A 123,130-nucleotide genomic window follows, 5' to 3' on the forward strand; every position below is an offset into this window, starting at 1 on the left:
TTAAACCAAGGACCCCTTAACTGAAAGAGAGACGGAGCAGGGACCCCCTACTACTAATATTGTAAAACATGAAGTTGCATATTAAACTGGGCCTACAATAAAGTGTAGGGCAGCCTAAAGCCTTTACATACCTTTAAAGTGCTTAGTATGCTAAGCTTTTAAAGTAATAATTGTCAGCATGATTTTATAAATCATGTTTTAATGTTAACCATACATGTGGCACAGTAAATCCTTGTTAACTGTGTCTGTGGATGGCTATCTTAGTGACTACCTTACCAATAGGCCAGTAAGCCTACCATCAATGGGGATATACAGTATATTTGCTAATAATATGTTGGATTCATGTTAAGACATTTTGATTTTTGAATTTTTGAATTTTTTAAATATTAACAATAATTTGGAGCCCTCCCCCCCTGCAGTAGCCTAACTCTGAGAACCCCCTAGGGGTCCCGTACCCCCTGTTGAAGATCTCTGCTAGCTATAGGATATTGACTATGAGTTTGTCTGACAAGTGACGTTAGTTTATCTTTTTTCTCCAAATGTGTCAGTATGCTGACATACATTAGCATTATAGCCATTAGTTTCTTACAGTAACGTTAATACTACTCGGAAAATACTTCGTTATAGGGGTAGGCCTACCATTTGTGATTAATAGCACAAAAAAAAGAAAAAAAGACCTCTTTAAACATTATTGGCTTTAAGGGCTCTTAAACGTGTCTTGCTGGCTGCATATGAATGGCTAACTGGTTCAGTTCCCAAACGACTTGTTGCGTTATAAATCTTAATTTGAAAATGTGGCCGGAAGATAGTGTATCCAGTCTCGTTAACGCTGCCTTTACGCAGCTCCGTAACGATGCCTGCCATCACTGTACCTGGATGAGACGGTTCTGCATCCAGCTGGGTTCTCGCGCACCGTACCGAAGCGTGTCAGGCGCGATTCAGGACAATATTCACCGGCGGCTGGAGAGATACTGCCTCCTCGTTAACCGTGAAGGCTGTAAAAAAAAGAAAGAAATAAAAGACACAGGTGTCCCCCGAGACCCGGTTGCTGCCTGGCGATGAGAAGAGCGGGGCTCTCCGCATCTGTTGCCTGGGTGAATTCATTAACACGTTAGCATCCAGCTAGCTATAGCCGTATTCCAAGGTACCTGACACAGCGAGGTGTACGTTAAGTTTCACCGAAAAAGCACGAATGTCATGTCTCGTTTCTAGTGGACGGCGCTCGACATGAGTCTTCAGTAAATACCGGGTACGGTTACGGGCCGATATATTACGTCCGGAGAAGAAGACGGACCTAAACGTGTGGGAATGGGTTTCAGGTAATGCTAGGTAGCTAACGGGAGCTAGCAGGCTAGCTTCATGGAAAACACAGTTGTAGGCTATGCGGCTGATGCTGCTGCAAAGCGTAGCTTGTAGCTACACACCCTGCTAGCTACAATGGACTGTTTGTTTCCCATTAAGCCTGACGGTGTCTCAGATAGATAAATACAATGATAATACTACATTCGATAGGCAGCTAGAAGGGCGACGCGACAATGGAGTCTTTCCTGCAGATAGCTCCTCATTCCCTGGCTATAGTGCTGTCCAGGGTCGGGGCTGGGGAGGCGGTGGGGGCGGCCGGGGTGTCAGAGAGCGACGCGCTGCCAAGACACCACACCGGCTACGAGATTTTTGCCGATTTCAAAGCAGAGAATACCCAGCAACACGTGTGGAACCAGAGGATTACCGAGGCAGTATCCGAGACCTTCTTCCTGGGATGGATAGACGAACATGTGTTGCTGATCCAGGGGAAGGAGGACCATCTGGAGGTGCTGAGGGAGGGATGGATGCGGAGGTCCCTCAATCCGCCACGGGGATTCACCATCAAATACCTGGGTAAGGCCTCTACACCCACACATGTCTGCTTAGGTTTAGGCCAACACATTTCGGTGAGATTGTGTTTTCATTGACACTATGCGACACGACTACCTCCATTTAGCAGGAGACATTGATGCTGCCCATCGTCCTCATCATCATAGGGACTATTTCTCTGTTGCATTCAGGATAAATTCTAAAACTAGCTAATTAGTTAGAAATTCCAGTGGCAAGAGCCACATTGAACATTTTAAGAAGCAATCACATCATAGGAGAACTTCATTATAATTGCTTTAAATCATTGAGGTGGATTGAAAAATGCAATTAGTTTATACCAAATCATTTTGTTTAGGCTAGTTACTGCTTTTTACATTTTATACGTGCACCTTTTTGTACCTGCACATGTTCAGAACAAGGGAGCATTCCATCATGAATCAATCACTTACTCACCTCCCCCCAGGGCTCCAGACTGACTACAATTTTAACCTCCCAAAGTGAATGCAAACTGTCCCAAAAATCAAAATGTTGTTTCTTTACTTTGTTATTGTCATACAGTTTACTAGTGGCATAATACAAACACCATTCAAATGTTGAAGGAAAAAGTTCTCTGTGAACTGATTTGATTTGGTCAAAAGACTCCCAGGTGGAAAGATTTCACAAGAATCATCATGACATTTTATTTTTATTGCCATTCCTATTGAAAAAGTCACACAATCAAGCTATCCCACATGGTAACAGCTTGGTAGCAACAACTAGCGGGAGTTGTTAACAAGTTATAAACTGTGTACTTTGCTTTAGGCAAACTATCTGTTGGTTAACTGAAATATATAAAATATATATTTAATGCAGATAATCAAAACTTATATGAAAGCATGTGCAGTGTTTTCCCTAGCTTTGTGGAAGACTTCGGTGCATGTATTTTGTGGGAAGTTTAGGTGTCCTTCCTCAAGAAAATGTTGTTGTTAACAACAAAGATGCAATTTCTCCATACATTTTGTTTCTCTTTGTTTGGATTTTGTCTTTTTGTGGGTTTTTGTTTCTCTTTGTAGTCGTGTTGTGTCTCATTTTTGGTCATTTGTGTTCTCTTTGGGGTTGTTTTGGGTCTCTGTGGTAGCTTTGTGTCTTTTTTCCACATCATTTTGGACTGTTATTAGCACCATATGTGTCTAAAACGCTGGAAAAGCTAGAACAGATAATACAGTAAATTATTAACACTCATCAAGCTTTGAGACAAAACTTGCTAAGGAAGTCCAACTACAATTGTTAGATCTGAGAAAAGTCTTTTGTTGCATTCATTCGGCTCGGGTGCTGCATCTAAACTTTATAATGGCAGGGGAAAACCCTGATGTAGTCCTTTGGCCTAGACAGTGCGGTAGTGTTGGCAGTGTTGTGGGCTGCACATGTGATGGGAGAATTCACTGGGTGCAGAAGGTTGTAATTTTACTGAATTCCTATTTAATGGGATGCTGGCAAATGATCTGTAGATGTGAAGGAAGAGAGCACTGCTGAATGCAGTGCATGGTTACAATTCAATTAAATGGACATACATATTCCCCCAAACATAGCCGTAAGACTTGCTTTTTTGTGTATCCAGACAAAATGCTTACGGAAATTCCAGAGTTTAACTTCTCCTCAATGCTAGATATGTTTGTCTGTATCTTCTATCTAGCCTATATATTTCACACTTTTTTTCACACAAAAGAAATTGTCTGACCTTTTGCAATCCTACTGTTAATACACATTCCTTTGGTCGTAATTCTGCAAATTTAGAGGAACTGATTTCGATTTCAGGATATTGTGTTTTAAATAACGGATACGCTTCTGACAAATTGCAAAGTACCAGACTCTTTTGATTGTGTTCTCTCCTTCCAAGCTTTAAAAAAAAAAATAAAAATCATATACCAATACAAAATGTATTTTTTTCCCTGCCATGATCTTGCTCACATCTTTTAGATCTATAGCTATATTTCACCTTCTCTGCAGTCTCCTCTGGAAGGGTTCTCTGGCTCTTTTTTTTTTTTTTTGCATCTGGAGTGGCACGTATGCCATGCTCCTCTTACAGTTCTTTGGCTTTTCTTTTTGTGGTTAACAACTTTTATGCTTTGGCTTCTCTTGAATGTGACATGTGACATGATGTTGTAAACACCATGGCAGTTCTGCGAACAGATGAGGGGCCTCGTTTATAGAAAACAGTGCGTCGGATCCATACTAAAAGTGCATGTGCTCACAAAAGCGAAATGGCACGTGGCAAAAAAATGATTAGATTTATAAAACCCAGCGCACACACCTGAAGGCAATGTTCTCTTTATAAATCCCAGTCCATCTGGTAATTTCCGCAACTGGATCCGCCTCATATCCCGCCCTCGAGTAGCCAAGTCACGGCTACTTGCGGTCAGAAACACAGGTTGAATGCACACTGGTTCGCGGTGGGGGTGGGGGGGGAATGAACAGCCAAGTCGTGGCTAGACTTGGTCAGAAATACCAGTGAAATACATCAGCGGAGGTATTCATTTGCAAACCGGTGTATTCGTCTTTGCTTCGACATAACCCCTCTCAGTCATAAAGTTACGTTAAAGCATGGATTTAATTAGCGTAAGTATTTTTTTCGGTAGTAACGTTATATGCGCTATAAATTAGTATGGCAAACGTGCACAATTTGTGTTGCAATGGCAGAGTGACCATGTTCCTGTAGGCTATCCGCACCTTGCCTTGCACGGCAGCTGGATTTTCGCAAGATCGCGGCGAGAATCGCAGGATCACATATCACTCGAAAGTGCTTCTTGTCAGGCCTAGTAGTAGTGTTGATCACACTCACTCGCCGCAGCCGAAGTCCTGGCATCCGGTTACCCTCGAGCTCGTTCAGGCCTCCTGTTTCCGCTTTGTTGCGCGGCGCTGAAAAGAAATATAGTGGTGCGCATTCAAAATCCTGGCGCACCAGCGAGATCTACGTCATTTTAACGTCACAATGGCATGTGCAAGCTCGGATGCTGCGACTGTAAAACGGCCTTTAGGTGCACGTATTTGGCGAGGGGTTTAGCGGCGCATGTGTGACTCCCAACAAAGATGGAACAGAAGTGCGATGTCTCACTCTGTAGCTAAAACGGAGAGCTCAACACACAGGGTGAAAAGAGGAGCTGCAGCTTTAAACCATTTAAACCTATTCTGGTACAACCTCTAAATACAATTATGAACCTGAAAATGACCTTAATATGAGCACTTTAAAGACAATGGTACATTTTTCAATTAAAAGAAATTTCACACAATTTTACATCAATTTGGACCTTTATTATTGCCATATCTGTGTCCAGTAGCTAAGGCAGATTTATAAATACATAACACTCCAAAAGCTTAAAGACAAAACTTAAAGCTAAAGAAGTCCTACTACAAGTCCTTTAGTTAGTTTCGATGCTCACATTGATTTTACATTCATTTGTCTTAGGGTATTCCCAAAACGGCTCGGGTGCTGCACCTTACCCTAATCATGGTAGGGAACACCCAGACTACTACGGAATATTAACCGTTTGTTAGCCCAACAGCATGTCTTTTTACAGCAGCATCGCTAACACTGACAACGGAAGCTAAAGTTACCCACAATCCATCAGGTGTATCTCAACTAAGGAGCTCATAGTGGCCCAAAATACACAACAGTTGGGTACAATTGGGTTCTTGGGTTACCTCTCTAACCAAGGCCCTTCTCCCCTAATTGCTCAGTTTGTCCGGTTGGCCAGCTCTAGAAAGAGTCCCCGGCCGTTCCAGACGTCCTCTATGTAATAATTAAGGAGGCCACTGTGCACTTGAGAACCTTTGACGCATCAGATTTGTCTTGTAGCCTTCCCCAGATCTGTGCCTCGACACAATCCTGTCCCGGAGCTTCGCAGGCAGTCCCCTCCACATCATGGTTTGGTTTTTGCCCTAATATGCATTGTCAGCTGTGAGACCCCATCTAGACCGGTGCGTGTCTTTCCAAATCATGTCCAATAACTGAATTCACAAGTGGACTCCCAACAAGGTGCAGAGACATCTAAAAGATGATCAAGAGAAATTGGAGGCACCTGACTTAACTCAGTGATCATAGCAAAGGGTCTTAATACATATGTCAATGTGACATGTCTTGTTTTTATTTTTTCAATTTTTTATTCATTTTGAAAAAATGTCTAAAATCCTGTTTTTGCTTTGTCGTTATGGGTAGAGAGAAGACTGATGAAGATAAAAATAATTTTTTTTATTTTTATACTTTATTTTTTCCAGGTTTTTATACAAAGCACGGGTAGCAGCAAAACAGTAAATGCCAGTAAGTATGGTTACAATATGATGAGACAATATAAATCAAATGCTAGCCACGTAGTGCCTTTACTGAAGTAAAAGAAACAACAAAAAAGGGAAAAGCGGGAAACAAAAACAGAAAAACAGAAAAGGCACACACATGCATGCGCACATGAACACAAGCGAGCACGTGTTCACTTACACCAATATGTCCAAAAAATCGAGTAGATCGCCATTGATTACAGCTATATGGTCAGTGTTTTTCTTAGCCAAAAAATACAAGGCATCAAGGCAGGCTATCCCCCCATCTTGTAATATAGGCGTTCCATTTTTCCCAGAGGGCATCACCTTTGTCCCTTTGTAGTCTGAGGCTAAAAGTCAGTAGTTCCATAGTTTGGATATCTTTAATTATGACTCTCCACTGGTTAACTGTGGGAGGGTCTGTGTTGAGCCATTTTCTTGTTATGGCTTTTTTGCTCGCAGCCATGAAGATTTTTAGGAGGTATCGGTCTTTCTTTGGTAATTTAGTGTCCATGTTACCCAGGTAGAATGATAAGCAAGTCAAGTTAAAATTATACTGAAAGACTTCTCTAATTATGCTTTCCACTCCTCCCCAGAAGGGTTTAAGAATAGGGCAGCCCCAAAATATGTGTGTATGATCCGCCATACCATGTCCACATCCTCTCCAACATGTAGGTAGTAGTCCTGTCTGCCTAGACTTTTGCTTTGGTGTTATAAAGAATCTGATACAATTTTTCCAGGAGAAATCTCTCCACAGTTGTGAGGCCGTAGTGGTGATTTGTGTGTTAATTATATTTGTCCAGTCGTCAGAAGTAATTACAGTTCCCAATTCTTTTTCCCATTTCGCCTTGATATAGTATGTTGAGTGGCCTCTTAATTCAGCTATATGTCTGTATAGTTCCCCAATGATCTTTCTGGGCAGTTTTGTATTATAGGCTTTGATGAACATTTTGGTAATGCCTTTGGTAATGATGTATTTTCCTGTGTAAGTCCTTTAATGTTCTTATCAAAGTAGTGCCGGAGTTGGAGATACCTATAAAAATCCTGCCGAGCAAGGCCGTATCTGTCTGAGATGGTTTTAAAGTCTAAGAAATTCTGATTGTCGACTAGTAGACATAGCGAGGAGAGCCCTTTCCTCGCCCATTGAGTGAAGCCTCCATCACTCATACCTGGTTTGAAATCTGAGTTGTGGGTTGGCCACTTTAATACTTGAATTTCTTTCTGAATGTTAAGTTGTTTCACCAGGTCAAACCAGGTTTCTATAGAGAATCGAACCCACTGGCTCGGGATATCCTATTGTTTAGCCAACTTTGGGCATCCTAATAACCCCTGTATAGGTCTGTCTGACAGTGATAACTCCATCTCCTTCCATTTTGCAAAGTAGTCTTTATTGCACCAAAGCAACAGTGTTCTTATTTGTGCCGCTAAATAATAATCTTTGAGTCTTGGTAAGCCCATCCCCCCACTGCACTTTGGCAGTTGTAAAGTCTTATATCTCACCCTGGGGGCTTTGCCATTCCAAATAAAATGGGATATCATCTTATCCCATTCTCTAAACTGACCATCGGGGACACAAATTGGTAGGGACTGAAACGGATAAAGTAATCTGGGAAAGATATTTGTCTTTATTGTCAGGATTCTGTTACCAAGTTCCAGGGGAAGGGAGTCCCATCCATCTAGGTCTTCCCTTATCCGTGAATTAATACTATTATAATTTTCCAAGAATAACTGTGATATGTCCTTTTGTTAAGTTAACGCCCAAGTATTTAATAGAGGTAGAGTCCCAGCTGAACTTGTACTTATCCTTAAGATCTAATGATGGTATAAAATTGAGCGTGAAGGCTTGCGTTTTATCAACATTAAGGTTGTAGCCTGACAGGGTTCCATACATCCGCAGGAAATCCATTAATCTCGGTATTCCCGACTCTGGATTCTTTAGGCTGACCAAGACGTCGTCCGCATAGAGGCATATTTTGTATTCTCTACCTTTTATTGTGATGCCCTCCAGGTCGGGGTTCTGCCTTACGGCTTGAGCAAGAGGTTCGATAAAAAGATTAAAAAGCCTTGGGCTGGCTGGGCAGCCCTGGCGGCAGCCACGTTGCAGGTGAATAAATCCTGACAGGCCTCCGTTTACCCTGATTCTGGCTATGGGGGACGTGTGCAGTGTTTCGATGCCTTTAATGAATTTATCATGGAAGCCAAATTTTCCCATAACTGTATAAAGAAACTCCCACCCCACCGAATCAAATGCCTTTTCCGCGTCCATACTAAGTAGGATAGCTCCAATTTTCTCCTTTTTTATATATTCAATAGTGAGGAGGGTCCTCCTTATATTGTCCTGAGTCTGTCTACCTTTAATAAACCCGGTTTGGTCTTCATCAATTAGAAAAGGCATCACTTCCTCCATTCTTTTAGTTAAAATAGCTGCATATAATTTGTAATCTTGATTTAAAACACTGATGGGTCTATATGATCCGCATTCCTTCGGGTCCTTACCCTCTTTTGGAATCGCTGAGATAGTAGCCTCCCTCCAAGATGGGGGGAGGACCCCCTCCCTCAAGGTATAATTGAAGCTTCTATGTAGCATTGGTATCAACTGCTCCCTCAGTGATTTGTACCATTCTCCTGGAAATCCGTCTGTCCCAGGAGACTTAGAGGACTTCAGGGAGGAGATCGCCTTATCAATTTCTTCCACTGATATTTCTTTTATTAAGTTTTCATTTTGCAATTTCCCCAGGGAGGGCAGGTCCAATTGGCTCAGGATAAAAACTATTTCAACAATTTTATCATAAGGCTGCAATGTAACAAAACGTGAAAAAGGTGAAGCAGTCTGAATACTTTCTGTATCCACTTCATAGTTACACTCATGAAGCATGCATGGTTTCCTACATGTTAGAAGTAGAGGAGTAGTTAGAAAAGTGTAAATGCTTACGTGACTGTATTGATAACAGAGGGAGCTGGTTGTCTCCTATCTATAGTAAAACCCTTCTTCCTTAGCCTGCAGTAATAAAGAGAGAGAGAGAGAGAAGAGAGAGAGAGAGAGAGAGAGAGAGAGAGAGAGAGAGAGAGAGAGAGAGAGAGAGAATGCTTGCATTTGTTGGGGTTTTCTGCTCTGATTAAAGAGAAGAAAGGCACTGCTGCCATAAATAAAGGTCTTATTCTCCCCACCACCACAGGCATACACACACACACACACACACACACACACACACACACACACACGCTCACAAATAGGGTTGCAAAGGGGCGGAAATTTTCCAGAAACTTTCCATGAGTAGTTAAGCTAGGGAATTTTGGAAACATTCCAATTTGGAAACTTTCATGGGAATGAATGGAAATTATGGGAATGAATGGGAATTTACAGGAATTGTTGGGTAATTCATACAAACTCCATCTTATACAAACAATACAATATACAAAAACTATAAACATTTTGTTTTGTAATAAGCAGACAGGCATATACAGTGAATACAAATGTGGAGTTATTCGACAGTAGAACTTTAATAGATTCTTTCATTGAACAACAATAAGCAGTGTTATGGTTATGGTTATATGCGTGCTAAGCTAACCATCAGCGCTGTCTATTGTTTCTAGCCTATCAAGAACAAGTGGGCTATACAATTAACACACATGGGTTAATAGCAATGGGTTATGTATCTAACCCGGGCCATCAGGCAACCCTTATTGTTGAACCCTGACGTGTGTGCACCTGTGACTCCTAACACACAGGCGTGCGTGTGTATGTACGCCTGTGTGCTCATCCTGCGACTGCGTGCACGTGTGACTCTTAACCCAATTTGAGCCTGAAGAATTTCGGGACTTACGCAGTATTTGTAATAAGCCTTAAAAATGATATGGCAATATATTCTTCCATGTATATACACATGCAGTATTTTAAATTATGCGCAAAGTAAAATAACGTGATTTTCCTATAGCTTACCGCAAATCAGGCCAGGTACCTACTTCCGGCACCCTTGCTTGGACCATAACCCCAGGAAATTTTGAGCCTTAAAGACATAATTTCCTGCATTCTCATACATTTTAGGCACCAATTTATGGTAAAGATGTCTTTATTTATGTCAAGGAAAAAGCTAAATTCTGTTGGCAGGTACCAATTCAAAATCAAAAAATATAATGGAATATAATGCAGTAAGGGGGCTGTAGCATCTGGGATCTGGGCCCGGATTTGACAACACTTGACCCCAAAGTCCAGTTTGTTTAATAGGGCTTTATGGTAACTTTTTTTTTTCCCAAGGGGCACATTTTGCTCCTAAATTGAAAAATGTATTAGTGGTCACCTAGATAATACAATTGTGTGATAATTACAAAATGTTATGAAGTGAAATGTTTTCTATTTTGAAATACATGCAATTGATCAATGAATTGTCAGTAATGTTGATTAGACAGTAGTGTAACGGACCGCACCATGCGGTCCTTGAACCATCATAGTGTGAAAGACAGCGTTACTGTCGCTGTCGCGTGAACGGGGCTCAGCAGAGTGTCTCTGCTCGGGATGACGCCGCCTCTCAATGCCGAGTGGTCGAGACTGTGGTTTTGACGCGTATAGGCTACTCTACCTGCGCGTTAAAACCAACTGGACCAAAACACGGAATTAGACTACTAGCGGAAACACGGAATTTTAGGGCTGCAGCTATCGATTATTTAGTAATCGAGTATTCTACCGATTATTCCCAAATACTTTTGTTTCATTGAAGAGCAATAATATACAGCAGTTTGGTTACATTTTTGAAAAGCAACATTTTTATTGCCTACATTGCTTACAATATCATCTCTCAAAAAAACTAAGCATATTAAGTGCATTTAAGTGCCATATTACATTGTTTTTAAAGAAAACATTTTCTGAAATGCAATAACGACCTCAAACTAAGGCATACATTAAACATTCATAAACATCACTTTAAGTTTCAACCTGAGACTGATCTGTATATAGGTGTGTGTGTGTGTACATATATATATATATATATATATATATATATATATATATATATATATATATATATATTATATATATATATGTATATATATGTATATATATATATATATGTATATATATATATATATATATATATATATATGTATGTGTGTGTGTGTGTATATGTGTGTATATATGTGTGTGTATATATATATATATATATGTGTGTATATGTGTGTATATATATATGTGTATATGTGTGTATATGTGTATATATGTGTATATATGTAAATATTAGTTATACTCAACCTATTTTCATTCATATATTTGATTACAGTGTTACACTTATGCTAGTAGATCGTTGATCAGCTGTTTCTTAATTTTTTTTGTGTGTGGCATTTTTAGGCCTTTATTTGACAGGACAGCTTAGACTGAAAGGGTAGAGAGAGGGGGAATGACATGCAGCAAAGGGTTGCAGGCCGGAATTGAACCTGCGACCGCTGCGGCGAGGACCGAGCCTCTGTACATGCGGTGCACGCTCTACCAGGTGAGCTAACCAGGCGCCCCCTTGAACAGCTGTTTCTCCGTGAAGAGAGAGAGTGAGAGAAAATGGTGCGCAACAATCGGCAGTTTTTCCGAAGGGATAGTCAACAAGTCGGCTCTTTAGATCAAACTGTGGTCACCGCTGCATATTTTCTTGTCTTTGCTTTTGGTAGGTGTTGTGTTTGGTGTAGTTTCATCGTCCATACGACTGATTAAGTTAGACTCGATGTTTTCTGTAGAGATGCTGGAGCATTGACGTCGTGCTATTATCGTGGTAAGCTAGTTTGATTTTGCAGTAGACGCACTGTACAGAATTTTCGTTTGAATCACGTTTGAACTGATTCCAAACTTTGGACACTTTCTGTCGTTTTGTCCAGCCTGTCTCTTCTCTTTGCCCCTCACTATTTACGCCGACTTTCTTCATTTTGTAATCAGTCTTCATGGCATGTGTCGCCAACGGCGTCAGCCCGGTGTGCGACGCTAATAATCCTCCGTGCGGAAACACCGCGAGCGATACAACGTTGGTAACATGAATTAAACGAAGCATCGAGGCCAAGCATTTTGCATCGAGGATTTTTAGTAATCAAATTATTCGAGTTACTCGAGGAATCGTTTCAGCCCTACTGAATATAGAATATTGCCCGACTGTTCCTGACTTCCTCTGCTTGTCTCCTGCCCTGCCCTGTCCTGCCCTGTAAAGCTCTCCTCAGCAGTATTAATAAGAGCTCTTTGGGTGTCTGAGTTTGGCTCTGGGGCACTTAAACAGCTACGTGTGCTGCAGTGAACAGTGGAGCTGCCATTAGTCAGAAGATCAAGTTACAACAACTATGTGGTTGCTACACATCTTTCTGTGTGTCTGTGTCTCTATACACGGACACACACACACACACACACACACACACACACACACACACACACACACACACACTTGATCGTGTACAGACAGATGAAGTGAATTTTGAAAGTAATTGAGCTGTGCCTTTCATCAGGAGGAAATTACTTGTTACTACTTTGTGTGTGTGTGTGTGTGTGTGTGTTAATGTGTGTGTGTGTGGTGTGTGTGTGTGTGTGTGTGTGTGTGTGTGTGTGTGTGTGTGTGTGTGTGTGTGTGTGTGTGTGTTGGGGTGCCAGCTGTGTGTACCTGCAGGCATGGAGTTTCCTGCCCCTTTACCTCACTTTATCTTCGTCTTCTTCTGTTTTTGTTTGCCCGACTCTCAATTTTGTAACCTTTTAATTAATTTAATTTGAAATTCAAAGCTGTGTGCTGACAGGACAGGGTTTCACAGTGTCACCAAAGCAAAAAACATAACAGCTGCATCAACAACCACAACAATTCAATTGTTTTTCTTCCGCTCTGGCTGTAATTAACCCTTAATCCCTTTTTGAAATGGTTTACAGTACAGCCTCGAAGGGAGCTTATTTGATGTGGTCTCTGATTTGTAGGTAACTACAGGAAGTGTTGACTTGTAGTCCCTGGATAGCTTGCGCTTTCATGGCAACATCACAATGACATCACAGTTGTCTCCACACCATGTGACAGTCCGAGTAGTTTCAAACGGCGAGCCTGCTGATGCCTCCGCTTGTTTCCCACCAACGTAGCAGCAGTCCTTGGCGGTGGTAAGGAAAATAAGAGGGGGGGGGGGGCTGCCACATTAGTGTACACGCATGGCTTTTTATTGCTGATGTGGATTTTTTTTTTACAGCCGTTCACTCGGTCTGAACATTGTGACCACAAAAACTGCAGGACAGAAACAAACTATGGGTGGAGCACATTTCACTGTGAAATTCAGTGTACATTTAACTCTTCTCTTGTTAGTCGATGGCATACCATCTGCATAGCTGTTTCCATGCAAGCCCTTGTAAAGTATGTTCACATTAAGGCCGCGTTCAGACGGTCCAGCATATACGCAGGTCTTTCCATTAATTTTGAATGGGGGTAGTGCGTTTGGGCTGCGGCGGTGGATGGCGCAGTGGGGACACTCAGCCGACTCAACTTAGAAAATACACAACCCCTACGTCACGCTGCGGTGGCCAGTCATGTAAGCGGAGGTCAGACTTGCCAGTGTGTTTTGAGGCGGTGTGCAGAGTCCCGTACAGGAAGCAGGAAACCTCACTACCTCTATCGCTGCCACAAGAAGGTTTTAAAACACCAAGCACTGAACTGCCCGGGAGGTTGTGGAACAGCTGAATGTTTCCTGCAACAGCAACGCAGTCTCGCTCGTCTCTGCTCTCTCTCCTGTGAAATGAAGCTGCCTTCAAGTGCGGTCGGAAACGTTGCTATCTATAAACGATCTGACGGAATTGTGCAGACTGATCTCATAAAGTGGCGTATGTATGACACGCCAATTCGTATGGTATTTTGGCGTGTTATCAAGACGCGTAATCACTTTTTAGCATGTTTCGTTTTTTTGGGTTACTAAAGCCTTTCCCAATGTTCTTTTCCTAAACACAACCTTTTTATTTTTTTAACACGCGTGTGACGTTCTCGCGATAACACGCCACGTGGTGTGTATGTTTACATCCACTGTATACAGCGTAGACATACACGTGGATAGCTCAAATGCGTACAGATAACACGCCATTTGGCTTTAGGAAAGTGGCGTGTATGTTTACGCAAAGTCATGATGCCATGTTGAATTGTGAAATATAAAGTCTACTTATGCTTTGTTGGGGGTGGGTGGGGGGGTTTAAGAACACAGCATGATGTCACACAAATGGGCCAGTTCACTCACCCCGGCCGCACAACCCTGTGGAAAATCAATCGTTTTTTTGTTGTTGGTGTGAATGCCCTTTAAGACTCATCTTTAATATGCTAGTCTAAAACCTTGGCCTTCTATCGGAGTCAATGATCCCAGTGCAGTTGGTCTCTGTCATAAAGTATAAAATAAAAAAACGGCCCAGTGTAATAGCCATATCTACAGTATGTGTCTGTAGCCCTAGCCAGTATGTTTTGCTGTATCTAGTAGCTTTATCCGACTCTCTTCATGTCAGTAGGGGGCTTTACACAGGGCCAGATCTCCATTCTTGTTTAAGTTGGATGAGGCAAAAAAATTTGGGCCTGTGAAATTTTACCAAAACGTTGTGTTTTTAGTTATCTCATAATGACATTTTATGTTTTTGAACCTGAAGATGGCACCTTTTAAATCCTGTTTATGGCTGTAGCCCTGTTAGTCCACTAGATGACAGCAGTTGACAGTAAATTGTCAACCACTGTACTTCCTCACGGCTGGTGTCTGGTTCAGCAATTCTCTGTCAACACTGGTCAAATTATCAAATAGCATTACATGAAAGTTATTTATACTGTAAATACCCACAAAAGAAGAAATGTTGGAAAGAAATCCAAATCCAGCGGTTGAGTGTTGCACATCTGTTAGTGTCTGCCCGTTTATTTGCTCACAATGTCGTGGAGTCCGTGACATGTTCTCCTCGAGTCCAGTGGCAGTTCTCCTCGTGGCCTCCACTTGCGTCCCTTCCTCATGTCTTAGTGCCTCCCAACGAGGAGGCATCGGAGAGACGTGAGGACGCCACGGGAGGAGAGAGGAAACGAGCAAATATGTTTTAGAGCGATGAGACGTCCTTTCCTCTGAAGCGTCAAATGAATTCATCCGCTGTATGGGCGGAGTTAGCAACTCCTTCAGTTGCACGGATTCCGGGAAGGCTGCTCTCGTGTTTCCTTGCCTATAGTTCCTCGATGATTCCTCTTCGCTCCTCGGTCCTCGGGGCAGAAATTAGAGCTTTGAGACGGCCTTCACCGAGGAGGGACGGAACAACTTCCGGTTCAGCCGAGGAGTCGAGGAGCTGTCAAATAAGCAACATGAGATGCATCCTTGGTTTTCAAATTCTTCAAGAATTCGTCCCTGCCTTTTGCAGGCACATTGAAAAGGTAGGGTTGCTGCCACCAGCTGTCGATCGGTGTAATAGCATGGCTTGCATTCACTAACATTTGCTTCACAGCCCTCTACGGCCGCAACTACTAATTGATTACATTGGTTAAAATTGATTATACAAATATGTCACACGGTTGTGTGAGGTCCTGTTTTATCAGCAACAAAAAAGCGTTTCCACTGTTAAAAGAAACTCAAGTTCCACATGATGATTCATCAATAATTGATTTAATTCATCACCTTGATTCCCAGCAAATAATAATTGTTAAAACATGCAACACCTCTACTAATAAAACCAAATGCAAAATACACACATACTGCTAAAACTCAAACCGGGAAATCCACCAAAACATACAAAGTTGGAATCCAAATGAAAAGCTGCCTAAAGTCACATTCTGACAAATACTTGCCAACGTATTCCATCATTGACTACGTTTACGATCACATAATATTCCGGCCCTTATTCCGAAAAAGACGATATTCCCACTAAGTGGAATAATGAGAGTGAATATTCCACTAATATTCCCGTTTACGTGTAGCCGTGCAAAATAGGATCTTTTTTGAAAGTTTACCAGCGGTGGCGGACTCGTTGGACAGTGCAAACACAGCGTAACCTCTTTCATTCCTTCAACCAGCTTCTTAAAAAGGTCGCCGTAGCAATGTGCGCGCATATCCAAAAACCTGTTGATATCCAAGTCTTTGATAATGTTTAAAAGTAGCTGTGTTTCTCCTTATCGGGTCTGCAGACTTGCAAACTGTTGGCTGGCTGCTTTTTGTACAGCAACCATAGCAATGCTCAGAGTTGACCATAAGCCGTAAACCGACAAGAGGCCGTATACTGGACGTTAAAACCCTGATTGAGACGCAGATTCCGAATGCGCTGTATACATGTCCAAAGAATGTCTCTAAAACCCGAATAATACCGGAATATCCCACACGTCTTAATCGGAAAATGCTATATTCAGAAAAAGGCCTTATTCGGGATATCCAACCGGAATGTGCGGTTTACATGACCTGTATCAAATTCGGAATATTATCATATTTGGAATAATAGTGGAATATTGGTGTGCATGTAAACATACTCAGTGATTAGTTGGGTCTATGTTATTATGCACAGCATCATACAAGTTATACTCCAGTGTCTCTAATTTCAGATATTTACCGTTAGCTTAATCTGTCGTCTATGGCAGATTTGTGTCACGTTTGACGGACAGACACAGGATCACAGGTTACTTTGACAACAACCTGCAGAAATACCTTGCATCGGGGGGTTTTCTGCAGTGTTTCCTTTAGGATTTTTATTAGCAGTGAGGGCAGGTCTGTCCGGAGTGTATTATGTCGGCAGTGAAACGGAGGGGTTTGACCTAAGTGAACTAAAAGCAGCAGCTATAAACTTACAGTGCACAGTGATGTTAGCTGGAGCTGTTAGCAGTGTTACAAGTAGGCTACAGACATGGAGCGTGGTTAAATGCACATATCCTACAGAGCACAGCAACTGAGATTCACTTCACAATAACCTCCTACACTATATTATAATAAGTTTAACATATAAACACTCAGAGCACACACAGAGTGTGATATAAACCGGCGTTGTCACATATTAACGGCGATGATTAGCTAAGTAGACTCTTAACGAGTGTGCCGTGTGTGGGTGGGGGGGGGGGGTCGTGGACAGGCTTTCCAATAGGCAGGATTTGGTGGCAGATATTTTTGTCCCGTGGCGGGCCGCCATTTCCAAATCAACATTGAGGAAACACTGTTCTGCCGTTTTGTCATAGATCAATGTTGAACGCTATTTTGGCGCTTGATGAATAAAGAATGCCCGGCTACTTTGATCCATCACAAATGGAGAGAAAACGATGGTGGGTCAAAGTTCTCTGTGTTCGATGTCAACTCTGGCTTGAATTTCCAGTCACGGAACCGCACTGTGCTCTTGCTGCTAAACTTCAGCCGGACCTTGCCAGGATTTCCTTTTTCATGATTGTGTAATTCAAGTGGCGTTTTTCCATTACATGGTACCTGCTCGACTCGCCTCGACTTTACTCGTCTTTTACTCGTAGTTTTTTCCATTATGAAAAAAAGTACCTGGTACTAACAGGTACTTTTTTTTTTTTTAACTATCACCTCTGTCGAGGTTCCAAGCGAGCTGAGGCGATACCAAAAGGTGGCGTGAAAACACTGCGGACTACTGATTGGTCGGAGAGAATCATTGCTAGCGACAGACGGGGGTGTCCTGAACAAACCCGCCATTTTCAAATAGTTTAAATATAGTGGTCTGTTAATGTAGGCTATACAGTGCCTTGCGAAAGTATTCGGCCCCCTTGAACGTTTCGACCTTTTGCCACATTTCAGGCCTCAAACATAAAGATATAAAACTGTAATTTTTTGTGAAGAATCAACAACAAGTGGGACACAATCATGAAGTGGAACGAAATTTATTGGATATTTCAAACCTTTTAAACAAATAAAAAACTGAAATATTGGGCGTGCAAAATTATTCAGCCCCCTTAAGTTAATACTTTGTAGCGCCACCTTTGCTGCGATTACAGCTGTAAAAGTGCGCGGGGTATGTCTCTATCAGTTTTGCACATCGAGAGACTGACATTTTTGCCCATTCCTCCTTGCAAAACAGCTCGAGCTCAGTGAGGTTGGATGGAGAGCGTTTGTGAACAGCAGTTTTCAGTTCTTTCCACAGATTCTCGATTGGATTCAGGTCTGGACTTTGACTTGGCCATTCTAACACCTGGATATGTTTATTTGTGAACCATTCCATTGTAGATTTTGCTTTATGTTTTGGATCATTGTCTTGTTGGAAGACAAATCTCCGTCCCAGTCTCAGGTCTTTTGCAGACTCCATCAGGTTTTCTTCCAGAATGGTCCTGTATTTGGCTCCATCCATCTTCCCATCAATTTTAACCATCTTCCCTGTCCCTGCTGAAGAAAAGCAGGCCCAAACCATGATGCTGCCACCACCATGTTTGACAGTGGGGATGGTGTGTTCAGGGTGATGAGCTGTGTTGCTTTTACGCCAAACATAACGTTTTGCATTGTTGCCAAAAAGTTTGATTTTGGTTTCATCTGACCACAGCACCTTCTTCCACATGTTTGGTGTGTCTCCCAGGTGGCTTTTGGCAAACTTTAAACAACACTTTTTATGGATATCTTTAAGAAATGGCTTTCTTCTTGCCACTCTTCCATAAAGGCCAGATTTGTGCAGTATACGACTGATTGTTGTCCCTATGGACAGAGTCTCCCACCTCAGCTGTAGATCTCTGCAGTTCATCCAGAGTGATCATGGGCCTCTTGGCTGCATCTCTGATCAGTCTTCTCATTGTATGAGCTGAAAGTTTAGAGGGACGGCCGGGTCTTCGTAGATTTGTAGTGGTCTGATACTCCTTCCATTTCAATATTATCGCTTGCACAGTGCTCCTTGGGATGTTTAAAGCTTGGGAAATCTTTTTGTATCCAAATCCGGCTTTAAACTTCTCCACAACAGTATCTCGGACCTGCCTGGTGTGTTCCTTGTTCTTCATGATGCTCTCTGCGCTTTACACGGACCTCTGAGACTATCACAGAGCAGGTGCATTTATATGGAGACTTGATTACACACAGCTGGATTCTATTTATCATCATTAGTCATTTAGGTCAACATTGGATCATTCAGAGATCCTCACTGAACTTCTGGAGGAGTTTGCTGCACTGAAAGTAAAGGGGCTGAATAATTTTGCACGCCCACTTTTTCAGTTTTTTATTTGTTAAAAAAGTTTGAAATAGCCAATGAATTTCGTTCCACTTCATAATTGGGACCCACTTGTTGTTGATTCTTCACAAAAAATTACAGTTTTATATCTTTATGTTTGAGGCCTGAAATGTGGCAAAAGGTCGAAACGTTCAAGGGGGCCGAATACTTTCGCAAGGCACTGTATATATTAGGCTACTTACGTATTCAGTCGGTTTGAGATCGTCTTGCCACTCTTTCTCTCGCCGTGTTTCTTTTTTTTAACAAATAATGTGTTTCACGTTATCATACTTCCACAAGAAGCGGCTGCGCACTCTCTATAAAGGATGTACATTGCGTTTTCTGCAATTTAGCATCAGTAAATCGGTTACCGACCTCGCGGTCTCTTAAAGAAAGCCGTGAGCGCGCATCTATCCGAGTGACTTCAGCCTGGCTCGGCCGTCGTGAAACGCACCAAGCCAGGCTGCACAGATTAGACTAGGTCAAGCCTCGCTTTATCAGTTATCCTGGATTTATACATTCAGCTTTTGTGAAACAGCCACAAGCTAACGGATGTCAATGTGTAGAAGTGTGCTTTGTATGAATGGGTAGCACCGTTCGGCTTTAACAACAGGGGGAACGTGTGTGTGTGACACAATCCTTGCCCTCTACTCCCTCTGCCTCCTCCCTCTTCTCTCTCCCCTTTCTCTCCAACAACAACACGGTAAGCGACAGAGTGAGTGCAGACAGGCAAGCAGCAGGCAGAAAGCGAGGCGAACAGACGAACGAGAAGACAAAGGAGAAGCGGAGGCAACGCTCGCTCTGCTCTGGATTAACCCTTTCTCCTCATAAATGTTGCTTTTTGTGGATTCCTCTTTTTTTAAACATCTTCCATCATCCCTTTGCTCAGCCATGGTACACTGTCTCTCTCGCTCTCGCTCTCTCTCTCACACACACACACGCCCACAGTTTTTTTTTTCTCCAGAGGATCAACCGCTGGTGTGTGTGAACGGGGTCCTGGAGGAATAATCATGGATGGATGGAGGTAGAAGGGAGGAGTGTGTCTGCTTTTCCCATGGAGATTGTGTCGTTCTCTCTCCTCCTTCTGCTGGCTGAGCAGCCTCTTTCCTCTCGCTGTCTTTTGTATTAGCGCCCCCTCCCTCACTCCCTCCCTTCTTCTTCCCTCCCTTTGCTGCATGGGCTTTTGTCTAGCTGACAGGGATCCAGGCTTGTCTTTTTACCGCTCTCCCTAGCCTACCCCCTTTGACCGACTCAAAAAGTACCGTCAACTCATTCCTCAGGCTTCTGCTTAAGCTTAGCCTAAACGAGTCTGACACCGAGCAAAGGCACCAGGCTAGGCTAACTGCTAGCCACTGGAGTAGTGTAGACACCCCAGCTTGTCACTGCTAAGTGTGTTGTGTGTGTTGTGTGTGTTGTGTGTGTGTGTGTGTGTTGTGTGTGTGTGTGTGTGTGTGTGTGTGTGTGTGTGTGTGTGTGTGTGTGAGTGTGAATTCATACATTACAGCAGAAGCATTAGCTTACAGATGACCAGTCATTCCATTGTGGATTTGGTGTAGCCCGAGAAGGAAAGAGAGGTGTGTATGCAGTTGGAGGTGACAGTGACATGACCATGAGAAAGTCTGGCCAACCCAGGACAGGAATTCTTTATTTCACAACATGGTGATTTCTTTTGATTTTCATTTGGCGATTTCAGAATGGAATTTACGTGAGGAACTGGGACCTTGCAGCCCTGGGTCAACCATTTGGCTCAAAGATTCAGTGGGTTTGCTTGTGGATGAAAAAAAACAATTTTTGACTTAGTCTTACGTGGATAGATTTACTATCTGTCTGCCACCCAGCGTGGTGAGGATGAAGAAGACCAGCAGCCGCACGGTCGGGCGGCCATGGCCCAGCTCTGAACTGTTAGAGCGCCTTTTGCCACCAGCAGCCTCTGTTGAGCCTCACAGGAGCCGACGCTCTCGCAGCGAGAAGGACTACAGAATCCACAAACACAGCAAGAGGAACCACTACCCACCACTCTATCTGTGTCAGAGCCCGCCTGCCTACATACACACAGGTACTGTACAGCTGCACAGATGGAAGCACTAGCCAGGGTTTTACCCCAGTTTGAGAATGGGTTTAGAGTGGTTTGACTGTGAGACGTGCGGTGGGAAGCTGTTCATGTGCTGCTTGGGTGCTCTGACACTGGCTGCAAAACAGGATTGTTTTCAAGTTTGTCTGACTAGAGAGGTCCCTTTTCCATTACATATTCAATATTTACATATGAATACACTATACTGTAAATGCCTCTTTGTTAAAGTGTTTAGCACTGAAAGTGTCAGTGTAGTATGTGAAAAATACTAGTATGAGTGAACTTCCCAGAACCCTGAATCCAACACTTCTCATAATATGACCCATGCATGTCTGACTCCAACTCAACATCTCCAGTTTGTAATGGAGGCTTTCGGTTACAAATGTGTAGTCTCCAAATCACTGCAGAGAGCGACCATACCCCGGTAAAGGGAATAGCCGGGTTATGCCAGTTCTTCCCGTATACATGAGCGGGGAAGAATGGGGAGAATGAGTAACTCCGCCTCCGGTACAGTAGATCGGTAACAATCGTGTAAAAGGAGAACGGTGAAAGTTTGCTTTTCTATCAAGCAGCAAAAAAAGTTTTAGCGTCAACATCGCTACGTTCTGCGATGTGTCGCAATGCAGGCGATGAACCAAAATATCGTGCTGCCCTGGTCTGTGGCATTTCTTCATGTTTGCTGTTTAGTGGAAATTAGGAGCAAGTGAGTACCTTTTGCATTAGCTAACGGTGGCTAGTTCTGCATTCCTCCGTGTTGTACATTTTGTGGCTCCTGGATCATAGGGACCTGCATGCAAAATTACGAATCCCACTATGGCCACCCCAAGACCCGCCCTACGAAGCAGCGTGATTGGTTGGGGTTAGGCATTTCACCTCGAGTGGTTAAGGTTAGGATAGCCGATTGATCCGGGGATAGGACCTGTACAAATCAGGTTACGTTGCCTTGCGTAAGCATGGACGCCTGGCCAATAGTAGCTATTGAAGGGCGGGTCTTGGCGTAGCCATAGTGGGAAAAACAATATTGCTGCACGATGCGCACAGAAATTAGAAACATACATAACTGTCTCAATGAAGTTTTTATTGGGCCCCAATCAAAGTCATTTATCATGGGTATCTGCCGAGTCAGATCTGATCAGTTTTTGCCTAAAAGTTGATTAAACATGTATGTGACACATACGTAACAGCTGCAGACTTATAAATCTGAAACTTGTTCTTCCCGAGCAACTTGATCCAAACACTGAAGGTCTTGGTTCAAACATGTTAAGTTTATATGCTTCAATTATTGATCATGTGAATAAAAGTTAAACTGGAGAATGCGACTCCTGTAATTGACATGAGGTGATCAGCTAGAGGGAGGACGCAGCACTCTGTTGGTGATGGCGCTACTACAAAAGCTACAAAACTACAGAAGTGCTGCATTCACGTGGTGTCGGAATAATCGGAAAAATGACGACTGGGAAAGCATTAGCATTGTGATATGTGCTCTCCAAGTGCCTTTCTAGTTTTCTAGACCGGATTCACTTTTTCAACACACATGATTACATTCATTACGTTTCATCATCCAATTGGTTTAGCCGAATGGTCACGTCAAAATTGTTACAGGTGATCTTAATGTCGAGGATTGGTTTTTAAATGTCGGATTACTGCCTCCGTTGGCACAAGTTGGTGATGTCGGCTACTTTTTAATATACCAGAACGTGTCATAATGACAAATGCCGGTTCAGCCAGTTTGCATAAAATCACACCGGTTAAAGCTTGTACATCGGACTGGACTGGCAAAATCAGAAATCGACCCAACTCTTTTTTTGGGTTTTCTGCTTTGAGATCAGAATCAGAATCAGCTTTATTGGCCGGTGACAGGTTTGCGCAAACAAACATGGAATTCAACGATGATGAGTGACTGGAGGTCATTGTTTTGCTATATGCAAAACGGCTCAAGGAAGTGGATTTTAACTGACTCACAAACTCCCTCAGTCATGTTAAACAGGATGCAGATTCTCCAGAGGGCATGGGGCTGTCGACTCATGGTCAGAGCAGTTCTACACATGGCCAACCCTGCCCCTCCTGTAGAGAAGTACATTCAAACATGTCAGTGACACCTAGGGTTGGGTACCGAAACCCGGTTCCACTATGGTACCGGTTCCTACGCAAACGGTAGCATTCGGACCGGATTAGAACGCGAATTTCGGTTCCTCATTTTGGTTCCGACTGAAATATTTTCCCTCTGTCGCTCTGGACAGCGGCAGACTCTTTTTTTTTTCTTTCTCCCTTTTCTGCCGAGTGGCGCACGTGCCCGCTTGCGGTGTGAAGCGCGTGTCCGCGCTATTCCCCCGACATGCACTCTACAATCCCTGCTGATAGACGCCTTTTTGTACACGCTCTGAAACGGACGTAAAAATATCCCACTTTCTCTGTAGTCTACCGTTAGCTAGCTATCATAAATGTAGGCTACTTTTAAAATGGCATATTTTCCCTCTGGGCTCACCAAAACGGACGTGAAAGCACCATTTAACCACCATATTAACCATTCACTGACTGCACGTGATCGCTAGTAAACATATTACACTTACTCTGCTAGTCTATCGTTCAGGACAAGAGCCTGTAGCCTGGTGGTGGGGGAAGCGGGACAGCCTCCCCAAATTGTCTGCCCTTTCAAACTCATACCTGGGTGTGTACAGGCCTCTTGGACACCACCTGAGAGAGTTTTCTCCTGTGCAGGACATGCCATAAGTCAGGAGAGGTGTAGTATATTGCCAGAGAAAAATATGCAAATATTATAATAAGGCAAATATGGTCACTTTTCTGCAAAAGAACGGCTAAAGTTTGAAGCTGGTTGGCATACCAACTCAACATTTATTATAACAACTGCTGCAGCACTTGGATATTTCCTACAGATATGTGGAGGAAGCCAGAACTACAGTTGTCAAACCGCTGCTGCGTTGGCTCTAAACTTTGGTGATATTGATGTTCATCATCATTGACCCTGTGTCCTTGTTTATCACTGCAGCACTGCAGAGCAAAGAACACCTACTAGTTTGCCCCCCCCCCCGCCCCCCCCAGAGATTATCGGAGGATAACTCACTGATATTCATTTGATATTGATTAGCCTAACCAATGACGTTTCAAGACCTAGCATAGGGTGTAACTATTATTGTTTTTATTGTGAAATTGTGATTTGACAGAATTATATTTTCACATCGCAAGAGCCATGTTTGTACCCTCTAAGCCTTTAACTCACCTTAGTGTCTAAAGCTAAACTCAATTTCTAAAATGATAACTTTAACCAGCATATTCAGCCAATAGTTACTTATTAATGTAGATAATTTCACATCATAGGTTGTAATCGGATGGTTTCCAATTGTCAAGGAGTCGGGACTTAACGTATATGATGGAGACTCTCAGATTATGATTTGAACGTCGTTTGTGACTATGGTGACCATAGGTGGAAAGCACGGGGGGGGGGCGGGGGGGTCAGGACCTACCCTATCTGGGTTGCACAGTTGACATTGCTCCACTGGTTGCTGCTGCCTCACTTGGGTTGCAACTAGCAGCTGAGGCCTCAGATTTTTGTTGTGGTTGAAGAGTAATGGCAAGTTAGGCTATAAATAGTAAAAACGTGTGGAAACAGGCTATTTTGTGAACAGCTGTGCCAACAGCAACACCCCCTAACCCTTCTTTTCTTTTTCTTATTTGTAGAGGTGTGACGAGATTTCTCGTCGAGGTAAAAAGTGTCTCGTGATATCAGTACGCAAGAAAAGCAGCCTTGAAATTAGCATAAAAGATCCCCCGCCTGTTCTCCAAAGTTGACTCTGAGTTTACTTTTGCAGAGTGATAGCGTAAGAAAAAAGCTGCCTGTTAAACCCGTTGTTAGTACCGCCTCTCTCTCTCTCTCTCTCTCTCTCTCTCTCTCTCTCTCTCTCTCTCTCTCGGCCGAGACACGCAAAACGCACCGCAGCCTGCAGTTCACTGTGGCGCTGTCTCGCGCAGACCACTCTCTTTCTCTTTTAAAATGAGTCGGAAGCAGAAAGCAAAACCTAACTAATATTAAACAAAGAGAAATGTTCTCCGTTTATCCTATAATGGTCATAAAGAGAGCCTACTTCCTTGTTTAGTGCTGCAATTAATAAAATGAAGAGGAGAAAAGAGCATCTGTCTTCACAAACATCATCTGTTGAGTGTTTGATGGTAATTTATTTGTGCTTTAGAACGTAATCGATGTGAAACAATAGTAAAATAAGCTGTATGTCTCTCTGTCTACTGTACAATGACAAATTCAAGTACAAAACTGGTCTCAACTACGACAAAGACATGCAGTTGGTTAAAGCTGGTTAAAGCTTCAAACTAAAGTTTAAATTTCAAATAAAAACTGACAGCCCACGGAGTGTATATACGTATGTCAAACGAGCCATAATAAGTTTGGTTGCGTTTTTTTTTCTTTTCTTTTCATGGCAGTAAGTCTGGCTTAACTGTTGAAACTTCAAATCCAGATATGTAGTTTGTTTTTGGTTGAGAGGGAGACAGTGGGCTGAAAAGATTGGGTCGGGGGTTGCCTTTTTTTGAAAGGGATATTTCCGTTGTGTCAGATTGCTTCCACAAATGGAGCAGAGCTGAGTAACATACTCCCAGAGCTTCCTCTGGTCTCATAGTAACCACACGAAGGCTAGTTGGAATAGAACCACCAACTCTCAGCAGGAGAGAACTCTGTGCATCCTGCAGTTGCTGGTCTTATATTCATGCACACTCAACATAACGTTAACCTCTGTTTGGACAGGGAGAGTTAAACATTCCTGCAAACTAGTTGCCGTTTTGAATGGGAAAATGTCATCCACGTGAATCGTGTAGATCCGAAGAGTTTTTATTTGGGGGGGTCCGAGAGCCGGTGCTAATACGGCACCGGTGCCTTAACGACCGTTATCTACCGGACCGAACAGCAACGCGGATTTCGGTGCCTTATTTAGGTGCCTGCGCTTCTCTCTGATGCTCTGAAAACGGACGTTAGAGGGAACTGAAACGTCGCCGCACGGGACACTAGTTAACACTACAGTTGGCAGCAGGTAACGTTAGCCTAGCGTTAGCTAGCAGCTGGAGTAAACACGGTTAAAATGCTGACAGCTAAACGGTGTAAAAGTGTGTCTGTATTTCACTGGAGAGGATTCTAACACCAGACTGTAGCTGCCGTTGTCTGAAAAACAACACAGACTCAGCCTCGCCTCGCCAGCCTCGTGGTGCATTCCCATCCAGTGTTTTTTTGTTTGTTTGTTTTTTTGTCGTTAACAGGAATTTACTTCTTTTACTACTGAGTTTGCAGGTATGGTTAAATAACCTGCTTGGTCTTCTGGTTTTATCTCTGTTGTTAGTAGATCTGCAAGCAGGTGTTAAAGGTACGTTGTGTAATGTTTTGAGTTGATTCTTAGCAAAAAAACCTTTTGTTCTTTCACAAATATGTGCTGATTCATGTGTAATTACTTCCACCAACTAATCAAAGTATTCTGGTACGCGTAGAATCTGCCGTTCAGAATACATACAGGGGGGGGTTTATTCGCGACTGCCGGCAGATTTGAAAGCCTGTTGACGATGGAGGATCACACCTATTCTCGAGGATATGTAACGGGAGTCGCCAGGGAAGCGACAACGTGACAGGCAAAGCAACAAGACCAAAGTTAATATTGGAGTGGCTTTTCCAAGGTGGATAGAGCTCATGAGGAGCAAGGATTTTAGAAGGGACGCCAAAGTTGCCTGCTTTCTTCTCGACAGGTAATTCAGCCTATTTGTGTAAATTCAAAGTTTTATAGTTGCTTGGCTAACTATAGCATGGTTGTGCATAACGTTGGGATTTCCCTGGCAGACAACTCACGTCATGCAGTTGTAACACAGACTAGGCTACAGCTAGAACAGCTGCGTGTAAACGATGGAGATACTAAGAGCTAATTTCGGTTTCATTGACATTGTTCATACTGCTCCGAGAAATATATTTAAAACACAAACCTCTGTTGCTTCTCTCCTTTGTCTTTGAAGGGCTTCCACTCTCTTCTCGTCATTTTTGGAGAGTGTCACTTTAGTTTTTCTTTGCCTACAACGTGATATCATGACTTCGCGTAAACATACACAATTATTTTGATCATCGATTAGTCGGTTTGAGTAATTTTTTTAAGACAAAAGTAAATATTCTTTGATTCCAGCTTCTTAAATGTGAATATTTTCTAGTTTCTTCTCTCCTCTGTGACAGTAAACGGAGTATCTTTGAGTTGTGGACAAAACAAGACATTTGAGGACGTCATCTTGGGCTTTTGAGAAACACCGATCCACATTTTTCACCATTTTCTGACATTTTATAGACCAAACAACTAATCGAATAACCGAGAAAATAATCAACAGATTAATCGACTATGAAAATAATAGTTAGTTGCAGCCCTAGTGTTATCTGTACGCATTTTGAGCTATCCGCGTGTATGTTTACGTCGAAGAATGGGACGTTGCATTTGGAGCTATCCGCGTGTACAGCGGACGAGTTGGGTTTAGGAAAAGAACAACGGGACGGTTGGATTTAGGAAACGTGACACGCGGGACACGAAGGAAACGTGACACACGGGACAGGATCCCCGGTCTCCTGGGGGAAAGTCCTTTGTTTGAACCATCCACCGCCCCAACCAACCTCCCTACGCAGATTTTCGGCCTTTCATACTACTATTTACGGCGTAAATTGACACACATTCGCAAGGTAATGTAAGTAACGGCGTTGATAAACACGCAACAAAGTGATTGTGCGTCTTGATAACACGCCAAAATGGCATACGAATTGGCGTGTCATACATACGCCACTTAATGAGATCAGTCTGTTGCCTAGGAGGTCTGACCGATCCACTGCCACCGGTTCTGTCTTTTGGTTTTTCTTTACATATCCCTCTTCCTTTAGCTTTCCCCTCGCTAACCGTTCAATTATATCTGACTCTGCTCACGGAGAAAAATATGTACCCTACGCTGTAAACATTGCCTTACACTATTAATCTCATACAATATACGGAATAACGATAGCACTGATACTCGTACTGGAAGCCATGCTAATCTTGGAGTTAAAAGGCGCTCTGAATGGGAGTGGCTAGAAAGTAATATTATTATTATTATTATTAGTAGTAGTATTATATACCATTCTGCGCTTGTCATTCCATTGTTCAACTGTACAACTTTTCTCAGTTTCATTCAACCTTTATTTATATCTCGGATAGATCATTAAGGGCAGGCCCTAATTTATAATGATGGCAAGTTTACATTGATAAAAATCTGAAAAACGAAAACAATTGTGAACAGGGATACGAGCAACTCCTCTGCCCTTTTTGTTATAGGGATGCTTTGCTGATTTTAATCCAGCTCTGTGTCATATTTGTGTGGCCAGTGTGTTTAGATGAACGGTGATTGGCTTCCCTTTGCGCCGGTGCACAGAGGAGTGGGGCAGCAACGTGTTTCGCATCATCCGGTGGATTCAAGAGATTCCAGATAAAGGATCTCGGCAGACTCCCGCTGCTCTGCTCCGTGGGGAGCTCTGTGAACTGGCGCCACGGAGAGAAGCCAAACACCGTTCATCTAGACACACTGCCCACACTGCCTTGACACAGAGCTGGATTTAAATCAGCAAAATGTCTCTTAAATCCTGTTAATAAAAACATATCATATCCCTCTATTTCAACCCCAGTAGCTTGTTTATCATGAAGCCATGGTCTCAGAGACTGCTATTACACTAGATTTCTTACAGTACCATATTGTGTCAAATAATGTTGGCGCTCTGAGAAATTTATATTGAGGCCTCCTACTTTCTAATAATTTATTGATATCATTCCCTCTATATTCACATTTCTGTTAAACTGTTCTTCAGTGTAGTATTCACAATTATTATGGATGTTGAGATATAATTATTCTTAGGATCATTGTCATTCTCCATGTTGTACAGTTTAAGCTTTGTGTAAACTACATGTATGTAAAAAAACTAGGGCAATCTGTATGTTATCAATAATTCTAATTAATCATGCTCACACATTTGGCTGTGTTTTACTAATGTTTAACTTTCAAAGACAGTTCCTGTCCTCTGTTTTCCTCTCCTCTCTCTCTTCTTCACATTACATTACATGTTATTTAGCTGAGGCTTTTATCCAAAACGACTTCCAATTAAGTGCTTTTAACCTTGAAAGTACAAACTCCGGACAGCAAGAAGTACTGTAAGTGCAAGTACATTAGCTTTAAATAAGCTAAACTACAAAGAGCCAAACTACAAAGAGCCATATGAAAAGGCAACTGTTTTTTTTACCTCCCTCCAATGCTCTGGAAGCATGTAAACCTGCACTTATGCATGCTGAAATTGTGAACTCATTAACCCTCGCTGAGCTGCAGCCCCTGGCAGCTGCTGGCAGCCGGACGTATCTCACACACACACACACACACACACACACACACACACACACACACACACAACACACACACACACACACACACACACAAGCTGATGTAATGGGTGCTCCTCTCCTGTAATGCGATCGTAGCTCCTCCTTTTCTATGTCTGCTGAGTTATGCTTAGGGCGGCTACACACACACACAGACACACACACCAAATGTCTTTTTCCCTCACCATCTTGCTATTTTTTTCTCTCTCACACACTCCATTTTCACAATTGACATCCTCTCTCTTTTCACACACACTCCTCTTATGGCATTTTGACCAATCAGATCGTCCAAAGCCATGGCCTGGTTTAGAAGGGCCGGGCCCCTCCAGTCCTGGGCCTGCAGCGGCTGGGGCTATTTCTGTCCACTCTCTCTGTCTCTGTCTGTTATATATATACACACACACACACACACACACACACACACACACACACACACACACACACACACACACACACACACACACACACACACACACACAGAGTAGTAACAGAATACATATAACATAAGAAGAAATATAGGTCTGACTGTGATTGCAGAAACATTTTAATGACAAATTTTGATTTAAAAGGTCCACATGTCAACATAGTAATAGGTTGACTTTCAGCAGGGTGCTGCTAATCTCTTGCATTCTCTGTTGACCTATTAGGGTTTCCTGCAGCATTTTAAAGTGCTTAAAATAAAGACTACCCCGTTAACGTCAAAATAAATAATGACGTTTTAATGAAATTTAATATTTACAGCTTAGGAAGCTTCACGGAAAACAAGTAGTAGTGCTTAATCACACAGCACAGGCCATGCCTTTTAATAAGTAGGGTGACTGTTTAAACCGTCATCTAGTAACTGACGTATGTGTCTGTTTCAGCTCAGCAGCTGATCAATAAACCATCTGGATGAATTGACCAGAGCAGCATGTCGGATACCAGCCATATTTGAAAGAGAGAGTTGCGACACTTCTTGATCTCGCCACCATGCCGTCACGTAGCGTGGTTAATGTAGCTCTCTATAGTTCCATACAAATCTGCGCTTTGAATGGTTTCAAGTGAAACAGACAGCAGCGACTGTACTTGTTGCAATTCTTGGTCAATATTAACGCATAATGTGCATTGATTACTTTATAACTGAAAACATGTCTTATATTTTAGATTCCTCAAAGTAGCCACCCTTTGCTTTTTTGATAGCGCTGCAAACCCTTGGTGTTCTCTCAATGAGCTTCATGAGGTAGTCACCTGAAATGGTTTTCACTTCACAGGTGTGCCTTGTCAGGGTTAATTAGTGGAATGTTTTCCCTTATTAATGGGGTTGGGACCATCAGTTGTGTTGTGCAGAAGTCAGGTTGATACACAGCCGACAGCCCTATTGGACAACTGTTAGAATTCATATTATGGCAAGAACCAATCAGCTAAGTAAAGAGAAACGAGTGGCCATCATTACTTTAACAAATGAAGGTCAGTCAGTCCGGAAAATTTGGAAAATTTTGAATGTGTCCTCAAGTGCAGTCGCAAAAAGCATCAAGCGCTACAACGAAACTGGCTCACATGAGGACCGCCCCAGGAAAGGAAGACCAAGAGTCACCTCTGCTGCTGAGGATAAGTTCATCCGAGTCACCAGCCTTAGAAATCGCAAATTAACAGCAGCTCAGATTAGAGACCAGATGAATGCCACACAGAGTTCTAGCAGCAGACACATCTCTATAACAACTGTTAAGAGGAGACTGCGCGAATCAAGCCTTCATGGTCAAGTAGCTGCTAGGAAACCACTGCTAAGAAAAAAAAAAAAAAAAAAAAAGAGAGGCAAAAAAAAAAAAAAAATTTTTTGGGCCCAAAAAAAAAAAAAAAAGAAAAAAACCCCCGAAAAAATGTTCTCTTTGTGGGTCTGATGAGTCCAAATTTGAGATCTTTGGTTCCAACCGCCGTGTCTTTGTGCGACGCAGAAAAGGTGAACGGATGGATTCTACATGCCTGGTTCCCACCGTGAAGCATGGAGGAGAAGGTGTGATGGTGTGGGGGTGCTTTGCTGGTGACACTGTTGGAGATTTATTCCAAATTGAAGGCATACTGAACCAGCATGGCTACCACAGCATCCTGCAGCGACATGCCATCCCATCCGGTTTGCGTTTAGTTGGACCATCATTTATTTTTCAACAGGACAATGACCCCAAATACACTTCCAGGCTGTGTAGGGGCTATTTGACCAAGAAGGAGAGTGATGGAGTGCTGCGCCAGATGACCTGGCCTCCACAGTCACCGGACCTGAACCCAATTGAGATGGTTTGGGGTGAGCTGGACCGCAGAGTGAAGGCAAAGGCCCCAACAAGTGCTAAGCATCTCTGGGAACTCCTTCAAGACTGTTGGAAAACCATTTCGGTGTGGGGGGGGGGGGGGTTTTTTGTGTGTGTGTGTGTATATATATATATATATATATATATATATATACACACACACACACACACACACACACACACACACACTAGGGATGCACCGATACCACTTCTTTTAAGACCAAGTATAAGTACTTACATTTGGGTACTCACCGATACCCAGTGCCTGACTGGGTATCGGTGAGTACCCAAATATCTTTTTTGTATGTGGTTGTGATGTAGTGTCGCCGCAGTAGATCTGGGAAGGTATTTACGACACCGGTAAGCTAATGTTACCCTGTTAGCTGCGTGCTACCAGCTAGGCTGTCCGCAGGGATTTCACCTTCTCGAATAAGTTGTTCTGTCGGTCTGTGCTCTCTTGGCTCTCCAGGTCATCTCTCGGCTATTTCTAACCTTTAGGTCATCGTTGTACACTTGAAATGTCACAGCAACATTATTCTTTTGAAGCTGGGTAGGCTACTGTTGTATGAGTCGGACCAATTAACAAAACATCAAGGCAGCGCAAAATAGCAAAACATCGGCTAACGGTACTGCCATCGGCGCATGTCACCTTATTTCCGGCCGATTCCGCTGTCGAGCCCATGCATCTGTGCATTCCTAGTTAAACCTTTATTGATCCTAAGAGGGGAAATTCAGTTGTAACAGCAGCAAAAAGACAGAAAAAGTACAAATAGAGATGTAAAATAATAAATAATAAGAGGTATATAAAAATAAGAATCGAATAAAAAAACTAATAGAAAAACTATAAAACATTTAACAGGGCGACGTATGTGCTGACAGTAAAGTTACCAAGAGGAGCAGGGGCACTTACTACCTCTGCTGACCAATGGGGCCTGGGGGAAACCCTGATTAGACTAAATCGGTAAAAAAGAAGTTTGTTGGGTGCCCAGATAGCTCAGTTGGTAGAGAGCGTTCCCATATATAGAGGTTTACTCCTCAACGCAGCGGGACCGGGTTCAACTCCGACCTGCGGCCCTGTGCTGCATATCATTCCCCTTCTCTCTCTGCTTTCATGTCTTCAGCTGTCCTATCAAAATAAAGCCCAAAATGGCCAAAAAATAATCTAAAAAAAAAAAAGTTATAGTATAGTAAAATATTTACTGTTTTTCAAGTAGTATTTATTTTTTAAACGCCTTCTGCTCTTATATGTGCTGGAAAGTCCCACTTCCTTCTTTTCGGTAGAATGGTGCCTTGTTGTGTATGATGGAGAGATGGCTCAATTACAGAGTGAGGGATAGAGAGTTCATGTACACACCCAGCTGTTGAGCTGACCTCCAGATTAGAGCCTGTCCCCAATGCTCTCTTTCTTTCTCTACACACACACACACACACACACACACACACACACACACACACACACACACACACACACAAACTGTTGCACTACAGCACCTTGTGCCCTTAATACGTACATGTACATGTCCAGCGCTGTTCCAGCGGTAGCATTGGGTCTCTTGTCTGTGGATTAGATTGAGACTTATTCGTGTTGACCAATCAGATCTCAGTCTGACACAACAGATGTGGACTGCTGAGAGAAAAGCCTCTTTCTGATATGAATCTGTAACTTGGCTGCCTTCATCTGGTAGTAATGTTTTTTTTTTGACATCCAAACAAACGGTATGCATCAGTTTCAGAAATGTTCCATGTTGACTGTGTTGAAACATGAAGGACTGTTTGCGTTATATTTGATCTCTGGTGCATAAGAGGAAGCTCGAAAAGGCCTCGGTACGCTTCAAAGGAACTGGGTCATGTGATGTGTCGCTGCTAGCAGCATGGCTTTAGGGATGGTCAACCCGTTGGTTCACCACTTTGGTCAAGACCGTGATACCTCTGCAAATACTGGATGGGTTGCTATGAAATTATTTTCAGATTCCATGGCCCCCAGATGATGAATCGTAAGGCCAGTTGCATGCTTTTCACACGGGACTCTGCAATCACACGTACCTTTTTAAAGCTTTACATTACATTTAGCTTACGCTTTTATCCAAAGCGACTTACAGTTGCTATATACTGTATGTCAGAGGTCGCACCCCTCTGGAGCAACTAGAGGTGAAGTGTCTTGCTCAGGGTCACATTGGTTGATGTATCGCAGTGGGAATCAAACCCAGATTTCCCACACCAAAGGCATGTGTCATATCCACTGTACCACCACCACATTAGTGCGTAACTTTTTGATATCAATGAACGTCCGTTACATTCAAGCCATTGCCAAATGAGTTGCTACAAAGCTAATGAAGACTATCAGCTCCAAACAACTCTCTCTGTATTTCTCAGTATGGCTATGGTCAGAAGATTGTGTCGTCAGGCGACTTTCGCACGCAGAAACTCAAGTGAAGATAATTACCTCTTCTGAAGAGTCCATGTTTTTTTTTTTATCCTCTGTGTCCTCCTTGGCTACTAGTAACTGGGGGGGGGGGGGCTGGGGACGATCACGGAAGGCTTGTATCATGTGGACACGCCGACAGTTTTGTTGTCAATACTTAGAATTCCTCATGGGGGAGACAGAAACTACACACGATAGCTTTAAACCTCTACAATTTGTGTTATTGCAGCTGGCACGCGGACCAGGCATGTACAGTGCCTTGCGAAAGTATTCGGCCCCCTTGAACTTTTCGTCCTTTTGCCACATTTCAGGCTTCAAACATAAAGATATAAAACTGTAATTTTTTGTGAAGAATCAACAACAAGTGGGACACAATCATGAAGTGGAACGAAATTTATTGGATATTTCAAACTTTTTTAACAAATAAAAAACTGAAAAATTGGGCGTGCAAAATTATTCAGCCCCTTTACTTTCAATGCAGCAAACTCTCTCCAGAAGTTCAGTGAGGATCTCTGAATGATCCAATGTTGACCTAAATGACTAATGATGATAAATAGAATCCACCTGTGTGTAATCAAGTCTCCGTATAATTGCACCTGCTCTGTGATAGTCTCAGAGGTCCGTTTAAAGCGCAGAGAGCATCATAAAGAATAAGGAACACACCAGGCAGGTCCGAGATACTATTGTGGAGAAGTTTAAAGCCGGATTTGGATACAAAAAGATTTCCCAAGCTTTAAACATCCCAAGGAGCACTGTGCAAGCGATAATATCGAAATGGAAGGAGTATCAGACCACTGCAAATCTACGAAGACCCGGCCGTCCCTCTAAACTTTCAGCTCATACAAGGAGAAGACTGATAAGAGATGCAGCCAAGAGGCCCATGATCACTCTGGATGAACTGCAGAGATCTACAGCTGAGGTGGGAGACTCTGTCCATAGGACAACAATCAGTCGTATACTGCACAAATCTGGCCTTTATGGAAGAGTGGCAAGAAGAAATCCATTTCTTAAAGATATCCATAAAAAATGGTTTGGGCCTGCTTTTCTTCAGCAGGGACAGGGAAGATGGTTAAAATTGATGGGAAGATGGATGGAGCCAAATACAGGACCATTCTGGAAGAAAACCTGATGGAGTCTGCAAAAGACCTGAGACTGGGACGGAGATTTGTCTTCCAACAAGACAATGATCCAAAACAAAGCAAAATCTACAACGGAATGGTTCACAAATAAACCTATCCAGGTGTTAGAATGGCCAAGTCAAAGTCCAGACCTGAATCCAATCGAGAATCTGTGGAAAGAACTGAAAACTGCTGTTCACAAACGCTCTCCATCCAACCTCACTGAGCTCGAGCTGTTTTGCAAGGAGGAATGGGCAAATATTTCAGTCTCTCGATGTGCAAAACTGATAGAGACATACCCCAAGTGACTTACAGCTGTAATCGCAGCAAAAGGTGGCGCTGCAAAGTATTAACTTAAGGGGGCTGAATAATTTTGCACGCCCCAATTTTTCAGTTTTTTATTTGTTAAAGTTTGAAATATCCAATAAATTTCGTTCCACTTCATGATTGTGTCCCACTTGTTGTTGATTCTTCACAAAAAATTACAGTTTTATATCTTTATGTTTGAAGCCTGAAATGTGGCAAAAGGTCGAAAAGTTCAAGGGGGCTGAATACTTTCGCAAGGCACTGTACCTTTTTTGAAACAAAAAATTGTTCAAGAGGCATGCTGCACAATGTCGAGTTGAATTAGTTTTACAATTGTAAACCTTTATATATTGCAGTGGGTACTGATTTATTTAGATATATATTTGATTGCTTATTCATTTAATTCATGGCCTACTTTTAAATATAATTTAGGCAGAGGCATTTACTCTTTTATTTTATGTACTGTCTTCATATATTTAATCACTTATGTATTTATTTAATTGTCAGTTTTTATTTTTATTTTATTAGTTTATTAGTCAGGGACAATGCAGCGCACATTATTACATACATAATTATCACAGTCAAAGCCATAACAATACATGTAGATGTGTTGCATAAAAGGTTTCTAGCCAATAGGCTAATTTCCAACCCCAGTCCCTGGTCAGGCCTTTCTAAAAAGATTAACTTGATTAAATTGGTTGATTGTCTATTGTATTAATATAATTATGACCTTTCTAGTCTTCCATAGTTTTCAGTCTGAATGCCTGTTCCACCTTCCGATCAGCCGTTTGTTTGACAAATACCGACGCACATATACCCTTTTCCCAACGGCCAAAAAACTCCCTTACACCCACTTGCATCTAGCTTTTGTCTGCAGTGGGAAAGGTCACAATTGGCATTCACTCCCGGTACAAATGACTCTGCAGTACGTACAGGGAATTTATTGGCTCCAGCTTCGATTGGCAGTGATTGAAATAAGACACCCGGGGTGGACACGCTAAGTTTCGTCCCTTTTCTGGCATAGTGCTATGATGCGCGTCGCCTCCGTCAGTAACTTCTGTCATCTAGGCCACAAATGCTGTCTGTCTGTGCCCAAGCAGCGCTTGAACATCAAATTTGTCGGCACTGAGTTTAAAAAAAAATACTATGTAACAGATATAAAAGTAACCAAAGTAACATTTTCACTGCCCCCAACATTGCTTTCTGTTTACTAACCTTGTGTTGTAAAGCCCCGAGACACACTAACCCGATAATCGGGCATCGGACTGTCTGGCGAGGTCAGTGACTCAAGTTGTTCGGTGTGTTCCGTGCCGGCGTCCGTCGGAGGGGTCATTGGCCTTCATTTTGGCCGATTCGACATGTTGAATCGGAAGGCGGGCACTGCCGGCAGTCGGACTCAAATGACCAATCTGATTGGTAGAGTGCTAACCCAGAAACGGGGAGCGGGATGAGCGTGACTAGAGTCTCTCAAAATCGGACGAAAATCTTTTCAACTGACCTTTGTTGATCTGAAATGAAGACCGATTCAGCAGCTGCACGGCCTATTTCTCGCTTAAAATGTTTTCAGAAACACATTTCGGTGAACTATTTTAGTAAAATACAAGATGGTATTCTGAACATGCCGCCATGACAGTCTGTCTTTGAATTTCCGGAGAAACCAGACCCACGTGACGCGTTTGTCCAATCAGCTGCCGGTTTTCATTTTTGGGCAACAATACAGATTAGCGCCGCCTGCTGTTATGGAGACATATTATGTCTCGTCGCTTCGGTGTGTTCCGAGGCACTTTTTTTGACCAACTCGGGGAGACTGATCAGTCCAACTGCCTTTTCTGCCGACGGTCGGCCGTCTGGTTGGTGTGTCAGGGGCTTAAGAGTAGCGTATCTCTTTTGGAGAATAGCAGAGCCAGTACGTAGTTTGCGTGCGTGCGTAGCGGTGTCTGGGGAGTGTATGATGGAGTGAGAGAGTGACAGGGAATGCAGAGCCGTCGGTCTGAGCGGAGGAGAGTTTAAGTTTATTAGCAAAGATATCAAGTTGACGTACAGCAGAGTTTGCAGTTTTGTGCACTCTATTGGAAAGCTGTAGCAGGAAAAGTTGCCACCTGTTTTCCGGCGCGTTCCTGAAGTTGAACGTGACACACAGGGTTCAAAATTAGCACAATCTACCAAAAAGTTAACTCTGGACCCTGATGACACACCAGAAGAAGAAAAACAGAGCCATACTCGTCTACTGGCAGTGGGAAAGGAGTCTATCGCCTATTTCCATGGGTTTACTTGAGTTTAAAAAAACCATGCATATACACACTAATTTGGGTGGGAAAAGGGTACCGAAAATACGAGAAAAGCAGTAGGCCTGCAGCCCAGCAGAGCCCCTAGCTTGGCTGTAGAATATTTTTTTTAACTCTCTTCCAAATATAATCTGTCCTTGTAAACTACTGTGATTCCCAGCCCAACCTTCCCATCTCCATTTTTAACAACAGCTAGTTAGCTAGGAAGCTACATGCTAATGATGGAAGTTTAGTGTTGTATAAGGCAGGAAACGGTGGTTTGTTGTGCTCAAGAGGTAAATACAACTCTCAGGACCTCATTAACACCTTACTGTCTTATTGAAAACCTCTCTAAATGAAATAAATATTTGAGTTTGTAGAATTGCCTCGCCGTCTTTTGAATACAATGTTTAAGTGGCCTTCAAGTCTTGTCAGAGCTCTTGTAAATACCAATTTCTATGCTGAATCACCAGTGTGCTGTCCTTATGAAAGGGTTTTTCCTGGCTCAGAATGGGCCTTGGGCGGGGGGGGACGACAACGACGCATGATAGAGTCTGTGTTACATTATTTGATAGAAATCGATGCATTTTTTTTTTGCATGCATTTTATTTCTGACAATTTGATACACAAAATGTTTATTATGTTTGAGTAAATAAAACCCCAATTAACAAAACTGGTTCAAAAAAAAAATATTTATATTTAAATAAATCACCAGGACACAGTCTGACTCTGGAGATAAAACTGAGATTAGCTCTCATGTTTGGTATATTGCTCTTAAACACATTTAGAGAGGTTTTTTAATCGGTATTTTTATTCTCAATTCTTATCATTCTGGTGCTGGTGATTTTCCTTTGGGGCTGGCTAAAACCTCTTTGGGGGGCACCAAAAATTCCTCTATGCAGGAAAAACCCTGTCATGGGAGAGGCGGCATCTCTTAATCCGACCAAAATAAATTCACAAGTTGCATTTTCAACATTCCCATGGCAAGGCAGCATCAATTACCCATGGACAGTGCTGACATGCTCCCTTGCTGTACTGTTTTGTACATGTTAGTGGATTAGAACGCTTGTGCTGGCTGCTTGTTGTAGCATGATATGGGAGTTGTGGGAGGTGCCAATCAGGGGCCCCTGAAAAAGAAAGGGGGAGTCCCTCCTACCCTCATTTGACCTTTCTTTCTTTCTTTCTTTCTTTTCAACTCTTTAACCCCTGCAGTCCACCCGGTTCAACAAGCCCCAACCAGCCTGATTTGCAGAGCTGTCTTTTCACATGCTAATCACTCTCACATTACCACAGACATGTCTGTCTGTCTGTCTGCCTTCTAATAACACTCTATACACCACTAATGTTGAGTGAGATGTTCAGCTCCTCATGTTTGTGTGTTAGATACAGAGCTGGAGTCAAGATGTTAGCCTAGCTTAGCAGAAAGACCATGCAGGGGGAAATTGCTAGCCTGGCTCTGGCCAAAGTTTTATATATATATGTGTGTGTGTGTGTGTGTGTGTGTGTGTGTGTGTGTGTGTGTGTGTGTGTGTGTGTGTGTGTGTGTGTGTGTGTGTGTGTGTGTGTGTGTGTGTGTGTGTCTCACCACAGTCTAGGTAATTCCCAGGTGATCAGTCAGCCCCATGCTTTGTGGGTGTGAATTCTTTGCTGTGTCATCAACACATGCAGGGTCTAGCAAAAGGTATTGCCCGGTGTAAAACGTTCTGTCGGGACGGTAAATACAATCAGCCAGTCGCTCTATTGTGCCAGTGCTCGAAAAAGTCAAAACAATCATTTCATTTAAATAATTTTCCAGACATTGCTTCGCGAGCGACGTTACATTACATTGTCTCCCACTTTAGTGCCGGCTGGTTTGACCCAGGCCCTCAGGAAGTGCGCCGGGCTTTGAAGCAAATTGAACATAGTGGCCAAACAGTGGAATTACAACTCCAAGACCATCACGTGATGCCCTCTGGCCAAAAAGACTTTTTGGAGCACTAAACCGTAGCCGACTTGGCCGGCAGAGGTCTCTAGTGCGAGACTGCTCTATGGGCAGTGTGAAAGCAGAGCCGATTATCGGGGTTATTTTATATGCAGTTTCCTCATAGATCTTAATTTTGCTCTCAGTAACCCTGTTTCCACCTGTAGAATCAAGTGGACAGCTCTAGGTCCTTGTGTTCCCACCTGGCAGTATAATGTGTCTCCAAATATGTCCTGAGTGACCACATGTGATCGGATCTCATTTCCCCACTCTATATGCAGATAGGGACCTATAGGGAGAGAGAGACATTTTTAAAAGTCTGTGTGTTCAGCTCTCAGTATGTTTTGTAGCTTCTATCTGATCTTCCAGGAAGTATAGTTACAATGTCTGCTTTATTTTGCCATTTCATGTTCGCTTCTGTGAGTCTTGCTAAGTTACTGCTGATGAAGACCCAACATTTCCTTATTTTGCCGCTTCATAATTTTACAAACATGACAAAATAATGGGGGACTTTTATTGTGAAGAATTTATAGGAAATTAAACCGCTCCACTGTTTTACAGCTGCTTCTTTAACCCCCCCCCCCAGGCTCGCAGGGTTTTAAATAGCAGCAGACGTTGATGTAAGAGCAGAGGAATGTTTGTAAGTAATATCCTACTTATTGGTAAATTCTGGGACGTTTTATGAAACCAAAAATAAAGTTATTGTATGGCGGGGATATAAGAGTAGGCACACTGACACAGCACCGTCAGTATGGTAATAACGTCCAAAACACAGGATTCACTCTCAGTGGGTTCTGTGACTTGAGAAATACTTTGAATGAGTACGCAGTTCCGCTCACAGTTGAGTAGGCGGTCCTTAATGGCTCAGAATACATGCCCGTACACAGTGCTATAAGAATGTGGTCACATGTGGCCTAAACCGCCTCCCAATGTGGTCTTGAGTGATCGGATTTCAATGCATCCCCAATGCCTCAGGGCGTGCATTCACACCTGTATTTAGAACTGTCCACTTGGGATCAGATCAGCAGAAGAAAAAAAGAAATTCTACTTACCCAAAGTAAATTTTTACTGGCACCTATACAATTTTTTTTTTTTTTCTTTGAGGAAAAAAAGTTTGAAAAGAACGAGAAAAAAAAGCCTTGTAAAACAACGTCTAAAACTATCGGAAAAAAATGTTAAACTTCAAAGAACAAAAAAGTGTTCATCAAGCGCCAACTCAATTTTTGATTGGCCACCGGCACATTCAAATCAAATGATTATGATATGATAACGCCCGAACGGGCAAGTGGGTTGTTATATTTACTTGCCCGACGTGGCGATTTACTTGCCCCGATAAACTCAGAATCAGAATCCGCTTTATTGGCCAGGTTTGCGTAAACAAACAAGGAATTTGACTCCGGTAATCTTTGTTCTCAAAGTATAACACTCACTTAACATATTAAGAAATGATGGTAAGAATATAAAAAATACTGTTAGTGTACAGTATAACAATACATTAGAATTTACAATTTTCCAAAAAATATACAAAAGAGAAGGGAAGGAATAGTGCAATATCAGTCAATAGTCTGAGATTTTAAATGGGGCAAGTTTACAGGGTTTTCCCTGGGTTTTTAGCGTTTTGCACACCCTGGGTTTTTAGAGCGCTTATAGTGCGTTCCATTTGTACTCATAACTCAGATTTTTCGAGGTCAAAGTCGGAAACGCGCCCCCCTGACCTCGGATTTCCGAGCTCGGAACTCGGGCAACCACCGAGTACCCCGAGCTAAAAATCCAACATGGCTGCTCAATCATCATCAACAGTTGTGAAAGCTGTAGTAAAGTACAGTTATTAGCACTTCTGTGTTAATCGTGTCTTACTAAATCAGTCGTACACGCAGCGCTGTCAATATTCTATCTGTGGACAGTGTTGTTACGCTGTTTGTATGCAGAAAAACAGCGTAATGCGTTGTTATCGACTGGCATTGCTAACAATTGCTAACCTGGCTAGAGGTGATGAAAACAATGACAATCTGACTTGTAAACTCTTTCACCTCGGGTGTGACATCATTCCCAGCTTCGGCTTCCGAGTTCCGAGGTCAATTGAACGCACTATTAGGTGCAAATGACGTCCTGAGCATATACAGTAGGTGGTGTCCTCACGCAATTATTTGCATAAAGCTTAGTGGTTGCCGTCCCGTGCGTCGGCTTGTTGTCCAGGTACTCTCCACATTGTTTTTACGTTCATGCGCTTAGGCGGTGTGCAAAACGCTAAGGCACCTAAGCCGTATAATGTCAGGGAAAACCCTGACTTAAAGCTGTCCACTTGTGATCGGATCACTTAGGACAGATTTTAATATCAGGTGAAAACGGGGTTAAAGTGAACCAGATTGATGCATTTAACTTTAAAATGTAGTACATTTTCTTCCGGGTTAGCATGACCTGGACCCCACAGTCTCACAAAATCCTGTGGGAAACAGCATATATATATATATAAGAAACCTCTTTACAATGATAATAAACTGTTATACTGTAACTCCAATGCTATATTTATATAAGCTATCATTCGCTAGTTCTGGAATGTTCTGTTGGCTGTTTGTGCGCGTTTATGTTTCTCTGTGTGTGTGTGTCCTACATCCAGCTTTAGTGTTCTAACTGGGTCACACCAGAACCCAGCTGCAGTACTGCAACACCAGCTAAGAGAGCATGTGTGCACACACATTGTAGCAGAGATGTATGTAGCAGAGCAGAGACCTGCTACAGAGATCTTAAAAGGGAAAGGACTGTGTGTGTGTGTGTGTGTGTGTGTGTGTGTGTGTGTGTGTGTGTGTGTGTGTGTGTGTGTGTGTGTGTGTGTGTGTGTGTGTGTGCGTGTGTGTGTGTGTGTGTGCGTGTGTGTGTGTGTGTGCGTGTGTGTGTGTGTGTGTGTGTGTGTGTGTGTGTGTGAGAAAGTACGAATGATAGCAACAAAGAGCAACTTGGGATGCGTTGTCATGGAAACCCTCTTGGCAGCCCGCCCACAAGCTTGTATGTCGGTGGGCATCAGGCATCACACAGTGAGGGAGGGAGGGAGGGAGGGGGAGCACGGGTGCAGAGTGAGGCAGTGTGTGATTGGTCACACCCCCTTGTCTTTGTGTGGCGCAAGGGATTGTGGGAAGCCCTTGACTGAATGCTCATTTGTGTGTGTGAGTGGGAAAAGAGTGAAGGGGGGGCTGAGAGAGTGTGTGTGTGTGTGTGTGTGTGTGTGTGTGTGTGTGTGTGTGTGTGTGTGTGTGTGTGTGTGTGTGTGTGTGTGTGTGTGTGTGTGCGCGTGAGAACAGAGGACGACGCCTGTGTGTGTGTGTGTGTGTGTGTGTGTGTGTGTGTGTGTGTGTGTGTGTGTGTGTGTGTGTGTGTGTGTGTGTGTGAGAGAGAGAGGGGAGGGGGAGGAGCAGAATATGTGTGTGTGAGAGAGGAGGATGAGCTAGTGTGTGTGAGGGAGAGAGGAAAAGAGAGCAAGAGAGAGAGAGAGAGAGAGAGAGCTGCGCTACCATCAGAAGCTATTCTAGGCTTTTTAACTGGATTCTTTTTTTTTTTACTAAAGGAGTGGATTACTATCAGCCAAGGTTTGAATCTGCCTGTCACACTATCTGTGTGTGTGTCTGTCTGTCTGTCTGTCTGTCTCACTGTTTCATTAGCTAGCCTGTTAGCAGCTGCTGCTAGTTAGCATTAGCAGCATAGCGTCACAGCTCTACAGAGAGAGAGAGAGAGACAGAGAGACAGAGAAGGAGATGAGTGATAGAGACATAGATGCGACATACTGTAGTAGAGGGAGATAATGGAGGTTTATAGAAGGCAAAAGAAATGGAGGGAGAGCAGACTGGAGGGTGAGAGAGTGAGGGAGGGAGTGCATGACAAAAGGAGGGGGTGTGGTTTAGTGCTGTGGACAAAGGAGGCTGGCTGATTGTTTACTACCACTGCAGTGAGAGAGACATGGACGATCAATGTTCCTTCATGCTCCCTCTATTATCTATCACACATACTCGCTCTCTCTTTTTATTCTCTCACCACTCTGCTTCACACAGCTGCTCCCCTCTTTCATCCTTCCCTCTGCATCACAGTTTTTTCTCTCCTAATCTCTCTCTCCTCTACGTATCATTTTCTCTTCCTCCTCTCCTGACTCTCTCTCTCTCTCTCTCTCTGGTTTGTGGACAGTGTAGTAGTAATGGAGTGAGCAGGGCTGTAAGCTATAGCGGCTGCTGCTACAAAATGGCTCTTCTTTACCTCAAACTCTGTGATTTCATTGCCAGGACTTGATCAGAAATACTACTTGCCGGTGCAGATTCGGAAAACCGACAGTAAAACTCAAAACAGTTGATGCTTTCACTCCATACTGATGCCATGTGTTTGCAATGACGTACTATGTTCTGTCTCTATGTGTGTGAGTTAGCTGCCTGCTATGTGACTTTGGTCGGTCTGGGCATTCTTCACCAGCAGTAAGAGCAGAATTGAATTAGTAGTGATGGTAAAAAGCAATAGAATGTCTTAAGCCCCAACTACAGCAAGCAATTATGGCAGTACTGTTATCTGTGGTGGTAGTTGTGGTGGTTGTTCAATAGGTTTTAGGGTATCTTTTATTCTTTTTTACATTACTTGGGTCTTATTTCGTTAAGTTGAGGGGACACTCCACAGATTTTACTCAACAAGATACATTCAGTTTTCTTAGTAAGGAGTACTCACCCAGTGAAAACAGTATTATAATGTCCTGATTCCTCCCTTGGGAGGAACTACCATGTGAGCTGCTCTATTAACTGAAGAGTGCTGCAAAGCTTAAGTAATCCCACATGTGTGATGCATAATACTTAATATTAACAAAACATGCTGAATAAAAGATTGGGATGAATTTGCAGACTTAAATAAAAGGTATGGCAACATCCTGACTAGTTCTGGAGGAACTGTCATATCTGAGACCCTTAACCCTGATGATATGATCAGTGCTATCTCAGCTCAGCCATGGATCATTAATAGGCACATCCATAAAAAAAAAAAAAAAAAAAAGTACCCGTACACGTCTGTCTCATTTTCAGTACTTCTTTTTACTCCACGCAGGTCTGTTCCAGTCTGGCTCAGATGGCGTTGACAGTCGGCAGATAAAATAATAAAGCGAGTGACATGTAGATCCTAATCTTAAGTCTTTATATCCAGTCACTGCAGATCGACTTTTTAAAACATATTTGATTTTTGCAACTGACGTCCGCTACCGATGACGTCACTTGTGTGACACCCGACGTAGACATACCTGTAACAGCCTTAGCTGAAGTTAGCTTTGTTTGACAAAGGTTCACTCACCTCCAGTTTACTCTGTACATGGTGCGTTCCATTTGTAGTCTGAAGTCGGAATTTCCGAATTCGGAAGTCGGATTGCTGACTTGGAAAGTCGGGACAACCTCACAGTACCCAGAGCAAAGCCGCCCTTGATATCCAACATGGCTGCTCCGTGCATCAACAGTTGTGAAAGCTGTAATATACAGGTTCTGTTCTCTTATTTGTGTCTTAAATAAACCAGTCGTACACGCAGTACTGTCCAACTTCTACCTGTCGACATGTTGCTACTGGAACATGAGAATCACATTAAAGGACAATTCGGCGCAAAACGAACCTAGTTAATAACAGATGTAAAATTCACCGTCGTTTTCTTGTAACATTTGTTTTAGCGTGGACCGCTGAGCTATTAACGCTAGTATTTGGGGCACAGGAAAAGAAAACAAAAATAGCTATTTATACCACTAAAAGCTGAATTCAACGGTGCATAATGAGGGTTCTAATAGTACCGAAGCATTGATAACTTTGTAGCGTACGACAGTTTATAAAAGATAGTTTAGAAAGACAGTAGCTCCCAAGACGGCGGCCGCCTGTATACGAGAACGTGACTGTCTTTATAATCTATCTTTTTAATTAACTGTCTGTACACTTAAAAAGTTCTCAATGCTTTGGTTAACATTTAGGGACCCTCATTATGCTACCGTTGAAGTGTGGGGATATTTTGAGCCTTTTTAGTGGTATACATAGCGATTGCGTTTCTTTTCCTGTGCCCCAAATACTAGCGTTGTAAGCTAATCAGCGGTCCACGCTAGCTTGTTTCAAGCTACAAACACATTCGATTAGCATGAAAACATGTCCCTGAGAGCGATCGAGTGGGTACACATCTGTTATTATCCCTTAGGTTTGTTTTACGCCAGAATTGTCCTTTAATGGCCAGACATGTATAGTTTATTAACATGCTTTTATTTCATAGAAAAAGTCGAATATCTTTGACTGTATTATTATTTATTTTTTTTACATTTCTGCATTTCGACATTTTTGGTTGCCTCTTTCAACTTTTTTGTGTCTTTCTCCAACGTTTTTTGTCGCTTTTAAAAAAAATCAGTTGCTTTTTCTGACATTGTTGCTTTTTTCAACGTTTTTGTCGCTTTTTTGCGACTTTCGGAGCATTTTTGTCGACCGAGTCCTACAAAAGTCAGCAAAAAAAGTTTCTTATAGATTTTAGCAAATCAACCCAAACCAAGCTTACATTTTTAAAAGCAGCCACCACACAGCCGACTCTCAGCAACCTGTTTCACAGCCTAAACATGAAAACTCTCTGCTTCTGGGGAAAGTTCTGAGTCTCAAAGTCGACAAAATCTGCCAAATTCTGCTTTGAGTGTCGCGTAAGAACAGTTGGAAAAACAGTTTACAGTCTTTTTTGGTTTGGTGCACACCTAGGCTAAATTGATATTCGGGCAAAATTAACACCGAAACCTGAAGTAAAGCTGAGGCTGATGGGAATGTCGTTAGTTTTGCAGGTATTTGTTCATAAAGTTTTGGACAAATTAAAAGTTAGACATGATGTTCGGGTTCCTGGTCCACTATACCAGCAATGGAGAGAGAGTTGTGTATAAGACAGGAGAGTGTTTGTTCATAGTTTACATTTTACAGCCTGCTACAGTGCAATAGATACATGTTTGGAGGCTTTAAATATTTAAATATAGACGGGGTGAAACTAATTGAAACCGTCCTCCTAAGGTACAAGTTTATTTTGTGTTTTATTTAGTATTTTCAGTTTCATAGCATAAGAGATGCCGTTTGGATGTATAGGCTATTGTGACATATTGCCGTTTGGGAAAGTGTTCAGTGTTCGTACAGTGTAATACAGAAATGTTCCTTATTTTTATATAATCTCAGTCCCCAGCAAAAGGATTTTGTCTGTCTTTGATACTTGCTACTGTCTTTTCTGAATAAATGAAAAGAAACCTATCCTAATGTTGTTTTTTTTCGCTGTGCCAAACTCACACCGAAGCATAACTCCTAAACAAGGGTATGAACCGAACCGTGACTTCTGTGTATCGTTACACCCCTAGTATAATGGGATCACTCACTACTAATAAGTGATTGATGACTGGGCATAATTGTCCTCCAGCATTTGAGCATATGAGGGACTGAATGTCAGGCTATCTCTGCTGCCTCAACATGGTGCATTCTTTTTTAAAGTGGTCTCTCGGAGGTCAACATATTTTACAGAGGCACAGTCCTTAATCGCTGAAGTACCCCTTTAATAGCTAAGTTTAGATCTACTTGTCTGACTGATTATTTTGTTTTTAAGATTATCTTTTGGGCATTTTAGGCATTTATTTATATAGGACAACTGAAGACATGAAAGGGGAGAGAGAGGGGGAATGACATGCAGCAAAGGGTCGAACCTGTGGCCCCGTGCGTCGAGGAGTACATCTATATGGGCGCCTACTCTACCAGGTGAGCTACCCAGGCACCCTGACCTGATAATTTCTTGACCTGCCTGAAATCTTTTTAGTCACCGTGTTCCCAGATCTCAGTAATCAACTTGGTGAGGACTGTTGTTGTTTTTGCTGATACAAGTAAAAGACATCACTACAAATAAAACCTTAGTTGTAAATACCCAAGTTGGAATAAAGCAGAATTATCCTTAAACAGCAGCAGTAGTATTTAGGATAGCAGTAGCAGATGTAGCAATACTATTTGTAGTATTATTAGTAGTACCAGCTATGTTTGATCGGCTAGTATGCTAGTGGAAGAAGTAGTAGGCGGGAGTAGTCTTGTTTGTAGCAGGGTAGTAGCAGTGATAGCAGTTGTACAAATGTCAGTAGAGGATGCAGCAGTAATACTAATATTAGAAGCTAATGTAGTAATAACGCGTTATTATGGAACCCACGCAACTTCTAGGCAAGACCCGCTCTTCAATAGCATTCACACGCTACTATTAGCCAGGTGTCCATGCTTAATCAAGGTAGCGTAACCCGAATTGTTCAGGTTCTATCCCCTGACCAATCGGATATCCTAACCTTAACCAGTCAAGCTGCTTTGTAGGGCGGGACTTGCCCAGAAGTTACGTGGGATCCATAATAACGCAATAATAACAGCAGTGGTACCGGCACTGCAGGTGTAGTTGTAATAACTCTAGCAGTAATAGTAATAGTAGCATAATTAGTAATAATAGCAGTAGGGGTAATATCAATAATTGCAACAGCAATTGTAATACAATCAATTGTAGTAGCAGTAACCGCAGCAATGTCAGTAGTAGTAGTAGTAGTAGTAGTAGTAGTAGTAGTAGTAGTAGTAGTAGTAGTAGTAGTAGTAGTGATAATGATAATGATTGTAGTAGACAGAGACAGAGAAGACATGATGCAAACGGAACATTGTCGTTTGTGACAGACCTTTAACTCTTGTCACGGGTGCTTTTACACATAATGTGAATATTGCGCGGCGACAAAGCGACGTAATTTGTTTTTCGTAACGAGGCCGATTTTTCGGAGCTTTCGGACTGGAAGAAAGACATCAACCAATTACGTGTGTTGTTTACTTATGAGGACCATAATACAACAACAGGAGACTGTATAGATGGCAAACTTTATTACTTTCAACCTTAAAAAGACCGCGTTTACCAGAGACACTCCTTCCGTTGTTACCTTTTACAATAAAAAAAAGCCCTAGACATACAGTATGGTACACCGTGTAACGGTTTACCAGAGGGAATTAAATTCACTCTGAGTTTTTCGCTAAAAGGAAACTCAATAAAATAGCTTAGTGTAAGCTTTTCCTGCTTCGGCTTCCCGAGCGTGGTCGGACAGCACAGGGGGACACCGGAGCTAACGCCCGTCACTTCACTCAGCAGCCGGGGAATCAAGACAGGACACCACCGAAGGGCTGGGTATCGTTCAAAAATGTTCGATATCGGTACCGATACGAATACCGTAACTTCGATACCGGTTCCTAAACGATACTTTTTTCGATACCAATTTTATAAAACAAAAATAAATTACAACATAACACAATAAGGCACAAATCTTTTTATCTATTTTTCTGCTCCTGTGACGTGAGCCCCATAACGAGTCCGTAATGTAGAGTTTTCCTGCGTGTCTCAACATTAGACAAGCATATCACCAGCATTATTAGATCTTGGTAGAAGCATGCTGCCTGCTTATTGGCTCACTGACTCTTAAGATTTACTCCTTTGGTATTGAAATTGGGTATTGAATGACGAGGCATTTTTCGATACTCATTACTTTAGAGGCAATTTGGTCGTTGCCTGAAAAGTATTGAATTCGGTACCCAGCCCTACACCTCCGTTGATCTTGAGGAGCTGTAGCTCTAGCTACTATTCACTTCATATCTCTTTGCCGCTAATCGTTAACTCTCCTTTGCTGCTCCAATCGCTCTTTCTTGTCTGCTCACACCGCATCTCCCGTCGCTTCAGCAGCGTCCCCAGAAGGACCTCAAACTGTCCCACCGGCATAGTAGATGAGCTGGCGCGAATATTCAAACCTTCATTCAAACAAATGTCGCAAATTTGCGTTACTGCCAGTATGAATAGTTTTGATGCAAAATATTCCCAGTTAATGCCCTTATATAACCACACACTTTTGTGGGAAAATTGTGTGCCTCATGTCATGAAAGGCATTTAATATTGATTATGCTTGTTAAAGCAGGTGCAGATCATAAGGAGCGAGCCATCAGTACATTTGACCAAAAGATTTGTCAACAAGCTGTTCTTCATTTCAGTTAAACCTCATTTGACTACCTTCAAACATTTTCAGATGGAGGGAGCTCATGGGACAGAAAACCTATCACAGAGGGCAGCATTAGGGCCTGGGGCATACTCGATTAGAACTCGTTGGTACAATGTGTTGTCCGATCACGTTAGAAATCAAGTGTTTTTAGCTGTCCTGAACGGCCACACTGGAAGGTGGGGTGAAAAGCCGGCCGTCATAGAGAAGGGGGAGACGTTATGTGGTTTTTTAATGCGGGGATAACAGCATACATTTTCAGACAATCTCTCATGGAAGACAGCTCTCTCCTGGAAGACAATCCTAGTGTTGCAATCAGTGGTCATTTGAAAAGTGACAGAAATTGTTGTGTCAAGAATGAAAAAGAGATCTAAAGAGAGGAGTTCAAACCCAAAGTTTCTTTCTCACCTCCACCCAGCTGACCAACCAAGGCGTGACGTAGTCGTGAATGTCGGATCGTTGGTTGCGAGGGAGGGAGGTACCGAAGCTACGGTATTTAACCATCCGACAATCCGTTCTGATGGAGCATACTGGCCCCTTTGTAAGGCAGTTTTATGCTTCTGCGTCAACTCCACACCGTAGCTACGCCGTCGCTCCTACGCCGTCGTGACCCGTTAGGAGATCTGCGTCGGGGTTGCTTTGCATCGCGGTGCATTTCACCGCCATAACGCCTAGGGGGTGATAAGTCTTCGGTTACACAACTGCCCACGAAGTACTGCTTGCTGGCGAAGTGCTAATTTCAAAAAGTTACTGACATATAGACACTTTACAAACGGATAACCCCATCATTGTAACCAAAACATGTCTGAGATCATTTGCAAAGCTTATGTCAGTGAACTAGCATGTTGCTAGTCCCCACAGTAGGCTGCTTGAAACACCGACTGTCAACACACAGGACGAGTTGACCAATCACAGTCCTTGCGTTCTGCGTCGCCTCGACGCAAAGTTAGACATTTTTGGAGGTGCGCGGCGGAGGACTCGGAGCGGGCGACGCAGAGGGCTCTGCGGGGTACGGCGTCGATTCGACGCAGAAGCATAAATCAGCCTTTAGTGTAGAAACACCATGAGAGCCAACAGGAAATGGCCTCTCACTCAGCTGTTCTTTAGAACACACATGCTTCTCACCCCCATCCCCCTCCCTGTGTGTTTTGGGTTTGTCCTATGATTACTTTCCATGTTGAGGCCTGCAGCTGTGTGCAGTCAGTGTATGGAGGTGGCAGGGTGGTAGTCAGTGTTCCTAGCAGAGCCTCTGCAGCTGTGCTTTGACCTCATCTTTCTTCAGTCTGGTTTGTCGTCTGTCTCTTATATCTGTCTCTGTATATTCATCATTTTTGCTGTAAAAAAAAATGTTTTGCTACCAAATCTTTTGGTAGTTTTGTAGACCTTGGCATGTGAACCAAAACCTCGTATCAGGTTCTGTGAACAAGAATGTAGAAGTCACCATGGCATAACCACCAATCTCTGGGTCTTTCAAATGCACCCAGTTTTAATCTTTGGTTTGTTTATTCCACAAAAATAGGCAATATTAACCAAGATCTGATGTGTATTGCTATTCTTTAATTTGGGGATTCCCTTTTACATTTTTTGGTGATTTAAGAAAGCAATGTTTAAATCAAGCCTGTTGTTGCTTTAAACATAAAAGAATAATCCCAGTCACTTCCAAACAGTGAGGCATACAGCTTTTTAATTAAACACTGGTATCGGATTGGTACTCTGTATCCAAAGCTCAGGTATTGGTATCGGTATCAGGGCTTGGAAAAGGCAGATCGCTGCATCCCTAGTTATCTTTGTAGATCTAAACCAATCTTCAGATATTTTACCAGCTTGAAGCAACAGTTTTTTTCCTCTTGGATAAACTTCAGATGTTGTAGAGCTGGATCGGCCTGTGTGGCAGTTGTTTAGTGCACTTTAAAACTTTACAATTAAGCTGCATGGAGGACATTGTCAGAATCATCACAAACATCGTCCTTTTCACTAGGGCTGGGCGATATGGCTGAAAACTGTATCACGATATAAGTGTTTCATATCGGTCGATATCGATAATTATTGATATTTTTTATGACCTATTTAAAATAAGGACCAGGAGAAAAATATGTTAAATTTAAACATTTTTATTTTAAACTTAACCTTCCTCTGATTATAATCCCCTCAGTTATAAAAGCAGAAATGTCAACACAACCATGGAAATCACTCAAATAATTAAAATGTAAACATAAGTCTAAAATCACAGTGAAGAAAGAATAAGTAAGAATTGCTTAATAAGGTGTAATAAAATGGTGCAAAGTGTTAAATATAAACATAGAGAAACCTGAAACCTGAGAAGAACTATTTTCTGCAGGTTTAGTGCTGGGTTGGTAACCTGGCTTCTGGACAGTGCTCAGCACGTCTGCCTCCGTTATTTCTTTGTAGCGTTTAGTAAGGCTGATGCAGAGTACCTCTCCATGGCGGTCTGCTGCTTGTGCGGTGTAGCAGCTGCAGATGTTGTTGGACGTTGCTGGCGAATATGGCTTTGCTCCAAAGTGTGAGCGCGGCTAAGGTGGTAAAACAAGTTTGCGGTAGTGTTGGTGGGGACGACGGTCAGACTTATAAAATCCCCAAAACTGCCATACTGACTTTTCCTGTTTTATCAACAATTTCCTCGCTCGCTGCGGCACTCACTTTCCACTTATCCAATCCAATCCAACACGCGAGAGCGATGTGGCGCAACCAAACTTGATACTGTTACATGATTGGCTGTTAGAGTGTCACTCCCTACGTTGCTAGGTTACCAGAGAGTGAGTGCCTTTGTTCATGCAACCAAACTTGCTTCGCAACTTCTGGTTTCTTCCGAAGAAGAAAAACAAGTTATTGAACGTTTTATCGAACGCATTTTCTATTGATATTGATTACGTGTGCGATACATATCGTTATCGTTTTATCGCCCAGCCCTACTTTTCACTGACTGATTATTTTGTCATTAACTTTTATACAATCTGACTTTATTTTGCAATAAGGCATGGATACCCGAACTGAGCCCGACAGGTCCCGACGGGCCGGGCCGGGCCGGGTTCGGACGGATATTAAAAAATTGTGGTCGGGATCGGGTCGGGCTCGATCCCATCAGCGTGATAAGGCATTTGTTGTAAAATGGTGCTGCGGCTCCTTTAAGAGAGCTCAGTGCGCGTGTGTGCGCGTGTGTGTGTATGTGTGTGTGTGTGTGTGTGTGTGTGTGGAAAGTGGGCCGAAGAGAGATAGAGAAAGAGGAATCAGACGTGTTGTAGGCTATGCAACCAGAGCAGAGTTGGTGCAATAAGTTTAAGTTTTGTAGCTACACAGTGTGTGCGGTGTCCAAAATAAATCCCAGACTGAAAGCCAAGTTCATTCATTTGCTCACCAAAAACAGGATTTTAACCCTGACGTTATTCATGTTATAACGTCGGCCCTGGAGGTAACGAGTCTCCCCTGGTTTTCTGACCACGGTCAGAAGCAAAGTAAGCAGGAAAGGTTAACACATTGAACATTTTAACAGCTTATTAACGTGCGCTTGTTGCCCCGTGTGAGCTGATGCGCTCATCTGTTGACATTTCCGAATGCCTTCCTACAGTTGCTTAATAAAAGCGGGCTTTCCACACAAAAACGTAGCCTATATGTGTCATTAGTATGAGAACAAATAAGATTTAGATTAGGGCTCTGGTTGGGCTCGGACACAAATTTCTTAATGCCTGTTGGGCTCGGGCCGGGTTCGGTCACGGCTCTGTCGGATGCGGGCTGGCCTCGGGCAGAAAAATTTGGCCCGATCCGGACTCTAGTTTGCAACCACTGCCCTGCTGGCCATTACAAAGAATGCAGGTTTAATGCATTGCTGGGGTGGCTGCCATGCGGCGGTGGCGTATTTTGGCCTTAGTGCCTTTTTGGTCTTTTCATGAAAGCTATAGAAAAACAGCAGACATTTAAGGTCAAATCCTATTTTGGCTTCATACATGTCTTTCTCATTACATAACTTCAGGCAGGGTTTAAAAATTTTCATATTTATGTTCAAATGTCTTGGCAGTAAAAAAGATAGCATGCATTTTGGTTTTAGTCATTGAATGCATTTATTGGATAGCCAACAGTAGAGAGATGGCAGGGAATGAAGGAAGAGAGAGATGAAGAATGACATGCAATAAGGTCCCCAGCCCGACAGCCAGGGATTTTATTGTCATGGTTTCATACGTATGTCTTACAGGTTACAGCAGATCTTTAACCAGTATCACTCAAAGAGACCGATTTCTGTCTTTTCACAGGTGATGTGTCGCCAATCAGTATGTCCCCCATCAGCCAATCCCAGTTCATCCCTTTGGGAGAGGTATTGCTATTGGCTATCTCTGCTATGAACTCCGCCCACAAGCCTGTCACTCAGGAGGCCCTAACTGAACACCTGCAGACATGTTTTCCAGGTAATACCAGCTCCACACCAACATCAGTCAACAGCTCACACCATCCATCAGGCTCGGTCTACTGCTGCACAGTTATAGGTTCATTTTTGATAAATATTGTAATCAAATTATATATATTGCCTATTAATATTTTAATATAGGATACAAGGGCTCACAGTGCTGTACATTTCGATTACCTACTGTATCTTTTCTGTTTGGTTGTATTTTTATTTTGTGAGACTACTTGACTACATTTCAGAAAGAAATATTGCACCTTATACTACACCACACAGCTGTGTGACCGCTGTAGTTACTAGTTACATTTAGGATTGGGTTTTTTTGTTTTGTTTTTCGATACCGATGCTAAAACAATACTTTTACTACCAGAGAGTACCAGAGAGCAGCACAGGCATTTAACCCTTGTGTTGACTTCGGGTCAGATTGACCTGTTTAAAATTTTTGTTTTATATCAGAAAATATGGGACGTACAAATAAGCGCTGAAAATGTGTCGAAGAAAAATGTAACAATTGAAAACGTTGGAAAAAGCAAAAACAAACTGAAAAAATTGACCAAAATCCGTATTGCTATTCGTTCTGTTAGATACCGGTCATTTAGGCGTTTTGGTATCCAACGCTGCTGCTGCCTGAGAAGCTTGTGTCATGGAATTAACCATTTATAACAAATGGTTCTACGGTTATATTTGGCTCTTTTAAGGGAGCTCTCAAAGAAATCAAGGAGAAAAGGAGAGAAGAGGTCAATTCCACCCCTGAAGCAAAGGAGGTGGGGTTACTTTATAACCTGAAGAAATTTGTCTTCCCCTGGTGGAAATAAAGGGGAAGCAGATTTTGGTCTGACTGCGCCATGAGCCAGTGATGAAGCATGAATGAAGCAACTGATGCCAACCAATTCAGTGCTCCATTTTACTCTTGATGATTTTGTTGGCGATGCATATTAATGAATTTAATACATTTTGAGCATTTATTTTGTCATTTATTTAGTGTGACATAGTGCTGGGCGATATGACCAAAAATGTGTACCACGGTATTTTTATAAGATACTGGAGGTTTCACAGTATATCATCATATTGTTTTTCTTTTGCATGGGCCTTTATTTAGGTTTACAGAGGCAAATTCTACTGCCTGGGGTACATCGAATATAAAACCATTTAAAACTATGTATAGACTAATACAAAAGTAATCCCTCTCAATCATCACTGATGACCAACTAGAAGTCAGAGTTTTCCCTACTATTATAAGGCTTGCACCACCTAAGCCGTATGAATGTAACTAAATGACTTTTCTCAGATTTAATGATTATAGTTGTTTATTATCTGCGCTAGCTTTGCCAACATTTTAGACACAGATGTTGTAATAATAATGGTCCAAAATGATGGTAAATTGAAAAACTTGAGATTTTCTTTCTTTCTTCATGCACCTAAGTCTTCCACAAAGCTAGGATGTACCCTGCCTCTCACCCAGTGTTAATGGATGGCTGCAGGATGTAACCCTAATGTAAAATTTTCCTAACATTGGAAATTTATACGGTTTTAGTTTCATTTTATTTATTTTTTTGGCAGCAGTTAGAAAGTTATAGCCGGTACACACCAACCAGACGGCCGACCCTCGGCAGAAAAGCCAGTCGAAATGATCAGTCGGGTCCCCGAGGTCCAAAAAACTGCCTCGGAACACACTGAGGCGACACCGACTTCAGAAACGTAATACGTCTACATAGCAGCAGGCGGCGCTACTCTGTATTGTTGCCCAAGAAATGAAAACCGGCAGCTAATTGGACGAACGTGTCACATGGGTTTGTTTTCTAGTCTCTAGACTCTAGTCACGCTCATTCCGCTCGCCATTTCCGGGTGAGTCCCGACCGCCCTGCTGCTGACTGAACATGTCAGGTCGGCCAAAATGAACGCCGACAGCCCCCCAGACTGACGACGGCACGGGACACACCGAACAGATTCGAGTCACTGACTCGCCAGACTGTCCCAACGGCCAATTTGCGGCCCTGTGTGTCCCGGGCTTTAGACGTTTTCAGTCTTAACACAGTCAGACCCTGCTGGTAGCTTTGCTTCTGAGCCAGCACCAACACAGAGGAGGGGCTATACAGTTGTCTTCTGTGTAAATTATGACACATTTACCCTTTTTCTGCAGCTGAAGATTGACCCTGTCAGAATTGTTGTAGCCAGTTGGACAGAAGGGGCAGAAACCTGTGGAGTGTACCAATGGAAATGTTCATAGGAGAGCTAGTGAATGTGTAGACTTAAATCTTTTTTTTTTTTTTTTTTTGGCACTCGATGCGTCGAGGAGGTAACCTCTATATATGGGAGCCCTAGACTTAAATCTTTGATTATTTACCCAGATATTTAAGTGGACTGACCCAACTAAAGTTGAAGAAGTAGTTCCAGCCCCCAAAGAGGGCAACCCCCTGTTTGGAAACCACTGGAGTAAACAAAAGAGATACATTTTGTTAATTGGTGAGCTTATGAGGTCTTGGTATTTTTTAACTTAAGACAGAGCCAGGCTAGCTGTTTCTCCTGCTTCCAGTCTTTATGCGAAGCTAGGATAATCATGTCCTGACATCTCTGTAGTGAACACAGAGCCATGAGACTGATGTCCATCTGAACAGAATTTCCCAAAATGTTGAACTATCCCTCCTACCAATAAAATTAGGCTGATCTGTTAGAGTATTGACTGGCTGATATAATTTCCAAATCTGCTATGGGAACACTGTGGCGTAGAGTGAAATTTGGAGGATGGGCCAAGAAAAGTTTATTTTTATATTTTCTTTTTGCAAAACAAATGCCCACTACAGTTTCTCAGTGCTCAAGTGATGTTTTTAAATCTTGTTTGGTCTGACAAACTGTCCAAAACCCAAAAATATTCAGTTTACAATGATATAAAACAGAAGAATGCCTGCTCTTGGGGAATTACTGGAATTGTTGGGTCTTTGTAAATTATAGACTGTGGTCTAGACCTACTCTATCTGTAAAGTGTCATGAGATAACTCTTGTTATGAATTGATACTATAAATTAAATTAAATTGAAATTGAAGAAAGCAGCATATCCTCACATTGGTGAAGCCATAATCAGAGAAGGCTAAGAATAAGTTAAACAATAAATGAATCATCAAAATCGTTAATCGACCACATCGCTAATTCATTGTTAATCTACTGATTGATTCATTCATTAAATGTATTATTCCAATTATAATTTTTCAGCTGTAATTGTTCTCATTTTTGATCAGGCAGTAAATGGTTGATGTCATGTTCCATGGTGGACCTAATCTGTCTTTTTACATTGCATGGGTTTCCCTCTTTAGAGAGCTTGCGTCATGTCACCAAAGCAACCGCACTTGTATGATGTAATGACAGGCAACACACACGTACACACACACACACACAGCTGTCTGCCCAGCTGCTATTCAGTCTATCAATGAGTATTTAATGTGTCAATCTGTTGTTCAGTCATCTTTTCAGACTGATTTTGAAGGGTTATTTCACCCAAATGGGACAATTTCATCAAAATCAATCAGTACGTTTGCATGCAGTTTAAAAAAACAATTATATTCAGGTTAATGCAATAACCCGATTTCTCAAATGCCATGTAAACACCTCACCACGGTTAACAGAGGTAGAGAACTCCTTCACTAACCGGGGTATCCTTGCATGTATACACATTAACCGGGCTATTATCGTTTTAAGCGTCTGCGCACCATTTTTACACACCGTTACCCGAATTAGAGGAACATCGACAGCAAAGAGCCTGCGGTCCGTCTGTTTTACTCCCCGCCGAGGCCGCAACGGACATCGTGAGATGGCTTAAACCTACTGTCCATCTCCGGGGCTGTCACCGCTGTGTCTCGGCAAAAAACAGTGGAGGGACCGAGCTGCAACCGCTGGCTAACGTTAATGTTAGTTAGCTAGCTAACGAAAGCTTGCTAATTCCACCCGACACTGGTTACAGATTATGTTCTAATGAGCCGAACAAGTTGTCAGTCGTCTGGCGGGAACACTGAGCTGTCCTACGGGGCCCGTGACAATTTCTTAACAGCGGTGCAGTGACTGTGAGCAGCCTGAAGTTTTTGTTGTCATGGTGAGGTTGCTAGGTTTGGTACTAGTGCCTGTACAGAGACTGGGTTCCGTATTTACAAAGGAGCTTATCTTACCGCTAGGAGTCCTCCAAATGAACACTTAAAGTTCCAGCTAAGGGTTTCCACGCACTTGCTGAGAGACACTTTTATTAAAGAACTCCTAAGCTTAGAGAAGAGGCGGGGTTGCTATGAACTCACTATGTCTACAGTGACATACAGTCACATCAGAAACAAAAGAACACCGATATCTCTTCAAATTACAAAGATGAAATGCAAAAAGTGCGGCTGTATATCCGGTTTACCTTTTTGAATGACAAATTCAGATTATCGCCATCTGCTGGTATAAAGGGGTCGGGTTCGGGTCTTGTGGCTAGTTCTTCCTTTTTCCTCTTATGCCTTGTGTTGTCCTTCGGGTCCCCGGGACCCGTTCAGTTTATTTGATGTTTTTGCATTGACCTGGCGTTGAGCTTCCCGTCCCCCGGTGACCCTTGCGTATTATGTGATGTCATTTCACGTGAACGGTCACGGGGAGGGGGGGGTCCCAGAGACCCGTGCTGCAATCGAACGCGTTTGGACAGGCTAATACAAAATATAAATAAACTAACCAAGTCCCCATGACACAAAGGACAATACAAGGGTTAACCTGCGCTCTTTTGCAAGTCACAAACGACTTTGTCATGCCAATGTCAACAGTTGGAATAGCCCGTAGATGTGTATTAGTTCTTAAAACAATTTTGTTTTCTTAGCTACCCCGTGAGAAACAAATCTGGCACTTGTCTGGAGACAGACTGATGTAATAACTGGGCACGGGGTCCTTTGACCTTCTACGTAGTGGCGCTGACGTCGGCAAAATCTGAACACAAGTGCGCAGCCTCCAACTGAGCTTGAAGACGTAGATATGACGTGAGCAACGTGTCTGAAAGTTGTAAGTCTGCTGGTAGCTGTGCCAAGAGAAATCTCAATCATTCCCAATCTTACAGAGACGGAGAGCGTAGGTATATGTAAGGAGATAACATAGGCACAGGCTAATTATTGCTAACTAAAATGCTAGTTAACATTAGTAATTAAACTTAAACAGCTAATGGATGTTGAAACTGCCTGCGAGCTTCTCCTGTACTGTACGGTAATTCTACTGTGCGACAGAAAGTCGCTTGGTTATGACACAATCGTTAGCCTATTTTTACAAAAACGTCTGCTATGGAGCCATAACGTGAGGTACAAGGTAATGGAGCTTTTTATATATTGTTGTGTTTCTTTAGAAATAAACAACGGACAAGTAGAGTCTTTAAACGCTTCAGATGTAAAGTTATTCACTGTCAAAGTGGCGCACAAATGAATGGCAGTCAATGGGATGCTAACGGCGGGTGATGGCTTGTTAGCATCAAAATGGCTCCATGCTCCAGCGGAAGCTGGCTTACCCCCTTGCAGTTTACACACGCACTTCCTGTTTCCCACTTTGACCCATTGTAGTTGAGATGAGAGAGCATCATTAGCAACCAGTCTGGACCCTGGAACTCTCACAAACTGTCTTTCACACTAATCTCATCATTAATAGAAGACGACTGGTACAAGTTCCCCCCTGATGCCAGTAGATTGAGTGCAGAGACTGATCAATGTAATATGATACATTTGAATATGTATTATATTGTGGCAGTGTGAGTGTGTTGATGTCAAGATTAGCCCGTCCTGAATCCGGAACAGAAGCTTTCAGTCACAGTGCACTTCTCTCCCCACCTCCTTCCCTGTGCTCGGCCTTCTTATCAACAAGATAGAGAGGAAAGGGGATGGACAAACAAGTGTGTGTGTGTGTGTGTGTGTGTGTGTGTGTGTGTGTGTGTGTGTGTGTGTGTGTGTGTGTGTGTGTGTGTGTGTGTGTGTGTGTGTGTGTGTGTGTGTGTGTGTGTGTGTGTGCGTGCGTGTGCGCGTCTGTCTGTCTGCATGGAGTTGCATCATTCTGGCTGGGCTATAAGGCTGCTATGATGTAACTGGCAGTAATACCTCGAGACTGACAGAGAGAGAGCAGGAGCTACTGAGAAGAGAGAGAGAGAGGGGGATAGGTTAATGGAGGGAAGAGAAAGGAGGAGCAGAAAAGAAGAATAGAGAAGAAGCAAAGAGTATGAACAAGGAAGAGAGGAAAAAAATTGGGAGGAGGGTTGAGGCAGAGCGGCTGTCTGGCCACTTCTAAACTGAAATGAATGCACACACTGTAAAGGAAAGAGGATGGCTGACCGTGGCTTCTCCCAAAAATCACCACCCACCACTGAAGGGGCTGGTGATCACAAATAATCCAGAAGACAGAGTGTGTGTGTGTGTGTGTGTGTGTGTGTGTGTGTGTGTGTGTGTGTGTGTGTGTGTGTGTGTGTGTGTGTGTTTTGGGCTTAGTTGGCCTTTCTACTGGAACTCCGTAACGTCTCTCCTGTGGTGTTCGTGAACTGCACTGGGGATACGATAACACTCTAAGGGCCCAAACAGACCAAAAAAGTCCATTTGTGTGACGTCCTGTTGTGTTCTTTAACTACTTACTACATGGCTAAATGTTTTATATCGTATGCATACCAGGGAACTGGTTAAAAAAAACTGCTTCCAAACAGAAAAAAACACAAATCTTACTTAATTGTGACGAAGTGCCTGCAACATCTCTGTAAGAATATTAGGTGTTTTTTTTCTATTCTTCTCCTCTCTTTTAAAGCCATCATCGCTAAGATGGCTTCTTTCCCTCTCTGCCATATTTAGGAAAAAAATAATAATACATTTTTGACACACACACACACACAGAGTGGTGGAGCAGTTTGGGGGTTCGGTGCACCTGGATAGTGCCCAGGAGATGAACTAGTCATAGATAAGGTGTATTGGAAAGAGGAAGCATAACTAACAAAGTTGTGTATTTATAAAAGAAAAAACTGTTATTGTTCAGTTGTATTTGTCTTTTCTGTATGTTCAAAAAAAATATAAAAATAATAAAAAGTTGATTTAAAAAGAAAAAAAAAGAAAAAACTTTATACATATAAGAAAAAGCAGAAGCCACAAGCACAGAGGTAAGGGGAACACTGTGTCAAGACATGATGCATCGTAATGGTGCACTAGAGCTAGGCAATATATCGATATTATATCGATATCGTGACTAGATATCGTCTTAGATTTTGGATATCGTAATATGGCACAAGTGTTTTAAAGGCTGCATTACAGTAAAGTGTTGTCATTTTCTGACCTTACCAGACTGTTGTAACTGTTCTATTATTTGCCTTTACCCACTTAGTCATTATATCCACATTACTGGTGATTATTTATCAAAAATCTCATTGTGTAAATATTTTGTGAAAGCACCAATAGTCAACACTACAATGTCGTTGCGGTATCGATATCGAGGAATTTGGTCAAAATTATCGTGATATTTGATTTTCTCCATATCGCCCAGTCCTATGGTTCACACGGTCAGACTCGGTCTCTCCTCGAAGGCGTTCGTCTTGCTACACTCGGTTGTACACGTCTAAAGTGACACAAGTAGTTTTGCGGAGAATGAAAACAAGAGCTGAGAAAGACTGAAGTTCAAATCCTGCCTGCTCTCACACGTCCCCACAGCTGGTCAATCGCTGCATGAAGTGGACCGGATTATTTCTTTCGGATAACTCGGACAAGCTTGACACACACTTTGTTGCGGCCTTTACATAATCAATTTCTGTGGATTTTGATTCAATCATATTTCATTTGACATTTTGAAACAAATATATAAAAGGTCATATATACATTACAAGTACATCTTTTATTCAAATGCTGAGGATAAACATCATAAAGTTCAACTTTTTTATGTAATTGAATGTTTCGATGAACGGACCTCAGTTTTCTGCCACTACAGTGTTTACATGTACTCACTTTTACATTTGCAATGAGCACAATATTAAACCTGCACTTCTTTAGATAATGTTCGAGTTCTCTGTCTACAGTAGATGAAACGCCAAAACCATGGCGTGAAATACTCGCGTAGTTGTATCTTGCTTCGTTTGTAAGAATGATGTGGACCTGTGTGAAATGGCTCTGCTCTAACTGCTTTTTGTCTCTGGTTTTGCCCAGGTGTTCCCACACCAACGGAGGAGGTTCTGCACCACACGCTCGGCATGCTGGTCCGTGAGCGGAAGATCTACCCGACACCCGACGGATATTTCATTGTGACCCCTCAGACTTACTTCATCACTCCGAGCCTAATCCGAACCAGCTCCAAGTGGTACCACTTAGACGAGCGAGCCGCTGACCGACACCAACAGCAGCAGCATCAGAACCAACAGCAGCAGCATCAGCAGACGCAGTGCACCTCCCCTCTCTCTGGCACCATCACCCCGTCCACGTCTGGAGCCGCGCGAGATCGAGCGCACCCAAAGTCCAGCCAGAACCACAGTGCGGGAGGCGGAGGAGGAGGAGGAGGAGGGGAGGAGGAGGAGGAGGAGGGAGGAGGAGGAGGAGGAGGAGGAGGAGGAGGAGGAGGAGGAGGTGGGGGTGGGGATTCTTTTTACAACAACAGTTACCGCGGGGACGACCCTCCCAGCCACCACACCACCCTGCAGCGTCGATCTCCCAAGGACCACCGGGAGGCGTACTCGTCCCCGCACTCCCCTCAAACACCTCCTCAGCAAGCAGGAGGCAACACGGAAAAGAGTCGCAGCACCCTTGGGTTCCCCTTCAAGACGGATACGCTCACCAAGCACCGAAGTGGGGGAGTAGGAGGAGGAGGAGGGGGAGGGGGAGGAGGAGGAGGAGGAACAGGAGAGACAGAGAAACAAGCAGGTGGGGGAAGTGGTACAGGAAGTCGGAAATTTGGTTTAAAGCTGTTTCGTCTGAGCTTTAAGAAGGACAAGGCCAAGCAGCTGGCCACCTTCTCCGCACAGTTCCCCCCTGAGGAGTGGCCGCTCCGCGACGAGGAGGCGCCCAGCCAGCTGCCCCGCCACGTAGAGATGGAGATCATCCGCAGAATCAACCCTGATCTCACCGTGGAGAACCTGGCCCGGCACACAGCGGTCATGAAGCGCCTCGAAGAGGAGCGGGCCCAGAGGAGCAAAGCGTCGTCTGCCAATCAGAGCTCCAGGAGCAGGCGAAGTGGGGGGAGACACCGGAAACAGTCTCAGACCAAACTCAGCCGCTCGCACAGTAAGACGAGGGCGTCCCGCGGCGAGCCAAGCGACGGTTCCCACCTGGAGCTTGCCGACAGGGACTACAGAGCCTACTCGTCCTCCCTGGCTCGGTCACCGAGGGAACACGCCCTGGCCATGGAGCGGCAACGGGCCCGCCTTCACCTGGCACACAGCAACCCCAACATCCTCGACTCCTCCCACCTGCCCGTCACGCCAGAGTGGGACGTGTCCGGAGAGCTCGCCAAGCGGCGCACCGAAATGCCTTTCCCCGAGCCGAGCCACGGCCCGTCAGCCCACCACTCCAAAGTCCACCGCTCGCACTCCCACACCCAGGAGAGGAAGTCCAGGAACGAACGCAGCGACAAGGCCAAGGAACGCTCCAGATCCATGGACAATTCCAAAGGACCACTTGGAGCCGGGTTGATTGGACCACCCGACTATTACGACGACCGGAGCCGTTACTACACGGACGATGGCACCCTGCGAGCCAATCAGAGCTCTTCTCACTACTCTCGGGCCACCCCACCCTCAGCTAAACTGCCCGTGGATTCTCTGGGGTTGGATGGTGGCAGGAGTTTAGAGAAGAGTAAGAGCAGGGACAGCCTGCCGGCATACTCGCCCAAACCACTGCTCAGCGCCGTCCCTCCTGATGATTACTTCCAATGCGCAGGTTCCTCCGAGGCTGCTCTCACAGCAGCCAACCCAATGGGAACCCTAGGCAAAAGTAGCCATGACGGATTAAAACTAGGCAGCGCTGACAGGCAAACGGACAGACAGACACCCCATCCTCTAGAAAATAAGGAGGACTTGTCAAAGGTGGGACCTAAGGGTGGCAGCCTGCCTCCGATACCCCTCTCTATCCCTGACCCGCCACTTCCTAATGGACGCCCTCCCCACAGTGCCTCCTCTGGTCAGGAGAAACGTAAGGAGATCTTTAGTAAAGACACACTCTTCAAACCTCCTCCTAGCCTCCCTTTGCCCGGCTACAGCTCCCTGAGAAAACCCCCAGCCCTCGCCTCCTCTACTCTGTCCTCGTCCTGCGATGCACTTGATTCCCAGGAGGCCTTTGACGCTCCCAAACCTCTGGTGGCTACGCCGTCCGCTCCCCCGCAGGGGATTGAACCCTCGACCGGTGCTGCAGAGGCTTCCTTTGACTACTACAATGTCTCAGACGACGACGAACTCGAGGAGGGGGGGACTAAAAGTCGAGGGGAGGACGAGAAGGCCGGAGGAGGCGTTGTCGGGATGGGAGGAGGCGGAGCAGGGACCATGCAGTGGCTGTTGGAGCGAGAGAAGGAAAGGGACCTACAGAGGAGGTTTGAAAGAACCCTCACCTTCCCTGGTGCTAAAGAGAACCTTCCAGAGCCCGGTCAGAACCAGCAGTCAGCCCACTCCGCTCGACTCGACAGTATGGACTCCAGCTCCGTCACTGTCGACAGTGGATTCAACTCCCCACGGTGAGAACGTGTATATACTGCATACATACGTACATACATACCCAAACCGTTTCTGTAGGTGGATTGGCGGCAGGTGTGACAAAACACACACACACACACACACACACACACAGAAGCTGTGTTCGAAACCGTTCCCTCATTCACTCACTCACTATTTTCCTATAGGGGTGGAACGGTACACAGAAGTCACGGTTCGGTTCATACCTCGGTTCAGACATCGCGGTTCGGTACGAGTTTGGTACAAAAAGCAAAACAAAAATGCAGAAGGCAAATTTTTTTTTATTGTGCCTGTCTCAGGCTGTACCACCTAGTGTCATCCAGTCTCTCCCCTGAGCTAGCTGCCACAGCCTGAAGTGTGTAAAGTAAGATGTAAACAGTAAGTACCCCACATCATCTCCAGACTCCATCTGGAACTTGTAAACAAAATAAGACAGTCAGCTATAAAACTGAAAATACAGCATCTCTGTTCTCTGCAAAGACGAACTAAATCACCTGATTAACGCAACGTTATCACGACGTCTCCCGGCCATTTTTCTCCGCAGAAAGCTGCGCCCCGCCTGGCTAAAGCTAATGTAGTGAATTACTGGAATTGTTGGGTCTTTGCAAATTATAGAGTGTGGTCTAGACCTACTCTATCTGTAAAGTGTCTTGAGGTAAATCTTGTTATGATTTGATACTAAAATTGAATTGTTCCCGATACAATATAGGCACATTTACCACTCTCATTTTCCATTTATCAAATGCAGTGGATTGCATTGTGGGATTGTTAGCAAAATGTTTTCATTCCTTTCTTTTTGGTTTTAAGGTAAGCTGATTATTTATTTTGGCACACAAGAATAGAGAAGACTGCAGGTGACATTTGCAAGAATAAATCATGTCCTACTTTGTGCAGTTGTAAAGTATTATCAGTAGTTTTTACAGCAGACAGAATCTGGGTCAGTCCATCTGAAACAACCCTGTCACAGCATTAAACACAGTTAGCATTCCACGTCATTGTATTGAATCTGAATCCTTTCAAAAATTCCCTATTAAATCTAATTTGGTTTCGCTTTCAACATTTGTAAATAACTTATTTTTTAATGAAACTGTTATGCTCTGTTACTTTTCTTGAACCCAAAAAGCAGCACTCGGGCAAAGACAAGCAACAGTTCAAGTAGATGTATTCAGAAGGTCAGAGAGGTTGGAGTTTGTTGAGCTTGGAGTGTCACGGTGGAGCCGGGCAGGCAGAGAGAGCGGGCCTGGCGGCTGGGAAACCGACTGAGGAGACGCTGGACGAGGCAGGCAGACAGGGATAACAGGCAGGTAAATGGACCTGAGGCACAGGTAAACACAAGGTGAGGCAGGATCCAGAAACACGGAGCTAGAGCTAGAGAGGCGTTAGTGGCGAACTGAACGAACTGACCGAAGTCTAGACTGTAGTGCTGGGGCAGTTGTACTGCTGGAGGTTGATGAGTGGATGAAGTGGCAGGTGCACAGGTGGATTGGCAGCAGGTGTGAGTCGGAGCGCCACGCCCAGACAAAACACACACACACACACAGAAGCTGTGTTCGAAACCATTCACTCACTAACTATTTCCTATACAGTAGTGTTTATTAAATGGTGAAATAGTGAATTTGTCAAACATCATTGCGTCAGTAGATGCACCGGTACGTGCGCTGGTTATTTGTGTGACGGAAGCAGGCGCGCCAAGCAACATGTAAACAAATGGGAGGATAGTAAAAGGTTGTATATACGTTGCATGTTACATTTCCACTGTTTAGAAACGAAAGCCCGCTCCATTTTTGTCCTTTTCGGTTCTCGCGGGTCCTTCTGCTTCTTCTTCTCCTCCTCCGGGCCGCGTTGCATTGTGGTATACAGACATGAACCGCGGAGAATTCGAACATCACTGCAAAATGGCGAACACACTATAAAGTGCACTATTTTTGTGATAGGTAACGGTTTGGAACACAGCTACATAGAGAGAGTGACAAACAGACCAACAAGAAACACTAGGGCAGGGTAAACAGCAGAAAACGCAGGGAAAGAAGGAGGGACACCGACCGATCATTCACTCATTCGCTCACTATTCTCATACGAGACACACTCAATAGTCAACAGTGTCAGACGACTGTCATTGTGCATCTATCAGATACAATGTATGACTTGCAATTTATGGAGTCGTTAGCAAAAAGTAGCATGCTAATGTTGCTAATAAAGATATGATGGGTCTGGTAGGTGTTTTAGGGTCCAAAATGGAATCCACTATCTCAACACAGGCCTATTTTCTTTAACAAACCATATCAGTAATATGATATTTGGTCTCTGAATTCCAAGTAGTTTACAAATTAAAGTTATCTCAATATCATTGCCAGGGATTTGGCTGCAGCTGCTGACACTGTGGTAAAAAGCAGATTATCGGTTATTGCTGTCAGCCCTGAAATTCCATTTAGTTTGTTGTGGCTGGTACCAGATAACCTGACTCCGCCAGATGGATTGCTTCACATTTGCTCGCCATATCCATCTGGGAACTTTCCCTTGGAGAGCTTTTGGGAAGGGACGAAAATACTGGTTAGCCGATTGGATAAACCATCTGTCTGTCACCACCTATGTTGGTGATAGATGGGCCAACTCAACCAATCAGATCAAACTCTTGCCGAAACCAGTCGGGAGAGGAGCAAAAGTATCTTTTCCTCCGAGAAAAGCCTCCAGTGCCGTTTTTTTGCTCTTCTTTCAATGAAGGAATACTTTCTAATTCGGATAAAACTTGCGCGATAGCTACGCTCATCTCATCCGTGGAAGCTGCCATGTTGTTTAGACTAACAGTCGCTTCTCGTTGCGTCACACCTAAACCCGCCTCAAAACCAACGCTGATTGGTCGGTCGTTTGGCGAACGGCTCCAAACTTTCTCTATCTCTAGATGCCAGACTGATCTGCGAGTAGTAAACTGGAGCTCGCGAGATCAGGACGGTGTCACGAGGCTAGATACCAGATACAAAAACCACAAATATTAATCTTACAAATGCAAAAACGTGAAAAGGACATCAGATATATATATTTTTGGATTGACACGTTATGTTAATGTTTAGAGAGCTTTACCATCCCTAGAGTAAAGATTGCTCGTTTCTGTTTGCTGCTTCGGTGCTGAATGTTAGTGAAGTCAGCCAAATTAGCCTATTTTTGAATCAGACACTGGTACAACCTCCACTACCGCTGTCCAGTGGGATCAGGAGGGGCGCTCCACGGTAGGCTAGGATTTTATAACTGAACTATGACCTGGACGCACACCTGTTATTCCTCTTAATTGTGTGGAAATCTGATATTTTCACATCACAGAGTCTTCCATGAGACTCAGGTAGCTGTTATAGGAGTTTAGTGCAGGGCGGCTTGTCTGCAGGTGCGCTGGACTGTCCTGTAACTGTGCGGAGGACTGAACATTATGTTTCTCATAGGGCTGCTCGATTATGGAAAGACTCATAATCCCGAAATCGAAATCACAATGATTTAAATTGACTATATGTAACTTTTAGATGTTTCTGAAACTGTGTAATTTTCCATCTGATGATCATAAATGACCTGTAACAGCAGACGAGACTAACAGTGTAAAGAACGCTATTTTTATATTGTTTTTATTAATGCCTCTGCCCGAGTCACAGAATGATTTACGGCAGGTAGACGGCGCTACAGTAACACGTTCTGACGGGTCACAGATTTCGCTGTAACACCGGAAAAGCCTTTGCAGCCAGGAAAAAGGTAGCATGAGATTTCTTTATGTAGGTCTAATTGTATTTTAATGTTACTGTAGAAGTTATCTGCTGTAGTTATGGCTGATACTGGGGCAGGACCATCACAGGGAAGAAGGAAATTAAACGAAGAATAAAAGCTAAAAGGGAAAGTGAAAGACAACGGGCGAAACCGAGTCAATCTCGCTCAGGCTTTCAACAGACGGAGACAATTACGCTGTTGTAAATGATTCAAAAGCGACCCCCAGAAAGTCCTTCTTGACTTTCCTACCACACTGTCCCGAGCCTCGCTGGCGAGGCTTAAATCCTCCTTTTGTAAAGCTCAGTCTAACCCAAAACACACTGAAACAATCAGGAAACAATCGGGCAGTATTTTCCTGCTGAGCTCGCTGTCTTTGGAACCAACTTTTCATTGTTTTGTCTTTTCATTTCATTTCTTTACTCACTTTAATATGACCAATTATTACACAGTCTGTCTTTGCCTGATCCAGTCTCTTCTCCTCCCCAAAGTTAGACAGCATTACAAGGATATATAGAAATCGGCCTTTTGGAAGCCTTCCATTCTGGCGTACTTGGGTAAGAAAGAAAAATAATATGCAGTGAAATAGCAATCACATTAAATTAAAGAAAATCATAGTTTGAATCGGTGTGCATCCATTATTCTATTAAAGTAGGAGTTACTGTTCTAATCCAACTGGTATCCTTGTAATATTTTGACTTTATTCATAAAATTACGACTTTATTCTTGTCATATTACAACTTTAGCCTAATTCACTTACGACTTTATTCTTTTAATCTCAGAGAATGGATATGTGGCATGTGTGTTGAATGTGAAGAAAGTTTTTAACATAGAAATCTTGCTGAAACCCATAGGTCCAGGTTTATAAATGAAATCATTTCTCATTGACGTGAGTAGGTGCCACTAGCACATCTGTGCCCGGGTTCAGACTACACAGTGGTTTTGTTTGCTTTGATGGTCCCTGTGTCAGATTTGCAATCATAGAGTCAGAAATTCTTGACGTGATTTGACTGATGATGCTGGCTGTGTTGGGTTTTTGGGAAAAAAAAAGAAAAAACAATTGTGACCTGTCCTCTGTTTCACAGTTCCACGTCACAGCGTCACAAAATTTACAGTTGTGCACGGACCCAGGGCTGTAGTACTTGAGTCAGGACTCTGACTCGAGATGCCTTTCTGTTGTCTCGCACTCGTCTTGGTCTCGCTGGAATTTGGACTCGGCCATGGACCTTTTTCACAGCAGACATTTTGACTTGTCATAGTAGGAAATGCCCAGCTGAAATTAATAACCTTAACGATGGCTCCATTCCATCAAGTGTCCCAGTGAGCTATTTCAGTGAGTCAGCATTGCACAATACCAGGGCTTCTCCTAATTGGAATGCAGCCATCATCAATAGTTGGGAATACACCTGTGCTTTTCCTACTATGACATGTCAACGTGTCTGCCGTGAAAACGGTCTATTGGACTCGCCAAATATTCTAGTTGGTCTTGACCGAGTCCAGCACTATATGCTTTTGTTCTAAAGTAACTTCCTCCTTTGATGAAGCGCAATCATTCAGAAAACCGGTATTAGTTTATTTCAAAATCCATCTAGAACAGGCATCGTGATTGGTCGCCTGGTATACAACTGGCTGCATCATATATCTCCATCATCAAGCATTTTCATTTTGGCCACAGACACCATGTCAGCGCGCACTTTGTACTATGGATTCTTAGTAATAAGTAAGTAATAAGTTCAAGAATGGGAACATTTCCATTTTATATTTTAAGTAAATAAGGTGGCCTAATTTGACCCTTTTCTTTCTACAATCTTGACCGTCTCTCATTTGGACTTGGTCTTGACCTGGACTTGAACCTTTTTTTAGTCGTGGTCTTGACTCGGTCTCAGCTAGTCCTGGTCTTGGACTCGACAAAGGTGGACTTCACTACAGCCCTGCATGGAGTGCTCTCATTGGTGAAAGTGACGGACATAAGGGAAGACGTCGTGGAAGGCAAAAATAAATAAATCTAACAAATGCAGAGTTTGTCGTTGTCCACTAAGGGCGCTGACACACCAGGCGGATTATCGGCCGTGGGACAGTCTGGCGAGGTCAGTGACTCAAATCTGTTCGGTGTGTCCCGTGCTGTCGTCAATCTGAGGGGCTGCCGACCTGACATGTTCGGTCGGCGGCAGGGCAGTCGGGACTCACTGACGAGCGGGATGAGGTGACTAGAGTCTCTCAAAGTCTGACGAAAATCTTTTAAACTGACCTTTGTTGAGCTGAAATGAAGACAGATTCAGCAACTGCACGGCCTATTTCTCGCTCTAAATGTTTTCAGAAACACGTTTCAGTGAACTATTTTAGTACAATATGAGACAGTCTGGCTTTGAATTTCCGGAGAAAACAAACCCATGTGACGCGTTCGTCCAATCAGCTGCCGGTTTTCATTTTTGGGCAACAATACAGATTAGCGCCGCCTGCTGTTATAGAGATGTATTACGTCTCGTCTCCTCTCATCTTTTTGGTCTGTTCTGTGGCAGTTTTTTGGACCTCGGGGACGACTGATCATATCAACGGGGTTTTCTGTCAACGGTCGGCCGTCGGCTAAATGTGTCTACACCTTAAGACACCCTACAAGGGATAAACCGATCGATTGTTACGCACTTTCATTGTGTAGTCTGGACCTGACATTAAGGGTTACTTCCCCAAACAAGAGGAGGAAGAGTAAATCATGCCTACGTGTGTTGTTGACTCAGCAGACATAACATTAAATGAGAAAAGTTGATTTACAGGAGAATAAATATTTGAAAGCCGTACAGAATGCCCCAGAGCCTTACTTACTGGGTTTGTGTTGTAAGGATTGATTTAATGCATAGTCCTCTGTGTTGTGACGATGAACAAAAATCGGAATGTCTGTCACACAGGGAATTCAATTCATTTCAATTTTATTTATCCCTAAAGGGCAATTAAATTTTGCTGTCAACCAGTCACAGATAAAAAACAGACCGACAAGAATAAACCATCGCAATCACTCAGTCAACCAACATGTCAGTAGCAGCACGTCAACAAGTGGGAAACCCAGGCAAGGGCAGCAAAAGCACACACAGGTTTCCTCCTGTTTGTCCCAGCAGAAGTGGAAGCTTAGCCACTTCATTTGGTGTGGGGTTTCATTAAACCCATTCCCACTTTTTCAACTCTTCCTACTACTTCCCCTTATACTTCCACATTCAAGCCCGCAATCCAGTGCAGCGTCCGCCTTTCACCATACAGCGTTCACGCCGCAATTTCCTCGCAAATTGCATTCTCTGGTTTGGTGTTGTGGTTCCATCGTTTCTCATCATGTGTCACTGTCTCTCCGCAGAACAAGGGAGAGCCTAGCGTCCAACACCTCGTCCATCGTGGAGAGTAACCGTCGACAGAACCTGGCGCTGAGTCCCGGGCATCTCGGCATCACTACCGGCACGGGGCCCCCCTTCTCCTTCCGCGCCATCCCAGAACCTTCCGGCACCCAACCAGAGAAACTCCAGAAGCCCAGCGCTTGCCTTGCGTCAATCACCAGCGTCTAGGGGCAGAACTAAGGGCTGGGCGGAGCCCATGGAGAGGGGCCAGAAAAGTAAAAAGCCCCCCCCCCCCCACCCCCACCCCTCCTGAGGACTGTTACATCTTTAGACTGACTGAATCAGTGGAGCTGCCACAGGCCCACTGTGGAACTATAGCTATTAACGCGCACACACACACACACACACACACACACACACACACACACACACACACACACACACACACACACACACACACACGGACAGATAAAAACAGAGAAATTTAGACCACCACAAAACTGCTTTCTCTCTCTCTCTCTCTCTCACACACACCGACATAATACACACCAGGCCACTGGGCAGACTCTGACCATGTCATTCTACAGCCTCTAGTTTACACACTGCTGTTGTGTTGTTTCACTTTCACGTGGGTTCTAGTGTGTGTGTGTGTGGGTGGGTGGGTGGGTGTGTGTGTGTGTGTGTGTGTGTGTGTGTGTGTGTGTGTGTGTGTGTGTGTGTGTGTGTGTGTGTGTGGGTGGGCTATGTTTGTATAATCTGTAATCTCAGGTCATGTTATTTCCACTCTCATTCCAGCTGCTCCAGATAAGCGCATCTCCCTCTAGTGGTGTCTCCTGGTATTACACACTGAAGAGATGCAGCTCTGCTGACTACTGTTACTGATGGTACACACATTCTCACTGATCCAGCTACTCACTTGTCTCCGTTAGGCTCTTCTCTAAATTCACCACTGGCGGGCACCTTGTAAGGTGCAGTGCCACAAAAAAAAAAAAAAAGGCAACGTATACCCTTGACCATCACTCCAAAGTGCATCAACGATGTGAGGGAGGGGGGGGGGTTAGACAGTCAAATGAGTAACCTGGGCTGTTTTTTACTCTAACATTCTGTAGAATGAAGCTGAGCCGTTCTTGTATCTGTTGGATGCCATGATGCCCATTTCAAACTGCCTGAACGCTGTGGTCTCCTCCGCTGTTGTCAGATTATATGGACAGCCTGAGGTGTAGCTCCAGGGATGAGATTTTTGATTACAGATCTTCTTCCACTTTGTCGTGGCTGCTGCAAACAATCCTCTGCCATTTCCGGCCAGTGTGCCATTGTCCACTGGACACATGCTCTCTTCTCCACTCCACTATCGCAACAGGCTGTAACGGATGAGATAAGTACAAAAAGACACAAAACAATAAGAAAACACTGGCTAGCTGTCAGGGCCACCGTAAATAAGACTTTATTGATCCCTGAGGGGGAATCAGCGTTACAGCAGCACAGAGACCGACTGAGAGGTAAGAAAACAAATAGAGAACTATTTAAATAAATAAAAAAAAATATGAATACGATTTCGAATTCGGCAGTTAAGGGGAAAGTTAAGGGAAACTTGGCATTGCTTAGCGACAGATCCCCCGTTTGTTGCTCCTCTTACTGTTGTGAAAGCACGTTAGTGATTTTAGGTAAAGCATTAAAGCTGTCTGAAACCTACTTTGAGATTTGTGAAAGCTTTTTCTATGTGTAAAAATAAATAGGGAGATTTTCACATGTAGACCACATTGGACCAGGTCCAGATCAAAAACCCACTTTACTTTTTTCCTCCATAAACGCCGCTCTCAGCTCCTCTGCCAGTTGCTGCATGAACTTCCTCCGGGACATTTTACAGCTGGTGCACTCCTTGGAGAGGATGTGTGTAATGATTCCAGCCAGTTCGAGGATGTATAAAGTTATATGAACACGTAGACCGCTACCGACCATCTACGTGTACCGCGTGAAGTTCTTCTGATTCAGGATCGAGTCCATCCACGCCGCAGCCTGCGTTACCGACTCTGGCTTTGCCTTCGGCCCATCGGTGATGCCCACACTTGTTACTCGAGACCGCTAGTTACGTTTCTCTGACAGAGACTATGATTATCACTAAGCAACCAAGATATGCATCTTCAACCACGCAAAAGATTAAAAACAAAACCGCAAAAATCTGAGCAGTCAATATCGTGTATGGCCAAAACAGGTAAAAGTGATTGTATTTTCATGCCTTTTGTGTAATATATATAAAAGCAATTTTAAATGAAAATACAGACTATTTTAGGAAAAGTCAGGTACCAGCAGGATTGTATTTTTTTATTTAGCAACGTTATTACAAATATAAATTTTCAAACGGTCAAAATGACCGTCCAGGCCACAGGGGGACCATCTAGCAGCATTTATGCTACTCAGCATTAATGGGCCACCTCTTTCTGAATTCCCCTATAACCGAGCCTTGGAGTTATTTTTCCAAAAGCCAAGAAAAATCTGATGCACACAGCAAGGCTGCCAACTTCGCCACTGAGGCAAATATGCAATTAGTTTCATTATGAATGGTTTCATACTATAGCCTACTTTGGGTTTTGGTTTCCCTATGAAGAATTTCTTGTAAAATTAATTTTGTAGACCTACAGTTCCTCCAAAATACAGTTCAATCAAAACGAAATCAAAATATGCCTCACTGTGTTTGAATAGAGGTGAATAAATATATTTGTTTGTGTTGCAGCGAAGTGTCAGATCCGTTTAATACGTAAAACATTTGGCGGTGGGGTGCAGGACTGGTGGAGGGGGGGGGGTTCCGACAGATCTGCCCCCACTGCTAAAAAAAATCCTAGAGGAAACACTGCGGTTTACTCCTCGACGCAGCGGCCGGGGGGTTGACTCTGCGGCCCTTTGCTGCATGTCATTCTCTCTCTCCTTTTTTATGTCTTCAGCTGTCCTATAAATAAAGGCCTAAAATGCAAAAAAAAGAAGAAGAAAAGAAGCACTTTACTTAAACTGGTCAAATCAGGACTATATTATCCCAGAGAGGCTAGAGATTCTTTAAAACGCAGTTTCAGATTTGTGAAAGCTTTTATTTATTTTTTATTTTTTCGTGAAAATGCACACAAAAAAGGGGGATTTCACTGCTTGTCTCGCATTAGAACCACAGTGGACCAGTGCCAGACCAAGACCACTAAACCTAGACTTGTCAAATCTGGAATACACCATCCCAGAAAAGCTTAAAAAGATTATCCAAGATAGTTTCGGATTTGTGAAGTCTTTTATTGTGGTCTTGCTCACAAAGTCTCAAAAAGTCTCAGACAACTTTAAATGCTTTACCTAAAATCACTTTCACAAGAGTAGGAGGTGCGGAAGCACTGTTACGTTTCCCTTAGCTTTCCCCTTACCTGCCCAATCGGAAGCTAACTTCAGCGTTGTGATAATGATGAAATTAGAAGCGACATTAAAAGAGGAATATCCAGTATATACATACCTTACACAATATAAGTGAGTTTATATATACTGTGTATAAATGCCTATATGTATTGACAGTTGACATGAAATTAATATTTAATGACATGCTGCATTTTGTACTGACTTTGTCTTTATGTACATATAGCAAAAGCAGTCTTTCTTGTTTGTTTGTAGAGTCACTTCTCCGTGGTGCTCGGATATAAGCTATTGAGGTCCTGCAGACGATGTCACAGCCGCCACACCCGCAGAAAGCATGTTTTTCTCTGTCCTGCTAGCGTGTAAATAGTATTCATACTGACGGCTGAGGTCGCTAATTTCACATGACAAAATCAGTCACTAAACACTTTGTCACATTCCTTTCAGTAAACATCGCGGAGATTTGGATTTTCTGGGATTAATAGCAGTGTAGTCTCGCTTTGCCAGACCTTCCTCCACAGCGCTGCGGAGGAGGGTCTGGCTAGTCCACACAGCATTCCGGGATGGGAAAGAAAACGTGCTCTGGTTTATTGGCATTTCTTTAAACCAATCACAGTCGTCTTTGGTGGCGCAACGGCGCCTCTGCAACATAGCCTCGGGAAGGAACTTGTTTTGGTGGAACATGTGTACGTTCAAAAGTTGTTTTAGTCGTGCAACAGAAAACTCCGATCGGACAGATAGTCTAGCTAGCTGTCTGGATTTACCCTGCGGAGATCTGAGGAGCAGTTAACCATAGTCCTCACAAATCAGTTACAGCATTTGGATTTGCTACAGAAGTTGTAGCACAGTAAAGCGTGATTTATGGTCCTGCGGACACTCCACGCAGAGCTTTCTCCGTAGCCTACGTAAGGGCCCTGATGTGTATACTTGTGCGTTGGTGTGTGCGTCGAGCCGGCATGTGTGGGAAGTGGGAGAGTGACGGCGAATATCTTTGGCGCGAGTAGCGACTCTAGAGTCCTAGAGCTTTCTGACCACGGTGGGAAATCTGTAGCAGGAAAGGTTAGCCCTCTCCTTGACTTCATGTTGTTTATGGAGAAGGAGAACCAGGAAACGAGTCGGGGGGAGCAACCGTCTTAGTAACGTCGCCGCGTAGTTACATTTATCGAGAAGTGCACGTCAGGCCACGGCGTAGATTCGTGTCTCCACGTACCAACGTACGTAGCAACGGCGTAGATTTTACGCAGAAGTATAAATCAAGCTTTAGTCGGTAGACGTAGGCTACTCATGAAGTTACTTTGGTGTCAAAGGAACTCAGTCGGACTGTTCCTCATTCAAGTAGGATTACGGTAATCACGTTCATGAAATTTATTTGACGAAAATGATTTGACGTTTTGTATTGGCCTGGCGTTGAACTTGGGGGTCCAGCTCAACGCCAGGCCAATACAAAACGTCAAATAAACTGGACGGGTCCCGGTGACCCGAAGGACAACACAAGGGATAACCCAGTATTTAATGGCTCCATCCATGAAGAAACTGAACTAGCCATTGTGGCTTTCGGAGCCGTCCCCTTGCTTCTGCATTTCAGTTTGGCACGCGGCGCTATGTGGCAACGTCACAGCAGGACCTCAAAAAAAAACCATTTATGACACAGAAAGCACACGGACAGAGAAAATCCATTGGTTTAGTTTTTTTATAGGGACAGTTTTCACCATGTAATGCTTGTATACATATTCAGTTGAAGTGAGAGGAGGGTGGAGAGAAAGAAACGAGAAAAAAAAAACAACATAAAAACGCAGCAAATTTTGGCTACACGGCATGTGAAACAAAGCATCTTCGTTTCAGTAAGCACTTGAAGCAGACTACCCTAACCCCTTATGTCCCCTGGGTGCAGCATCCAGGGGACATAAGGGGTTACGGTCATGTCCCCGTCGAGCTAAAAGTGGGATTTTGAAACTAGCAAATATCGCTGGCCCTTTCCAGTAGATTGGGTAGTGAATTTGAAATGAAATGTATAAGTCCTGGCATCAGAAAGCGTAGACGCTGCTGCAGGTTTAAAGGCCCGCGCCCATGGTTGTCCAAATGTACGTTCACGAGGAGCAGCTGTGCTGGCACTCGAGGTGGCTGAGCGTCCAACAGAGAATATGAGACATGGAGGGGATTCAGAGAACTAAACCAGACCAGTGTTATATACACAACAAGCAGGGATGTGACTTTGTTGTTCTTTCCTTTTTTTTTTCTTTTTTTTTTTTTCTTTCAGTGTTTCTTTAGTTATACACAACTTTATTGTCAATTTTACATTTCTATCCAGTTCATGACTACTTGAGTTTTTTTCGTCAAACTGTTTGAATCCCTGAGCCACTCTCACTCCTGGTGCTAAGATGTATTGTGGCCAGAGACGGCCATGATAATAGTCATAATAAAAAGGGTGATGAGAGAGTTGGAATATAGTAAATGGTTGCTTACACTTGTATAATAGGCTTCACCTGCATACGTTTGGCAATGGCCATTTAGTCCCTTCTGTGAAGCATGTGGGTGAACTGGGATTACACAGTGACGGAAGAGGCGTACAGGGCGACAGCTGACTACGGCACAGGGAGATGTGAAATAAGACCTACAGTACATTAAAACATGTGTGGGTCTCACTGTAACTAGACCGGAGCTGAGCTGGATTTACCTAACTCGAAAAGACGGAGAAAAAAAAATCCTGCAGTCCTATAGGTCAATCATTTCCCATCCTCCTATAGGCTCAGGGAGCTGTCAGTCACCCCAGTGTTGTCGTCCTACAGGCTCCTCTACAACTACCTCCACAGCAGCAAAAACACAGCCCATCCTTTCTACTATCACACTGTCATCAGCCTCTAGCCTGTGAATGTCTACACACACACACACACACACACACACACACACACACATACACATACATACACACTAACACACTACACATCAAAGTGCTGGACTCCCTATTGTTTCCCTTTCTTCACCAACAAGGCTTCTTCTAATGGTACATGATAACATTGTGGTTCAGCTGCCAACCCCACACCCCAAACACACACACACACACACACAGTCCTTCTCATCCTCCTTATTACGACCATTAGTGGTACATAACTTCCTCTGCAGGGTCCCAGAAAAGGGACTTCAACCCAAAACAGTGTTGGCCTTCTCACCAGTAAGACGTGTAACACAATGTCCTGACATACAGCTGTACAAGCTAGCCCGCCGTGACGAGGCCCAACGAAGTCAATACCGGATTCGGTGAGGATGTACGTAAGACGTCCGATATACTCCAAAGCCAGTTCCTCACGGGCATACATTTTGGCTGTCTGCATGTCCGACATGAGCTGCAGATGGAGTTTACGTCACGTGGACCCTCACAGCTCACGTGTTAAGATTTCAAAATTAGCCTTGAGGGGTTCAGTACGCTTGAAACAAACCAGTTGATACAACGTGCTGTCTGACCAGGTCTACAGTCGGTCTATCGACCTGTTCGGAATTGCAACACCCGCCTTTAACCCTCATGTTGTCCTTGGGTCAAATTTGACCCGTTTTCAAAGTTTCTACATCAAAAATTCAACCAAATTGCCCAAAAATAACTTGGATGGTTCCATCGACGGTTCCATCGGCTGTAATTATCAATCAACGTAGGTTTCTCTGCTCTTAACCATTAGTCAAAAGAATTCATAATTTCTGCGGGGGGGGGTTATGAATGAGGTTTATTGACTATGAATTCCTTAAAGAAGTGTTAAACTAGCGGTCATTATTTGGAATGTAGTTGGCTAAGAAGATGTAACACAGAATTGGGGGATCATTTATACGTTATGCTTTAAGAACAGGCAAAACAGACCGAGGACAACACAAGGGTTAAGTGTGCTCTTTAATTTCCACCCTGGAAGGCCTGAACAGCATCGGAAAAGTGTGATGTTACACGATCCGGCGAGCGCTTCATTCGAAGCTTACTGGCCCTCAGTGAAAGATGCAAGTGTTAGCGGCTTTTGGTCGCCAAGGGCGCTGGGCATCAGGATACTTGTCGCTCTCACCTTGAGTTAACTTGTTTGCTGTATGGTAGGACCAAATGGTTTTTATAACAATCCTATTTATTTTCATAGATTCCCCACCCCAGTGTTCGCTCAACGTGCGGTGCTCCGTTCCCTCCGCCCTACAGTCCTCGCTGCAGCTAACTCCTACTGTCGGTCTGGGCAACTGTGTAGGCGCCACGACCGACCAGTAGGAGCCATTAGCGTAGCGACAAGGACAAGAACCCTCACTGGCTCCCCGCCCGCGAACACGTTGTGTTTGTGGGAATCAAACTCCTGAAGTGGTAGACTGGAACTTTAACTCTTCCCCGCCGTGTTCATTTTGGCCATCGCTACCTTCACGTGCTCTGAACAAATGTAACCAAACGCTTCGGCCGTGAGAACTTCATTTAAGAACTACTCGAACGGCTCGGTGTGTGACGTAGGAAGGTATTATCCCTGCCGCTGGAGTAGGACTCTACTCCCTGACATACTGTTGGGTTTTTCGTTCTCCTTCTACCACCGCATTCGTTCTTACTCTCTACGGTGCAACTACACAAGGGTACAACCTCATATCTTAAATAAAAAGTTTTAGAAAATGTTCAGTATGCTACACTTCAAACTGCTAATGCTAGGGCTTTTACCCTCTTCTCCCTCAGTACCAGGGGACCGGTTTATATTCCTTCCCCAACGGACTCCTTCTGTTCTATGAATTTGGTCACTATTTACAGTCTGTTCCACTGCTGTTCTTGGGTTTTAGTCCCCGGGACGTATGGACTAAGATTAAAATCCAAGAGAGACTAAAGCTACCAATAATTCAGATTTATGTCTCAGTTCTTTAAGTATTCTAGGACAATAGCATGTAGTCTACAACGCCAGCAGGGTTGTAATACCACTTAAGGGTTTTAGTTCCTTTTCTGTCAATATATTCTAGGAGTGTATAGTAACTGTAATAGGGTTCCTGTCCCTGCGCTAGCCCAACAGTAGGCTTCCAATCCATTATAAAGCCCACAACAGTAGGGCTTTAGTCATCACTACGTAATTGTAGTAGGATTCTAGTCCCCAAAACCTCTACGGAAGGGTCTGTAGTGCCAGTTGTACCCTTGTCGTTGGGCCTTATCCCCTCTTCCACTGATTCTCAGTTTTCACATTCATTCATTTAAGTCGCATTATGATATAAAACGTATTTATTTATTTTTACAAAAGGATTCATAGTTAAATATTTCTTTCTTTTTTTTAAATCTATAATATTTCATAGATTACGTTCTAATAATCTAATCTAACAAATCTATAACGCTTAGAAACTGCAAATATGTTTAATGCATGTCTAATATCTTTGCAATACATTTCTCTTGCGTTCTTTCACATAACCAAGACTATAGAAGTGTAAAGAATAGGCTACGTCCAATTATTCCAAGGGACATACATGAGGGGGGGGGGTGCCCGGTGTATTCTCTATCGTGTAAAGAGTCCTTGGTTGAAAAAAGATTGGGAACCTGTGCCCTAATCTGTGACTACGGAAAGACGCATAGACAGTGAAGGATATATCCCGATTCTGGGAGTCAAGTTCTAGTCTCTGTTCCACCTTTACCTTTCAGAGGGTGCCCCGTTCCTACAAATACAGCCGTTTCAGTCCCTGTTGTACCACTAATCTTGGGTTTACAACTACAGTTGAGTTCCTGTCCTTAACAGTGGACTTTAATCTTTATTGTACCACATTTCAGGGCTTTTAGCTCCTGTTCCACAGCCACAGTGGGGTTCTTGTCCCTGTTCCACCAGTAAATTCGGGATGTAGTCCCCTGCCTGGTGGAGGTCATGGGTTCCATCCTTCGTGTCTGATGATGATTGCACTGCCCCCTACTCAGCTACTGTCTGGCCCAGTGGCCCTCTTATCAGCCCCTGGTCCCCCCCCAGCCACAGTCCTGCAACCTTCCATCCCTTTTCTACACTGACAGTCCATGAAATGTCTTCCCTTAACATCGGTGGTGGTTTATAAAAATGGAGGTTCAACAATAACATTGTTTCTAACGGTGACGGTATGTCATACCTGTAAATGATGTTTATCTGTCATGCCTAGTCAAATAATTTAAACAATAAAAAGAGGGATTTTTTTAAATGTCTATAATATCTGAAAGTCCCTTTGATGTGTAGTACTGGTGTTACCATTGTTGTAGTGTATGTGATACCCTATTGGGATTGTGTTACTTTTTAAGATAATAAAATAACAATGTTTGGTTACGCCACTGTTGCGTGTTTTAATGTGATCAACATTTCTGCCTTGCATCCAAGATTTCTGCTAGATTTTTTTTTGTTGTTTTTCAAACATGAGGGCACAAAGCAAGTTTCACATCATCAATGCATATAGACCTATTTTATATAACCCCAGCTGTCGCCGACTACGGCCAAGCCAGCCTCCACCTCGAAAAACATGTCCTAGCCGGTTGTATGAGCCAGCCCCCGCTTGTTTTGCGGTTCGTGTCTATCCTAAGCATTACGGCAAGAGCGTGTAAGAACTGAACTTCAAAATAAAAGCAACGTTCAGGTGCACATGATATGCAATTTCACATTGATTCAATAAATAAATCAAAATGAATAAATATTTAATTAACAAAATGATACTAAAAAACACTACAGCATGCAAAATGTATTTGATAGAAAAAATTGAGACCTTGAAAATCGAGGCTTTGTCATTTCAATTATGTGATTAATTGGTCAAACTTTCTTAGCCTGGCATAGCCAGACTAATTAGCAAATTTGTATGAAGGCCTTTACACACGGGGGACTTTTTTGTCGTCTGATTCATTTGTCAATATATTTATCAAACTGTTATTTTTGGCATTAGTATTTTCACACAGAAGGCGAATATTACGCAGAGATAAATCAACGTCAACTTTTTTTTTTTTGGAACAAGTATGTATAGTCAAACTGTATTACTCCTTTCAACCTTGACAAATTCAGAGTTTACCAGAGACAATCTTTCTGTTCTGATACCATGGCACCAGCACCGGAATTGTTTTTTAATAAAAGTGGCAGACAGATATATAGATATAGAAAATGTGTATTGTATTGTAATAAACTTTACTTATTAAAGATTTTAAAGACAGTGTAATACTGCCACTACCTTCGTTGACCCTGTCGGGTCCGGTGTCAGCGGCAAAAGAATATCACCACATGTACAGGCATGTAGGCTAGTACAAAACACAGCCTTTATTAGAAATACAAATTCCTTAAAATAGGGACACCACAACAGAAAGCCCCCTATAAAAGGTCAACCCCTATCTGGCAACAGAGCCCCCTACAACCCTACAACACAGCAATGTGTATTGCACACACCCCGAGAGAACCACTGCACACAGAATCAAATCCACAGCAATCCGTACACTGCACACTAATGAAAACACCATATAAAAATGCACCGCACTCAATAAAGAGCACTCCAAACTGTAGGCAGGTCAGAACCACTTCTATCACTAGGGGGAGGCAGAGGGCCCCTTCAGTCAGCAGGGTTGCCTATGATAAAGAGCCTCTAATAGGGTTGGGGTTAGGACTTTGACCTCGAGTGGTTAAGGTTAGGATAGCCCATTGCTCAGGTGATAGGATCTGAACAAATCAGGTTACGTTACCTTGCGTAAGCATGGACGCCTAGCCAATAGTAGCTATTGAAGGGCGGGTCTTGGCGTGTCCATAATGTGAAAAAAGATATTGCGGCCTGTTCATAGCACACCTTTATCCCTCCTCAATCCTCTCCCCCACTAACACAGGTGAGAGTCATCAGTCCTCAATTACACAGGGATCCTTCAGTTCAAGTGTCCGCAGGGAGATAGAGACCCTCCCCCACAGTATTCTGATATACAATTTGTTTAAAATGAGAACGTGAAATTAATAATGATTTATTTCAACCCAGTCTCACGGCAGTTCGTGAAACGGTCACGTTATTTAATCTATTGATTCGTGCACACGGACACGTTTGTCGGTTTTTTTTTCGTGGTGGTCAGCAGGTTTTTTTTAAACTAATGTATTTCAATGGGAAGCGTGTGACCTTTCCTTTCCCCGTTCTTCTGTTCCTAAACCCAACCTCTGTGCTTCCCATTACGTGCTGACTACCACGAAACCCATTACGTGCTGACTACCACGAAACCCGTTACGTGCTGACCACCACGAAAAAAAACGAGGTAAACGTGTCCGTGTACACGAATCAATAGATTAATCATTTCACAAACTGCCGTGAGACCGTGTTGTTTATTTAGCAGAATTACATTGTGTTGCTCTATCCTATTCAATATTTCCTACATTTCTAAGCAATATTTCTATGCTGTATTCTGATAAATCCCTGTACCACCCCACTTAAAGAATCCTGGAATCGCCCCTGCACATATTTCATCTTTTATTTAACAACTTTCGCAAATTTGCTTCGCTACCGGTATGAATAGTTTTGATGCAAAACATTCAGAGTCGTTTATTTCACATTTTCGTGTCATTTATTTGTTACACCTGTTGTGAAACAATCCGATCACGACTGTTTTGTGGTTCGAATCCTATCGTCTACTGGCTTGACCTCTGTGACCAGATTCTGAAAGCAGTGGCGAGATTTCGGAGAACAAAGCGACACGAAGCGGGGTTCAGTTCACAGCGTTCTAAAGGTTTAGTGAGACACACAAGGATTTGTTTTAACATTTTAACAATCGCTCATTTAGATGACGTGTAGTAAGATAAGAACGATACTCAGGATGGACAGAAGGATCGTCTCAACGTTGGTTCACACAGATAAGTCTTCAGGGAAGGAAACAGTGTTACAGTTAAACCAGATGAGAGAGGATTTCTTCAGGTTTTCACAGAATGGAATGTAACATATTCACAACACAAAACCCATATTGTGTCAGGGCCTTTTGTCTAGAACCTCTTGGTTAATTTTTCGATTTCTAAGGGGCATTATCAACGTGGCAGACCAAACTGCCTCTGGACGCAATTGAATAGACCTTCAACCAATCAGAACAATGGATAGCGCGGAGAGACACATGCAAGTTGGGGCGGTGCCGTGCAAGGTCGGTTTTGAAGCAGAAAAAAACCAAACACGGCAGCCTGGTCACACACTTTCTCGTAGATAAACAATACACTGAAATGTCTTTCTGAAACATTTTCAGGCGAGAAATAGGCCATAGTAACAAGTAACAGAATCGCCATTCCTATTTGATCAGCACTGCCTAGCTTGACAGTTGGATCTGAGTTTTGTAAGCCTTGTGCGCTGCGGAGAATGCCTGTTACGTCACTCTCAAGCATGGCGCTCCTTCGTCATTTTTTGTTTCTATTTAGTTCAATGTGTTTGCTCGCCTGACACGTTTCGGCAAACAAATTCTAAGCTTCCGTGTTTACTTCCGTGATATGCGGCCCACTGACTTTCAGATACTCTGCCCACAGGCTAGACTTTACATTACAAAGGCGTGACAGGTTTTTCAATCGCTTTTCTTGTAAAGTTTTACAAATATAAAAGTCTATGGATTAAAAATGTATAATAGAAAGAGTAAAAAGAATACATTTCCAAAGACCAATCTGACAGTACATCACCTCAGAGTGGGTAGATGCTATTGCACGTGACACACGTGTCGACGTCAACACGGGCACACTGTTCGGGCGTCAACACTTGGGCTTCAACACCGTTCCTTCCGTTACTGCAGTTTTTATACTTTGCATTCATTCTTGGTTACCGATGTTGTTAATAATTTCTCCCCAATTTCGGATCACATTGCTTCTGGAACGTGTCCGGTTGTGTAGTTTTTTTGGTTTCAAATAGGGCTGCGTAATATATCGATATTATATCGATATCGTGATATGAGACTGGTCATCGTCTTAGATTTGGGATATCGTAATATCGTGATATGACAAGTGTTATCTGTCCCTGGTTTTAATGGCTGGATTACAGTAAAGTGATGTCATTTTTTAAACTTCCCCAGACTGTTCTAGCTTTTCTATTATTTGCCTTTACCCACTTAGTTATTATAAACACATTAATGATGATTTTTTTTTACCAAAAATCTCATTGTGTAAATATCTTTTTGTAAGCACCAATTGTCAACCCTACAATATCGTCGCAATATCGATATTGAGGTATTTGGTCAACAATATCGTGATATTAGATTTTGTTTTCCATATCGCTCAGCTCTAGTTTCAAAGCCTTTATTGGTGATTTCTCACGGTAGAAAGTGCTGCTATACTCCGCTACGGTCAGTCTTCAGCTGCGACGGACAGGAAGCGCAAGTGTTGACACCTGGCTGCGCAGTATGCTCGTGTTGACGGCGACACGTGTATCGAGTGCGATCTAGCATCTACCCCCAGAGTCTCATTGAGAACCTTCCTATTTCCACAGACCAGTTCTACTTATAATCAAAAATATAACAGAGCACCTCAGAGTGCCACTTAGACAATATCATGATAATGATGTGGAAAATTTAAAAATGTAAAAGCCCTCTAAAATGCCCTACAAACTGTGTTCCATCTAAATTCAGATTAGTTTACTAAGTAAACTGATCCGAACAGCTCGGTAGATGATGGCAGGCTTAATGCTGATATGACACACTAAAAGGTTGTTGACCCCTGATTTACTAGAATGATCATACTCGTATGATCATAGGATGTCTACATCAAAGGCCTAAAACAGTTATTTTAGAAGAAATATATAAATATTGAGACATATATATATATGTATATATCTATTGTATACGCCCAGTCCTATTTTCATCATCAGTCAATCAATTCTTGAACTCAGAGGAATTCAGAGGGAACATAGCTTGTATATGACGTTTGAGTGGGCTTTTATTTTGAAAATCCACATCAGAATGTCCTGATACTGTTGCCTGTCCTGATATGCCTGATACTGACTGAGTGACACTCAGGTGGCCTGCAACAATTTTGAAGTGAAGTTGTCATTTTAAAGTCAGATTGGTCTTTGAAAATGTATTCTTTATTAGAAAGTTGGACTAATTACTCACGTAATTGAAATGACCAAGCGTCAGTTTTCTAAGTCTCATTTTCTCCATATGAACGTGGTAGTTTTATCAGAAATTGTATTTATTATTTATTCCTTTTTTTTATTTGTTTATGCATTTTTATTGAAGTATGTAGGCTATGCATTCATTTATTGTTTTTTTTTTCGAACCAAATGCTTGCTCTTGGGGGTAATTGTTGGGTCTTTGTAAATTATATATGTGTGTGATATAGACCTACTCTATCTGTAAAGTGTCCTGAGATAACGCCTGTTATGATTTGACACTATAAATAGAATTGAATTGAAAATGGAATTGAATTATTTATTAATTGACTAACTGTTACTGTTAAACTGTTGACTATTAAATGAATGTGAAATTGATTTTATTTTGAAGTCACTCTTACCGTAATGCCCAGGATATACACGAACCTCAAAACAAGTGGGGGGGGCTGGCTTGCTTCCCACTGTGTTTTTGTGGAGGCTGGCTTGGCCGCAGTCACTAACTGCGTAGGACTTGGACATAATTCCCACACAGCTGCCGGATCATTTCCAGAACCCCAGCACAGCATGTCCCCGACACACACAGCCGCGCTCTCCCTGCTACTGCTGTTCGGAGCGGGGCACCAGTGTCTCGCAGCCCGTCCGTTGCTCGTGTTTCTGATCGATGGGTTCCGCTATGACTACATGGATGACCTGCACGCTCTACCCGGATTTCGCGAGCTCGTGGCCAACGGGGTGAAGGTGGACTACATGACACCAGACTTCCCGAGTTTATCGTACCCTAATTACTACTCACTGATGACAGGTAGGCTATCTCACTTTCATTTAAAGAGGCTTTATCAGCATGACTTTAGCAAGTACAAGAGTGAAAAGCACAGTTTTTAAGATGCGAACGATCAAACATGTTATCATGTCAGTTAAACAATTGTGGAAACGGAACAACCATGTCAACAATATTAAATAACACCTAGAACCTAGCCCATGCGTATCAGCCACAATATGAAAATAATAATATATCAGTAGGCTAATAATAAACAAAGTAGACAATGTGCACACCCGCGCTCGCTTTCTGTGCGTTGTGAGTCAGTGTGTGGAACTATATGATGTGCTTTGTAACGGTTTGCTGTGTGTGTGTGTGTGTGTGTGTGTGTGTGTGGTGTGTGTGGTGTGTGTCAATATGTGGAAATAGCCTATATCATGTGCTTTGTGTGTGTATGTTTGTGCGTGTGTGTGTGTGTGTGTGTGTGTGTGTGTGTGTGTGTGTGCGCGTGTGTCAATATGTGGAAATATATCATGTGTTTTGTGTGTGTGTGTGTGTGTGTGTGTGTGTGTGTGTGTGTGTGTGTATGTGTGTGTGTGTGTGTGTGTGTGTGTGTGTTTGGCGTTTAGTTTTTGTGTTGTGGTCCAATTCAGAATGGTGCAGTTTAGACTGGCTGGAGTTTTGTGCATTCTGTTAGGAAGTAGGCTATAGCTCTGTCTCAACTTCATCTTTCTTGCATAGCTGGCTAAACTAAGCGCTCCTCCTTCTCTACACACACACACACACACACACACACACACACTTTAACACATTTATTTATGTCCACATAGAAAATAATCTGTACGAGGACACAAATATTAAAGGTGTCAGAGTACATTCATAAATTCACAGACCAGTGATAGCAAGTCAAAATAGAAAACAGTAGGCCTACTCAGTTCTCAGGGATATAAGAAGCAGCGTATCAGCCATATATCAGCCAATGATAGCAGGGACAGCACAATATTTTGCAAGCCGTTAAGCCCCCTTTTTGACCATACCAAGTTCTTGAAGCCCACCTCATTCAACCTGTGAAGGTGGGTCCTCAGCTGCCAAATATGAAAACAAGTAGTCTGCACCTGTAACCAGCTCTGAGATGATATTTAGGAGTGTTTGGTTTAAAGGGTTACTCAGAGTAAGAGTATAGAGTAAGTTACTCTAGAAGCATTTTCCGTCCTTATATCTAAAACCAGAGAATGCAATGGTTTCGGCTGTCACTGCCCGATGTGAGTCGAGGGCAGATGTGAGTCGCGCATGCTCAGATTTAAACGGTTTACGGCATAACGTGTCATACCCGATGTTAGCCGAGTCAGACCGGCTCTGGTCGAGTGCAGATGTGAATTGCGCATGCTCAGATTTAAACGGTTTACTGCATAACGTGTCTTACTAAAATTTGTGAAATCCATAAAATAATAAACTTTTCTCTTTACATTCAATAACAGAAGATGGAAATAATTTCAAAAACATTTTAGCTATCTATGATTGTTAGATTGCTAACGTTAGCTCAAAACGCCATTCGAGTGACAGCCTTTGTTGTGTTTGATTGCTAACTTGTAGCCAGCAGCAGCAGTCATTTCAAAAACGTTTTAGCTATCTATGATTGTTTGATAGCTAACGTTAGCTCAGCAGCAGCAGTCATTTCAAAAACGTTTTAGCTATCTATGATTGTTTGATTGCTAACGTTAGCTCAAAAAGCCGTTAGCATCTTGTAGGCTACTCGTCGCAAAGTGACGCATGCGCGACTCATGCGCGACTCAAATCTGCGCTCGACTCACATCGGGCAGTGACATCGGCTTTAAACACACCGTTAATGTTGTGAAACAGGCACAGTTTGGTTATGTTAAGGCACAAAAAACTACTTTGGTTAAGTTTAGTAAAACATTGTGGTTTTGGGTAAAAATCTGACATTACTTCACTTCCAGTTACGCATGTGACGACGAACATGACCTAGCTCCGTTTGTTCCGTAAACATGCCGTTTACTTTTATTTAAAAACGGGGCCCGAACCCCTGTCTCCTTGGTGGAAGTCCTGTGTTTGTTTGAGCCATAAACCAGCCCAACATGCAGGGTGGAACTTGCCGCTCTTATACTTTGTCACTTTACTTTTTGCTCTGCTCCTGTTTTATCTCTGGCCACTAGAGGACGCCACCATTCTAAACGTAAATATTGGTTCTTATTGCTGCTTGAACTTGAACGACTTATGGGAGCGTCAGTGTAGTGTGTGCACCATTCATCTCTCCATTTAAGAAAGTCTGTTTGCGCACAAAGCTTGAGGAGAAAATGTAGGCAGTAAAGTTTATTTATTCATTTTTGGGGCTTTTATGGCCTTTAATTGATATGGATAGCTTAAAGACAGGAAAGGGAGAGAGAGGGGGGACGACATGGAGCTACGGTGCCTCTGCAAAATAGCCTCGGGAAGGAACTGTCAAAATATCACCGTCAAAGAGCCTGAAGCGAAAAGTTGACGTGGAAAAGCCCAGCTTTAATGGACTGATAAGCAGGTCCTGTATGCCTCATTTTCAATGAAACGATGCTGTGGCAAAATAATAATAACACAACCAGCATCATTATCAAGAATGAAGAACACAAACATAACGATTGCGTCATTCACGTGTCATTCACGTGCATATTAAGTAAACAACATGTATTTGTTTTGGTCTTATAATGCATCCATATTTACCGCTCCAGCGGAGAGGATGGTTTCTTCAGCCAGCTTAAGTTTATAAGAATTTGTCAAAATGTCAAGATTCCCTGCAAACTAAGATAAACAGACTACAAAACGATAGATTTTGCTTTAGCTTGTTTTATAAAAATTTGTTCTTTGCAGAGTAGAGCTGTGTTTGCGTAAAACAGCGCAGCGGACAAGAGTGTACTGAGCAGACAAAGATTGAAATATCGCTTTCTACATGTTTATGCCGGTCTACACAGGTGAGTGCATTGATAAGTATTGGCTTTTAACTCACGAAGGTTTTAATGTAGTCTACTTACAGTAACAAGACTAGCGTTAGTTCATCTGCCCCAGCGGCCATTGGTAATCCTCTTTGTATTGTTCCCAGTCAGAGATATGAGTCAATCAAACTACCGTAAATAACAGGTCGCGCAACTGTGAACGTTGTAATTTGGCGTGCGGATGAGAGAGTGCTTCAGCATTTCAACACATTAATAACTCTCTTGCGCACATATTGCCAGCGTGCCATTGGTTAACGTCCCGCGTGCCCATGGTGGCACGCGTGCCTAAGGTTGCTGACCCCTGGACTAGATCCAAACCTGTGCCACTGCAAAGGACTTAGCCTACATGGGGCGCACACTCAACCGAGTGAGCTAGAGGCCGCCCAGGCAGGCAGTACAGTTTAACCACGATGTGTTATGGTGTCGTGCAGTCCCAACTCTCTGAAGTTCCTGTTATCCTGAAGGAGTATTTAAAGGAACACGCCGACTTATCCGGACTTATTACCTAGCTTATTCACACTAACCCCCCAGAGTTAGACAAGTCGATACATACCCTTCTCATCTCCGTGCGTGTTGTAACTCTCTGACGCCCCCAGCGCTAGCTAAGCCTAGCACAGATCCTGGAGGTAACCGGTTCCAACTAGCCTACTGCTCCCAATAAGTGACAAAATAACGCCAACATGTTCCTGTTTACATGTTGTGATTTGTACAGTCACAGGGTGTACAAATAACAAGGTCACATGAGACACAGCCGTCTTCTAACCGCATACAAACTGGGAACTATATTCTCAGAAAGGCGAAGCACTGCTACTTCTGCTACTTGGGCGGAGTGATTTGCTAGCAGCACCTGAAGCCCTGTGGTGAGGAGCAGAGAGTTCACCTGGAGTTTGCTCAGAGTTGGAGTAATAGAGCCAACAATTACTAGATAGTAAAAGCATAGTGACCTTGTTATTTGTACACCCTGTGACTATACAAAACAAGCAAGTAAACAGGAACATGTTGGCGTTATTTTGTCACTTATTCAGAGCAGTAGGCTAGATGGAACCGGTTACCTCCAGGATCTGTGCTAGGCTTAGCTAGCGCTGGGGGCATCAGACAGAGTTACAACACACACCGAGATGAGAAGGGTATGTATCGATTTATCTTAATCTGGGGGATACTGTGAATGAGCTAAAGTCCCAATAAGTCGGCGTGTTCTTTTAATCTGATGCTGGAGGCGTTAACTTTAGCTGAATCTTCAATGGAAACAAAGATATTGCCGGTGCCTTAAAAAGAAGATGCTTAACCCAAATTCATCAGGCATGTGTTTTGTGTTAACTTCCTCCCTGACCTTGGCAGGATAAGGCAGCGCTGTATTATCATACAGCTGTTACGTCTCTATGGAGACAGAATTGAACTACTCCTCCGCCCGAGGCAGGTTATGAGGTTATGTTGGACACTGACCTGAATGAGACCTGGGGTACAACGGTCTCAACAAACATAGCATGAGTTCGTAAGCTGGAAATTCCACCACATTATGCGACACAAGGTTTATATACGTATGTTTGTAAAAGTTGAGAACTGGGGCTATTCATAAAAAGAAATCTGGGCTGTAGCCCCGGCTCCCAAGCAAGGCACGTGCAACCACCATCACAAATTGTCCAACATGTGCATGAGCACACACAACCACCATTGATTGACATTTTAATGTTTTTGGTTACTGTTTTTGTTGCTGTTTTTTTTTTCTTCATTCATTTTGTAATGGTAATGTTTGTAATGTGTAGTTTTGGGCCTATGTCCTTTCTTTACTAATTAAATCATACCGGTCAGTTTCGACCAGGAACACAACAGATAACAAATTTAAAACAGTTTAAAAACAAATTTCCTTGTTCAGCTTTGACACAAAGTAGTCTGTGATATGTACCACAATATGTTTTATATGAGTATTTCTTTCTAGACAAAATAATCCATACACTATGCTTTTTTTTTTAACTCAAAAACGAGTTGTATGAGCTCAGATCAATGAGGCCTACAGGCCATAAATAGCAAATAGAAGTTCAAAATTTGTGACGTTCACCAGAACTTATGTTGTTTTGGAAAAACTCAACTGATATTCACATACGTGAAGAAAAAAAAATCTTGAATCAAGGAGAATTTAGGAAAACAGTACAATTGAGTTATCGTGTAGTGCTCTCCCAACTTCTGGAGTTCCTGTCTTCCTGTAGGTGTGTTTAAACTCATGCTGGAGGTGTTAAAGGCCAAATATAATATATTTACTGTATTTAATCAAAAAATGAGATCAGATATTAAGGAAACATTCTAAGTTGAAATACTATCTTCTCTGACAAGAATGCTAAAGCCAGTATTTGCTAAAGCAGCAAACAAACGAACTGGATTAACAGAGATAGATTAATTTTACCCAAACTAAAATAACCTCAGCATCTCTAAACAGTTTTATGACCAGATATGTGGTAAAACACAGCTAAGAGGCTTAGAGCCCTAAAGGACGCCGACTTGGCTAATTTCCATCTAAACAGGTAAGCGTTGCGCTTCATTAGTTTATGTCACTGCTAACGTAGTAGGGATGGGCATTTTCAGTCATTTCAACATTTATGTGTTTGCATTTAATTATAAAGAGTACTCAAGTTAGTTACTGTTGTGAAAAATCCAATCAGGATTGCTTTTTGGTTTGAATCCTATCATCTACTGGCTTGATCTCTGTGAGTAGATTCTGAAAGCAGTGGCGAGATCTCAGAGATCAAAGCGGAACGAAGCAGGGTTCAGTTCACAATGTTCTAAAGGTTTAATGAGACACACAAGGATATACATATTCTCTAACAATCACTACATTAATTTAGATCAGTGGTTCCCAACCTTTTTTCCTTGGCGCCCCCCCTACTCATGTCTAAAGCTGAGCCCCCCTCCCCCCCACCCCGGAACCCAAAGTTGAGGTAACTCTCGAGATAGAGCCTTACTTTCTTTTTTGATACAGAGGAGTTGTCAGCACTTTGACGTTTCTCCGCCATGTTTCATTCATCAAATATTGATGCCGTGGCGGCAGGAAAAACGAGGAAACAACAAAATATATAGTTTTCATACAGACTTTTGTATACATTATATATTCTCGTGTATTATCATAATTTGTTTAACATGTGCAAAAGTTTTTTTACCTCAAACTCAAACCAGATAAAGACTCGCGCCCCCCCTGGGATCTTTCCCCCCTGGGGGTGCCCGGACCCCAGGTTGGGAACCACTGATTTAGATGACGTGTAGTAAGTCCAAGGTTGGTTCACTCACACGGATAGAAAAACAGTGTTGCAATTTAGGATACAAATAAAACTAATGAGAACAACTTTCTTCTGAGTTCTCACAGAATGGAATGTGGAATGTAACATTATTCCCAACAGTTACTCTAAAAAATAAAAAAGAGACACATTATGGAGCCAGGACAGTGACAGTAACCTGTAGTATTGAAAATAAAAATTGGCATTGAAACAACAAATATTGGAACTGAAAAATTTTGAACTGAAATATAAAACACAAACATCAAAAAGTAATAATCTCACAATGCTATTATTTTATTTCACTTTGACATATTTTTGCATTATGATAGGTTTTTCAATGCCAATCTACATTTTTTCTTGATGTCTGACTTTTTTCAGTGACAGTTTTTTTTTTTACGCTGTCAGGATTTTTACAATGTCACTGTTTTCAGTTTCAACTGTCTGTCACTGTTTTGGCGTAGGGAGGAGGGGGCCTGAGGGGAGGGACAAAGGGGCGTGGTGTACAGGTAATTTGCATAGGCTACTGGGAGAGACCGCAGCTCCACAGGCATCCTCACAGATTACCCATATCTGCAATGGCTTCCACAAGTTCACCTGGAACCTCCAAATCTCAAGTAAGTCTGTTTATTTCTGCCATTTCTTTTCACGTAGAAGCAGGCTGGTTTAGTGTTAACTTTAAATGTAGGCCTAAGCTGTGGCAGAGGTTAGAACTGTTCTCTTAATACATCCATGCTTAGCACACGTCAGCTAACTTGTGGCTAATTGTAGCTAAGTCTCCCGTTGAACAAGCGCTAACGCTAGCTAATACCACATCAGCTAGCCCACTTGGGGGTTTAAAGTGATATTAATAGTGCACTGATGTGTCAGTCTTTAAGAGGGTCGCCTGCCAAATCCCTCCAACAGTCTGCATTTATTTTGTACCCACTATATATTTGTACCGATAGACTGTATAACAGTCTGTTTGTACCACGCCTTCCAGAGGGACCTTGACACTACCAGACTTGTCCAGGACCCTGTGCAGCTTCAAAATGTTCAATTAAACCTTTTTTTTCAATTTTGTTTTGGATGCTTATTATGGCCATATGTGCATAACAAATTAAATGCACACCTAAAGTGTGCATTTTATTTACAAAAAAAGTGTAATTGTTTTGTGAAGTATTCTAAAAGCAACTGCAGTCTTTTAACATTACTTGTCAATTACAGGATATACAAGATCTTTTCTTGGAGGGGGACCGTGACAGAAGAGTCTGCCAGTGGAGTACTTTTACCACCCATCCAGTGCCCTCTGAGGCCGCAGACTGTGGCAGAACTATGTGATTCTTTACACATAAACATGGCAGGACAACACAGGAAAAACATTTTGTTTGTTATTTTAAAATGACAAATACCACTACTACTTTATATGTAGTACTGATTTTAATCCTTAACAATTTTTGAAATGACATGCATTTACAGTATGGGCTCCAGCAAAACAGTTAAATCTGTACCTTTTCAGTGAATAACAAATAAATATATTCAAGTAAGAATTTGACTCTATATTTCTTAACAAATTACAGTAAATGCAATGATAATGCATATGAGGGTTAATGTGTACTGGCCTGTGCAAAGGGTACAAGTCCCATTTCATGACTAAAAACAGTGTAAGTGTAAATAGTCAAAATCCACAGGCTGACGTTGCAGAACTTCCTGAAGCCTTCTCAGCAGTCTCTCCGTAAGCTGCCTCCCAGTCGAAGGTGCCTGTAATTATACACAACTTAGTGAAATCAGATGAGAAATGTAAAGGTTATGCCTTTAAGCCAGAAATACCACAGACATACTAGTTTTTGTTTACAGGCAAGTTTAAACATGTATGTCCAAGGAAACCTTTAACCGATAATATCAGTTTAACAGTTATAAAATATTGTACTGGACTGTTTACATGATAATGTTAACTTATGTTCAGCTAAGGCAGTTTTTCACTAACTGTTCCCGTGCTTTTCTTCTCAGTTGTATGCGTAACGCGTTCTGCCTGTGTGATTTGCCTAGAAACCTGTCAGTCAGCAGCTATACTTGTGATTGGAGGATAGTTATGGGGGAGGGCGTCCCGTGCGCAGGCGGCAGGTAGAGAGAGCGGAGCTTGCTTCTCTTAAGACATCCATGACGGAGCTGGAGATGCAAGCGAGTCAAGCCTCGGTGCACCAGCAGTAACACTGGCCTTAGGACTCCTAAAGGACAGGAATTACTGTTATTATAAATACTAGATTATAGAAGATAGATTGACATCCCTGGCGGGAGACTTAGCTACAATTAGCCACAAGTTAGCTGACGTGTGCTAAGCATGGATGTATTAAGAGAACAGTTCTAACCTCTGCCACAGCTTAGGCCTACATTTAAAGTTAACACTAAACCAGCCTGCTTCTACGTGAAAAGAAATGGCAGAAATAAACAGACTTACTTGAGATTTGGAGGTTCCAGGTGAACTTGTGGAAGCCATTGCAGATATGGGTAATCTGTGAGGATGCCTGTGGAGCTGCGGTCTCTCCCAGTAGCCTATGCAAATTACCTGTACACCACGCCCCTTTGTCCCTCCCCTCAGGCCCCTCCTCCCTACGCCAAAACAGTGACAGACAGTTGAAACTGAAAACAGTGACATTGTAAAAATCCTGACAGTGTAAAAAAAAAAACTGTCACTGAAAAAAGTCAGACATCAAGAAAAAATGTAGATTGGCATTGAAAAACCTATCATAATGCAAAAATATGTCAAAGTGAAATAAAATAATAGCATTGTGAGATTATTACTTTTTGATGTTTGTGTTTTATATTTCAGTTCAAAATTTTTCAGTTCCAATATTTGTTGTTTCAATGCCAATTTTTATTTTCAATACCACAGGTTACTGTCACTGTCCTGGCTCCATATTACCATCGCCAGCTTTAAGGTTGTGATAAGATGATTCCCACTTTGTTACATACTGGCATGTAATGCAACCGTGTTCATGAACCAGAACTTCGACAATAAATCAGTAAGTTGCTACTCAAAAAAGTGTTTCAAGGTTGGCAGGTCTGTTAATGTAAAAAGCTAGAACAAAACAGCTAGACCAAACTGCAGTAGAGACTATCCTTAGGTGTGTGCATATTAGGGATAACACGATATGAGGAAAATATGTGATATACGATAACGTTGTTGAATATCGTTAATGATATTACTTGCGATAAATAAACAGATATTACAATGTATTCAGTTCTACATTTTTGATGTTTTCTCAAATTGCTTCTTGAATTTAAAACAAATGAAAGGAAATTATTTTCAACATTCTTTTATTGAACAAATTAAACATTGAATTGAATATAAAATGCATAATATATATTAAAAAATGATAATTACATTCTAAAGTGCCGTCATCTACTGATATTTTCTTTCAACTAAAAAAACAAACAAACTTGTCTATCCCGATGTGTTTATTGCGCAAGTTGATATCTGTAAGCATATTATTTTAATGAGTATGAATGTAAGCATGTGTTAAAGTCCTCCCCTTACCTTGGCAGGACGGGAGCGCTTGAAGCTCAGTAACAGCAGTAACGGGATTCTGCCAGTTCTCCCCGTATACATGAGTAGGGAAGAATGGGAAGAATGACAGAAGTAAGAAACAAGTGGCTTCCTTTCTTTCTTCCGATTGACCTATGTCAAAATTACACTGACGGGCCAGTAAATTAGTAAAATGTAACAACTTAATGTTTCATTAACACACAATTGTCACAGCGTAGGAAAGCACAGTGCTCTCGCCAGATGACTGACAACTTGTTTGGCTCATTATATCTAACCAGTGTCCGGTGGAATTAGCAAGCTAACTTCGTTAGCATTAGCTAACTAACGTTAGCCAGCGGCCGCAGCTGGGGCTGTTCGGTCCCTCCACTTTTTTTGCAGAGACAATGTTGACAGCCCTGGAGATGGACAACCTGTTTAGCCATCTCTGCTGCTGCTGCTGCTGCCTCCGTGGGGAGTAAAACAGACGGACCACAGGCTCTTTGCTGCCGGTGGCCCGCTGCTTATTTGGGCAATGCTGTTTTGTTGTATGGTATCATAGCAACGACTATGACTCACAGCACTGACGGATTCTTTCCACTTCAAAAACCACTCCTGGGGAGTGGGGAGGGTGTCGGTACCCGATCTGTGCTGCCTGCCTGGTATCTATACTTTACTGGAGTAATTATTTTACAGCATGCTTTTTACTTTTACTCCTTACATTTTTACGCAATTATCTGTACTTTCTACTCCTTACATTTTAAAAAAATAGCCTCGTTACTCCTATTTCAGTTCGGCTTGTTTCATTCCGGCTTGTCATCGTTCAAAAAAACACACAAAAAAAAAAAATATATGCAGAAATCGCATAGAGTGAATAGAGCTCAACCAAGGGGGTAAGCTTCGCTTCAGAACTCGAACCTCCTATGGCGCCATTTTGATGCTACAAAGCGATCACCTCCCGTTAGTATTCCATTGACTGCCATTCATTTTGACGTCACTTTGACAGCGAATAACTTTACATCTGAAGCGTTTAAAGACTCTATTTGTCCATTGTTTATTTAAAAAAAAAAACACGACAATGTATAGAGTTCGGGATCGTTTCGTCACGTCGCAATGCATTGTGGGAATCACTGTACGGAAGTAGATGTACTGTATACTGACTGTATATAGCATAGCTGTATAGTAGGCTGATAGTAGGCAGTAGGTAATTGAAATTGTAACGTTGGTCATTTGAGAATATTAGGTTTTTATTTAGGTTATTTTAAAAGGAGAATTCCGGCCAATTTTTATGTTAATCTTGATCGCTATAGCTACGCTAGTACTTTCGATAGAAAAAAACCAGACCCGAATCAGTGCAGGTAACACGGAGAAGCTGCAGCTACGTGTGGAAGCGTCCCCTGAGCTAAAACGGCAGTTGCCTATATATTTTTTCAGCTAGCTAAGCTTCAGTAACGCTATTACTGTGCAAGCCACAGACATCATTTATCCCGTTTCCATGTAGTTACATAGTCATGTATATGGTCATAACCACTACAGTGCTCATTTACCAATTTTGAGGGGGAAATAAACTAAACTTTTCGCTGTGAAGGCATGATCTGTCCTATGCAGGACATCCACCAGACCACCGGGCGCTCTGGAGATTTTTGTCGACTGCGGGAGGGGGATGAAGGCTGCTTGCCTGGCTAAGGGAACTAGCTACCACACAGACTGACACTGACAAGCTCACAGCACTTTCACAAAGTTAATGTATTATTATCAAAGCTGGGTTCTTTTTGCTTTGCTTTGTGGTCAACTCCGTTAGCATCGCGGCTAACGCTAACTGATATTTTTATGACATACATACATAAATATGTCCTCATTTTTTTTAAGTAGCATTGTTTGGCTTCACTATTAAGTTTGTCAGTATACGGTATAGCCAACTTTTTTTTTGTCACGGTCCATAACTCTTCTCCGTGCCGGTGGAGGTGGAGACCGGCCGGCTACGCTATTATCTTATTCCCAACCGGCGTTTGCGTTACCTCTAAAATGGCCGCCGCTACCCACAATGCACCGTTCCATAACGTCTACGCCCGGGCGTAGCCTTGTACCTCACGTTATGGCTCCGTAGCAGACGTTTTTGTAAAAATAGGCTAACGATTGTGTCATAACCAAGCGACTTACTGTCGCATAGTAGAGGAATTATGGTGCGTTCTTTTTGTCCACCGAAGTCGATTTACGAGTCGTTTTGCGGAGTTACGAACCGGAAATTGCAAAAAGAACGCCACCGAGGTCGTATATACAACTCGTCAAGTCGTCTGAACTCAGAGGACCCCGAGTTCACTTTCAAAGATGGCTACGTCGTGCATCACACATAGTAAACATTGTGGTTTTCTACAATTTTAAGCACTTTTGTCGTTGTTGTAACCAAATGAAGAAGTCGTACACATAGCACTGTATACTGCTACCTATAGGCATGTCGCTACAGTCTTATTATGAGTTAAATACCGCCTAATTAGTTATTTTGTAGCTTGTGCAGCTGAAATTGGCTAAAGACGCTCGGTTGCTATATGACAACAACGGCTTTAAGCCGAGTCTTGAGCAGAAAGCAGAGCAGTAGCCTAACGTTAACTTTAACCAAAACGTAATTTTCATGTATCAAACTGTGAAATATATTTGTGTAATATGTCAATAACTGGGTGAATAGAATCCTAAATGTTACTAAAAATGTTACAAAAATCCATCTTTTCTCCGACTCATAGTATTGTGTGACAAAAAGAACGCAACAACCCACGGTTATTCAGTTTTTTTTTTTTAGGGGGGAATACACTAAAACGAACACGGGGGACAAGGGCGAACACGTTCTCGTTTGACTTGCCGTCCGTCTACAGAATAGCTCTTCCGCCGTCCGTCATGACGTTCATAATTCGCGGGAGTAGAGTGTGACGTCACGTGCAAAGGGTCTATTGGTTTGTACGCGATCCATTGCACCTGCACAGACCTGGTGCTAATACGGCACCGGTGCCAATGACCGAATAGCCGGTCGGACCGAATAGCAACGCAGATTTCGGTTCCTAATTAGGTGCCACTTAAATGCCTGCGCTTCTCTTTGATGCTCCGAAAATGGACGTTTGAGGGAACTGAAACATCGCCGCACGGGACACTAGTTAACACTACAGTTGGCAGCAGGTAACGTTAGCCTACCGTTAGCTATTAGCTGGATTAAACACGGTTAAAATGCTGACAGCTAAACGGTGTAAAAGTGTGTCTGTATTTCACTGGAGAGGATTGTAACACCAGACTGTAGCTGCCATTGTCTGAAAAACACCTGAAATAAGTTATTGTTGTAAGTTATTGTTATTACATTTTTAATAAATCATTTAATTTAGCAATACACAAGCCATTCTTTAATGTCACCTTGTGCTCCTTTGTGTTTTTTTTAAGATGAACTTTTTATTGTTTTATATTTTTGAACATACAGAACAATACAATTGAACAAGGTGCTTCCTTTTTTTGTGGAGGTGGGGGAGTGCACTATAGGCCTCTGTGGGGGCTAAGCTTTTGTCCTTAATGGCATTTTTTCCCCCTTACATTACTTTGAAACCCCCCCCTTACATTACTTTGTACTTTTACACTTTTACTTGAGTAAAAAGCTTGAGTTGATACTTCAACTTCTACAGAAGTATTTTCAAACCCTAGTATCTATACTTCTACTTGAATAATGAATGTGAATACTTTTGACACCTCTGGTCATGTGCATGCGCAAGATGTTCGCGCATGCGCAGATGATAATCCTGTTTTACGAGGATTATCTAAACCCAACCGTCCCGTTATTGTTGTCCTTGTCCTGCGTGTCATGGAAACGTAAGTCCACCCACGACCTTTTCCTTAACCTGTTTCAAAAGTGACGCCAATAGTCCCGACCCAGCACGTTTAGATAAAGCGTGTTTAGATATGACGCTTTTAGCCAAAGGCACCTGACCAAGCATCCGTATTTTACGCAATGGGAGTGAGACTGTGTTGGTCTGTCTATAGCTATGTTTCCATCCACACGTTTTTATCGAATGAAAAATGCCTTATGTGTATGTATATATAACAGTAAAATCCAGAGGTAAAATTCAAAATATGAATTGAGGAAATACGTTTGGTCTCATCGGATTTTATCTTGATCGATATACGGCTTATACGATAAACGCTGATGGAAACGTTATTTGCTGAATTGCGATTAAGTTTTAGGTCATTTTATAGTTGTAACCCGCCACAAAACGAAGAAGAAGAAGTTTTAGTTCATTTCCGCCCAGTATTTCCGCTCTGTTTGCACACATGACAGGTGTCAACAAAGACAGATGTAAGTGGACGAACGAGGAGACAAGACTTTTTGAATTTAATTTACGAGCAAAATATAACGGCTATTTTAGATAGCAAAAATCTAAGAAATGCCCTAATTTATCAGGAACTCGCGAAGGAAATGACCAACAAAGGTTAGGACAAGCCGTGGGACGTCCTCCGGAGTAAATCAAACACCGATACACATCTCAAAAAAGAGAATTGTCTCGTAGCGGTGCCGAAGGGAAAATAAAAGGCAAGTTCCACCTTTTTGATGAGCTGGATCAGATCAAAGGCCCATCGTAGCTTCCTTGGCTTCTAATATTAACAACTACTTTTGTCTAGCAAAACTTTGCTCGCTTGTTTTGCTTGAATGTTGTGCGATTCAGTGCGAAAATGAATGGAAACACCTTAAAATGTCTCAAATCAATTCGATATACCAATTTAATCACAAAACAGCATGTGACGTCATTACGCACAGGTTTTTATTCGCTTTAAAGCCGTTTGATGGAAACACTTTTACCAGCTTTATTCACATGAGTTTTTTTACCGAACTTCAGATAATTCGATTGACAAGTGGATAGAAACTTAGCTTATGTCTGTTGTTTCTCTATCTTTGCTTTCTGGTGGCGTTTCTGGTGCTTACATGTCCTGCCATGTGAGGATTTAACTCCTTTTTGTCCTCTGGATGAGGTAATGGAATTAAAATTTTGTACTTCACTAGGGCTGTGCAGTTAATCGAATTCTGATCGTGATTTCGATATCAGAGAAATGAGGCATTAATTGCTCTAATACCACTGTTTAACAGTAGGCCTGCACGATTCGGGGAAAAATTTGAATCACAATTTTTTTTAGCTTAGAATTGATAGCACGATTCTCTGCCACGATTTCTTTCTCACGAAGTGTTGTGTTTATTGCACACATGAACCATGACAAAACAAAACAAATTGGCAGTACCAAACATCGATTTATTTATTTTTTGGCACCTATAGCACATTGAAGTCAATATTTTAAAGATAATTTTTTGGGGGCATTTTTAGGTCTTTATTTGGATGGGACAGCTTAGACTTGAAAGGGGAGAAAGAAGGGGAATGACATGCAGCAAAGGGCTGATTATTTCTCATAATCAGGACCTTGTGTTTGTAATTATTATTATTGTATATTATTATTATGATTATGGAAACATGGTTTTAGTATACAGCGTCCTGATTGGTGGAAAATGGGTTGACAAAAATATCACTGTCACAGAGCCTGAAGCGAAAAGTTGACGTGGAAAAGCCCAGCTTTAATGGACTCATAAGCAGGTCCTGTATGCCTCATTTTCAATGAAACGATGCTGTGGCAAAATAATAATAACACAACCAGCATCATTATCAAGAATGAAGAACACGAACATAACGATTGCGTCATTCACGTGTCATTCACGTGCATATTAAGTAAACAACATGTATTTGTTTTGGTCTTATAATGCATCCATATTTACCGCTCCAGCGGAGAGGATGGTTTCTTCAGCCAGCTTAAGTATATAAGAATTTGTCAAAATTTCAAGATTCCCTGCAAACTAAGATAAACGGACTACAAAATGATAGATTTTGCTTTAGCTTGTTTTATAAAAATTTGTTCTTTGCAGAGTAGAGCTGTGTTTGCGTAAAACAGCGCAGCGGACAAGAGTGTACTGAGCAGACAAAGATTGAAATATCGCTTTCTACATGTTTATGCTGGTCTACACAGGTGAGTGCATTGATAAGTATTGGCTTTTAACTCACGAAGGTTTTAATGTAGTCTACTTACAGTAACAAGACTAGCGTTAGTTCATCTGCCCCAGCGGCCATTGGTAATCCTCTTTGTATTGTTCCCAGTCAGAGATATGAGTCAATCAAACTACCGTAAATAACAGGTCGCGCAACTGTGAACGTTGTAATTTGGCGTGCGGTTGAGAGAGTGCTTCAGCATTTCAACACATCAATAACTCTCTTGCGCACATATTGCCAGCGTGCCATTGGTTAACGTCCCGCGTGCCCATGGTGGCACGCGTGCCTAAGGTTGCTGACCCCTGGACTAGATCCAAACCTGTGCCACTGCAAAGGACTTAGCCTACATGGGGCGCACACTCAACCGAGTGAGCTAGAGGCCGCCCAGGCAGGCAGTACAGTTTAACCACGATGTGTTATGTTGTCGTGCAGTCCCAACTCTCTGAAGTTCCTGTCTTCCTGAAGGAGTTGGTTAAGGTCCCGCGTGCCCATGGTGGCACGCGTGCCTAAGGTTGCTGACCCCTGGTCTACAGGGACTGTTCCCAGTACCAATTCAGCATTTATTGCTGTCTCTGTGCTTTGAATGTTTGTACAGATGGTCCATTAGTTGCTGGGATCTAAGCTGGGCTGTACAATGAGTTATGAGTGTTAATGAGTAACTACACAAGATACGGATTACTGCGGGCTTGTAGTTTGTTTCTGTGTATATATGCCAAGTATAAAGATACTGTAAGTGTATAAGTCATTTTGCATGTTTTTTGTTTTTATTCACTACTGAGTTGTACTCTGAGTGCTTTACAAAACAGTATACATTTTTGTATGCTAGAGAATGGATAACAGACGTGTAAGGGTTGAGATTTCTTACCATAATCTAGTGTGGGTGAATGCATCTGGCCTTGATAGTTTGATTGAAAAGTTCAACATGATGATGTAATAAAGCATCATTCATAGGTAAAACACGGAGCCAACCTTTTAGTTGTTGTCATAATGCAGATCCAGTCTCACTTAGTTGTTGTTCTATTGCAGTCACTTTTAGGGGAATTATATCATCAGTAACAGCAGTCGTTGCTTTTGAAGCTGCTGTTATCACACAGTGATAACTGCTGTTATCACACAGTGATAACAGCAACTCTGAATGAGTCATGTGAATCTCTCAGTCTGTGAGATGGATATAATAAAGTCTTTGTCTTTATTATATCAGTTTTAGATTGTGTGTTGAAGGTCTGCTAAATCGTAGTTCTACAATTAAAATAAAAAAATCTAAAATGTAAGCCAGGACACATCATTGATTTATGTCATCTACAGTAGTAGCTATCTAAAATTGACGGCTTGGCCGTGATAGGGCCTTGTAACGCCCCGAAGCCTCATATGTGGTAACCAGTTGCAATGTTTTGCCTACCCACCTGGAGAAGCAGAACTTTGAAAGTGCTTTCTGCCATCAGACTGCTGTAGTGTGACCATTGCACTTGCCTGAAATCAGCTGTTCTCATCATATTTGATGTGTATAGGGCAGTGGGCTTCCCACACAGAGCATACTTTAAGGGAAGTGCTCTTTATTATAAAGGTCATAAAGAGATTATGCTGAAGCTTTTTGTAAAACACTGATACAGATTGTAGGTTAGGGTTAGGTATCGTTCAGGTTTTTTCCAATACCGGTGCTAAAACAATCCTTTAAAGTGGTGCCGGTGCCTAAACGCTGCCTGAACCGTTTCCATGGTTTATTGCTAAGGTCATATGGCCAAATTTAAATAATTTATACAAATTGTAATAACAATAACTTATTTCACCAGTCAATGGCTGTGAAGCAACAAAAAGTAGAACCACTAGATGACAGAAGGGTACTTTAAAACAACAGCTTGAGTTTATCGGGGTGCTCATGAGAGCATCGAGAGGGACATATTTTTAGCCCGCTCAGCTCATAGAATCCAGAAAGCTAACGCTATCCATGGTCCATGGGCTTGGGCGTGTGTATTCCCATGGCACATAACTCAAGCTAGCAGGGGGGGAATTAGCCTCTTTAAGCCACATTTTGGTTTACCTTTCTTGTTCTGACTAAGTTGTGTTTTTTTTTACTTTACACACACATTGCTTTTTTCCTATCTTATAGGTTGCTAAGAAGATGTCCTGCCGTCCTGTGAGTTCACATTTCCACATTCTTTCCTTAACTCTCTGGGTTTGAGAGCTCAGCAGAATTAGAAGGCATTTGTCATGTATTTAGATTAATAGCTTCACGAGTTTTTATCACACTAGCATGACAAAAATATTGGAAGAAACCCTATAATTTATAAGGAGTTACACGCTCTTTAACATTCCTCTTGTTAAGCTTCAATACTAAATCAACACAAAGACCGATTAGTACCAAAAGTACCTATTGAGGGGCCAAACGTTCTCGCGCACTTCTGTACACTTGCTGTTTTGTGTAGAGTGCGTTCAAACTGATGAAGTATGGCCACATGCAGTGCACTATGAGTACCCGGATTCTGCACTCGAAGCGGTTAAAATTTTGTGCGTAGATCGCTGAACACTACTTGCACCATTCATACAGTACTATGACTCGCACTTAACTGCCGACATTTTATTACGGAGCGGAAGCTACATGACCACCAATGTATTTTTAAACCTGTAAAAGTGGCGTGCGAGGAAGCTGCAGCGGTTACTATTAAAACGGCTGAACACAAACTATACAAATGTAACATATACATGCGTTTTTTCCAACAAGTCCCACTATACTGCTGTCAGTTAGTGAGAAAACAAGCCGGGCGACAGCAGTTGGCGGTAATGCTCCGCCCAGCTGCAATTTTCCAGGTCAGTGCATAACTGCCGTGCGTGATTTGAGACAACACTACTCAAAAGGTATATGCACTGCACAAGTGTGCACAGTGTACTACCTGTAAGTGCACTCACGGAAGTATCCGAATTGAGACACACTTCAGATCTGCAAATAGCCACCGCCATGCACTCTGAGTGTGTCACTGACAAAATTTCTCTTTGTATATTTGAGACTTACTGTTTGTGTTGGTAGATTGTTGTTTGTTTGTTGTTTTATTTTAAAGTGTGGCCACTATCAGATATATGGGAAAAGAAATGAGGCATTAATTGCTCTAATTCCACGGTTTAACAGCACAATCAATGAGTGTGCTTTGCCCTCTTGAAAGGTGCCAAATGCCTAAGACTCAAAAACATGGTCCGGCCTGGCGTGTAAAATAACATTTGAACTTTCTGTCAGTCTGCATCTTATATTGGGAACATTATAGAATCTGGTGTCCACGTCTGCTCTATCCTGTATGAAAACCTCCTTTATTCATTGAATCCCTGCAGCCCTTTGTTTGCAGCAGGTCAGATATTTGATTAGATAAAGCCTAGAAACAATGCCATTATGCATCAACTGTGTTCACTTTGATTAAATCCAGGGCTCGACAGTAACGGTTGCCCCGGTTGCCCATGGCAACCAGATTGAGTCAATTGGCAACCATTTCGTGGCCTCTGGTCGCCCTCTTTCGCAACCACCTGTTCAATATTTGTGTTTTTCTTAATATATAAAAACTAATCAAAACTTACAAAACTGGAAGGTCTTATTTCGAAAGAAGTCAATATTTTAATATTTCTCCGTAAAGTTGAAACACTACGTCCGCGCGCAACACAACATTTCAGCTGTTGTGAGACCGCTTTCAACACACGTGAAAAAAGATACAGGCAACGCAATTTTCTGTTCACATTAAAGCAGTAGTGTCAAACTCAGTTTCACTACGGGCCATATTGGAAAATAAGAATCACATCAAGGGCCAGACATTTAGAGTTTATTGACATGCTTTCATTTTGAAAAAGTCAAATATCTTTGACTGTATTATTGCATGTCTTCTAAAGCCTTCTTCCTTACAGTTTGGTTGACATAAAGCCCTAAAAAAAGTCCGCAAAAAATCTCCTTAGCCATCACACAAAAAAGGCCCGAAATTTATTGTGGACCTAAATTGATATGCGGGCCGGATCAAAATCTGCGGCCTTGAGTTTGACACATGTGCGTTAAAGGGATGGTTCGGAGTAATTTCAGCCTAGGGTCCTTTGCACCATGACCTCGAGCCAAACACCCCGAGCTTTTTCCCTTGGTCTAACATTGGTCGAGTTAGCGCTATCAGCCGAATGGACCCAAAGGTGTATCTCGTAAATTACCCCACTAATAATGCCCGGAATGGTACCAAACTTCTATAGTAGTACAAATAGGTTCTGTACTCATAAAACTAGGCATTGGAAAGTTTGTAAGTACACCAGGAGTTTATTTAAATAACACTTGCCTGATGGCTTCTACTCTCTGCTGCTACCGCTGCTAGCTAGCTGGCTCTCCAATTCTCCTCCATTAGTTGTAGCTCCTCCACCTTCTAAAATTGAGCCACTCTTTGTCGCGTTCGATGCTAACTTCAAACTCTGCCATTTCGTTGATCTCTTCCTCTGTTCCCTCGCTTCTTGGTCCTTCTTCACTACTTTACTGGTAGTATCTTCCGGCAATAGATGTCGTGCTCTGAGCGGGATCTGGCACTGGTGCTGAAAAAGTTTTTTGGTATATCCAAAGTTTTTAATTATTTTTTCCAAAGTGTTTACAACTTTAAGTGTTGCAAACTGGTACTACCAACAAAATATTAGTGCATTCCAGGAATTAATGCGTCTTGGAAACTTTTTCAGAAACACTGATCCAAAAATTTATCTGATCCGTGGCTCAAAACCACGGTCCGATCCGTGAGTTCAGTTATCCGTTGCACCCCTATTTGAGAGGGATGGGAAATTATATTACAAGCCATTATCTCATTGTTTCATTATTCATTTGTGGTATAGTTACATAAGAAATGAATTGCTCCAAATATAGGCAGTTTATAACATGGCAACCGTATTGTCAATTTCGGCAACCATAAGCTAATGCCTGGTTGCCAAGCTGGCTACCACTTAAAAAAGTTAGCGTTGAGCCCTGAATCACATTCAAATGACATCAGGCTGCTAAAAAAGCTACACATATCAGACCTGTCGGTTATAACCTGGTATTCTGCCCATTTATGTAGGAGATGGCGTATTAGTGAGGCTCATTAATCATGTGGGTCAGGACTCACTGCACATAAATAAATATATATCCCCTCCTTGGGGATAAAGCTGGGGTTAAAAATGTATGTAAATATTTGCCACAGTTAGGGGGGCAAGAGGGGGGGGTCGAGGCTTAATATTAAGGGGGCAAAGGCCACCCTTGGCCCCCCCCATAGAACCGCCACTGTGACAATGTCATGTGTTGCTCTGATTAATCACCAAAATGCGAACAGGGTAATAACATAATCTAACCTTGATAATCGGTGGAAGTTTGCAATTTCTTGAAAATCCCAAATTATGGAGAATATTTCTCCTGGGATGTATTTATTATCAAAATATGTAACTGAGTGGATAGAAGCATGTGCATACTTAAGATTAGCCTAATGTGTGTCAGAAGGTGGGAAGGAACATAACCCATAACTGACGATGATGATGACTCGGTGAAATGGATATTGGGTGTGAGTGTGAGTGTGTGTGTGTGTGTGTGTGTGTGTGTGTGAGAGGCATGCCTTTGTGTTGTACCTCCCTATCTTACTAAGCCCTATAAACAACAGCCCATCCTGGCCAACGGGATGTGAGTTTTGGAGCCTGCCCCCTGATGATGTGCTGATGTGTGTGTTTTGATAGAGCACATTCTGTTGATAGAATCACTGGCTGGAGACACACACATGCACGCATCCAGTTCATTGACACCTCCCTTCATCAAAAACGTGCATATAGTTTAATTTCTGATAACAAAAGAGGAACAAGACAAAAATCTCTCACAGTTTTGTCACACTTTATTAATTCTCAGAACAAAACGTGCATTCCCAAGAGAAGTTTTCCATCTCTTGTACCCTTTTTTGTTTTTTTTCCCCCTTTAAGCCAAAAGGATTTCTTATCCATTCTCAGAATATTAATTACTAACAAAACATTAGCTGTCTCTTCCCAGTATTAGACTTTGACCCTTTCGTTACGTCCCTTGGAGGCAACTGTTCGGTTCTAATTTACTAAACAAAGAAATGACTTTGTCAGATACACATTCCACAAGCCCTCTTCTTGACTTGTTACTTTATTAGAACCGTTCACTCGGGTGGGGCTACATGGTACACATTCAGAATGATCAACCACTGGGGAAATAATACTTGATTACACATGCAGTAAATATGTTCAAAACATTATGCAGCGTCGATTGTGTAATCGTACAATTCTCCCCACAGGTTTTAATAGTTTTTGGACAACAATGGAACTCTAGCTAGGCTTTGGATGCTCAGACTAAGCTATTTTGTTTTTGTTATGTTGATTTTTGTCAGGCCGTCACTGTGACGTTCATCAGATGACCGGAAACTTCATGTGGGATGAAGCCTCCAAGAAGGAGTTCCTGATTGGTGTCAATCCTGACAGTCGGTTGCCTCTTTGGTGGGATGGATCAGAGCCTTTATGGGTCACCCTGCAAAACCTGGGAAAGAAGGTTTTCATGTACTACTGGCCGGGTGAGCACACACAATGTTAACCTGAACACTCAACTGAAGGCTAAGGCTTGTCTACACAGAAAGCGTTTCAAGACACTTATTTTGCTTTTACTTGTGTACTTTTAATACATATTCAAATTCATATTCAAAATTTTAGGCATTTTTCAGAATACATCATAGAAAATCTGCTTAGAAATATAGGAAACATTGGATAGGATAAAGCACAATGTAATTCTATAGGTTTCAGTCTGCCACTTAAAAAAAACAGATCCAGTGCTAGTTCCATGGCATCAGAAATTTGGATAGTCGTCATGGAAACATAAATTGGTCATGTGACAAGGGCTGGGAAAATTGGCAGAACAGGCAGCCTGTGAACAGTACTGTGATCCATTGGAAATCACAACAGTCAGATTGACAGAACTTTAGCCCAATGGATTGGGCCCCCCTCCTAGCCCCGCCCCTGTTGGAGACATGGAATCCCAGTTGGCCCTGTGTCAGAAGGTTGTTGGTGCATGGGGGGTGCGGCAGCCTAAGAACCTGCTGGTGGACACCAGCAATGAAGGAGGCTGTCCAGCTGAAGTTGGAGGCCATTGGGGCTTGGTTGGCCCAGGGGTCTCCTGAAGCAGCAGGCTGCTACTGGGATCATGTGTACATTCAGCGTTATATCCCCATGGAACTTTATAGGCAGACCTTCAGTATTATACTGTGAGATATTTTGGAAGTAAATAAAGTGCATTTCTTATATATGTATATTCATTTACAGTAGTAGTACCATTTTTTTGTGAATATAATGTCCCTGCCTTGAGAAAATATTGTTGTAGTTCCGAATTGCAGATGTTTACACCACGTCTTTGACATTTAAGTGTTTTTCTACACCCTAAAAATGTGAGCATGTAAGCAGTTATAGGACCATGATATAATGTAAGTAGGAACACCAGTAAGCAGAAAGACCTCCTTCTATTTATTTCTAAGAGGAAGAGTTATTAGTATTGAACCACCAAGTCAGCGTCCTGAGCACAAATGCCCAATGATGAAGTTTAAAGTTGGGGTAAGAACTCACTTCAAGGCCTGTGTGCTACTATTTGCGATGTTAACCATCCTAAGAAGTGTCTGTAAATAATGCAGTGATATCACGCGTGTGTCTTCAGGCTGCGAAGTGGAGATTCTGAGTGTCCGTCCGTCATTCTGTGAGGAATACGTCACCAACCCATCAGAGAAAAACCTCACAGATGCGATAGAGGATGCTCTCAATGTCCTGAGGTAACAACCCAATGACATCATGTGACCCATGGCTTACTCTTTGCCCATACATGGAAAAGAGCTGTCAACTTGAGATTTGATTTTTTTTTTACACACCGAGCCAGAGAGATTAATGTGTGTGTGTGTGTGTGTGTGTGTGTGTAGGTCGGGCCAAGCAGGCATGGCAGCAGTATATTATGAGAAGATAGATGTGGAGGGCCATCACTTCGGCCCAGAATCTGAACAGGTCAGGACAGCTGTGCGACAACTGGATCTCGCTATGCAGACTCTCAACAGAAAAATCAAAGTTAGTAATATCCCTACCTGTAGTCATGTTTCCATCTAATTGTCAAGCGAATTTTAAGCAAACTTTTAAAATGTCGCAAAAAAGAAAAGAAAATGCGAATTAGATGCGTTTCCATCAACTGGTTTAGAGCGAATAAACTAGACTACACAAAGCGTAGTTTCGTCACAAGCTGACACGCGTGGTTGTAGATTGCAAACCGGCTTGCTAAATCAAAGAGTTTAGAAGCTAAGTTCTTTTGCTAAATGGAGAGAGGTAGCATAGGACAAGTTGGCCACCTGCGCGGAATACAGGGTTGTGGCAGAGACTTGAGAGGGAGATTTGTATACCGATGTGTATACGCGGTGTGCAGGGCCATACGATTCAAGCTGTTGAACCAATTCGTCAATTTACCCGACGTGGCTATAGCGCACCACAACTCCACCACGCAACTTGTGCCACAAGTGTACGGCGTACTGGATGGGACCCATTTCCCGATCCTTCCCCTAACTGATGGATACCGGGACTATAGTTCGCTACGTCACAACTTATTCGGCAAAGCTGTTTCCATCTCCCATTTTGCGCATTAACTCTTTTTCGAAAAAAGCAAAAACTACCTCAATTTGAGGACATTTTTTTTTCTTCAAATTTTGTCGTTTCCATCAACATTTCCTAATGCAATACTTCAAAATGCGCCTAAAAATACGTTGATGGAAACAGGACTATTGTTAATAAAATATACAGCTACTACTGCTTCTCCTGTCATGCAGTTTAATTTTTCAACTGCTTCTGTTGCTTGTGATGTTTCTGCAGGAGAAGAAGATGGTGAACCAGCTGAACATTATGCTGTTTTCAGACCACGGTATGACAAAGATCCAGTGGATGGAGAAGGTGATAGAGCTGGACAAGTATATCAACATGACAGCCATTGTCAAGATGATGGACAGGGGACCAGTGGTCAGTCTGTGGCCCAAAGATAACAAGTACCAAGAGGTGAGGCCAATAAAATGTGTTCAAATTAGCCTTTTCAACCACCACCTTCTCCTGTTGTCCACTGTGTGTCTAAAGCAGGCTGTACCATGCCAGTGTAAAGATGCTACAATGTGCTCCTACTAGTCTAGATGTGACCCAGAACCATAGACGGTAAAGCTAATGGACGTAGAAGCAGTGACATCACCCATTGTCAATTTGGCCTTGGCCATCTTGTGTCGGGAGGATTTTCTTGACGAAAGAGTGGAGCTGGGGAGGACGACGCAGCCAAGCCAGTGTTGATTATGGTTGCAATGGCGCTAAGCTAAGCTAAACACTAAAGAGTGAAAGTTGTTTTCAACCCTTCTGAAGCGAGTCATCCAGTGATATCCGGACGATATCGCTGTCAGGCAGAAACCTCTTATCTCCATATTTTGTCATTTTAAAGGGGTGATAGAATGATTATATAGGGTATTTCACACTGTTCCTTATGGTCTCCTAATGGGGTATGTAACATTGGTTGGGCTGAAAATGGCCTGGTTGATATTTTATTGGCCCTTATGCATCCTTGTGTTTTGGCCCTATTTGTAACAAGAGCTTTTCTTCCAAATATGGTATGGTCATGAATATTTAGATGAGCTGCGCGCTGATTGGTTGAGCGACTTGCCATATGCACATATTAGAGACGCGCGCTGATTGGTTGAGCGAATCCCCAATACACATACATTAGAGAAGCGACAGAATCTCATATTCCAGACACTGCAATGTTTCATTACCAAATTCACTTCTGAGACTTTTTTAAGCGAGAAATCAACTATATAAAGCTGAAATATGGGCCGTTTTACAAAATTTGATGGCTAATTGCAAATTTGGTAAGACGTGTCGGACTTTAGGAGCTCCACACAGTCTGACGAGAAAGCGGCAGCCTGCTGGGCTACATCTCCAGTATCCCCTTTGTGGATACTGCACTACGGGGCTCCGCGGCCAGCTGCCGGCATTACTATAATATATTTACTGTTTGAATTTCGTCACGCCACTTTGATTTTAAGGCATTTTTATGAACGTGAGGCGTCTTTGTAGGACGAGCAGCTGCTTGCAATATGTCCCATTCATTACAATGGGGAAATACCGCAGCTAGCTAGCTACACTGTCGCCATAACTAAATTATATTTACAGTTTGAATTTCGTCACGCCACTTATATAACATCATTCCCCAATGTCTTATAAAGCTAACCGTTGTGTCCGATTTGATTTTAAGGCATTTTTATGAACGCAAGGCGTCTTTGTAGGACGAGCAGCTGCTTGCTATATGTCCCATTCATTACAATGGGGAAATATCGCAGCTTGCTCACTTTTGCATAACTAAAGTATATTTACAGTTTGAATTTCGTCACGGCATGAATATTACAGGTTCCTCAAGGTCTTACAAAGCTTAGCTAACACTTCAATTGAATGTATTTTTATGAATGTCAGAGTTAGGAGGAGGCTAGCTAGCTCTCATTGATGGACTCCATCTCACCGCGGCTCTAACAATGAGACTCGCGGACGAGGCGTTTATTTCCCCGATTGTTTGTTTAAATAACTCAACACACATACCCATTATAAGATTTACTGGAACCTGCGGGCTGCGGTAAAAGATTGCGGGCGTAACAAGCTCGCTGACACTGCGGTCAGGGCGGCGATGTAGCAACCCAGGCAGCACCAACACCGGCACTAAAGAAAATTTGCAATTAGCCATCCTTTTTCGTAAAGCGGCCCATATTTGAGCTTTATATGGTTGATTTCTAAAAAAAGTTTCAGAAGTGAATTTTGTAATGGAATAGCGGAGATCTGCGTGACCTAGATAGATTCAGAAGACTACCTGATCTCAGGTCAGTTGTGTAGCCTATGTAAATATTGGGGCGTGACTGTTCTTAAGGTTCCGGATTTTGAGACGCTTGCGTAAGCAACTCAGCTTTGTTGGGATTCGCCCGTTTTCAGCGGCAGTTTCAAAATATGAGATTTTCATAGCAAAGGGGTGTCAGTGGGACTTTGAGCTTCTATGTATGTCCTATTTACCCACCGAACTGTCGTTATTCAACTATGACAGGTTAAAATCGGTTTTGCATTCTAGTGTATTAACCAAGGGGGTAAGCAAGAATCCAGAAAGCATACCTCCTATGAGGAAATTCTGAGGCTATCAAGCAATCACCTTCAGCTAGCATTCCATTGACTCCCATTCATTTTGGCGTCACTTTGACAGCGAATAACTTTACATCTGAAGCGTTTAAAGACTCTATTTGTCCATTGTTTATTTCTAAAGAAACACAACAACGTATAAAAGGCTCCATTACCTTGTATCTCACTTAATGGCTCCGTAGCAGACGTTTTTGTAAAAATAGGCTAACGATTGTGTCATAGCTACGCGACTTTCTGTCGCACAGTAGAGAAATTACCGTATAGTCAGGAGAAGCTCGCAGGCAATCAGGGGGGACGTTGAGGCGTACGGTCAAGGGAGAAGCCCATAGAGAGTCCATGAAAGCATCGGAACAAAATATTTCAGCAACGTTTTGCTCCTGCTCCTACGCTCATGGACGGCTCCTACTCAAGCTCTCCGTCTCTGCAAGATTGGGAATGATTGAGATTTCTCTTGGGTTACTTTTGGCCACTAAAGTTTCTCTCTTCAATCTGTTATTTCGTCTTCTCCCTGAGCAACACTCATCTTCTTACTTTTGTGTTCTTTGTTTTGCTCCACTGACTCCCTTCACTCTCTCTTTAGGTCCTTTCTTTTCTTTCGCTTCTCTGATTTGTTGCGTTTTTTTTTTTTTTTTGTCTCTATCATTTTCTTCACTTACCCTGTCAGTCTGGGGCACACACGTCACGTGGTACGCTCCATAGGGTTTGTCGCGTAGTGGACCCGTGCGCTGACGTGCACTAACATGTGCAAGTGGCACGGTGACTGGCCAATGAGACATGATCATTAAAGCGTTTCAAACGGTCTCTAAATCAAACGCAACTAAGCCACACAGCCAACGGACGGGACGCTGCGCTCCACAAAATAAACAAAATATCGCACACTTTTGATATAATATTGCGCAACGTGATATCGCGATAACGATATTGAGTCCATATATCATGCACCCCTAGCTCAGGGATATGCTTCAGTGACAGTAAAGATACAGGATGCTCTCCATGGTGCACCTGTAGAAGTTGCGGAGTATCCTGAAGGCCATGTTGAACCTCTTTAACCTGTGTGGGGAGCAGAGCAGTCTTTGTGATAGGGTTTCAGCTCAAATCTGCATCTTTTTCTTTGTTGACTGGAAAGCAAGGCAGTCAGGTAGTGTACGTTGTTAGTAGCTGGCCAATATATTGATATTATATTGATATTGTTATATGAGACTGGATATCGTCTTAGATTTTGGTGTCGTGATATGACATAAGTGTTGTCTTTTCCTGGTTTTAATGGCTGGATTACAATAGAGTGATGTAATTGTTTGAATTTACCGGTTTTAGCTTTTCTATTATTTGCCTTAACCCACTTAGTTATTACACATTAATGATTATTTATCCAAAATATTTTTTTGTAAGCGCTAATTGTCAACCCTACAATATTGCCGCAATATCGATATCGAGGTATTCGGTCAACAATATCGTGATATTAGCTCTACTGGCCAAAAGGCTTCTATTGTTTTTTTATTCCTTCCTCGTCTTCCTTTTTAAGTGCATCTTGGCTCAGGGAAAATGAGATGACCTCTTCAAATATGTTTCCTTATACAGGTATTATTATGGGCCGCTCACACCTAATCAGACTAATTGAAGCCAGATGGTGTGTCAGCTGAACGTGAGCCCTACATATATCCCTTCATCAAATGTGTTCACCATTTGCCTGAAGAAGACCCAGTAGGGTCGAAACGTTGCATTTTATATTAAATATGGGAGTTTAAAGCAGTGTTGCGGACATTACATTCTTTTCATTATTATAACATCAACCTGAGCCTGAAAGGACAGACTGATTGTACGAACAAATTACAGTATAGATTTTTCTTTAGCATATATAGCAGATCACACATTTCTCTATGCAGCTGTCTGACCAACTAGCACTAGTTAGTAAAGCTATATTTTGTAGAAAGGTTTGGTGTTAAATTAACACTGTGTGTATCTGTGTGTTATGCCAGGTGTATGCCGCGTTGTCCCAGGTCCCTAACATGCGTGTCTATGCCAGACAGGAGATCCCTGAACGTTTCCATTTCAAAGGAGGGAGGTTTGTTTCCCCCCTGACGCTGGTGGCTGAGCCAGGCTGGTTCATCATCGAGGTAACGGATACAAATTTCACTTTCACATTCACTAGGACAAAGTCTTCTTCTCTTCACCTGCAATTTTTTTTTTTTTTATATGAGCAACTGCATTCGAAGTGAATGCAAACATATATATATATAGATAGAAAACAATATGATATATATGCGTGATCTTATGATATGGCAAGAATCTAGCTGCCGTGGAAGGTTACCATTTAGTAGCTATTCTGAATCACGTGGATTGGTAGTGTTGCAGCTATCAAAAATGAAGACTGCAACATCAGAAACATTACTGCATACTTTGCTCTATCTTTTGTTAAGATATTTGTGTGTGTGTGTGTGTGTGTGTGTGTGTGTGTGTGTGTGTGTGTGTGCGCGTGTCCAGAACAAGGAACATCTCCCATACTGGAAAAACGACTCTGGGGAACCCTCAGCCTGGCAAAATGGTTGGCATGGTTACGACAACGAGTTCCTCGACATGAGAGGCTTTTTCTTGGCGTCAGGACCGGGTAACAAAGTCATATTTTAATAGTAGAATCTGGGCATTATTTTATACCTGTGATCTTTCGAGCAAACAGCACCCTGCTTCACAATGCTACTGTATCTGTCCTAAAGCTACCACCACCTCCTCCTGTTGTCCACTGTGTGTCTAAAGCAGGCTGTACCATGCCAGTGTAAAGACGCTACAGTGGGCTCCTGTGTCTAGCCCTTGTGTTGTCCTTCGGGTCCCCGGGCATTGAGCTTCAGGTCCCCCCGGTGACCCTTGCGTACTATGTGATGTCATTTCACGTGAAGAGACCCGTGCTGCGATCGAACGCGTTTGCACAGGCTAATACAACATGTGAATGAAATAACCAAGTCCCCATGACACGTAGGACAATCCAAGGGTTAAATGTGACCCAGAACCATAGACAGTAAAAATAATGGACATAGCGGGGCCGGGGAGGACAACGCAGACAAGCAAGTGTGTTAATTATGGTTGCAATGGCGCTAAGCTAAACGCTAAAGAGTGAAAGTTGTTTTCGACCCTTCTGAAGCGAGTCTTCCACTGGAGTTTTACTGGCGGGTAAACGCGGACCACTGAGTAAAGCTGCGGTTCATCTGCGTGTACGGCAGAACAGAACATCAGCAGACTTTACCTTAAGTTACCAGCTAACAATAGCGCTAGCTAGCTAGCTAGCATGGTTGGCAGGGTGTTACCGAACACTGAACAACACATTGACTACGTTTACAAGCTGTCAATGCTCAAAAAATTCCTTTTGATGGGGATATGTCGATACGCGTTTACATGACCAAAATTTCGGGTTAGAAAAGGGGTAACCCAGGTAGCATATTCGGGTTTTTGCCGGTGTTTACATGGCCGTGCGCGACCGGGTTATTGCTAATATTCCGGTTTTGAACGGGTTATTGGCTGCATGTAAACGTAGTCATTTTTAGGCAAACCAAAGTGTTCCAGTTAACTTTGATGAAGTGAAAACACACAATGAGAGGGACAAAGGTTAAGATGAAAACACCCAAAAACCAGTTCAGGGCTATTTTAATGTACACATTGTTAGCATGGTTAGCATTGCTAAGCCTCTTTGCTGATTTACAGGTCCCAAAGCATCCCCTGCTTTATCGTCTATTTTAAACAAAACAGGACCATCATTTAAAAAATGAGCATCATACTGAAGAAGAAAAAGACTTGAAACTAGCGATTGAGACCATAAACTCATTTTTTTTTTGGCAACCAGTGGAGTTGCCCCCCTGCTGGAAATTGGATAGAATGCAGCTCCATGGCACTTCGGCATTGGCTTCGCTTTTCAGACCCGGAAGCTCCGTCCATTATTTTTTTACAGTCTATGCCCTCCATGCCCAGAACCCAAGTGAGCCTGGGTCTTAGTTGTTTGTTTTGTGTGAACTGTGCAGGAGAAATGACACGTGCTGCTGCTCTGTCAGTATGGTCTCTAGTTTGCGGTGTGGTCAGGATATTCATAATTACGTTTATTTCATTTCATCCAGACTTCAAGCGGAATGTTCAGGCTGCTCCAATTCGATCGGTGGACATCTATAACCTCATGTGCTGGACGTTGGGAGTGAAACCTTTGCCCAATAATGGGTCCTGGTCTCGGGTGGAGTACTTACTGAATAGTTCTGATGATCCATCTCTGCCCACAACCCTCTGCTGTATGAGTGCGATAGGAGTACTGCTTGCACTATGGCACTAGGCAGACCGATGTCTGAGCATTTTCAGTTTTGCCTGTGGTTTTGTTTTCTTCTGCAATTTCTCTCAATTTTCATTTGTTGTCAATCATGGTGAAAGATGAAAAGTTAGAGCTATAACATGTCAGCAGGAGTTGTATTCAGTGATGCAAGTATTCAGGGTTTCTGGTGCTTTACCGTTTATCACATGGTATATCACCGATATATACCAGGGTCAAATTTCTTGTATGTGTTCACATATTTGGCCAATAAGGCTGGTACTGATTTCTGGGTTAAAGGGCACAATCCTAATCATTTTCTAATACGTTTCTACAAAGTTTCCTGGAAAGAACTAGCTCATTTGAAACTAACTACAGGGAAAATAGGAATGTTCTTGAAAAGAACTGCTCCATTTAAACTCAACCTATTCATTATTAATAGATCATTGGAAACATTGTTCTCTATATACAGTATGTTACACTGTATGCTTGCCTTTAGACACATTTCACATTTATGTCCAGCTGACCTGCTGTTCTCAGACTAAACTGTTTAGGTTACACAATCAATTAATTGGTAGTGAATGTAGAGGCTGAGCCCAAGCTTTAAGCCCCTGAGGTGCTGTTCCACGGGTAGAGTAATTGACGCACTTTTTACCTTTTTGATCAACGAAAGTCCAAATCATATTTGCAGTTAAAACCTTTGGTTCCATTTATTTCCATGATATCTTCATAGGTTTCCACACAAATTACTGCTTGTATGTATGCCTGTGTAGTGTTGTGGTGTTGGTGTGCGTGTGGTCAAAACCTGTATGTGCTTCTGGGTTGCACCCGAGGAACCAAAGATTGGTTCCTATTTATACCAAGGACACTAATTGGCTCTTACAGTGAACAATTTAAGTATTTCCAAACTACATGGTTCTTTCCGGGAAACTTCCTAGGAAATGGTACAGATAAATGATACAGACCCCCATAAAATAAAGCATTACTGATTTCTGTGTTTTGTAACCTTGAACTGTTGAATGTAAACCTCTTCTCTTGCCATTTTTGTTCCAAGATCTAATTTTCGATTGTGTACAATTTTAAAGGTCCTATGACATGGTGCTTTTTGGATGCTTTTATATAGACCTTAGTGGTCCCCTAATACTGTATCTGAAGTCTCTTTTATATAGGCCTTAGTGGTCCCCTAATACTGTATCTGAAGTCTCTTTTATATAGACCTTAGTGGTCCCCTAATACTGTATCTGAAGTCTCTTCTCAGAATTACAGCCACTAGAGCTAGTCCCACAATGAGTTTTCCTTAGGATGTGCCAATTCTGTGTCTGTAGCTTTAAATACTATGGAGGAGGAGAGACGGGGGGGGGGGGCAAGGTGTAGGGGGGGGGTGTGGCCTTGACCAACTGCCATGCTTCGCTTGTTTGCAAGCCATGATGTGTCTCTATCTCATGGGTTTGGCCAAATTCTCTGGGCGGGCAAAGCAGAGAAAGGGGAGGTAACCTTGCTCCTTATGACCTCATAAAGGGAAGATTCCAGATCAGCCCATCTGAGCTTTCATTTTCTCAAAGGCAGAGCAGGATACCCAAGGCTCGGTTTACACCTATCACCATTTCTAGCCACTGGGGGACCATAGGCAGGCTGGGGGAACTCCTATTAATGTTAAAAAACCTTTCATGCCATGGGACCTTTAACCCCTGCATTTCCAGATCAGAATCAATCATTTTAAATATCACAGAAGTGCACTTTTAAACTGATCATACAGTAAATAATGCTGATGTTGCCTTCTTTTGATACATGTAACAGGTTGGAATGGTGTAAGCTATACTTTTTTTATTGGCAAAGCACAAATACATGTATGTTTCGAAACCCGACACTTTTCCTTCTTTTCTATGCTTGGGCTCTCACTCTTTATGCTGGATGATTATAACAGATGCTTATTTTGATCTGGCTACAACTTCATTCCATTTGCAATCCTGTATGGAATAATGTATGGAGCTAATTTCCTGCCAAAACTTAAACAAAAAGTGTTTTACAAAATCCCCTACAATTCACTGACAAACGGTGTGGCTTGCAAACACAAAATGCCATTACCAAACTAATGCATTTTGTTTTGCAAATACAAAAGTTTTTCCTACAAAAGGAAAAAGAAATATCATGTGATGCACAAATGTAGAAAGGATGTTTTGTCTCTGGCCATACAACCGACCGTTTTGCGGAGCGAATGCTGCAACACACATGCTTCCACTAAAGAGCTCAGCAGTGACCTCCCACTTTGTTAAAGGCTCTGGTTTCCAGAAGTGGTTTTCCTCATTCAGTATCTCCACTGACATTTCATTAAATTGCTTATATAAAGAGTTTTAGGCCTGGAACCAAGCCAACCAGCTACGAGATGAATTGTGACCATAAAACATTTGATTTGGCGCAAAAAAAACATTTTTTTAAAACGGCAAAAAAGGCAAAGGTACAAGACCGTGTACAGAAACTATCATAGGCTTCAATGGTAGCAGCTCACTTCCACCCATCAGACGTCGCTGTTACGCTTAGGATTGTGGGTAGTAGTGTGTAAAACGTGTTTTTTTTTTTTATTTCATACGGACCTCTAGCTTTTACAGGAGCAGAAGCTTTCGTTTCACAACCTCAGAGCTCGTGGTCAGTCTACCTCGGATGGTTTAGACATTATGGCTGATAATCTAAATCCTTATGGAGAAAATAAAGGGATTTTTTTTACTTCACGCAACCACAATGATTGAGCATTGAGCTCTATTGGACTGAGACGTTCATCAAAAACACTCATGCTTGTAGTGCACACTTTATATAAGCTAAGGTTTAATAAAGTATAGTCTGTTTTAGGTCAGGGTGACCATGCCCACCTCAGAAATTGGGGAACTAGGAGGAATAGGTGATTTCTCTCTTAACTCTTTTAGCGCATTAGCTAACTTTGTTAGCTAGTTTTACAGCCAGAGACAAAACGTAAGAGTGTCCTCTCCCTTTCTATCAGGGCTGTAGTCAAGTCCACCTTTGTCGAGTCCAAGACCAGGACTAGTTGAGACAGAGTCAAAACCAAGTCCAAAGAGGGTCAAGTCCAAGTCAAGACTGAGTCCAAATGAGAGACCGTCAAGACCGAGATACAAACAAAAGAATCCTCTTTAAGATCACTTACCTGTTTATGTTTGTAATGTGAGAGACATCAATCTTTTATTTTAAGATGATCATTTTGCTTAATAATTAAAAAGTACAGAGTAACACACCATAGGATCAAATCACGCCAGATTATTTACTTAAGTATAAAGTGGAAACGTTCCCATTATTAAACTTATTTGTCCTGAAGAATTCATAGTACAAAGTGCTCGCTGACATTGTGTCTGTGTCTGCCAAAATGAAAATGATTGATGCCTGATGATGGAGGTATATGATGCAGCCAGGTGTATACCAGGTGACCAATAACGAGTCAAACTCTAGATCAGGGGTCGGCAACCTTTTTGATATGAAGTGCCCTTTTCAAAATTTCTTGTTTATTAGAGTGCCATGTCAACATTAAGTTTAATTATGACATCACATCAAAATGTAATATCCAGGGAATCTGTAATTTTATTCCATAGCAACATTTGATGACATTTATTTCTCATAATCAGGACCTTGTAATTATTATTATTGTATATTATTATTATGATTATGGAAACATGGTGTTAGTATACAGCGTCCTGATTGGTGGAAAATGGGCTGACAAAAATATCACAGTCAAAGAGCCTGAAGCGAAAAGTTGACGTGGAAAAGCCCAGCTTTAATGGACTCATAAGCAGGTCCTGTATGCCTCATTTTCAATGAAACGATGCTGTGGCAAAATAATAATAACACAACCAGCATCATTTTCATAACATCATTATTAAGAACACGAACATAACGATTGCATCATTCACGTGTCATTCACGTGCATATTAAGTAAACAACATGTATTTGTTTTGGTCTTATAATGCATCCATATTTACCGCTCCAGCGGAGAGGATGGTTTCTTCAGCCAGCTTAAGTTTATAAGAATTTGTCAAAATTTCAAGATTCCCTGCAAACTAAGATAAACAGACTACAAAACGATAGATTTTGCTTTAGCTTATTTTATAAAAATTTGTTCTTTGCAGAGTAGAGCTGTGTTTGCGTAAAACAGCGCAGCGGACAAGAGTGTACTGAGCAGACAAAGATTGAAATATCGCTTTCTACATGTTTATGCCGGTCTACACAGGTGAGTGCATTGATAAGTATTGGCTTTTAACTCACGAAGGTTTTAATGTAGTCTACTTACAGTAACAAGACTAGCGTTAGTTCATCTGCCCCAGCTGCCATTGGTAATCCTCTTTGTATTGTTCCCAGTCAGAGATATGAGTCAATCAAACTACCGTAAATAACAGGTCGCGCAACTGTGAACGTTGTAATTTGGCGTGCGGATGAGAGAGTGCTTCAGCATTTCAACACATTAATAACTCTCTTGCGCACATATTGCCAGCGTGCCATTAGT

At 42.5% G+C, this 123,130-nt stretch overlaps 2 protein-coding genes and 1 long non-coding RNA gene across 3 annotated transcripts; all 3 read left to right on the forward strand.

The window, feature by feature from the left end:
* The first annotated feature begins 846 nt into the window (after nt 1–846).
* Nucleotides 847–73,235, forward strand: LOC120567273 (storkhead-box protein 2-like). Its single transcript, XM_039814180.1, has 5 exons — nt 847–1,875; nt 54,380–54,532; nt 62,676–62,996; nt 63,087–65,184; nt 72,264–73,235. Exons 1-5 carry the CDS (start codon nt 1,536–1,538, stop codon nt 72,466–72,468), a joined length of 3,117 nt encoding a protein of 1,038 aa, XP_039670114.1. The 5' UTR covers nt 847–1,535; the 3' UTR covers nt 72,469–73,235.
* Nucleotides 73,236–87,077: 13,842 nt separating this feature from the next.
* On the forward strand, nt 87,078–119,641 carry enpp6 (ectonucleotide pyrophosphatase/phosphodiesterase 6). The gene is made up of 8 exons (XM_039814272.1): nt 87,078–87,415; nt 109,526–109,705; nt 110,833–110,944; nt 111,089–111,230; nt 112,020–112,199; nt 116,330–116,467; nt 116,835–116,958; nt 118,451–119,641. Exons 1-8 carry the CDS (start codon nt 87,178–87,180, stop codon nt 118,654–118,656), a joined length of 1,320 nt encoding a protein of 439 aa, XP_039670206.1. The 5' UTR covers nt 87,078–87,177; the 3' UTR covers nt 118,657–119,641.
* LOC120567324 lies at nt 94,092–95,143 on the forward strand. Its single transcript, XR_005640542.1, has 2 exons — nt 94,092–94,231; nt 94,821–95,143. It is a non-coding gene; the product is annotated as an uncharacterized LOC120567324 (long non-coding RNA).
* Nucleotides 119,642–123,130: the final 3,489 nt, after the last annotated feature.

The sequence above is a fragment of the Perca fluviatilis genome, chromosome 10 (assembly GCF_010015445.1).
Source record: "Perca fluviatilis chromosome 10, GENO_Pfluv_1.0, whole genome shotgun sequence".
Lineage (NCBI taxonomy): Eukaryota > Metazoa > Chordata > Actinopteri > Perciformes > Percidae > Perca > Perca fluviatilis.

What these genes read in the sequence shown, in the direction of transcription:
- LOC120567273 (XM_039814180.1), top strand. Translation starts at nt 1,536, where the DNA reads ATGGAGTCTTTCCTGCAGATAGCTCCTCATTCCCTGGCTATAGTGCTG. An exon ending in ATTCACCATCAAATACCTGG is followed by an intron (nt 1,876 to 54,379) that starts GTAAGGCCTCTA and finishes GTCTTTTCACAG; the next exon opens with GTGATGTGTCGCCAATCAGT. An exon ending in AAAGTCCAGCCAGAACCACA is followed by an intron (nt 62,997 to 63,086) that starts GTGCGGGAGGCG and finishes GAGGAGGAGGAG; the next exon opens with GAGGTGGGGGTGGGGATTCT.
- enpp6 (XM_039814272.1), top strand. Translation starts at nt 87,178, where the DNA reads ATGTCCCCGACACACACAGCCGCGCTCTCCCTGCTACTGCTGTTCGGA. An exon ending in TTACTACTCACTGATGACAG is followed by an intron (nt 87,416 to 109,525) that starts GTAGGCTATCTC and finishes GATTTTTGTCAG; the next exon opens with GCCGTCACTGTGACGTTCAT. An exon ending in CTCTCAACAGAAAAATCAAA is followed by an intron (nt 111,231 to 112,019) that starts GTTAGTAATATC and finishes ATGTTTCTGCAG; the next exon opens with GAGAAGAAGATGGTGAACCA.